Raw genomic sequence first — 144179 nt, 5'->3', positions numbered from 1 at the left:
ACTCTCTGCAGAGTTGTCATCTTGGAGCCAAGAAGATCAGGTGACCAGGAAGGAAGCTTCGAGGTGGTAGCTATTCCTTTAGATTACGTACCTAGAGCAGGGAACTTTCTAGTCTCTCCTTCAAGGGGACTGACAGGAGTCATTTTACCAGTCTAAAGTCTCACCTCTCAAATGATATTCACAATAAATAGAATGAATTAAGCACTTCGTACATGCCAGGAGATGTTCTAATAATTTGCATGAATTAAATCTTTTAATCTTCATAAATACTTATGATATAGATACTGTCATTTTTTTCTCATTTTAAAATTGATGGGGTTGAGTAAACCTACCCAAGACCACTCGACCAAAAGATTAGAGCCAGGTTAGAATCCAGGCATCATGGCTTGGGAGCCCTGATGCCACTCTAGCCTATTTCTATTTAGGAAAGGACTAAGATAATTCTTGAAGTTAGCATAAATGTCAAACACACAACTAAATATTCTTTCCACTTCCCTATAGAGTATATTGAATCGACTTACCCTATTACAATTTAAATGGACATTCCCATGCATTTACTTCCCATTAGTTTGGTGGTGCTATGTAGCTGAGCTGCATGAGAATTTGTAGCAAAAGGATGGGTTTTGTTTTTGTGTCTTTTGTCTCTTATTCTTCCCAGGCTCCAGAAATCACCCTGCAGATTGCTTCTCATCTTCCTGCCACAGAAGCCTCAGACAATGCCTTCCAAGGTTCCTTCTTCTATCAGGTGCTGAAAATTGAGCCCCAGGTGTGGGGTTCTGGAGTTCTGGGGTATATAGTAAAGATAGAAGCAAAAAAAAAAGTTATAAAACATTTTCCTCTCTCAAATACTGACATACTGCATTCCTTCTTAGAGCAGGGAACTTTCTAAGTCATTTAGCTAAGGCACAATAAATGTCAGCATGTAAGAGCTTTCTCCAATCAGTAAAGTGAATACATCCTGGCTTGCACCCAGTGAATCATAATGGCTTTGTGCCCGTTAATGAATCTCTGTCATTGTCCAAGTCAGGGTTCCAGACTCATTTTTCTCCTAAGAGTTCTGGTTCCAGCTTCAGGAAATCCTGCACAATCAGTATCTTTTTACAGAAAGGGATCTAAATTGTTCCCGTCCTGGTAGTTCCTCAAATGTGTAGATTGGCGGTGCCTTGGTGGAAACTCTAAACTGGTTGGTGTATGTAGACCTGAAACACTGGTGATAGATAGTACATTGGTAAACAAGGATTGTGAGAGGAGGAACTGCTAATCAATGTTAAATGACTAGGAAATGGCTTATGCTTGACTAGTAGCTTGTTAGGGGACTTAGCAAGACCCAAAATTACTCATATATGGTATTCTCCAGGCACTATTTCAGGTGATCCTCAAGCAATCTATGAAGTAGGCAAGAGTTTAATCCCATTTTACTGATGGGATTCATTGAGTGCTGTGTGCTATGCACTTGGCCATGTGCCTACATGAATTACCCCAAGGGGTAGACACTCTTGTTAGGTACTCATTTTATGAATTAGGAAACTGAGACCCAGAACTTGTCCAAGATTACATTGTCAGCAGGAGTTTAAACTTAAGTCAAGGCGTATTTGACCCAAACTCATTTTTTAACCACTAGTCTGTGCTGCCACCATAGCTGATTCCAGGAACAGCTCTCAAACTGTCTGATTCCAAATTATCTAAGGCTTTTCCAGGCCAACCTATCGCCTCTTAAGAGAATGAATGAGGGAGTTATTTCAAATCAATTAGGCAAAATGGGAGATCTGAGAGCCTGATTTCAATAAGGGCATGAAAGACAAAGAGAGCCTGAGAGCCCTCTAAGACAACGGTTCTCATTGTGTGGTCCTTGGGCCTCCTGCATCAACCACTGAGGGAGCTTGGTGAAAGTGGAAATGCCGAGGCCCCACTTAAAGCCCCAAGAACAGAATTGCTCCCACGTGAAAGGCCTATTCACACTGAAGTTTGAGAACTGTTGCATAAGGAGACAGTGACTAGAGGACGTTGATAAAAGAACAGATACTTGAGTAATTTGCTCTGAATTTCCAATAGTTTGTTTTCTGTAAGATGGGGTTGGGTAGCAGAAAATCTGGGAGACAGTGGAGAAAATGATTTATTCAGAGTTCAGCTAAAACAATCACTTGTCCTTTATCTTCTGAATCTTCACTTCAGTAAACTTCCATTAGCCCAGGGAGTTATTCAAAGTTATTTTAGATTCTATAAAAGTAGGGAACATGAGTCAGTGGAATGGCTGCCACAAGTGGACATCTCCGTGTTTGGGTATTTTCTCCATTCAGAGTGCCGAAAACACACTGTTTATTGGGAGAGAGTGTTTCGCATCTGTGGGAAGCTCTGTCCTATTGTTGATTCACTGCCTGGCCCTCATCACTGCCGAGGACTTCCACCAGAACTCCAATCCCGCCTTCCTGAGCTCATTTTATAAGGTATTTACAACACACCCAGGGCTGTTTGCTTCTCTTTCTCTGTGACACAGACTTTATTTCCTGGGATCATGAATGATATAAACTTTGCAACATTTCAAATTGACTGAAGTCTCCTTGGTAGCCTATGGTTCCTACTGCCAGGCCAGAAAGAAGATTTCCTGTGGCAGGGTCTAACAAAACACATGCACCACTCTGTAAGAATTCTGGAGAGAAGTGGTCTTCCTATGAGAACTGCTTCCCGTGGCTATTTCATTGTCAACACATAAGCCTCACCATAATTGCAAATGACAGTGGTAACCCATGGTGAGGGCAAATACACAAGATACATTTCAAACCCCATTTTTCTTTCAAATATTATTTTAAAGCTTTAATAGCAATTGCCTAAAAGTGGCACTGAACTGCCCCTCACCGTTTCCTTGGCCAGGGGTTAAAGGCCTATTTCAGGGAAGCATTCTCTATCACACTGAAAATAGCAACAGCTTCCTGGGACAGAAAGCTGGACCAAAGGATAAGCGCTATCCTGCTGGGAGAGCAGCTCATCTCCGAAAGAGGATGAGATATTCTCTCTAAACTCCTCGAAAGGAAGGAGTCTCACTTGGAGCCAGAGGCATCAGAAGAGGTACCTAACTAACTTACGTAGCACATGGTCTTGATTAAAATGGACTTCATCACAAAATAAATGCTTTATTGCATGACCTTGTCAAACACTTATTTCTGACCACCCTAGGTGGTACACTGCCATCACACTCTGTCTGCCTCTCAAACCACATCTGACAACCTTTTTTAAATTTTCTATTCTGCAGGGAAGACAGTGGGTACCTGGATCTTTGAATCATGTATAGGGGTTAGTGGCTCCATGTCCTACTAACACATTATCAATAAGGAAGCAGAATCTCGCTTATAAAACTCACGGTGACTCAGAGACTAAATTCAAATGCCCAAGAGTAGCCTATCTACCCAAACTGACAGTGTGCTGTTTTCTATGCAAACTAGACAAAGATATTCTTAATACTGTGTTATTTAAAGCACTTTTATGAAAATATCTCAGCTTTTTAACTATTAAAAACAAAATATCATAAAATTTAAAGCTATGATCTTAAAGAGCTCATCCTCCATTAAAGGTCAATTCATTTTCAAGTTATAAATAAGAGCATATCTTTATTCATTATTTTTATAAAACTTCATAAATTTCAAGGCACTTTTATATATATTGTCTCATTTGACCCACCCAGCAATCTCAGTAAGATACATATGTGTAGTCACATTTTGTGCCTAAAGGACAGATTAAATAATTTGCCCAGAATCATGAAGCTATTTGTAGGGGTAGGGCTGAGACTGGACTCTAGATCTCCTGACTCCCAATTTGGTTACATTTCTCTGTAACCAAATCTCCACTTGTTACAGAGTCAGAGATGTATTTTGTGATTGTTGATGATGAAGGTGATGTTGATCATAGATCACAGAATTCTCTTACACCCTAACTCCCACAAATAACAGAAAATGGCCAGTTCTCTGCTCTCATCTAACAACAGCATTTGACACATCTGGCTACTTTCTCCTCATGTATTTTCTTCACCTGACCACCTCCGGTTTTCCTCCTACCTCTCTGGCTGTTCCCTTTCAGTTTCCTTCACTGATCCCTCTTCTTCTCTCTGGCCTCTCAGAGTTGAAGGGCAAGAATTAAGTCCTACCTCTTTTCTTCTCTGTCTATATTCACTCCCCTCGAGTATCTCATCCAGCCTTCAGCTTTAAATTCCATCCATAGATCAATGACTCTTACATTTTTATTTCTAGCCCCAACCTAACTCTCTAACTCAACTCATGTATCCAAATGCTTATTGGCCATCTGCAAGTGGATGTCTAATAATTATCAAACTGAGCATGCCCAATAAATATCTCAAACTGAGCATGCCCAATAAATATCTCAAACTGAGCATGCCCCAAACTTACATTATTTCTAAACCTGCTCCATTCAAAACCTTCCCTGTATCAGTTAACATCAACTCTTTTCTTCTGGTTTTCCATACATAAGTCTTCCTTGAAACCTCTCTCTACTATATACACCCCACAACCAATCCATCAGGAAGCCCTGTTGCTCTATGTTCAGAGTATACCCAGAATCTGACCACTTCTCATCACCTATACTGTTACCAGCCTAGTGCAAGCCACCATCATCTCTTGCCTGGATTACTAGTTGTACCAGTTAATAATGCAGATTTTTTTCAATAGATGGAGTTACACATATGTTGATATATGCGATTTGATATGTATGCTATTTTGTTGTATTGACAGCAAGTTTCAAAACTTCATATGTCAAATTTGCTGAAGGTGTTAACATCATATTTTTACGCTTAAAAATGTCAAATTTTGTGCCAAAAAAAGCATTTGCATGAAGTTTTAATTCATTACTTTATTTTGAAGAAAAAGTTATCTTATACTTCGGGAAGCTTATGGTGAACATGCTCCATCTCAAGATAATTATGAACACTGGTTTAAATGCTTTAAAAGTGATGATTTCAATGTGAAAGACAAAGAACATCCCAGTCAACTGAAAAAGTTTGAAGACCAACAATTACAAGCATTATTGGGTAAAGATGTGTGTCAAACTCAAAAACAACTTGCAGAAAGATTAAACATTGCTCAGCAAACAATTTCTGATCATTTACAAGCAATGGGAAAGATTTTAAAGGAAGGAAAATGGGTGCCACATCAACTGAACGAAAGACAAATGGAAAACCTAAAAGTCATCAGTAAAATGTTGCTTCAATGGCATGAAAGAAAGTCTTTTTTGCATCAAATTGTGACTGGCAATGAAAAGTGGATTTATTTGGAGAATCCCAAATGCACAAAATCATGGGTTGATCCAGGTCAACCATCAACATAGACTTCAAGGCCAAATCACTTCAAAAAGAAGACAATGCTCTGCATTTGGTGGATCAAGAAGATGTGGTGTATTATGAGCTTCTAAAACCAGGTGAACCATTAATACTGATTGCTACTGACAACAAATAATCAATTTGAACCACGCTTTGATCGTGAAATGACCAGAATGTGCCAGAAGACAGGACAAAGTAATTTTGCTTCATGATAACGCACCATCACACACTTCAAAACCAGTTAAAGATACGTTAAGAGATCTTGCCTGGGAAGTCTTAACCCACCTGCTGTATTCACCAGAACTTGCTCCTTCAGATTACCACTTGTTCTGATCAATGGCACACGCACTTTCTGAGCAGCACTTCAAAACGTACGAAGAAATGGAAAATTTGGTCTCTGAATGATTTGCCTCAAAACAAGAAAAGTTCTATTGGGACGGTATCCACAAATTACCTGAAAGATGGGGGAAATGTGTAGCTAGCGATGGACATTACTTTGAATAAAGCACTTTTGATGTTTCTCTTGAAATTATCCTGTTTTCCCCGATTACAAAATCCGCTATTATTAACCGGTACACCTAGTATAAAACTTACAACCTCATCTCCCTGAGTCAAAACTTGCCTCTTCAGTCTATTCTCAACATAGTAGTCAGAGTGATATTTTTAAAATGAAAATCAGGCCCTGCCTGGGTTGCTCAGTTGGTTAGAACATCATCCTGTACACCAAGAAGGAGGGGGGTTCAATTCCAGGTCAAGGCACATACCTAGGTTGCAGGTTTGAGCCTCAGTCAAGGTGTGTGCAGAAGCAATTTTCTCTCTCATATTTCTCTCATCTCTCTCTCTCTCTCTCTCTCTCTCTCTCTCTCTCTCTAATTAAAAAAAACAACAAACATATCCTCCAGTAAGGATTTAAAAAAAAAAGAAATCATATTCTCGACCAAAAGTTAATAAAGGAATCTTTTCTATAAATTTGACTTGGGATCCTTTTTCATTTTTTGCCCAAATGATTTTCCTTTGGCTTGTTTTGACACCATGTGTGTTTTTCATGGGTGTCTTGCTTTTAGCATTAACATCTAAAGTAAAAATTTTCTAGATGTAATTTACTTACAAGATATTCCTTACATGATATTCTTCTACTATCCCCCCTTTTTTATTTAAATATTAGGAGGCTTTTGGAAATTTTATAATGTAGTGTTTGTATATTTTCAGAAAACAACTCCAAGACCATGTGCATTCCTGCAACAGAGAGGAATTGACAGGACTGCTCCAGCCATGAAGACAGAAGAGAAACAGTCCAGAGATGGAAGACGCTGACGACGCCTTGCCATACTAGCAGTCAGCAGCTGTGCATCGCTGCAGGTTGCCCAGGACCAAACCAGAGAGGGTCAGACCTGCATTACCACCATTTGTCCACCATCCAGAACTGAAATATCATTTCTGACATGTACACATAAGGAACTGTTTGACATTGAAATTAGGACTCAAAAGAACTGTTGGCCCAGAAAGAAACTCACTACAGACTGATTCATTTGCCTCTCAGCATAACCATTATTGCTTGTCTCATTTTTGGTTCTTATAAGTGTATTTCTAGTATCACATGATCTCACTCATCTAGGGGAAATAATGAACAACATAAACTGATGAACAAAAAAATAAAATAAATAAAATAAAATAAAAATGTAAATAATTAAATAAATAAAAAGAAATCAGGTCTATTCAGAATCCTTCTGTGGCTCCCTATTTCACTTAGAGTAAAACCAAAAAAAAAGCCCAGTCCCCTTGTCTCCAACCTCTTCACCTACTACTCTTCCCCTCACTCACTCAACTCCACCACACTTTCCTCATGCTATTCTTCAGCCACAGCAGGTACACTTACTCCACTCTTAAATGTTCCCTCTGCCTCAACACTTTAAGGCAGTGGTCCTTAACCAGGAGGGATGCTTTCCTCACAACATCTGGAGACATTTTGATTGTCCTGACTCAAGAGAGGGAGCTGCTACTATCAGCTAGTAGGTAGAGGACTGAGATCCTTCTGCAATGCAGGTGATTGCCCCCACAACAAAAAAATTATCCATTATCCATCCCCAAATGCCAATAGTGCTGAGGTCAAGAAACCTGGTCTAAGGAGTTTGAGCATACCTGAGCCTCCACCCCATCTTTGTTCAAGTGTCACCTCCTCAATGAGGCCTCCATTGACTAGCCTGTCTTAATCTGAAACCTTCTTTACCCCTCTACTTTCTTTCTATATACCACTTCTTAACATGCAGCATAATTTACTTACCTATGCTTCTTGTTTTCTTCCCCTGATAGAATGTAAGCTCCATAAGGGCAGAGATGTTTGTTTTGTTTCCTGATACAGCCCATGTACCTGGCTGGCTCAGAGTAGGCTTTTGATATATTTACTATGCTAATGAATAGATTTATATGTATCCTGATACTAAATATTCAAACGTTCCAATCTACCAGAGCTAACTACAAGGCAGATAATAGTACACATGTATTACACATGTACCACATGCCAGATGTTCTGCTAAGAGATTTACATGCATTATCTCATTTAATCTTTTGCATGTCCTTATACAATAGAGGCTACTTTTATTTCTAACTTACAGATGAGGAAACTGAGGCTTAGATGTATAAAAACAACTTGCCAAGACAGAGATCGCTGTGGAGCTGGAATGTCAGTCCTCTTCCAACCACCATCTTAAATTGTTTAATCCCACCCAATGATGTTTCCTTTATTGATTTTAGAGAGGAAGGGAAAGGGGGAGAGAGAGAAACATCAATTAGTTGTTTGAAGTGTCATTCAGCACACTGAGCTACTGCCAGGCCTTATTTTGAAAGCAGAATTACATATAGTACTCTCTGGTCAGCATACTGGCTAAGAAGATCCAAAAGTACTTAAAAGAGATAAGAGCAAAAGTATTGATTCTGTCCTCCACACTCTCTACAGTATATTATGAAAACCAAAGATCTTCTCCTCTTCACCAATATGGAACACTTCCTGAAAAGCATCCTTGCTACAGAGCAACAATTCCCAAGCAAACCAAGAGATCAACTTGGGGGTGAAGATAAGGTGAGGTGCCCTTAGGATCTCCACTATTAAGATTGTACTCTGCTGCATACATTGAAGCTTTTTATTGTGTGTTTGGGACCATGTCTATAATTGAGCATGTAAGCAGAACAAAGGATTAGAAATTAATGGTGGTATGAATAAGTTAGATCATCAGCACTTTATTTACTAGTAAGAGCTTCCCAAGTACCAACAGATATGGATCTTATATCAAAGAGTTGGAAAGGACCAAACAATCACAGAATTTATCCCTCTGCCCTGAGGCAGGTAAAGTATTAACCCTAGAGAGCGGAAACTGAGACTCAGACTTGCCCCAGTTCACCCAGCTGGAAGAGGACAAAAAGTAATTAGAAATTGGATACACCACTTCTTATTCGAGTTTTCTTTCACTATACCATAATGGTACCTACTGCTGTTTAATAAAAAGTTATTTGCAAGCATTTTAAATGTCATATCTTTAAAAAGACAATAAATATTGGAGATGTTCAACTTTAATAGATGCTACAAGTCAGACTTCCAAAGTGATTGTATAAATATATACTGTCACCAACAATGGATAAGAGTTCTGGTCACTCTTCATCTTTACCAGTTCTTAGTATGTTCCATTTTTGTTTTACCCATTCTTCTGGGTGTGTGGTTTTAATTTGCACTTTCCTGGTGGCCAGTGAACCTGAGCATCTTTCATATATTTGTACACCATTTAAAAATCTTCTCTTGAGAAGTGTCTAGTCAAGTATTTTGCCCGTTTCCCATTGGATCACCTATTTAATTGATTTGTAGGAATTCTTTATTCTGAAATAATTTTTCTTTATTCTGTGGATTGTCTTTTTATAAACTACACATGTTTCTCTTTTTGTTTTATTTTTTTAGATCTAGAAAGAAAATGGTGATTTCATTTCAGGCTGCATAATTAAGTAGTATTAAATATGTCAAAACCACATCTGATGAAGCTGACAAAATATTTTAAATAGCTATAATACTCATATATGAATCACATAGAGGTATATTGTAATCGTGGGTGATATATAAAATAACAGGGGCTAATATTTATCACAGAAGATAAAGAACAGACTGACATTTTCACTATGAGTAAAAGATCATTAGATCACATATCTTATTAAAATATCCATTAATTAAAAACATTGATTGGCCTTCTTTCTATGTAAAATTTGTATATATTATCATTTGTCTGACTGACTAACATCTAAAATTGTCTGTTGCTAAATCACACAAAGTGGTTATATGTATTTGCACAACATTTAGTGATCAGGAATAAGAGTACATAAAATATAGTCCATGTGGCATATACAAAGTTCACTTTGGAGGCCCTGGTTGGAGCACCTCAAAGAGATGAGCAGTAATCTAAAACTAAAGTTTCAAGGTGGATTTGAGTGCTAATCAGGAGAGACACAACCATCACATGAACCAATAGAAGCCCCCCCAAAAAAATTTTTCAAATACAAAACTCAAATCAAATACCTGCTCAAATTACAAATCGAATGCCAGCAATTCAAACTGCTTCTCACAAGGATGATTCTCTTTATTGTGTTCCAAGATGATTCTCATTCAGGGTTTTATATCACTTTAAAAAGGATTTTTTAAAACTAATATAACAATTGTTACTGAGTCTCTTGAGCAATGCAAGGAAGACAGGTTAGTAAAGAAACACTATGTGGGTAGATAATGAATAATAACTAATTAGTGAATGCAGTATCTAATTCATATTCAACATTTTTTAGCCTGGCAGGTCTTTTGTCATAATCAAATTTCTTCACATGGCTGATATTTAACTCTAACTCCAACCAAAATAATAATGGTAAATTACTTTAGGGAAAATAAGTTAAAATAAAAAACACTGTGAGACAACATGACAAGGAGATTTACAATTAAGGTTATCAAAACGTTTTAAAGCAAGTCTTAAAGAGTATCTGCTCAGAATCAGTTTACTACATCTAACTCCTCCATTTCTACCATCTTACACTGACCTTCCGTTCTCATTTCTTTGCTGCTCGAGTTTGCTCACTAAGCCATCTTAAATAGCCATTCAGATTAAATTATTAGATTCTTATATACACACGCCCCCCCCCCCCCCCGCAATCAATGCATAACATTACAAGATTAAAGACTTCTCCAGTACTTTGAGATGATATGATAAATATTGGAATATGCCCTTAAGAACTTTATTGAACTATTTACATAAATTATTAAATGAATTTCCCAGTGAGTAAAGTGGAGATTAATTATGCCAGACATGCAAGACTATTTAGGATAGTTAGGCAAAAGTCCAGGGCCTCTAAGAGAGGTGGTAAAGAAAAATGCTGTGCAGAAAGTAAAGCTCTCTTGTGTATTCTTAGTTTTGGCTGAGCAATGCACCTATTCAAACATGATCCAACTTCCCGATTTCTTGGGCCCTCCTCCTGATTCCATTAACAGCTGGAAGTTTTTAGTAAGCATGCACTTTTTAATGGAAATGCCACAGATTACAAGGCAGGGACCATGTTCTCTTTCCTGTGGTATTCTGTGTATTTATTGCTGAGTTAAATCAATAAATGTGAGATTAAGTTTTGATATTCGAGTTATCTTTAAGGAATTAGCTTGTATGCACACACATACACACACAATAGGCCACTGAGCAGAAAAAGGATAAGAAAACCTTAATAGATCCAGAAGCCATATTTCACCAACTATTAACAAAAAGAACCCTTTCCCAAAAATATTATACTTAATTGTTGTAAGAAAATTTGGTTTTTAATTTCAAAAGTAGTGCATAGACTTCTGTTTCCAGGAAGTGGCATACTTTTCCCTACTCCTCCCACCAAATACAACTAAAATCCCTGGGCATTATGTATAAAAAATAAACAAGAAGATTTTGAAAGGTGTAGAGAAGAAAACAGAACAGCCAGGGACCTCTGAATCCAAGGCAGCATATGATGGTAAACTCCACAGCGTCTCTTTTTTCTCCATGTATTCCAAACTTAGCAATAAACCCCAGCAGCCCACAAACACTCCTGAGCACAGACCGAAAGAGCGCCACAAACGCCTGCTCTCTTCAGCCAGAGGACTGAGAAAGGAGCAGCCTACGGAGACAGAAAACCTTTAGACAATGGCTGCTTTACTCCAGCCAAAAATCACAGCCCAAAATACAGACAAACACAAAACCCTGCCTCCAACCACACCAAGAAAAGTTGATAGGGAGACTAGACACACACCCCCTCTTACCAACCTGTAATAAGGCACCCCAACCTCCTCCTGTGGTGATGCCAGAAAAGACCAAGTAGCAGCGGGGCATTGTCATCTTTCATCCCCACAGGGCAGTCACAAACCCCGCCTCAACCCCGTGAGGTCAGTAGAGACCATGGGGCAAATCTAGACATCTACTAACAATATGGCAGCAATAAGTCCCCTCACCACCACCTTCCCACTGGAGTGGCATCAGCAGAGGCCATGTAAAGAGAGAGAACTTTCACTGTTGCCACTGGTAATAGGGCCACTCTCACCAAAGTTATTAGTAGAAACAACATGAGCAGCTGGAACTTCCATACCAGTCCAACATCTATGAGGAATCCCTTCCTGAGATGGCCAGAAGACATGCACAGATACTTCACCCAAGAGAATAGATAGATGGTAAATGAGTACATGAAAAGATGTTCGACATCACTAACCATTGAGGAAATGTAAATTAAAACTACAATGATGTGAAACTATTTTCTGTTTTTTAGTTTAAGCCATTCAAAACCAAAGGCAGGCACAGATATGGAGAAACTACATCCTGCATACATTGCTGGTGGGAGTAATGGTACAGCCACTCTATAAAACAGTGTGAGAGCCCTAGCCGGTTTGGCTCACTGGATAGAGCATCAGCCTGGGGGCTGAAGGGTCCTAGGTTCAATTCCAGTCAGGGGCATGTACCTTGGTTGCAAGCACATCCCCAGGGGGGCGGGGGGGTGCAGGAAGCAGCTGATCTCTGCTTCTCTCTCATCGATGTTTCTAACTCTCCATCCCTCTCCCTTCCTCTCCATTAAAAAAGTCAATAAAATATATTTTAAAACAACAACAACAACAGTGTGATAGCTTCTTACAAATCCAAACATACAACCATGTGACCCATTATTTGCACTCTTAGGCACTTATCCCAGAGAAGAAAAAAAAAACTTATGTACCCAGTCTATGTGCATGAGTGTTTATAGTAGTTTTATTCATAATCCCCCAAACTAGAAACAACTCAGTTGTCATCCTTCAATAGGCAAATAGTTAAACAAATCTTGGTATATCCATACCATGATATATAATAAGGAACAAACTACTGATACATGCAGCCACCTGGGTGAATCTTCAGAGAACTTTGCTTAGTGAAAAAAGCCAACCCCAAAAGGTTACCTACATATGATTTCATTTATAACATTCTTGAGGTGACAAAATTATAGAAATGGGGAACAGATTAGTAGTTGTCAAGGGGGTTAAGGAAGGGATGAGAGTGGTAGGGAAGTGGGTATGACAAGAGGGATGCTGGCAGGTGATGCAAATGTTCTGTATCTGGTTGTGATATTATAGTTTCACAAAATGTTACCATTGGTGGAAAGTGGGTAAAGGGTGCGCAGTATCTTCTCTATTTCTTAACTGTATGTAAATTTACAATTATCTCAAAAAATTTATTTTTTAAAAAAGAAAAGCTGCTAAACAATAAAATCCAGTTCACCAAAGATGAATCAAAATAGATTTCACAGTATAGAAAAGTTTATTGATGAACACTGAATCAGTTTTAACATTAGAACTAAGAAAAAACTATAGGAATAATTGTTTTAGGACAGAACATAAATGTTAAACTGTGGCATTAAAAAGGTCACATATTTGAAAGTTGCTAAAAGAGTAAATCTTAAAAGTTGTCATAAGAAAAATTTTGTAACTATGTATGATGGTGCATGTTAACTAGACTTATTGTGGTGATGATTTCACAGGGTATACAAATATCCAAATCATGTTGTATACCTGAAAATAATATATTGCTATCTGTCGATTACATCTCAGTTAAAAAAAATGACATGGGAAATAAGGGACAAAGAAAAAATAAGAGTGCTAATTTCTACAGCTTACATAACAATAAATAACCAATACTGTATGATTTTTTTTTATGTGTTAAAGATTATTCCAGCCTCTTGGTGTTTTCCTTTTATAAATATAAAGAAATCTTTCAGGAAACAAGATATTTTGTGATAGAAAAGCTGATGAATATTTCAACAATTCTGTTTCACTTTAGTTTGTTTTGCTAAGATCAAATAAAATTAAATCCAAATATTTATAAGTGGCTTCTGTAGTATTGTTTTCTTGTTAAGTTGTGTGTTTAGAGTCTTTTCTCTTTCTATAGAGGAGAATGACTGGAATATGGTCACCATTTCATGTGAATAATGGTAATTTCTGGCTGGACGTGATCACTTTTAATTTTCTTGGTGCTTTTTTTCTACTTAGCTTGAATTATTATGATGAGCATGTATCACTCTTACAAAATAAGTCATAATTATTAAGTCTATTAAGAGGTTTAGAAATAAAAACAATTTTTTTTAAAAAAGATAGTTATCTATTTTAAAGAGCAATTTTCAAATAAGCTCTCACTGGCCTTATGAAATAAAAGTGACAGCAGGTAATAGAGTAGAACCAGAAAACTATATTATGAGGCTCACTCTTCCCTAAATGAAGATCTACTTTTTTTTTTTAATGGCTAATAAACTTTTAAAATTTTCTTGCAACAAACTGAACGAGGAATATATTAAAAACAACACATTTATTTAAACTGTTACTTTTCATAATTCATTAAATCTTATCACAGGTTAATATCTTCATTCTATTACCTTCAGGGTACATTCATTAGTGTTATATAAAACTTCATATAAAATTAAATAAGAATTAAAAGTACAGCTAAGAACAGTGTCATGATTTGTGTGAGAGGATTCACCATCATGCATCCTGGTCCCTGTTACTTTTTCTATTTCATGAGCCTCTCAACCTCAGACTAGTTTTGTTTTAGAGAAAATAAAGTGGCTCCTCTGAGCGCTATGGCACTGAGCACGCAGCCACTGCCTTATCGGCTGGTGTTGACCCAGTGGTACCTGTCCATCTGGCACACAGCCCCAGGCTTATGACCCTTGGGGTTCTTATGCAGCATGTGATAAGCATTTCTCAGGTGGCCCAGACGGCCATCCACTATGTTCTTTTTTGGGGGGATTTGGAACCAAGTTTGAAAGGGCTGTTTCAAGTTTTCAACCTAGAAAAAAGAAGAAAAAAAGGATAAAACGGTAGCATAAAGATATTTTTTAAACTAATAAGCTAGCTCTAAGGATTAAATAAAACCTATAACTTAGAAATTAAATGTTTTAAAAGCATAGGAAGTACAAATGAAGAGAAGTGGATAATCATATTTGGAAAATTGGCTAGCATTTCCGAGGGTACAAAGCAAGTTAATTTCATACCTTTAAATAATTTTTTTTAAAAATTCAAATAAAATTTTAAAAAACACATTTATGCAAATATCTATATATTTGTATGTTCTCCCCTATCTCACCCCACCTCACTGGTGGAATCCAAAACAGTCTAATCATGATCTCTGGGTGGAGGTCTAGAAATATCTATTTTAAACATCTCAAGTGACCAATATAGATATTTTATAGAATATACTCTGAAAGGATATTGCTCTAGAAGAATATAGCTGATCCCTAAATGGAAGGTGGCCTTTCTAAGCATAAAAATAGAATTAGCTCTTGGGATAGGAGAAAATACAGCAGCCAACAGGACAGCAGGCTGCAAGATAGTGTGTGAGTGAGAGAGCTAAAGGAGAGTGCGTTGCCGTGCATGGAGTGTCTGTATTTGTGACTGAGGGACAGCTATATTCCACGGGATTGTTGTGGACTGGCTGGGCAGCCTCTACTATTGCTGAAATCTCTCCTGAGCAGCTGACTCTGCCACAGCGACCATGCCATCTTGAAGGGGAGAGCAGCTGTGATCAGAAGCTTAGCCTTACCTTCAACCTGGGAGACCTCGGATACTTCCTGGGACCCTACAACCACATCACCCAGGGACCAGCTACCTCAGCTATGAACGCTTGAACACCGAGACTCCAGCCACAGGCGGCTAAAAACTTTGTCCAGGGGGAGATAGAAGGAACAGCTGAATCGATCATCATCCACCCAGAATTGGTGAATTAAACATAGATGATGAGGCAATCCGTGGATGGAAAGATCAGAGATCGCCTGGAGAGAGCTCTGCCTCCTCAGATTCAGCTGCGTGCTTGTTGTTTGCATTTTTTGGATTAGTTGTTGTTCATTGTTTGCATTCATCTCAGACTATTTGTTGTTTGCATTTTTTGGATTCACTGTTGGTTTTTTGGAGTTTTCTCCATATATATATATTTTCCCCCTTCTTTTTTCTTCTTTTCTGTTATGTTTTTTTCTTTTCTCAATATCATTTTTGCTCTTTTCTCTCTCCTAATTCTCTTTTCTCTGGTGGTCACCTTTATTTCTGGTAATTGGTATTGTGAATACATTTGTGTTTGGTGCCCTGTGTGTTGTGTCTTGTCATGTTGTATTTTGTGCCTTTAAAGTCAATGCAGGAGAGTGCGAGCTACATAACCAGATACAATGAGAGGAGCGAACATGGAGAAACAAAGAAACAGCCCCCATATTTATAAAAAAAAAAAAAGGAGGAATCACCAGAAGAGGAAGTAAACAAAAGGGAGGCAAGCAATATTTCCAGAGAAAGAATTCAGTGCAATGGACATAAGGACACTGAAAAGGATGGAAGACAAAGTCAGCAATATATGTAAGAACCAGGAGGAAATGAAGAACCAAGAAGAAATGAAAAATGACATCGCTGCAATAAAGAACACAATAGACAGCGTCAACAGTAGACTAGAAGAAGCGGAGGACCACATCAGTGAGCTAGAAGACAAGGTAGGAAAAAATACCCAAGCAGAGCAGCAACTGGGAAAAAAAAAATAAAAAACATGAGGAGAGCCTAAGGGAACTTTGGAATAACACAAAACGAAACAACATCTGCATAATAGGGGTTCCAGAAGGAGAGGAAACTGAGCAAGGAATAGAAAACCTGTTTGAAGAAATAATGACAGAAAACTTCCCTGATATTGGGAAGAAGAAAAAACTCACACAAGTCCAAGAAGCTCACAGAGTCCCAAACAAGATGAACTCCAAAAGACTGACACCAAGACACATTATAATTAAATTGGAAAATATCAACGACAAAGTAAGACTCTTAAAGGCTGCCAGAGAGAGACAGAAAGTTACCTACAAGGGATCTCCCATCAGCAACACATCAGGCCAGAAGGAAATGGAATGAAATATATGAAGCCATGCAAAGCAAGGGTCTGAATCCAAGAATACTGTACCTAGGAAGGCTATCAGTCAGAGTTGAGGGTGAAATCAGGAGCTTCACAGACAAAAAAGGACTAAGGGAGTTTATTACCACCAAACCAGCAATGCAAGAAATGCTAAAGGGTCTGCTGTAAAAAGAAGAAATAGGAAGGGAAGAAGGAACACAGGCATAAAGAATAAAAATGGTGACAAACAAGTACCTGTCAATAATAACTTTAAATGTAAATGGATTAAATACCCCAATCAAAAGACCTAGAGTAGCTGAGTGGATAAGAAAACATGACCCATTTATCTACTGTCTACAGGAGATCTACCTCAGAACAAAGGAATCACACAGACTGATGGTTAAGGGATGGAAAAAGATTTTTCAGGAAAATGAAAATGAAAAAAAAAGCTGAGGTAGCAATACTTATATCTGACAAATTAGACCTCAAATTGAAGGCCATAACAAGAGATAAGGAAGGCCATTTCATAATATTAAAGGGAGCAATTCAACAAGAAGACATAACTCTGGTAAATATATATGCACCCAATAGAGGAGCACCCAAATACATAAAAAAAAAAAAAAAAACTTCTGAAGGATATCAAGGAAGAGATTGACAGCAATACAGTAATAATAGGGGACTTTAATACCCCACTAAAATCACAGGATAAATCCTCTAAACAAAAAATCAGCAAAGAAACAGCAATCCTAAATGACTCACCAGATCAGATGGGATTAATTGACATCTTCAGAACATTTCACCCCAAAGCCACAGAATATACATTCTTCACAAGTGCACATGGGTCATTTTTAAAGATAGACCACATATTGGGTCACAGGCAAAGTCTCTCCAAATTCAAGAAGATAGAAATCATATCAAGCATCTTCTCATATCACAATGGCATAAAATTAGAAATCAACTACAATAAATGCAATGAAAAAAATCAAACACCTGGAGGCTAAATAGCATGCTATTAAAAATGATTGGGATACCAAAGATATCAAGGAAGAAATAAAAAGCATCATGGCAACAAATGACAATGAAAACACAACAATCCAAAATCTATGGGACACAGTGAAAGCAGTCTTGAGAGGGAAGTTCACAGCTCTACAAACCTACCTAAAAAAACAAGAAAAAAATTGTAATAAATTATCTAAACCTACAACTCAAAAGAGTTAGAAAAAGGGCAACAAGAAAAGCCCAGTGTAAGCAGAAGGAAGGAAATTATAAAGATCAGAGCAGAAATATACAACATAGAGACAAAAAAAAAAAAATACAAAAGATCAACAAAACCAAGAGCTGGTTCTTTGAAAGGATAAATAAGTTTGATGAACCTCTAGCCAGGCTCACCAAGAAGCAAAGAGAGAGGACCCAAATAAACAAAATCAGAGATGAAAGAGGTGAAGTAACAACCAATCCAACAGAAATACAAAGGATTATGAAAAAATACTAAGAACAACTCTATTCCAACAAAATGGACAATCTAGATGAAATGGACATATTCTTAGAAAAATACAAGCTCCTAAAACTCAATCAGGAAGAATAAAAAAAACAGGCCGATAACTACCAAAGAAAATGAAGCAGTGATAAAAAAAATCTTCCAGCAAACAAAAGCCCTGGTCTGGATGACTTTACAGAGGAGTTCTACCAAGCATTCAAGAAGAACTAAAACCTATCCTTCTCAGACTATTCCAAAAAATTCAAGAGGAAGCAACACTTCCAAGCTCTTTCTATGAAGCCAGCATTACCCTAATTCCAAAACCAGATAAAGACACCACAAAAAAAAAGACAACTACAGGCCAATATCCTTGATGAACATAGATGCTAAAATCCTCATAAAAATTCTAGCAAATCGGATTCAGCATTACATTAGAAAGATCATACACCATGGCCAAGTGGGATTTATACCGGGGATGCAAGTATGGTACAATATCTGAAAATCAATAAATGTGATACATCATATAAAACAAATTGAGAGACAAAAGTCACATAATCACATCAATCAATGCAGTAAAAGCATTTGACAAAATCCAACACCCTTTCTTGATAAAAACTCTCAGCAAAGTGGGAATAGAGAGATCATACCTCAACATAATAAAAGCCTTATATGACAAACCTACAGTTAACATCATACTCAATGGGAAAAAACTAAACTCATTTCCCCTGAGAACGGGAACAAGACAGGGATGCTCACTTTCACCACTCCTGTTCAACATAGCACTGGAAATGCTAGCCATAGCAATCAGACAAGAAGAAGAAATAAAAGGCATCCAAATTGGAAAAGAAGAAGTAAAACTGTCCTTATTCACAGATGACATGATACTATACATAGAAAACCATCAAAAATCTACTAGACCTGCCGAAACCGGTTTGGCTCAGGGGTTAGAGCGTCAGCCTGCGGACTGAAAGGTCCCAGGTTCGATTCCAGTCAAGGGCATGTACCTTGGTTGCGGGCACATCCCCAGTAGGAGGTGTGCAGGAGGCAGCTGATCGATGTTTCTCTCTCATCGATGTTTCTAGCTCTCCATCTCTCTCCCTTCCTCTCTGTAAAAAAATCAATAAAATATATTTAAAAAAAAAATCTGCTAGACCTAATAAATGAATTTGGCAATGTAGCAGGATACAAAATTAACAACCAGAAATCTATAGCCTTTTTATACACCAAAAATGAACTCACAGAGAAACAAAAAAACAATTCCATTTACCATTGCACCAAAAAAATTACAATACCTAGGAATAAACTTAACATAAAAGACCTGTACTGGGAAAACTACAGGACACTGAAAAAAGAGATAGAGGAAGGCATAAACAAATGGAAGAACATATCATGTTCATGGATTGGTAGAATCAACATCATTAAAATGTCCATAATACCCAAAGCAATCTACAGATTTAATGCAATCCCCATTGAAACACTAATGGCATACTTCAAAGATCTAGAACAAACTCTCCAAAAATTTATCTGGAATAAAAAACAGACCCCGAATAGCCACAACAATCCTGAGAAAGAAGAACAAAGTTGGAGGGATCACAATACCAGATATCAAGTTATATTACCAAGCCACAGTTCTCAAAACTGCCTGGTACTGGCACAAAAACAGACATATAGACCAATGGAACAGATCAGAGAACCCAGAAATCATCCCAAGTCATTATGCTCAATTAATATTTGACAAAGGAGGCAAGAGCATACAATGGCGTCAAGACAGTCTCTTCAATAAATGGTGTTGGGAAATTTGGTCAGATACAAGCAAAAAAAATGAAACTAGCTCACCAACTTACACCATACACAAAAACTCAAAATGGCTAAAGGATTTAAATGTAAGACAGGACACCATAAAAATCCTACAAGACTCCATAGGCAGCAAAATAGCAGACATATGTCGTAGCAATATCTTTACAGACACAGCTCCTAGGGCAATGGAGACTAAGGAGAAAATAAACAAATGGGACTACATCAAAATAAAAAGCTTCTGCACAGCAAAAGAAACCATCAACAAAACAACAACAACAAAAAGCCCACTGCATGGGAAAACATATTTGCCAATGATATTTCAGGTAAGGGTTTAATCTCCAAAATTTACAGAGAACTCATACAACTTAACAAAAGGAAGATAAACGATCCAATCAAAAAATGAGCAAAGGACCTAAATAGACACTTATTGAAAGAGGACATAGAGAAGGCCCAGAGACATATGAAAACATGCTCAAAGTCACTAATCATCCGAGAGATGCAAATCAAAACAACAATGAGATACCATCTCACACCTGTCAAAATGGCTATCATCAACAAATAAACAAATGACAAGTACTGGTGAGGATGCAGAGAAAAAGGAACCCTCTTGCACTGCTGGTGGGAATGCATACTGGTGCAGCCACTGTGGAAGACAGTATGGAGTTCCCTCAAAAAGTTAAAAATGGAACTCCCATTTGACCCAATATTCCCACTTCTAGGACTATATCCCAAGAAACCAGAGACACCAATCAGAAAGGAAATATGTACCCCTATGTTCATAGCAGCACAATTTATAATAGCTAAGATTTGGAAACAGCCTAAGTGCCCATCAGCAGATGAGTGGATTAAAAAACTGTGGTACATCTACACAGTGGAATACTATGCCACTATAAAATAGAAGGAACTTTTACCATTTGCAACAGCATGGATGGAACTGGAGAACATTATTGCTAAGCAAAATAAAATAGTCAGAGAAGATAAATATCACATGATCTCACTCATATGTGGGATATAATGATCAACATAATTTGATGAACAAGAATAGATCCAGAGACAAATGGCAGGGAATGGGGGCGGGGAGGAGTAGAGAGCAATCAAAGGACTTGTATGCATGTATATTAGTGTAACCAATGGACACAGACACTGGGGCGGTGGGGGCTTGCCCAGGATGGGAATGGCTGGGGGCGGTCAGGGGGTCAAGCAGGGAAAAAGGAGACATATCATATGTAAAACTTTAGACAATAAATTAATTAATTAAAAATTTAATTAAAAATAGAATTAAGGGCAAATATCCTATATAATAAAAGAGTAATATGCAAACTGACACTAATTGTGGAACTACCAGGGAATGACTGGTCGCTATGACGTGCACTGACCACCAGAGGGCAGACGCTCAATGCAGGAGCTGCCCCCTGGTGGTTAGTGCGCTTCCACAGGGGGAGCACTGCTCAAGCCAGAAGCCAGCTCATGGCTGGCCAGCACAGTGGTGGGCAGTAGCGCTACGGATGTTCGACTAAAGGCTTAGGCCTGCTCCCCTGGGGGCTCCTGGGCTGCCAGAGGGATGTCTGACTGCCAACTTGGGCCCAATCCCCTGGGGAGCAGGCCTAAGTCGGCAGGTGGACATCCTCAGAGGGCTCCCCGGCTGCCAGTGGGATATCTGACTGCCAGCTTAGGCCTGATCCCCCGGGGAGTGGACCTAAGCCAAGCTGGTGGACATCCCGAGTGGTCCTGGACTGTGAGAGGGCACAGGCCGGGCTGAGGGACTCCCTGAGTGCATGAATTTTCATGCACCGGGCCTCTAGTTTCACTATATAATTTTAAAATTTTATACATATAGAACTATGTATAAACTATATATATAGTTTAGAAAACTACACAAGCTAGAGAAATAATATTTTCCAGTAAAATGACAAGTTAAAATACTCTTAAAGTTTGAAGAGCCTATACTAATACATTCAGAACTTAAATGATAAGTAGATAAAAAAGAGGAAATTCATTAAGACCGTAAATACCTAAAACATTTGGGGACATGGAGATTTTTAATTTTTAACATTAATAATATCTGTAATAGTATTGTTATTAAAACTATTTTTAAGTGAGAATACTCAATTTTAGGAAAAATGGTAAACATTTTCACATAAAGCTGGTTAGATTACAAATAAATATAATTTTCTAAAACGTACTTTAGCTGTACATTGAGAATGAGTAAAATGTCCATATATTTTAATGACCCAGTAATTCCATGTCTGAGAATCAAATCTCCAGAAATAATTTAAAATTCAGACATCTCTGTATAAGTTATCAGCTTTTTTTATAAAACAATGTGGAAATAATTTATTATTGGTAGATATCTAGATTAACTGAGTAAATTACTAGGAAAGCAAATGAATATTAAAATTTTAAGTATTTAAATTGCTTTAACATGTAAATACATAAGTGATTATTTTAAGAAAATATTCAAGTATACACATACAAAGTGTCAACACAGATCTCCCTAGATCAGTGTTTTTCAAACTGTGGATTAGTGAGTCATGAGATCCATTTAGGTGGTTGAAATCAATTTAATTTAATTAAAAGTGTTGGGAACATTGTTCCTACTAAGGGTAGGTAGTGTTTTATAAAACTATTTCTAACATAGAGCAATGCATGTCTTTCTATGGGTTTGGTTTAAAAAAAAGAAGAAGAAAGCCCACTAATTTTAATATTTAATTCTGAAGAAATTTAGGTGAAAGGAAATTTATGTCCTAATACTATATGGAAAAATGGGACTGCAAACGATAGTATAGATCCTGATCATTCAGCCAAGTAGAGGAACTACATATAGAAGAAAAAAAAACACACAGAGAAAAACATTTGCCAGAATATTAATATTGTGATTTTAAACTTCGTAGTTTTGGTTTTTTTCCATGTTTTCCAATTATTGTTTCTTTGCTTTTACAGTCAGCATATTATTTTTAGAATCAGAATAGGAATAAAAGTAGACAGACGACTTTGAACACACTTTACCTGATAAATACTCCTCGGATTGCTGACTTTAGGAATTAGCCGGGGCTCTTTGTTACAACTTTCTTCATCGGAGGAAGTGCCCGAGGAGTAGTCTAGTGAGGCTCTACTGACCGCATCCAGGACTTGTCGGGAGACCTCCCATTCCTCCCATCTGCCTTTGAAAGAAGCAACTGTAAACGGATGGTTTTTCTCACCATACCTAAGTAGGAAAAGAAAATAAAGTGTTTGGGATTCAAAGTCTCACAGCTTATCTCTAATTTCTTCTGGAGACAACTCACTAACTTACAAAAAGAGTTATTTTGAAAAACAAATTGAAATGACTTGACAGCAAAGCAAGTTGAGAGACATTATGACCTTCAGCTACTGCCCTGTTGTAATTGGTGGGATTGATAGCATTGTTGTAATTGTTAGCATATGAGCTATCTTGGTTTAACTGCTCAGAAAAAAACAAAGACTCATTTCTTTTGTTTGAACGGTTGGACTGAATTGCCCCATGGTAGATAACTCCTCTTCCCCCTTCATACTGCCTGGAGGACTTAGATATTATAATCTACTATTGGCAGGGATTAAAATCAAATTTCAAATATTAGGCAAAATTGTTGTGCTTCCCACTCCTACTGGAAGTCTGAGTTGTCTAATCAAGTTTGCAACTAAAACCTTAACCAACCATTGCCCTCGCTGTTGTCCCAGGGCTTCGGAGCACCATCTTTCACAAACGTGTACAGAACTGACTAAATAACCTAAGGTTTCCACCTGTCAGAGGGAACACAGACTCTTACTTCCAATGAGATTACTCACCTACAGCAAACTTCAAAGGGATCTATCCATATGGTCATCTCCTTTGGAAGTCCCAGGTGAGAAAAATCCACATTACTTTCAGCACAAGCCCTCTGTAGAATGGGATCTTTATTCTGATGATTGTTTATCCTGATACACCTTAAAAAGCAAGGAAAGGGAAACAAAGGCATGTGGACAGGTGCTTTAGCAGGAGAATCACAGAAACTATCAGGCATGAAGGTCACCATTACCAGCCACTTCAAGGGCACAGACAGGCGTTGTGAGAGCAACCACACTCTGTTTTAATTAGGATTGATAAGAAATATGGTTCTAGACTTCTATTGCAATATACAAAGCTCCCACCTCACCCCCGCTTTCTCTCACCCCTTCCCCACCCTCCGGTTTACAAATAAGAGTGAAACATCAGCTTTTCTCACAGCCACTCAGAATGTGAGTTGCATCACTGTCACACAATTAATTCACCAAGCGTTCACTGTGTATCTTTCATCGTAAACACAAGTTAGAAATTGCTTAATCCACCTCACATAAGGGGGTTTGTGCTGGAATATTCAACTGCACTATCACGAAGTATCTCTTTCAAGCAAGGCCACATTCAAACGAATAAATCCAAGTCCACAAAACTGGCATTCCTCGTAGACTGCCAACAAAACCATTGCTGGTTTTTGTATCTCCCCTTCCCCATTCCACACACAAGCGCTCACCTGAAGGCTTGCCCTTTCGAAGGGCACTCAGAATGCCAGTGGCTTCTGTACGTTTTAAACAAGATAGTCATCAGCTTTTCTGCGAAGTTTTCTACTTGCTGTTTACTCAGTTTATCATGCTTTTTCACCAATCTTGTGACAAAGAAAACTGCTGTTGCAATTTCATCTCTCATGATTCAAGGGAAAAAAATGTATGAGGTCTGCAACCTTTAAAAGGAGGCAAGAATAAATTACATAGAACCAAGAGCCTCACTTACCAACATGTAATTACTATTTGGAAATTGTATATACCTTAAATTTTAATTAGAAATTATTTGCTAGTTTTTAATAACGAAATAAGCACATGAGTAGTATCAATCAACAAAACAGGCAAAAATACCACCTCTTCAACTAGCCAGTTTTTAACGAATTTCAAAGGAAAAAATATCTTTTTTAAACTTTAATATACTTAAACAAATAAAACATCATTATCCAACTTAAGTAAAAGAAAAAGTCTTTATGTTGGACAGTAATTACACCAAGCCCCCCCCCTTTTAAAAAACATATTTATAAAGAGCAAAAACATTTTAAAATGTGGCTCTCAGATTGCATGCTTTAAATAAAACTTAATATTAATAAAAAATATTGTACTTGCCAGCAAGAAATCTTCAGCCCCAACAAAAAGTGGGCCAGAGTCAGAAGACCAACTATGCTTTTAGTTTCCAACTCTCACTCACACTTGTTTTGTTAGTCTCAGGCGGAAATTTATATTAGCCTGGGCCCCGAAGCCTGGTAGGTGTTTAGCCTTACACAGGTGCTGTCATTTAGGATGCTCAGCTTTTTTCGAGGTCCCCATGAAATTGCCCCTTGTCTATGGAGACAGGGTTCTTTGTTTAAAGGTTTTCACACTGCATTTGTAACTTCCATTGCACTTTTTAAGTCTTATCTGACAAGTTAAGAATCAAGCCTTCTCCTTCCATATTCTAATATCCTACATTCCAATAAACTCACCTTTCATTGTAACTGTCACCATATTAAAGAGTTTTGTCTTGAATCTTTTATAAAACTTACAACTTTCTCTGGACAGTCATATGTTGATTACAGACATTATTTACTGAAAAGTTTATTTGCGAAATAAGTGGAAGAGATTTCAGTTTATCAACCTCACTAGTTCTCAAAGTGTGGGCCCTGACCACCTGGTTTGGACCCACCCTGCTGCAGTAAAGCACTGAACAGACTGTCAAATTACAGTGGGAAGGCTGGGGAGTATTGGGGAGGGGGGGAAGAGATCAACTGAAGGACTTGTATGCATGCATACAAGCAGGGCCAATGAACACAAGACACTGGGCGGGTGGGATGAGGGCATGCGACAGGAGGTGGCGGAGGCTGGGGGAAGGTCAATGGGGAAATAAAAAAAGGAGATATATGTACTACTATATGTAATACTTTAAACAATAAAAAAAGGAGACTTTTATATATATATATAAAAGAGGCAGAGCCTTGCACCTTGGGCCCCATCTACTGAGTCAATACTTCTAAAAGCGAGGCCTGGAAATCTGTGCTAGTTAACTAGTTCCCCCAGGTGGGCCTTGTACCATTAAAATGTCAGAACCACCACACCTGACATAGAGGTCTTGAAATACCCACCATAAGTGCTCATTCGGGTTCTGATCAGTGAAAACAGATTTCACTCTCTGACAAGTAAGCCCATTTCCTTTCAACACAGCTCCAAACACCAGGTGGTCCTCCCGCCCTGGGAGGAGCCAACTCCTCCTCTTTGCTTCTCTATCTATGCAGCCTCGTTCTTCCCTCTGGAGTGTGTCTCACTCATCCTTCACCACGTGATCACACTTTAAATACTAGCTATTCAGCCTGCACGGAGTCTCCTCCGTGAGGACTACTCTCAGCGTTTTAACAGTTCTTGCATGAGACATGTTACTCAGAGCCTTCTCCACGGGGTGCCCCCCACTGGCTGGGTTTCAGGTGAGCCAGTGACACTCTGACCCAGCGCTCCAGGTGTGCTCCATCACCGCAGGACCACGTGGGACTGTCGCCTCCCTTGCTCTGAACACTGTATTTCTACAGCACAGCTTCAGGCTGCATTTACCTTGGTGGCAATAGCATCACCCCACTGCCTCACATTGAACTTGCAAGTAGTCTTTTTTACCAATGCTATTGTTTCATCACATCTTCATCTTCTTGCACAGTGCAATGTTTAAGAATACAGGCTTGAGTCAGACCTGGGTGTGAACGGCAACTTTACAACTCGCTATTTGTAACCCTGAGCAACTTGCTTAACCTCCTGAACTTTCAGAATGAGGAGGTCTGTGAAATAGTAATCTCCTAGGGCAGTAGTTGGCAAACTCATTAGTCAGCAGAGCCAAATATCAACAGTACCACGATTGAAATTTCTTTTGAGAGCCAAATTTTTTAAACTTAAACTTCTTCTAATGTCACTTCTTCAAAATAGACTCGCCCAGGCCGTGGTATTTTGTGGAAGAGCCACACTCAAGGGGCCAAAGAGCCACATGTGGCTCACAAGCCGCAGTTTGCCAATCACAGTCCTAGGGTTTCTATCAAGATTACAACCAATATCGTGTTAAAGCCCCTGATCTAACTACTAGTTACTTAGTACTTTTACAGGAAAGCAGTACAGCAGACCCGCAGTGGTTCTCAACCTTTCTAATGCCGCGACCCTTTAATACAGTTCCTCATGTTGTGGTGACCCCAACCATAAAATTATTTTTGTTGCTACTTCATAACTGTAATTTTGCTAATGAATTGTAATGTAAATATCTGTGTTTTCTGATGGTCTTAGGCAACCCTGCTAGTGGTTCTTAACCTGTGGGTCGCTTAAGAGATCTTCTGTAAAATCAAGTGCTGTGGGATTGAATCCCAGTCCTTAGCTTACTAGAAACTCGGGGAAGTCTCTCAACCTCTCTGATCTTCAGAGTCTCATCCATAAAAGAAGAAGAATATGCATGGCCTTGGAATCAGACTGCCAGATTTGGATCCTAGCTCAATTTCCTGTCTGAATTTAGCAAGTTACTTAATTTCTCTGTGCCTCAATTTCCTAATCTATATAAAGGAAACAATAATAGTACCCAATTTGTAGGGTTGTTGTGAGGATTAAGTGTAAACTGCCTAAAACAGTAGCTGGTACTGAAGAAATGCTCCGTAAATGTTAGATATTACTGCTAGGCGTAGTACAAATGTCATACTACTGTTATTGCCTTATGAGGTTCTTATCAAGATCAAATTTAAAAATTATATGAAGAGTGCCTGGCATATAATATGTGCTCAAAAGATGGTAGCCTTTCTTATTAATACATTTAAGTTTATACTTATCATTTAAAATATATTCTGTTTTTTATTAAGTGGAATATAAAACAACTACATAATTGCAGCTATACCTATCATATTTCTTTGTATGAAATTTAGACCATCACTATAAAGAATGGAGATTTGTGATCCTGATTTTTGTCTTCTAATACATTCTCTTATCTTTTTGGCTACCTGTTATCTGCAAATTTGACAAGAATGTGTCCTGCTACAAATAATTAAAAGGTTGTAGAGGATACAAATCAAGCAGAGTGCTTTCACAAAGTCTCATGACTCTAAAACACATTGGAATTTATTCTAGAGAGCTGCAAGGATGTATTTTTAAAGTTATTTTGTAGCTTAATTGTTTACAGTAACAGTAGTATTGCTATTTTGAAACATACATGGGAAGAGAATAGGGAAATACAAATATTTAATGTTGTTATGAACTAAGATTTTTAATGTAAAGAAAAGGAAAGTACAAAATCAAAGAAATTAAGTAAAAATCCTATAATGTTAAATTCAAAATAGCAATATTAATAGGAGTTTGTGATTTTTTTTCTTTTAAAAAATATATATTTTTAGTTCTGTCCATTGAAAAGGCCTAAAATTAGCCCTGGCCAGTGTTCTCAGTGTTTAGAGCATTGGCCAGATCACCTGGTCAAGGACAGATATCTGGGTTTTGGGTACCATCCTCACCCCCCAGCCTTGGTTGAGCTTCATGCAGGAGGCAACCCATGTGTCTCTCTCACTTCAATTTCTCTCTCTCTCTCTCTCTCTCTCTCTCTCTCTCTCTCTCTCCTCTCTCTCTCTCTCTCTCTCTCTCTCTCTCTCTCTCTCTTCCTGACTCGCTCCCTCCCTTCCACTTTTTCTAAAAATCAATAGAAAACATATCGTCATGTGGGGGTTTAACAAAAAACAAAAAAAAAAGGAAGAAGAAGAAGAAAGAAAGATAAAGAAAAGGCCTAGAATTAATAAACAACCCTAACATTCATTTTGTGATCTCTGAATACCTCTTTTAAAAAAAATCCTTGAAGAAACGATTTTTTAAAGAAAAAAATCCTTGAAGAATTCCAGTTTTAGTTCAGGGAGAGCCTGGAATTTTTATATCAGACAGCAAGGAAGCTCTACAAAACCAATGGGTCATGTCAAAAGACTCAAGAGCACACACAAAGCATTGGCCAAAGTAAAGTCATTTTGAACTTTGTAATAGATACTATGGTCCTTCAACCAGTTCCCCTCTTCTGGGCCAACACAGTCATCCTCTAACTGATGGAACTGTCAGGTGCTGTTGGCTCACAGCTGCAGCCCTCATTGGGAATTGCTCTGAGAAAAGCCTCAGAGTAAAGTTATCTGCCCCTTCCCCAAGGGGGAACCTGCAGCCATTGACCAGCTAATGAAGGAATACAAAAACCTGGCCCTCTTGCCTCAATTTGTAACAACTCTGAAGGGCTATCTATCTCCTGAGCTCCTTTTAAGACAGGCAGAGGCCTCAACTGCAACCCCCTCACTGGTCCATCTCTCCCTCTGCCCGGTCCTATCTTCCTCACTCCCTGTGGGTATATCTCTCAAGAGGACCTCCTAGTAAACCTTCTGCATGCAGCTCCTATCTCAGAGTCTGTTTCCAAGAAACTCAATCTGATACAGTTTGTACCAGGAATGTGTTTTTTTCTTTTTCTTTCTTTTTTTTTTTTGGTGTGTGTGTGTGTGTGTGTGTGTGTGTGTACCAGGAATGTTTTAAGGAAGCCAGATATGGATGGCTTCTGGCCCACTGGAGTGCTGTAACTGTTAAAACTCCTTATCTTGGATGCTTAAGCGGAATGAAAATGATAATATAAGGCCTGTGGAAATGGGTGGCGGAGTCATCTAATAATGACATGATTTAATAAGGCTAGTTGAATTCACTAAGTATTTAAGTGTCTTGGATACCCAGAACATATAAAAAGAAAATAAAGGTGTGACTAGGACCTTTATGATCTTCCCCTTCCACAGCATCTTGTTTATTTCAGCTTTCCAGGATGTATTTCTCCTTGCCCTTACTCAATTGCATGGGTTCCCAAATTGCTGCAATTTGGAATCACCTGAATATCTTTTTAAAATGCTGATGCCTGACTCCTACCCTCAGACATTCTGATTGAAGTCGGGTGGAGTGCAACCTGGGCATCAGGATTTTAAAAGCTCCCCAAGTAATGCTAATGTGCAGTAAAGGTAGGAGATCCTTAAGAGAGATCTCTCTTAGTTGTCAAAGAAACTGGAAATGTATGCTACACTTCTGATTGCTTAGCAATGCCTTAAGCTTAACAAAGATTATTAAGACAAATTTGCATTTCATCTTTTTATTCTTTTCTAGCCTTTGCTGGGGTAACTTTTGAAAAGATTGCTTTTTAAATTTATATTGGAAATAACAAAATTGAAAATCAGGACAATGTTGATATATTACTGAAATAAAATTTGCTTCAGAACTAAAGGCAACGTATGCATTAGCACATACTCAAATGTTTCCTTTTCAAATGATTAATGTTTGCACTTATAATATTAAAATGCCATCAGGTATTTAATAATTCTTTGATTATTTCACCTTCCACGATGGCATACTGTTCTACTGCACTTTGAGTTAGTGAATCATGTTAACTGATAAGGCTTTGAACCCTCTCCTAGCATAATTTTTTGCAACAGGCCCAGGCAGGCCTTGGAAGTATGAATAGAACTGTAGGATACCAATGTACTTAGATTTCAGGAAAGAACAATCAAATAGAAACTAAACATCATGCAAGACTTCCTTCAGTTACTTGCTTATGATGATTTTAAACACCTTGTTTAAATCACCTCCTACACATTCATGACAACTATATCTTCTGTTATAATTAATATTCACCCTGTGACTATTTGCTGGCCATCTACTATATATTAGACACTGCTAAGTGCCATGGAGTTGGGGGAAAAAAACAATTGCCTTTTAATCTAGAGTGGGAAATCAAATATGTACACAAGTGCTATTTGGATACAGAGTTTGAGAAATAGGATACCCCAAATTACTCCATGTTTCAAGCATTAGTAACCAAGACGACAATGTCATCATTGAAATAATCAAGTTCAGCAGAAGAGCCAGTATAAACGGAATGATGGTTGGTTCAAGTTGAGGTGTACTGAGTTTTTTTATGACAATGAAACACCCAGATAGTGATGTCCACTGAACGGATACAAGAAGTTAGCAGAAGGTCTCTACGGGGCCAGCCCCAGCCAGCCTCCTACTTAAATAGAATAGAAAATGGCTGCTGAAATGTGAAGACTAAAAACAGCTCTTCCACTGTTTTTATGTGATGTCTAAAATTCCTATTATAAGACATTGTCTTTCCAGGATTTCCTTTTGAAAAGTGCCAAATGGGTTACCCATAGTAGAACAAAAGGCTCATGCTCTTTCCGGAGACATTGGGAAGAGGAGAGGAATCTGGGGGAGGCATCACCGAAAACGGGAATCAGGTTTCTGGCTGTTAGGAATGAGGATGCAGAACAGGATGAAAGGGACCATCAAAGACATTTTACCTTTTGTAACAGGAAATCAAATGGTATAAAACATGAAAATGACCCAAATGACCTGGTACAATAGCAGTTTTTAAAATTGCATTTCTTCATTTTAACATGAATTTGATTGCTACAGTATCTTCTAGCCCCACAAAGTTCATCAATAAAGGTAAACCTTGACATTTGTCTTCTTTATTTTATCTAAACTTCAGCTATAAAATGAAAATGTTTTTGCATGCAACAGTTTAAAATAGGCAAAATGATTTAAAGTATCATCTAAATTGAACATTAAATTCACTGGATTTTTGATGTCATATCCATTCTTATAATCAAACCTGTTTGATTTCATTAGCTTCCCTTCCTTAAGTTGTAAATTACATCCCTAGGATCATCCATCCATTTGCACATGCGTGTCATTGCTAATGAGGGGAAAAACATAGATGTTTTAAAAAAAATCCCACTTTTACCAATCAGAAAGGATATATGCACCCCTATGTTCATAGCAGCACAATTTACAATAGCTAAGATTTGGAAACAGCCTAGGTGCCCGTCAGCAGATGACTGGATCAGAAAACTGTGGTACATCCACACAATGGAATACTATGCTGCCATAAAAAAGAAGGAATTCTCATCATTTGCAGCAACCTGGATGGAATTGGAGAATATTATACTAAGTGAAATAAGCCAGTCAATGAAAGAAAAATACCACATGATCTCACTCATTTATGGATAATAAAGAACATTATAAACTGATGAACAAAAAGATAGATACAGAGACAGTAAAGCAACAAACAGACTTTCAAATTACAGGGGGAAAGTTAGGGAGAGGTGGGGGAGATAAGAAATCAAACGAAGGACTTGTATGCATGTATATAAGCATAAACAATGGACCCAAAACTCTGGGGGGTGAGGGCATGTATGGGTGTGGGGTGGGGGGGGTAATGGTAAGATATGTACACATATAATACCTCAATAAAAAAAAGTTAAAAAAATCCCACTTTTGACAGAAAGTACATTTTTTTATAAAAGAAAGTAGCGCCATTTTATATACTGATGAACTATTCTATACAACCCATGCATGAACTCAGTCCCATTAAGTTCAAACCACATAATAAGGAAGTTACATTAATTATTAAATAAAATTCATACGCCAATATGTTACCTAGTAAAATTGTACAGTCATGCAATGTTGATTTGAACCCAAAAATAAATTAAGTTTAGAGCTGTCTAATCTATGTGAAATTCATTTACTGATAAAATTAATGAACCTTAAACATCATGCTTCTTTTTCATAAAGTTACCATACAAGTGCTTTATTTATGACAAGCATTTTTCTGACTTTATTTCTATTTTCTTTTTTGAGGGGGAACACTTACATATTTTTCTTATTATTTCTAAAATGTAAATTTTGGAAATTCAAAAGTTCAACAGTTAATGTGCCTCTGGGTAATATCATAGTTGAAAAATATAAACAGACAGTGATACAGCTTTGTTATGTTTAGCAGTATTCCCCAAGTCTATATAGAAGTATATATGTACATATTGATGGATAACCTCATTTTATGTTATGTCCCTTCCCACAAAAATAGGACCATTTTGTTACAAATTGGCATGGCAGACCACATTTTAAAGACATCATTGGCCATTTTAAAAGTCACAAATTGTGTTTCTTGGGCCAGCTTTGATTGTCTTCATAAAAATTGAAAGCAGGACGGATTGGCAAATTTTCATTGGGGATCTTTGCAAGAGGCTATAAAGGAAACAAAGCTGTGAAACATTGAAAACACTATTGTTTTTTTAAATGCAGTTACATACAAACTCAGGGGGAACATTCATTATAACTGGAACCGTAAATTATTGAGCACTATAATGTAAGTGGTATTGTGCTACAGAGTGCAATAGATATATTGCATCAAGCTAGAAACCAAGCTAGCCCACTAAGAAAATGTGTATACAATGCTCTGTGCTAATATAAGAAATGTGTGTTATATATGGCATCACATACTACTATTACAACAAAATACTTTTTTTCAAAATGCAATTACATATTGGAAAAGAATGCTCTTTTACTAATGGGAGATACTAATTGTAGAGTACATAGACTAAGTGCAAAAGGAGTTAGAGAAGGGAATGAGCAAGATGAGCTAAAAAGCACCAAGAAAATGTTACCCAATAAGTAGGATTTGAGCCTGAGATTAAAATAATGGATGAGCTAAGAGGGGAAGGACAATGTGAACTTTAGTAAATGTAATCCTGATGAAATTCTTGATAGTCTGTGGATATAGAGGAAATAAAAATAAGAGCTATGTGATTTTTTTAAACTAAAAAATATAAATCTACATAGAAAAAAAGGATTGTATCAAATTAGGGAGAGTGAAAATAAGAACAAGACTAAGTAGACATAGAGTGATTCTTAAAAGAATAGCATAAAGTATTTTTATTCTTATAAATTAATTAGTTAACAAGATAATCAGTCAATTCTCTTATGGAGAATAGACTTTCTTCAACTGTTCACCTACATGACTTGTTGGTTGTACTAAAACCCTAAAATTACCTCTTATAAGAGGTAAACTTGACAATCTAGGCCCCCCCCCCCTTTTTTTTTAGAGGTGACAGAGTTGAATCAGTGGTGAGAAGTGGCCAGGAAAGATAATCTATTTACTTGCAGCCAGAGCAGTTTACGGACCCTTTACTGATTGGCTGATAAAGCACTGAGGCGAAACATTCTGATAGAGCCCGTGCAGTCGGCTGCTGCTCTGTGGCCAATTCCACTGACCACACCTTATGACCTGGTGGTGCCAAGGCAGCAGTTACCCTTGGATTCATATATGCACATGATCCTGTTTAAAACAGCTTGGCTTCAACGAGAATCCTCTCTTCCGCTTCTCCTGGTGGACTAACCATTCTCAAGATTTGCTTCCTCTTGCCAGCCCCTAAATAGCAGATGGATGCTCTCAAAGTTGGTCTTGAGCCTTCTGCTTTCCTCATGCTCTTCCCTATTCGGCAAGAATAACACATTGCTGTTAGTCGTCTTCTGTCCTGTGTGAACTATAGCAGGTTAGTAGGTGCTGGAGGATCAATAAAAATAAGACAGCAGAGCTCTCTTGGAGATTTCACTTATCCTCACAACTTCAACTCTTACAGCTTCAGGAAACTACAAAATCTCTCTTTTCAGTTCAGGTTTGGAGTTCCAGCTCCATATACCTAATTCCACCACCATGTCCTTTCACCACCTAAAACTAAACATGCCTAAACCTAAACACATCATACATAAGTTCCATCTTGGCATTTAATATAATTATATGTAATATAATTATACAAATAATATCTAAATTATCATATTGGGCATATTAATGTAATTAATATGCAGTCAGCCCTCCAAATCTGTGGGTTCTGCACCCTCAGGTTCAACCAAACTTTGATCAAAACTATTTTTAAAAAATGTTACACCGTGTATTTAGGATGGTTGCATCTGTACTGAACCTGTATAGGCTTTTATCTTGTCATCATTCCATAAATGATACAGTATATCAACTATTTACATAGCATTTACATTGTATTAGGAATTACAAGTAAACTAGATATAATTTAAAGTACACAGAAGATGGATGTAGGTTATATACAAACTAGTGGTCTGGTGCACAAAATTCATGCACAGCGAGGGGTGTTCCCCCTTAGCCCATCCTGCACCTTCTCACAGTCCGGGAGCCCTCGGGTGGGAGGTGACCCGGCGATCAGGGGAAGGCGATGCCCCATCACATCTCTGCTACTACCACTGCCAGCAGTGCAAGCCTCGGCTGGCCCAGGTTACCTGAGCCTCAGGCGGCCCTGGGCGGCAGGGCAGCCGCCATCCAAGGCTTGCCTGTGCCTCAGGCCAGCCCTGTGCTGCTGGGGATGCTGAGGGGACTGGGGGACTCTGGAGGTGGGTGCACAGAGCGGACGGGCCCACCTGCTGCCCCGGCAGGGCTGAGGGGTCTGAGCACTGCCATCTTGTGGCTGTGGATGTTGCCATCTTGAGGATGTGGCAGTCAATTAGCATATTCTCTCATTATTGGCTTTGGGCACCACCATATTTGAGGGCAGGCAGTCAATTAGCATATTCCCTCCTTATTGACTGTGGGTGCCACCATATTTGGGACAGTGTGAGGGTCAATTAGCATATACCAGCTTTATTAGATAGGATACTGCACCATTTATATAAGGACCTTGAGCATCTGCAGATTTTGGTATCCATAAGGGGTCCTGGAACCAATCCTCCAGGGATCCTGAGAGATGACTGTAACTATCTCAATTATCTATATACTAGAGGCCCGATGCACAAAATTCATGCAAGAGTGGGCCTTCACAGCCCTGGCTGCCTTGGCCCTCACAACCCGGCTTTGGGAGGTCGTCCAGATGGCCGTTCTGCTGTTCAGCCATTCGGTTGATTTGCATATTATGCTTTTATTATTATAGATACAAATTGTGTCTGTCTCCAGCTAAACCATAAATCCCTAGACTGTGTTCTCTGAAGACAGTAAATATGCAACATGTTTACTCCTACTACTAAGAGCTCAAACAACTTTAAATATAAAGCCTATTTTTAGATTGTTTCTGATTTACTAAAAGATTAATTTAACATTTTCATATTGCAAGCAGTATTATTGATTAATCAATAAACATATACAAGCTAATTAAGAATCTGGTGCACTCTTACTAATGAGAGTGCAATAAAATGCAATCAGAAGTATAAAATTATAAAAACTGCTGGCATTTCATTTTAGTTAGAAAGAAAATCTCTCAGAAACAGACTTGTTGATGTTTGGTTCTTCAACGGCACTAAGCTGACTTCAATCTTGTCTTGCTTTGACACATAAACTAGTTCCTAAATGTAGTATCATGAATGTTAATAAGATAATCTGGCATTTTTTGATATAAATATAAAAATCAAAATATAGTTTTATATTTCCTAAGAGAAAATGGGCATTCAAAAAAAAAAAAAAAACAGGTCTAAAAAGAAGTTGATAAACTCCAATCATTTCTAATCAGTCTAATTCTTCACTTCTTCCTTCCTAACATGCTTCAAACGCTGTAATAACTAGAAAAAGTTCAGATGGTGTTTATGTGTTAATTCCCATCTCCCCGTCACTTCTCTGTCTTTTATGTAGGAGTGGTAAATGTAGCCAATATAAATTTGCCAAAGCTAAAGCAGAAGGTGTTTGTTTTCTAGCCTCTTCTTGGTTTCCTTCTCACAACTAATCTCACCTCCTTTCCTTAGTGCTCCTTCCCATCTCCCTATTCACCAAAAGCCCAGAAATTAAATAAAACAGTAAATAATTCCCGTGAAAGGTGCCTTCCTGGTACTGTCTAAAGCAAACACAGTCTTCTGTTGGGGCATTTTAACCACCCCCAGCATTCTTACTTAGATTAAATCGTGGGTCTCCTGGTCTCCAGGCATGTCTAGACATGAACCATAAAGGGAATGAGATCCGTGGAGTTTCTCTAGTAACTGAGGCCACATCAACAGCAACCCTGAGAACAAGCATTCTTTAAAACAGACACACACACACAGAGCCAGGCCACACATCTTCTCCTCATTATTGAACTTCTTTAGTTGTACTATCCACAAGATAAACGGCATTTTAAAAATTTATTTCAGTAGAAAATGCATCTTGATGACTTTCATATCTCTGTTTTCTTTATTTTTTATTATATTTGAAGAGAAGTTTTAAAAACCTGAATTTCAAGGCATCTACTGCAACCCATGCCTTGGATGAGAGCAATCCAGCTCAGGTAAGACATGCAAGATGCAACTAATAATCATCAAACATCAATCAGGAAGAGGCAGTAAATCTTACATTAGGAAAAATGACTAACCATTTGAAAGAACAGATTTGTTTTTGTAACTGTGCCCTAATCAAGACTTCAAAGTCAGCATATTGCTAATGGAATGGAGGGTATTCGGCTCCTGGTTTTATTTATGTATGTCTATTTAACTGTAAAATACAAACTTGGCTCTACAGTTATCTCTAGAGAGCTCAGAGGTTAATGAGCTGTGATTTCAGTGTGTTGCCTGGTAGGGCTTAGTTGATTGTACATTGTAAAGGAGTATAAAGGATTGTGTAATGTGTTCTACAATATTGTGCCTCTCCCCAAAATAAGATGGACACAAATTACAGTGAGTTGTAAATGACTTGTGTTTTGCCTTTTTAACTTTACAGGTTAATTTTTACATTCATGTTTTCTGTACTGTACATTTTATACTTCACTTTGGTTTCTTACTCTTCACTTTTGGTATTCCCGGAACAAATAATGAATTTAGCAAAAATACTTTCATATTCAAAGATAATACTGTAACTTAAACTTATCCTTGGGAAGTTCTGGCGTGTTAATAGTGTGGGTTTGGAATGTGTGTTGATAAATTTCACAGGACTCCTTTCTCTCCTTTCCATGTTATTGATGGCACCTATGAGACCATTTGCTGGTTTCGGGAATCGGTCCGTAGCTGGGAAGCTTTCTTTGGTGGAAAATAATTTAGAACTAAGCTTTCAGGATCAACAACGAGTGCATTATGCTGGGTTCATGAAGACCATATTGGGGGGTGGGGAACTACTTCCAATTGAGTTCCACACAGTGTGTAATCAGAGATATTCTCTATCCTCTTCTGATTCATTTATTGAAGGAAAAGGGGGGAAGGAGTAACTAAAGGAAACAATTAATAGTGGAGGTCTACCAGAAATCCTCTGTAACTGTCCTCTTTGCCCCATCTACTCCAAATCCACACATATAAACACATCTACGTCATCAAATGTGAAATTGTGAGAATAAGAAAATGGAAGTGGTCAAAGACACTGTTTCTCTGGCCTTCACAGCCCTCACCCTGAATGTCCAAATTTAGTCTTATTTCTTGTACCTGCTCCATGAACCTTCCCTGACCAATCACAATTCTCCCTTCTGTCTCTACCCAGTTAATGATTGATTGTATACTGTCTCCAAAGGCAACTATGTTCACTTTTTTGTTGCCACGGATGACTTTAGGGGCTGAACACATAGCTGGTATTTAAATAAAGAGGTGCTGGAAGTAGAAATCGTTTTGCCTCACATGGGTCTTGAGAGGATAAAACTGTGGCCTGATCTCATGAGGGCCATACTTTGCTCTAAGTAACAAGCTTCCTGGCTCGCTTTTTTGACTAGAAGATCAGCCTTCCACCTCACCCCAGGGCCCTCCCCGCGTTTAAGGGGAATACAGACTGCGGGTGAAACCCTCAAAGTCAGGGTCCAGGCCTATCTCCGTTGGGAAAAGTCAGCCTTCAGTTTGGTACCAGGCCAGCTGTCTTCCCTAATGGGGATGGGCAGGAAAAGTGGGGTCGTGGGGCTTCTTGGGGAGGAGGAGGGGAGAAGGAGCTCTTAGGCCCTCCAGTGTCAGCAGGTAGAGGAACTTTCTAAGGAGCTGTGCGTTGGTCTCCTGGCCTCTTCCCTCCCTCCAGGGGCCGCCACCCGCCCCTTCTCAGCTCCCTCCGCTCTCTCCCCGGCCCCTCCCCCACCGGCCCGCGTGCCCGCCCCGCCCCCCTCCTCGCGGGGTTCCAAGGGCGGTTGGCTCGCCACGGCCACGGCCACTATCACTTGGCCGTTCGGAGCTGCGGGGCGCACGGGGTAGAGAGCCGGCTCTAGGGTTTGGGCTGGGAACTGGAGCGAAGTCGTCGGGCCGCCGGGGAGTGAGGGCGGTGGGAGCCGCAGGAGAAAGCGCAGGGGACAGGAGAAGAGAAGGGAACCTAGAGGAGGCCCTGGGAGGTGCGGGAGGCTGCGGGGCAGCGGAGGCCGGCAGCCGGACTCTGCGGCAGAGGTGAAGCCGGCCGGCCGGGCGCTCCCGGGAGCCACCTGGGGTTGGGGGGCCCGGCCCAGGAGGTGCGGGTGCCCTTTGGAGCGCCGCCCGCTGGCCGTGCCACGCTAGGTGTACGCGGCGAGTCCTGCGGGACAGCGCAGCCTGCGAGCCGGGCTTGGGTCCCAGGTGGGTCCCTGGCGGGCCCGGTGGCGTCGTCCCGAGAGCCTCGCCCGCCCGGGCCTCGCGCCCAGGCACTGCGGGCATGGTCCCGGGTGAAGTGTGGGGTCGAGGCGGGTGGCGATTGCGGGCCGCCGGCTCGGGGACACCGCGTCGGCGCTGCGGACCGTCTGGAGCTGCCGCCTGCGGGCGCCGGTGCTCGGTTTGTAGGCAGTGTAATTAGCTGATTGTACTCTGTGCTTGCAATCACTAACTCCACTGCCATCAAAACAAGGCACAGCATCGCCGCCGCGCCGGAGAGGACGTCGCTGTGGCGGCGAAGGGCCCACCCGAAGCGTTTGAGCAGAGCGAGCTGCCAGCGCTTTGAGATGTGATGCGTCAGCATTGGACGGGCCTCCCGCTGCTGGGCGAGCAAGTTGTCCAAGTGCGAGCAAAGCCCTGAAAATTCAGGGGCGGGGCTCGGGGGGGGCACTGCTTCTAGATACACTTAAACTGCTCCCCTTTCTAAGGAGTAAAAGCAAGATTATGCAACCCCGTGTAAGGAAAGCGAAATATGTGGGATTTGATGGCTTTAATTGTAAGGTACAGACTTTCAAAATGCTGGGAGGACCCCGCCCCCGCCCCCTCTCTCCACCCCCCCCGCTCCCCCGCCCCTTGTAACGACGTTTAATGCTGTATAGCTGTGATTAATCCTGCCGGTTTTTCATAACGTAGTAGGGCATTCACACACCCACCAACTAAAGTGAGCTACGGCTGAACCAATGACTAACGCGCGTCACAAAGCACGGGGCGCCAACTTGAGACTGCAGTTTGTGATGAAAGGAAACTGTTTTCTGTGAGTCTAGTTACTAGGCAGTGTAGTTAGCTGATTGCTAATAGTACCAATCACTAACTACACGGCCAAGTAAAAAGATTTGGGAATTCATCCAAACAAGGCGCCTGGGCACATCAATGTACTTGGGGGAGTTGGGATTGGGACACAGTAATATTGCCAGTTCTCTCAGCCAAGAGAGAATCAACATTTTAGCTGCAAATATATAATGTTTGTAATGAAATATAAGTGTATTTTCATATAAAATTGTTCAGTATTTCCTCAGGCTTTTAACCAGAAAATGTTGAGATAGATTGGGTGATTGTATAGATTTGTGATTATCAACTTTGGAAGTATCTTTTCCGTGAAACTGTATTAGTGTTTTGAAAGAATAAAGTGCTATGCTGACATAAATTATCATCAGCGCCTGTTCATTTCCTAAGTTGCCTTTATGGGGATCATCTCAATTCCTGCCACAGTAATTACAACTTTCCTATCTCTGAAATTGTTAAATCATTCCCAGATTAACAAAATCTCCCAGGAAAGCTATTCACAAGCACTTGTTAATATTTCTATAAGACTACATTAACAATTATTTTTTATTTTTCATGAAAGGACTGAGTTGACTCTCAGACATCTTTAAATAATCATTTACACTTTTGCAGTCTAGGCAGGCTTTAGTGGGACCCATTAGTAAATGCAGTTCATCTAAATCCAGCTTCTTTCCTAAGATTTGTCTTAAAGGATGGGGGAGGGGGGAAGAGAGAATTATAACAAAAATTATATACTTGGGTACCCATTGGCCCAGTTGAGACCTCTAGCTCCCAATAGAATGCGAACTGCCCTATTTAATTCTCCAACCAAAGCTGGCCTATAACGAGCTATGACAATCGGTTTTGAAGGGGGAATTGGGGCAGTGAGGCTAAGGAATAGGAAGCTTTATTGGGACATCTTTGGGGGAATGGAAGTTGGAGAACAGGGGAGGCAGGTAGAAGGCTGACCTACAATATGAGCGCTGAATTTCCTCCCCACTGACTCCAACAGGACAAGACACGCCCGCAGTTGATGTTTTGACTCTCCTCTCTGGACTCCATCTAAGACTGGTCCCGAAGCCTGTGGTCACTACAGACGTGGGCTTCCGAGGGCCCACCCATGCGCGCTGGACCTCAACATCTTCGGCGGAAACTAAGGGTTTCCGGCCTGGCCTGTTGCTGCCAACTGGAAGGTTCTCTGAGAGGCGGGGCTGGGAGAGGGGTCCGGGGAGCTTGGAGAAGCGTCCTCAGTTGCCATGGAAGCGAGGCCCAGTGCATGCCCTAGCCATGGGAAGAAGCCCTGTGAAATTTGTCCCCAGGGATTATTAGTATTCAGTGGCTCCTCAGAAAAGGACACCAGCTTGGCCAAGCAGTTTTGGATCACGGCGTCAATGTATCCTCCTAACGAATCCCAGTTGGTGCTGTCGGGCTGCAGCAGTCAGCGTCTGCCGGTGGCCGGGTCCTCTAAGAGCAGCGCCACTGGTGAGTAGCTGCCTCCAGTTTTCATGTCTGCCTCCACCTCAGTCAACATGGAAGATACCAGAGCCCCTCCCAGGAAAAACTGCTGAACATAATGCTTTTTCTTTTTTTTTCTTGATGGTTGACATTCAATATTAGTTTCAGGTGTACAGCGTGGTGATTACACATTTACATGACTTATGAAGTGATCCCCCCAACACAAGTCTAGTACCCATCATATATAATTACTACAACATTATTCACTATATTCCCTATGCTTTACTTTACAGCCTGTGACTATTTTTATAACTGGCAATTTGTACTTTCCAATCCCCTCACCTTTTTCATCCATCCCCTAATTCCCATCCCATCTGGCAATCATCAATTAGTTCTCTGTATCTACGAGTTTGTTTCTGTTTTGTTTGTTCACTTACTTTGTGCTTTAGATTCTACATCTAAAGTGAAGCCATATGGTATTTGTCTTTCTCTGTGTGACTTATTTCACTTAGCATCATACTTTCAAGGTCCATCCATGTTGCCCCAAATGGCAAGATTTCATTATTTATGGCTAATATCCCATTGTATATATGTACCATAACTTTATCCATGTATCTATCAAATTTAATTCTAAAATAAGAATCTTTCATTTGACATCTAAAACTCTATACAAATAGTTCTTAAAATTTCTCATCAATTCTTCTGCCCAAAAGGATCAGTGGTGTCTTTGCTATATCTAAAAGTACATCTTAACGTATCCTCTATAGCAGTGATGGGCAACCTTTTGAGCTTGGTGTGTCAAACTTCGCCAAAAAACTGAGCATAACTCGGGTAGTGTGTCACTTTGAGGAAAAAACTAACTCCAAGACTCTAGTCGCAAATGTTTCATCCTCAGGAGCAGCAAATGTTTCATCCTCGGCATGCGGCCGCGTGTCATCAGAAATGGCTACGCGTGTCATAGGTTCGCCATCACTGCTCTATAGCATCTATTTGGCCAAAGGGTATAGAAGCATCTGGGGAAATGTTATTATATCTTGGCTGAAAGGATATTAAGAACAGTCATTTAGCCCTAGCTGGTTTGGCTCAGTGGATAGAGCATTGGCCTTCAGACTGAAGGGTCCCGGGTTGGATTCCAGTCAGGGCCACATGCCTGGATTGCAGGCTCGATCCTCAGTAGCGGGTGTGCAGGAGGCAGCGAATCGATGATTCTCTCTCATCATTGATGTTTCTATCCCTCTCTCCCTCTCCCTTCTTCTCTGAAATAAATAAAAACTTTTTTTTAAAAATAGTCATTTACATAATTGAGTTCAAACATGAAATTCCTAGTGAAAGTTGAAGGCAGAGTTAACATTAGGAACCAAGTTCCTGGCGTGTAAGATCTTAGCAAGGCCTAAGACATAGAAATTGTTTTTATAGGTATAGAAAGCTTAAATACCTTTAATGCTGTTGTTTTCTAATGATTTATATTCTTTTGTAATTTTTAGAGAAAAGTTACTTGCAGTCTCTTTCCCTTGAGAAAAACAGTAAGTACCAAGTTTTATGCCTTTCAACATTCTGATTCCAAGATTAAGAAAATGTGAAATATACAGATACAACTTTACCCTTTGGCATAACCCTGCCTCAAAAACCACCCTATTTATTCAGAAGAAAATGCCTCTATTCCTATAACATCTTGAATAGGGATGTGGAAATTGGAATCTCTGATACCAAATACCTTTTCTTGTCTCTGGACTCAGGCATATTCATCTTCTAAAGATGAGAGTTGTTCTGCAGCCATAGCTAATTAATTCCATCTCCAATTATTTATGAATCTGATTTATAAAGTTTTAAGACATAGTACATATTTGTGTTTACCTTCCTACTCTATGTATTACCTTTTAATGTTTATGCAATTTTATATCAATATTATTGTAAAATCAAGATAAAAGTATTTCAGATTGAATATGACTTTATTTTCTTTAGAGGGAACAGATGCCATTGCTGAAACCCTAAAGATGGAGGAGAAAAAAAAGTATCTGGAAAAGGTAGGTCAACATTTCAGAAGGTCATCTGATTTTCATTAAGCTTTCTAAATAATCCCAATTATTCTTTTTTAACATCTGTATATAAAATTTTTCTACGTCTGGTATGTCTGCTTGAGCAAACAGAAAACCTTTGTTAGAATTTTAACTGAAGATTAAGAAATTCTATTAAACTGCCTATTCTCAGTCTCTACAAAAGCCCAGGATATATAGGAACAACAGAATTAGAGGGAAATGGAGAAGAATGGATTCACATACTTCCCCAAACCATATACAATGTTTTAAGAACAGAAATATTATAAAATCAGGAAAAATTGAATGTGACTGACTGTCTCAATAAATCAAAATTAAGTGAACAGAGGAATGAGTCTGTCACCATTTACACTAAGGGCTGAAATTAACACATTGATGTTGTCAAATCAGCTAGACAAGTCTCTTTTTGGCAATATCTTTTGTTTGCTTTTCACGATGTGGGCACAGCCTTTAAGTCAGCAATTAATACAGTGATTTATAGAAATACTTTATTTAGTTAATGGATAAATTCCATTCCTGTAACTGTTTCTGTACTATAAAGGCAAAGACAGAGGATTTGTTTTGGCCTAATGTCTTTAATCATTGCACATATTGGCAAACTCTGAAAGACTTATCGGGAATTCTGCATAAATTACAAAACAATGCATTTGAGTTTGCTGATCACATTAATTCTCTTTGTGGACTATTGCTGATTCCTCCAAACAAATTAGGTAATTAGAACAGTAAGCATTTTCTTCTCTCTCGAGGATATTAGGTATAGTATATTTATACTAGGACTTAAAGTGAGGGAAGAAGATTCATTTTCATTGAGGCAAAAATCATTAAAAATCTATTTCTTCAGCACTTTTGGAGTTAAAGTTTCATTTAATATCATTTTGGAAGGTATTTGAAATAAAATGTTAAAGATACACTATTATCAGTTGTTTCATCTTTTGTCAAACAATTAAGACAATATGGTATAAGCTGCAGGTGGATATTCTGCTAATGGACTATTATATTAGTATCTTAGAACTGGTTTCCTTGCCCCACGTTCTTCTATTAACTTATGAATTATTAATTCCACAGATATTTGTTGAGAGACTCCTCTATGCCAAGTACAGTACTAGATGCTGGGAATGCAAAAATAAAATGTGGTTCCTGATCTCAAGGAATTTACAATCTAGTGGGGGAAATAACCAATTAAAGTCAAGAATTATGATACATTATTATGATAGATGTATTCACATAATACTATGGAACATATTGAAGGACATTAAAATCAAGTTTAAGGAATCAAGAACTCTTCTCAGAGCAGTAGGGTTTCAAAAAATGTATAGAGTTAACCAGACAAAAATATATATATATATGCAAAACAATTATCTGCACTGCACTAGTTATCTACCTAAATCCCAAATCCAATTATGCTGATTTCCTACTGTATTAGTCTTCTGGGGATGCCCTAACAAAATACCACAGACCGAGTGGCTTAAACAATAGAACTTCATCTTCTCAGTTCTAGAGGCTGGAAGTCTGAGATCAAAGTGCAATCAGGGTGGGTTTCTGCTAAAGCCTCTCTGCCTGGCTTATCGATGGCCACCTTCTTGCTATGTCCTCACATGGCAGAGGGAGATCTCTGATGTCTCTTCTTATAAGGACACATCCTATCACATTAGGGCTCCACCTTGATAACTTCACTTAACCTTGTTACCTCTTCTAAAGGCCTTATCTCCAATTACAGTTACACTGAGGGGGTTGGGGGAGGGCCTCAACATAGGGACTTGAGAGGGATACAATTCAGCCCAAGCACCTACTGTATTCTTTTCCATGGCTCTCCATATCTGCAGGGTCAAGACCAAGCCCTTCAACATGGCATTCCAGTTCCTTTCCAACCTGACCATGACCTGACTGACTTCTCCTGCCACTATCTTCCTTACCTCGTACCCATCCCCCACTCCTAATGTACCTACTCTCTACAGTTGGTTCTCAACCACCAGGCTAGGCCACATTGTATACCACTCCCCATATGTGCTACCAGAGTGGTGGGCAATTTTTGCTAAACCTAAACATTTTATTCTGTATATCTGCCAAATTGTACATTTAGTCAAGTGGGTCTTGCAATGCAGTATAGAAGATTATGTTTTGGAGCGTAGAAGAGGTCTAACAAAACAGCAATCCAACAGAAAAGAAAGAGAATGTTGCTGAAACTGTGCCTGGTGAGTAAATAGGAGAGTTTAGTTAATACTGTGTACAGTACAGTTCTCTTCCAACAATGCCATGGTGCAAAAAGTGACCAAGAAAATCCTGCAATGTATTACTGGGATGTAGTATTACTGGGATGTAGTATTCCTAACAGCCAATTTAGTGAGTCAATGCTAAGCAGTTTACATGTATCTACTCATATTCTCCTTAAAACAACCTCATGATGCGTATAACCATTTAACCAAACAAAGCTTAAATGATTTTCCAAAGGCCTCGCAACTAGGAAGTGACAGAACCTAGATTCAAAGCCTGCATCCTAACACCAGAGCCCACGCGCCTCATTGTGTTGTAATGACTGCGGGCCATGGCATTGTTCAGACATGCTGTCAAATATTCTAAAATTCCAAACTAAAGTATGAAAACAAGCGTGAGACATAGCTTTCCCAGCCCTGCAGTACTATAAGCTGTTTCTTCAACCTGCAATGCAGTTTTATGTCTCTACCTGTAATTCTCCTCCTCTCCCCAATTTATATCTTCAAGACCAAGCTCAAATGCCACCTTCTCTGTGAAGCCTTCCCAGAGTGACCTCGAGACTAGCAGGTGAAGAGCTTCCTTCTCTCTGCTCCCAGAGCAAGTGCCATGTGCCTCTCTCCTAGTATTTGTCACAGTCTCTTATCTGTGTTGCATCTACTTGTGCGTGTTTCTGTCTTTCCCACTAGATTACAAGCCCATATTGTAGTGAACTTTGGAGACAAAGTGTTTTGGAAGTTGAACTCTGCCACTTACTATTTGTGTGACTTTCAGCAACCTATTAAACACCCATGAGGCTCAGCTTCCTCCGATATAAAAAGAGAAATGGTAAAAAAATATATCTATCTCATAGAGTTGATATAAGATGTAAAGTGCCTGGCCATACTTTGCCCTCAACAAATGTTAATTTTCTTCTTCTCTATGGGGACAGAAGTTATTTCTTATTTGCTTAACCCCATGCCTTTCCAGTTACTGAAACTCAAATATTTTTTATTGAAAAAATAAATACATAATAGAAGTAATAAATGAATGAAAGTATGCTCTCTACAGTGATATTTCCATTTTGTTTAGCCTTTCAACATATATTCATCAGGCAAATTTTCTAGACTAATAATTTTTGCAAGAATGTTCCCAAAAGCTAATCTGTTTGCAAGTCTGCTTTAGGGCCATTTCTAGCACCTCACCTCTTTTCTTGGTTTTGCTTGTATCTCATGGTCGATATATCATGAGAAGGCAAGATGATTCCCTATAATTGCTAAAACATAAAATCTATTTTGGGTACAACTGTTTTTCTAAGTCTATAGTACTCTCTCTGCATTGCTACCACCGTTATTCTAGGATTTGTAGCTTGATGACAGAAAGTAAATGGGAGTAGAAGTCCTTTTAAAACATTTACAATAACCTATTTAGTTTGAGAAAATCTTATACATGTTTTGAACATATACGTGATAAGTAAATTCCTGGAATGATATTCATTTTAAAATGGGAAATAATATTTCCCATCAATTCTCTTAAAGGTTTTTTTTTTCTTCCACTATCTCCTTAAAATTAATGAAAATCTAAAAATTTATTTTCCATCTCTCTTAAAAGTACCTTTATGGCTTTCTCTCCTCAACTGATATTGATTTTTCAGTTGTTGAAATTTTTTGAAACTTTAATGTTATCCTCTATTTTGGAATATTTTCCAGGTATACATTATACATGTTTTTGGTTAGTGGACAAAATGCTGTTAATCACTTCTATTTCTGTGATGGATATCCATGGCAGGAAATCAAAAACAATTGTGTGTGTCCATAAAGGAACCCAGAGAGCACTATATGGACCACTATTCTACCTCGGAGAGTTCCAAAGCAGTCTGAAAACGTTCTAATAAATGCATAGTCAGCTCATTCTGTGAAATCATAAAACTAATTTGCTTTCTAGTTTTGCCACCTTTATAATGACTATCTCTTTATGAAAAGCAGTATAAGTGATGCATTTGCTTGGAGATGGAAGAAGAGAACAGAGCAGTATTTTATGGTACATATATAGAGAGAGATGACATATTTGGAAATATCCACTTGGAATCAAAGTTTTAGCATGAGTAAATAAATATAAAATCCTTTTACAAGGAAATTATTTAATCGGCATATCAACATCTCAGATACACCCTTTATTGGGAATGGGGTTTTAACCTCTCCTATCACCCAACCTATGCAACCAATACTGTAAGTTTAAGCCAAAAGTGAGTTTGCTATCTATCATTTCTGTGAAAAAGAAGCAAATTGTACTATGATAAGTGCATTCTTTGAAGAAGAAGAATCTAAGAGGTTTCACAGGGTGTTTTCTTAGGCACTGAAGCATGAAAGTGGAAATGAAAATTTAATGTTATTCTTTGTTATCCTACACCAAGCATGTCAAACTAAAAAGCTAACACTAGCCAAATAAACAAGGTTTAAGTTTATGAGGGCTGCAAAAAAACAAAAGCTTCAATTTTCATAGAAACATAGGTTTATTTCGATAGAGACATACTGAATACAAAGGGCTAAAATAAATGAGTAATCATTAACATAAAATAATAGAACATTTTAATAAAAATTAATATTTTTCTTGAACATTAACTTACCAGACACTGAATAATGCACAAATTAATAAGCGTAACACAAATAAACCGATTTTTCTTGTTCTCCAAAAGCAAAATATTTCCTGTTGCGCATACCAAACAAGTCAGTACAAGACTAATGATGTGGCAACTGGCTGCTAAAATATTTGCTGCTAGTATTAGTGGAGAGAAATGATGCGCCTGTGTGTAAGGCGCGTACAGGAAATGAATGCAACACGATTATAGTAATCAGTCATTAGTGAATGTTATAGTTCATTATTAATAATTATGTATAACAGGATATTGTAAAAATTAAGTTATGAAATTTTTATTAAAACCTTTCTTACATAAAGTTATATTGGCTGGTCCGCAAAAATATTCATTGTGGGCTGCATGTGGCCCACAGGCCACAAGTTTGACATGCTTGTCCTACACTTTCAAAGTTAGTGTCGTAGAGTCAAACCAGAGATGTAGGGAATTCAGATAAATAAATCCTCTTTGGTGTCATATTGATCAGGATTGGCTTGCCAGACAAAGCTAAATTTTCTCAGTGTTATCTGCTTTATTTTAGTTTTGAGTTTCCACCCCAATGTAGTATTAACAGAGTTCCTTTCTCCCCATAAGACAAATACCACTAGGAATGGTGGATTTCTCTTTCACCAACAAAATATAGTCACTTAAATTCTTGTTCCTAATTTATCAAATAATTCAGGTGGAAGAATCATAAAAACAGACTGTGTATTCACAATAAGAAGCAAATGTTTTGGTAGCAAATGATAGTTAAAAGATTATATGAATACTAATTACTTTTTTATATCATCTACAGTACCACTTTGTTTTCAAACATTATTTAATCTTGGAGAACATGTTCAGTTGAGAGATGAAGTCCCCTGCAGGCCTGGTCACCCCTAACTTAATCTTTAGTGACACTTAACAGTCAATGAAACATTCTTGGGGAAAAGAGTGAGATTTGGGACCAAGTAGCTGAATTCATTGCCCCAGACAGCCCCAGCCTCAGAGTTGGATAAGGCCGTGCCCCCAGCTGCATCTCTTACTCTTTTTTCCAAAGGTCTGTATATTTTCTATACACATTCACCTTAAGAACAAAATTAAAACCCTACAGTACAATTGGACAGGGACCCATACTGATGATCTGTTTGCAATGATTGAATGAAACTATCAAATGCAGAATGAAGCAAAAAAAAAGGATCATGTATTTTTTAAATAAATGCAGAACTATCCATTTGATTTCAGTTACATGAAGCATTAATGTTCAAATTAGTTGATACCTTAAAAGCAGCAGGAATTATTAGAGAGCTGTATTATTCTGTGGATCAGATGACTCATAAAAGAATTATGGCATACCTGAAATCAATAATATAACATTCTTTTCCCTTTGCCTCTATCAAAGACAAGATGAAAAATCATGGGCAAGTTATATTGGAGCAGATAATAAAGTTAAACAATTTATGTATCTATATTTACTTCATCATTTGACCATTTTTCTATGAGAAGACATGTTAGTCATGTTAAATGTAGTCAAGAATGCCCTCAGAGCCTGAGGTGATACAATCATTCATCTGTTTGGCTCAAGGTTTTACAGCCACTCTGTTGGTAATATTTGCAAATTCACTTACTTGCTACAATTTATAACTCCAAAGTCAATGCTCGTGGTGCTTCAATGGTCATTGGTGGACACCCACAGAACAGTGAGCACTTTGTGTTGCCCAAACACGTTTCTAGTTGAGGATGAACAAGGTGATGGTGCTCTGCTTCCTGTTTCAGCTCTTTCACTACGAACAGGTTTCCTTTCTGCAGTTTAGTTAGTGCCACGTCTTTAGCTTTTTGAAAAATTATTTTACTGTTTAAGAAAAGCCTCTTAAGTGCTGAAATGCTGTCCTAAGTGCAAGAAGTTGTCATATACCTTACGGGGGAAAGATACGTATTAGATAAGCTTTGTTCAGACAGGAGTTATAAATAAACTAGAGGCCTGGTGCATGAAATTCGTGCACGGGGGGATGGGGGTGTCCCTCAGCCCAGCCTGCACCCTCTCCAATCTGGGATCCCTCTCACAATCCAGGACTGCTGGCTCCCAACTGCTCGCCTGCCTGCCTTCCTGATTGCCCCTAACCTCTTCTGCCTGCCAGCCTGATCACCCCCTAAGCACTCCCCTGCCAGACTGATTGATGCCTAGCTGCTCCCCTGCCAGCCTGTTTGGCCCTAACTGCCCTCCCCTGTAGGCCTGTTCACCCCTAACTGCCCTCCCCTGCAGGCCTGGTCACCCCTAACTGCCCTCCTCTGCCGGCCTGGTCACCGCTAACTGCCCTCCTCTGCAGGCTTGGTCGCCCCCAACTTCCCTCCCTTGCAGGCCTAGTCCCTCCCAACTGCCCTCCCCTGCTGGCCTGATCACCCACAACTGCCCTCCCTTGAAAGCCTGATCCCTCCCAACTGCCCTCCCTGCTGGCCATATTGTGGTGGCCATCTTGTGTCCACATGGGGGCAGCCATCTTGTGTGTTGGAGTGACGGTCAATTTGCATATTGTTCTTTTATTAGATAGGATTAGATAGGATAGAGGCCTGGTACATGGGTGGGGGTCAGCTGGTTTGCCCTGAAGGGTGTCCTGGATCAGGGTGGGGGTTCCCTTGGGACATGGGGCAGCCTAGGTGAGGGGCCTGTGGTGGTTTTCAGGCCTGCCATGCCCCCCGGTGACCCAAGCGGAGGCCCTGGGATCTGGGATTTATTTATCTTCTATAATTGAAACTTTGTAGCCTTGAGCGGAGGCCTGGGCCTGCCAAGGCAAGCAGAAAGCTTGGCTTCCTCCATGGCTGGGGAAACCCAAGCCTCTTGCTCTCTCCGTGGCTGTAGCCATCTTGGTTGGGTTAATTTGTATACTTGCTCCTGATTGGCTGGTGGGTGTGGCTGGTGGGTGTGGTGGAGGTATGGTCAATTTGCATATTACTCTTTTATTAGAAAGGATGATGCTGACTTTGGGTTCTATATTGATAAATCAACAGTATATTTTAAATAAGGTGTCTTTAAAGACAAACACACATCAAAAAAGTTATATATTGATCCTTTGATGAAATGTAACCAAAGGCAGGCAGGAAGCTAGGAACAATGGTTCAGTATTTGCTAATTCAGTGTTTACAGCCACTTTATAAACCATAGCTACTGCGAATGAAAATTGACTACACTAAAATTGGTTGAACTATAGTTTAATATACAAAGTATTTTACTATATGCCTCCTGCCTCACCTCCCAGCCTCATTTACCACCATCCCCCTTTAAGTGCAATTCATACAATAACTTTTTTAAAATTATTTTTTAGAGAGAGGAAGGGAGAGAGAGAGAGAGAGAGAGAGAGAGAGATCAATATGATTGAGAGAAACATCAATTGGTTGCTTCCTGCATGCACCCCAACCAGGGATCAAACCCACAATCTGGGTATGTGCCCTGACTGGGAATAGAACCTGACACCTTTTGGTTCATAGGACAATGTTCCAACCAACTGAGCCACACTGGCCAGGGCCACACTATAGCCATTTTGAACCCCTTGTAGTTCCTAGAACCCACCAAGGTGTTTCATACCTCCATGACATTGAGCCTACCATTTCTTCTAACTGGAAATGCCTTTCTCCCATTCTTCCCATTTAGGTAATGCCTGCTTTTACTCTAAAACTATTCAATGGTCACATTCAAGTCTTTTCTTACCTTCACATATTCCCCAGTCTGCTACAAAGGCCCCTTCCTTTGTGCTTCCCTAGGACCCTGTACATCCCCCTGCCATAGTACAGGACCCTGTACATCCCCCTGCCATAGTGCTGTGGTGTGGCTGATGTATTTCTCCTGCAGGCTCTACGTTCCTTAAGTGAAAGGATCATAACTTCTTTGACTTTATAATCACAGGGCCTGTCAAATAGTACATGATCTTCTATCAAACAAATGCTTACAAATTAATACATGGATGATTTAACTTGTCTGAACAAGGATTCTGCATGATAGCCTAGTCCCTTGAGTTAGATGTCATATGAGGTACTCATTTCATAAGAGGACAATGCAAAATAGGATTGGCCAAGACTCAGAGGCCTCACACATTCACAGGTACTGAACAGACCTGCAGGCAGTTGTGCGAAAGGATGTGCAAGCAATAGACAAGAGTGAAAATGCATCAGTGTGAGAGAGAAACATTGGTCACAGAAGAAAGTCACAGCAGATGAGCATTGTATGTTTTCTGAAGGAAGTGATACCAGAAAAAGGCAATAGTTAGAAATTTAAAATCATGGTGTCAAGTTTCAACCACATGTAAGAGAAGCCTTGGTGTGGTAATTAGGACACAGGGTCAGGAGTGGAAAATAAGGCAGGACTCTATCCCAGTGTAGCTGAGATACTAGACAAGGTACTGAACACAGGGGACAGAAAGTTTTCCATATACTATGACTTAGGAACAAGTGAGAGGCTTGATATAGAAAAGAAAGCCAAGTCCTAGAAGTATATACTCTTCCTCCAAACTACAGTCACATTGTTAACCAGTTGAGTTATTCCCTGAAAACTACTTTATAGCCATCAATACTTAAGACAAACAAATTGAAATAACTATGGTAATTTGGGGTAGAGGGAAGTGCAAGTCAAAAAATATTGTTCAAAAATCAATTTACAAACAGTTGATTCTATTATTGAAATAAACTTTTTTTAAAAATTTTTCATTGTAAAAGTAATCCAGTAATTTATTTTAAAAAACCTAGAAGTTATTTAGGATTTATTTAATTTATTTTTAAAAACCCAGAAGTTATTTAGGATACTACAGTAGTCTCCCCTTATCCACAGGATATATGTTCCAAGACCTCCAGTGGATGCCTAAAACCACAGATAGTACTGAGCCCTATCTATACTAGGGTTTTTTCCTAATCATTCATACCTATGATAAAGAGTAACTTATAAATTAGGCACAGTGAAAGATAACAATAACTATAATTATTAATCAATTAAACATTTATAACAATATATTGTAATAAAAGTTATAGTTATGTGAATGTGGTCTCTCTCAAAATACCTTCTATTTTTTTTTTTGAAAGGGCACTTGGATCAAAATAACTTATTGTACCTTCTTGTGATTGTGTGAGATAATGCCTAAGTGATGAGATAAAGTGAGGTGAATGACATAGGCATTGTGATATTATAAGGCATTAGGAATTAGGATATTATAAGGGTTACTTGAACACAAGCACTGCAATATCATGACAGTCAATCTGATAACTGAGACAGCTAACTAACGTGTGGGTACCGTATACATCATGGGTACATGGACAAAGGCATAATTCATATCCCAGGTGGAACAGATTGCGAGGGCATGAGGTTTTATCATACCACTCAGAACAGCCCGCAATTTAAAACTTGTGAGTTGTTTATTTCTGGAATTTTTCCATTTAATATTTCCGGATCAAGGTTGATCATGGGTAACTGAAACCATGGGAAGCAAAACTGCAGATAAGGGGTAGGGGGGACTACTGTATATCTAAACTTTGAAACTTTTAGTTATATAAAGGATCAATTTTTAGAGCACTGAGTAAGTTAAAACAAAGAAAAACAATTGTGTTAGGTACTGGAGCACAACAATGAACAACAGCAACAAAAAAGACAACATATTTTAAATATACAAATTCTGTCCTTACATAAAATTTGCAATCTAATCAGGGAGAGATATTTATGAAAGAATTCTACATGGTGTTAAGAAAACATTTAATAGGGCAATATTAATCCAACCAAGAAAATTAGGGAGGATTTCTGAAAACTTGAAGCTGAGATTTGACGGAAGAGTGGGCATTAATTAGGTCAGAAAGAGGGGTGAAGAGAGCATTGGGAGAGTATTTTAGGCATAGAAATAGCCATGCAAAGACCCTGTGCTTCAGAAGGCTAAGCACCTTTCAGAAGCTGAATGACCAGTGTGGTAATGTGAAGCCATCGAAGGCCTTTAGGTTAGGGGATGATAATATCAGATTTGTTTGAAAAAGTTCAGGAGATGTGATATGGAGAATGGGTTAAAAGTGCAGTGGAGAAGGGAGGAACCAGAGAGGAGGCCATTGCAATCATCTATTGGAAGGTGATGGTAGCTTGGATTAGGAAAAAAAGATTTGAGAGATATGTAGCAAGTAAAATAACTGGGACTTCACTTACATATTGGACATGGAAGGTAAGGCATGGCAAGGTATCAAAGATAACTCATAGCTTTCTGGATTGCTGAACAGGATTATGGTGCCATTTGTGAAACAAGGAACATTAAATGAAGGTCAGGTGTTGACATTTATTGGAAAGAAGTGAGGGGTTAAAAGTTCAGTTTAGACCAGGGGTGGGGAACCATTTTATGCCTAGGGCCATTTGGATATTTATAACATCATTCGAGGGCCATACAAAATCATCAACTTAAAAATTAGCCTGCTATGTTTGGTCAAACATTTAATTAACTCACCCCCAATGGCTTGGCAGGGCCAGACCAAATGATTTTGTGGGCCTTATACAGTCCACAGGCTGGACGGTCCCTACTCCTGAATTATTAGACGTACTGAATTTCAGGTACCTTTGAGGTAAGCCAATTTGAGCTTTCAGATAGGCCTGTGAATATATGGGCTAGAGAAGTATGGGCCAGGGATGAGATAGCATCATCTGGATGGGGAATCCCCAACCCTCTCCTCACAACTTCACAGCAAGGCAGGAAAGACATATCTGATAGATGAAGTTAGTCCCATTCACCCATTCATCATACCTACGTAACATCAACATGATGAAAACCTTAATTGTTTGCCTTGATAATTATTGTAGGCTAAATCATTAATAGTATGTAATTCAATCATATATAGAAGTACCTTTAGTATATCTATCTATAGTTTATTTAATTTTAAAATGTAATGCTCATTTTATGCTCATGTTTTTTTCAACATTAAAATTCAGATCTCACTTAATTGCTTTAAAAAATAAGTGCATTTTAAAGCAATATTAAAGCAGTTTTTAAAGTCACTTTTACTTTTATGCATTTGTTTTGTGTAAATTTTTTAAAACAAGAATTGTGTTCTTGAAGTAATTATTATTGGTTTTCCACTAAGATATATGTAATAGAACTAAGAAAAAAATGTAACAGAACCAAGAAAATACACATTTTCCTTCTTCAAAACAGATAAATTCATATTTTGTTGAAACATACATTTAAGAAAAATGTTTTGGACTCCCTCTTATGTAATTACTGATACGTTTTTCTCATTTTAGTAAGCTGTCATTTTTCTATGAAAATTATATATGTCGGAGCTGGGAAATGAGCCAGGGTCAAGTAATTTCCAGGAAGTACAGAAAGGTGCTTAGATATGCATTTTTTCTGCAAGTCAGCATTCTTCCTCTCTCCGATTAATATTCCTCTAACATCTTTCATCCACTCCCATAAATTACTGTGTTAGGTCTTCGTTCTAAAAATCAGGTTAGTGCTAGAAAAAGCCTTTTCACTTATTATTCAGACTATCTTTTAAAGTGCACAGCAGATCATTTGAGGTCTAACAGTTCTGTATCTTATTGTAATAGATATAAATTTACTATATGAAAATTATAGAATATACATATCAGATTTCAAGGAATAGACACAGGGAATGGTAGTAAATTCATAGAATATATTCATAGTTGAAGCATTCTGTTATCAGAATCAACAAGCTAAGAGATGCATACTGCCTTTTGTAATCAAGCCCAAAATGAAACTTTTTACTAATACATAGTTTTACTGTAAGCAAGAAAAAGTCTCACCTTCCTTAAGATTGTATTTGTAACATAAAATAGAAATATAACCCACTAAGAATTAAGATGTTCAGGTATTAGGTGATATCTCATTGTGGTTTTAATTTGCATTTCTCTAATGATTAGTGACTTTGAACATCTTTTCATATGTCTATTGGTCATCTGTATATCCTCTTTAGAGAATTTTCTATTTAGGTCCTCTGCCTATTTTTTTTTAATGATTGTTTTTTGGTGTTAAGTTGTGTGAGTTCTTTTTTTAAAAAAAAATGTTTTTATTGATTTCAGAGAGAGGAAGAGAGAGGGAGAGCGATAGAAACATCAATGGTGAGAGTCGATTGGCTGCCTCCTGCACGCCCCCTACTGGGGATTGAGCCTGGAACCCAGGCCTGTGTCCTGCCTAGAAAAAGAACCCAAATGTGACTTCCTGGTTCATGGGTTGATGCCCAACCACTGGGAAACACTGGCTGGGCAAATTGTGTGAGTTCTTTATATTTTTTGGTTATTATTCTCTTATTGAATGTGTCATTGGCAAATATCTTCTATTAAGTAAATTGTCTTTTCATTTTGTTGATGGTTTCCTTTACTGTGCAAAAAAAAATTTTTTATATAGTTCCATCTGTTTATTTTTTGTTTTGCTTCCCTTGTTTAAGGAGACATATCTAAAAAAATATTACTAAGAGTGATGTCAATAGTGTACTGCTTATGTTTTCTTCTAGGAGTTTTATGGTTTGAAATCTTGCATTTAAAATCTTTAATCCCATTTTGAGTTTATTCTTTTATATAGTATAAGAAAGTGGTCAAGTTTCATTTTTTCAAAACCACTTATTGAACAGACTGTCTTTAACCCTTGTATATTTTTTCCTCCTTTGTCATAGATTAATTGACCATATAGGCATAGGTTTATTTTTGGGCTCTCTATATTCTGTTCCATTGATCTATTGTCTACTTTTATGCCAGTACCATGCTGTTTTAATTGCTATAGTCTTTTTTTATTTCTTTATTGATTAAGGTATTACATATGTGTCCTTACTACAATCTTGAGAATAGTTTTATATCAGATAGAATGATACCTCCAACTTTGTTCTTCTTCCTGAAGATTGCTTTAGCTATTCAGGATCTTTTGCAGGTCCATATAAATTTTAAAATTACTTATTCTAGTTCTGTGAAAAAATGACATTGGTATTTTGATAGGGATTACAGTGAATCTATAAATTGTTTGGGGTAGCATGGACATTTTAACAATGTTATTTCTTCCTATCCATGAGCACACTATATGCTTCCATTTATTTTGTATCTTCTTCAATTTCTTTATTCAATGTCTTATTATTTTCCAAGTACAGGTCTTTGACCTCCTTGGTTAAATTTATTTTTAGGTATTTTTTAATCCTCACCTGAGAACATGCTAAGAGAGAGGAAGGGAGGAGAGAGAGAGAGAGAGAGAGAGAGAGAGAGAGAGAGAGAGAGAGAGAGAGAGAGAGAGAGGATAAACACTGATCAGTTGCCTTCTGTATGTGCCTGACCAGGGATCAAACCCAAAACCCAAGTATCTGTCATGCCCTGACTAGGAATAGAACCAGCAACCTTTTGGTGCACAGAACAACACTCAACCAACTGAGCAAGTCTTGCAACTGATATCTGAATATTAATTTTATATAATGCTTATCTACTAAATTCATTTATCAGCTCTAATAGGGTTTTTTGTGTGCAATCTTCTCTATATGTAGTATCATGTCATCTGCAAATAATGACAGTTTTACTTTTTCCTTTCCAATTTGGATACCTTTTATTATGCTTTTTCTTGTTTGATTTCTGTGGCTAGAACTTCCAATACTATATTGAATAGAAGTGGTAAAAGTTGACATCCTTGCCTTGTTCCTGATCTTAAGGAAAACACTTTTAAGTTTTAATGTTAGCTGTGGATTTGTCATATACAGCCTGTATTGTGTTGAGGTATGTTTTCTCTATTCTTACTTTTCTGAGAATTTTTATCACAAAGTGAATTTGTCAAATGCTTGTTCTGTTTCTATTGATATGATCATATGATTTTTATTCTTTATTTTGTTTATGTTATGTATCACATTAATTGATTTGTGAATACTAAACCAATGTTGCATCCCAGGATAAATATCACTTGATCATGGGGTGTATGATCTTTTTAATGTATTGCTGAATTCAGTTTGCTAATATTTTGTTGAGGACTATTCTTAACTCTTTAAGCTTTCTTTTTTTTTTTTTTTTTTTTTTGCAAAGTGCTACATGATACCATAAAATAAGTAATTAACTTTGAAGAAAGCTGGCCCTAAACTGGATTAGCTACCCCTGCTGTGTATTCCCATAGCACACATTTCCTACTAGAATATAAATTTTTCTGTGAGAGCAGAAACTCTGTCTTCTTCACCATAGTTAACCCTAATTAATTCTTCCTTTTCAGAATAAAGAAACCATTCTGTAAGTGTGTTAGATGTAAATATACAAAAATCTCTACTATGGGTTTGAAGTAGATCAGCAAAAGAAGCATAGGATATGGAGTCAAACAGAACTGGGAATATGGAGTCAAACAGAACAGTTACTACTTAGCTAAGTGAAACTGAGAAAAGTTGCTAATTTTTATGTGGTTAAGTTTATTTTATCTATAAAGAGGTGATAATAACATCATCTACCTCACCATGTTAGGAGGATTAAATGAGTAATTCCTCACACAGGCTTGATATCCAGATGTTACTCAATGAAACTGTTTTTGTCTTATCTGTTTTCTCTTTTTTTTTCCCAGCCATAATTGAAAAATAAAATTTTAGCAGGTACAAAATAAGCTTTAGTATTAACTGAAATGCTTTGATTAAAGTGGTACATTTCAAAGGTGGTGAGAAGATTACTAGAGACATAGTCAAGTGTGCACATCTGATTAAAAAATACAATCAAGATCGGCTTGTTCATACTATTAAAGAGCTTCTCCTGTTATTCCCCCTTAATCCTCTTTATGTATCAACTACAAAAGAAAAGTTACCAATAGAGATATATTTTAACTATCGAGCAAAAATGTGTGGGCAAAGTTGATTTAACACTTGCAGGTAATTAAAAGTCATTGAATTTATCATAATGCCTCTCTTCAGATTAAGAGGTGAATGCCATAATAATCCTGAAGGTCTGGGTCAGTGGCTCTCAACCAGACACTATCAAAAATTAACCAGGAGAGGAATATTTGCAAATACACATACCCTTTGCGACAGTTCTTAAAAGCATAGAAAAAGACTCCAGTATAGAAGCTAACTTACTAAAGCCAAAGCACTATTAAAAATGGTAAATAATACAGCAAGAAGACCCAATTCCATCCAAAGCAAGCTCAACTGATGAGTTAAATGTTTACTAAAACGGAAATTATTAATATGGCCCTAATTTGCATAAGTACTATAAGTCTGGTTTGCTTGTTAATTATGTTTTTGTGTTGGAGTAAATGTGTGGTCCTATTTTTAGAATTCTTTTTTAAATATTTCTTATTTTTCAATTATAATTGGCATCCAATACTATATTAGTTTAGATATACAACCCAGTGACCTGATATACATATAACCTATGAAGCGATCACCTCAATAAATCCATGACTCATCTGGAACCACAGATAGCCACCACATCATTGACTATGTTACCTATGAGATACTTTACATCCTCATGACTATTTTGTAAATACCAATTTGTGCTTCTCAATCCTTTCACCTTTTTTACTCAGACTCTAAACCCCCCTTCTTCTAGCAACCATCACAATGTTCTTTGTATCTGAGTCTGTTTCTGTTTTGTTTGTTCATTTATTTTGTTCTTTAGATTCCACAGATAAGTGAAATCATCTGGTATTTATCTTTCTCTGTCTGATGGATTCACTCAGCACCATACCTTCTAGGTCTATCCATGTTGTCACAATTGGAAAGATTTCATTTTTTTTATGGCTGATATTCCATTTCAAATATATACCTCATCTTCTTTATCCTTTCGGCTATTGATGGCACTTAGATTGCTTCCATATCCTGACTATTGTAAATAATGCTGCAATGACCATATGGATGCATAAGACTTTTTGAATTAGTGTTTTGGGTTTCTTCAAATAAATGCCCAGAAGTAGAATTTCTGGGACCTTTTTGTCTCTTGTTACAGCCTTTGTTTTAAAGTTTATTTTATTCAGTATAACTATTGCTACCCCAGATTTTTTATTCATTTTTATTTTCATGAACTTTTTCCATCCCTTTTCTTTCAGTCTGTGTGCATCTTTCAAACTGAAGTGAATTTCTTTTAGACAGCATATATATGGGTCTTATTTCCTTATACATTCAGATATTCTGTGTCTTTTGATTGGAGCACTTAATGCATTTGTATTTAAAGTAATTGTTGATATATATATGTACTTATTGCCATTTTATTTATTTATTTATTTACTTACTTATTTTTTTATATCCTCACCTCATGATATATTTATTGATTTGAGAGAGGGGGAGAGGGATAAAGAGAGACATCAATGTGAGAGAGAAACATCAATCTACCACCTCCCGTACGCACCTGACTGGGGATTGAACCTGCAACCTTTTGGTGTATGGGACAACAGTCCAACTAACTGAGCCAACCAGCCAGGCCTGCCATTTTATTATATATTTGGTCTTTGTTTTTCTTCTTCTTAAGGAAGACCCTTTAACATCTCTTTGTGACGATGGTGGTGGTGAACTCCTTTAGCTTTTTCTTGTCTGGGTAGCTTTATCTGTCCATAAATTCTAAAATTAGCCTTGTTGAGCAAAGTAATATTGATTGTAGGTCCTTGCTTTTCATCATTTTGAACATTTCTTGCCAATTCCTTCTGGCCTTCAAACTTTCTGTTGAGAAATCAGCTGATAGTTGTATGGGCACTCCCTTGTAGGTAACTAACTGCTTTTCTCTTGCTGCTTTTAAGATCCTCTCTTTGTCTTTACCCTTTGGCATTTTCAGTATATCTCTTGGTGTGGCCCTCTTTGGATTTATCTTGTTTGGGACTCTCTGCTCTTCCTGGACTTGTATGTCTATTTCCTTTGCCATTTTAGGGAAGTTTTCTATCATTATTTTTTTCAAATAGGTTTTCAATTTCTTGTTCTCTTTTCCTTCCACCACCCCCATGATGTAAATGTTGATATGCTAGAAGTTGTGCTTTATTACCTCTTCCATATTGTTGGTTTTATATTATTAGTTATTTCTCTCTTCAATTTTGGGTTGATTCTTATTTTCCTTCTAACTTTCTTCCCTTTTAACTTGTTTCTTAAATTTCCATTTTATCTTTTTTTGTAATATGATAATTTACAGTTATTAACATCTCTCAAAGTACTATTTTAGTTGCATCTCATAAGCTAGATACTGTTTTCATTATTATTCCTTTTAAGTATTTTTAAATTTATATTTTAATTTAAAATTTGCCCAATGAATTATTTTAAGTATTTTTTTTAATTTTCCAATTTATGAAGTCTCCTTAAATTATCTGTTTTTTATTTATAACTTAATTATGTTGATATCAGAAACAGTTCCTATCTCCTCCTAAACTAAGATCTATCTTTATGTCAAGGTCCTGGATATGATGCCATTCACCTTTCCTACCCTGTGTACTTCTATCCCAGTCAAGCCAGGCTTATCATCATCTTTAAGCAACTTTAAGCTCATATCCACCTCCATGTCTCCAATTATTTTTAATTGGACTAATAACTTCTTTTCATCACTGTGCATGCTTTTTATGTTATGATTATTAAATCAGCCCACTGCTTCCCTAGCTGCCTTACTCCCTTTGATCCAGTATTTTTAATCCATATATTATTTATTTTGAAACATCTATAATTTTCTAAAATGTTTGCATGTTATAAAATTTTAAACTTATACTAAGATTCAGCAATGGACTTGTGTAAATATTATCCTTCTTTATGTGCTTTCCCTCACATTCTCTGATGTTTGTGCCATGAGCATATATTGCATTTATATTCAACGGAAGAAATAAAGAATTTTTAGAATTTCCATTTGTACTAATATATTTCTGTGCTTCTTAGTCTGTTTTCTTCATGTTTTTTGCTTTCAGACCATCTGCTCCTCTCACTATATAATAAGATTATTTTGAGTACTAACTATATAACATTTACAATATAAGTTCTTTATTCACATTTTCATTGAATCCTCAGAAAAACTCTGTGTGAGAAGCATTAGATTGCCTCTATTAGTTAGGAAGTTGAAGCGGAAACATGTAAGTGGCTTTTTCAAGGTCACACATCTAAAATATAGTGGAGATAGTTTGGACCTGGGTCCATCTGACAACGGAGCCAAGGTGCTTAACTACTATATCAGACTGGTTTCAAGAGTTTCTAGATTCTCTAAGTATTGGGATGGTTGCCAAGTAACTAAGGAAAGAGATGAGTTTGGAATCAATTCAATACTGCTGTAAAGTATTTTAAGATTAAATTAAGTGAATTAGCATTTATGCTAGGGTAGTCAAAAGAAAATTCTGTTGGTACTGTAGACAGGTTATCAGAGAAATAAACACTACCATATACTATTTTATTTTTTTATTGTTTAAAGTATTACAAATATTAGTACATATGTCTCCTTTTTTTTCCAATTGACCTACCCCCAGCCTCCCCTACCTCCCGGCACATACCCTCACCCCCCTCCCAGTGTCTTGTATGCATGCATATAAGCATAAGCAATGGACGCAAGACCATATACTATTTTTGATGAATGTTTCTGTCAAAAAATGTCAACCATAATACAAGGAAGAAATGTATTTTTTTAATATAAGAACCAGGTCTTAAGAAGAAAGGACCTTTTTTAAGAAGTCCTGTGTGTATTAAGAACTTTATCAAACCTGAAGATTAACTGAGGAGAAAGTTTATAATACACAGGAGAATTTGTGGTCAGAGGACTTTGCACTACATAATTCGGGGCAAATACTATCTTAGGTATCACTCCTTGTTTCTCCTTTTTCCTTCGAACTCTATGCACCAATTCACCCATAGATCAGAGGTTGAATAATCAGAAATCCTCCAAGCCTGTAAAAGGAAGGTGGGCAAGCCATTCTTCTCTCTTTTTTCCCACTTTTTGAAGGACTGGAAGAAAAAAATTTCTCTCATCACCATCATTACAATATAATAGCTACTATTTATTAACTAGCCACCACATGTCATACATTATGTTAAGCAATGTTTGTATTATCTCCAAATTTCACAACTACTTTTCTTATAGATGGAGCAATCCAAGATTCAGAGAAATAGTTCTTTGATTTCCCCAAGACCACAAACTTCTCGCCCATGGGTTAGTGAGTACAGGTGGATGGAAGAAAGGAGGATCCAGGAGGGATAGTGAAGATATTGCTCGCCATTAATCACACAGCAGAAATGGGATTCAAACCCAAAGCTATCTGACTCCAGTAATCTATATTTCTACACAAGTTGTTTGACTTTGAACAGGCAAAAATAGAGAACTAAGCAATTAAATTCTAGAAGTGACATTAAAATTCAATATCCTTCTCTGAGACATTAAATTGGTAAATTATCATTTTCTAATTTTCTGTAATCAACTTTGATTATATAATTTATTATTTCAATAATATTATTTAAATATAAATAATATAAATGAAAATACAATGTAAGAAAATAAATAATATACAAATATTATAAGTGTAAACCTGACCCCCTTTTAGTCTTATTTTTAAAGTTAATACATTAACATATCATAAAATTCCGCCAATGGACACAATCAAAACACTATGATTAGAAATGAGAATTTTGTTATGAAATTAATAAGTAAGTTATTTATCTCTACTAATGAGGTAATTATAAGGATTTTCTCTCACCACTGAATTTATTTAGTTATCCTGGCAGAGGGATCTTAGACTCGGCAATGTTCTTGTTCCGATGATACAGCTGCTTACAGTAGTTTTATTATTCATTCCCAGGAAACATGTCCAGGAAGCAGAAGTCAAATCACATTTGAAGGCTTTGTTTCTGGTGTATTATATTATATTATAAAACTTATTAGGCACTAAAATCCATTATTTAAAAAAGACCTGAAATAAAAATAGAAAATGAATTTTTTGTTAACATAACATTTTCCCTTTATTTTACTTTGTTATTTTTCCCATTACCATTATGAATTTTTAATTCATATTTTAGAATCTTGTAACTAAATATTTGTCTATTTTTATATTAGAAGGATTATAACAACATAACTTGCCTATGACTACTCAGAAAATAATCATGTCATTTTGTCCACAGGGGATTTTAAGAATTAAACTTGCCCCTGTTTAAATTCACTTTCTAAAAATAAATTTTTGCTTAGGCTAATAATTGCGTCTTCTTCAGTGTAATGATTTCATTCATACATCATGACTCAATCAATTTCAATGCAATTCAACAAAAAAATCATTGAGTATAATATGCAAGATACTGCTAAGCTCTAAGGAAGAAAAAAAGATGAGTAAGACTCTGAAAGAGACATGGTAGCAACTATGAGATAAAGCAGGGAAAGGAAGATCAATACCACAATAAAGATATAAAGTGCTATGTGTGGCAGCAATTGATTTCAATTCAGTAAATGTGCAATGGAAAAGTTGGAAATGAAACTGACATTGAGTACCTACATTGAAAATATCCTAAACCCCTCCCCTCTGGAAACCATCAAAATGTTCTCTGTATCTTTGAGTTTGTTTCTGTCCTGCTTATATATGTTATTTTGTTTTTTACCTACAGACATTATTTTATTCAGTCCAAAGCAAGTGAAAAGGTATTATGAAATTCAGCTTAGTTTTTAAAATACCCTGAATTTATTTTCTTTTAATAACTGTAATATATGATGCCTAATATTCAAATAAAAGATAGAAATCTTGTCCCAAATCAATAAAATAAAAAGTTTGTAGGCTCATAAACGGTAAGATTAACCTGACTTGAGCAGAATGATGCCAACCAAAGCAGCATTGTGCTTGGTCCGGTTGCTGATTACTCCTCCCCAGCATGGCTTCCTCCTCTCGTGAGTCTCAGAGCATGCCTGAGGGTTGTGGCTTCTCTTGCAGATATAAAGGCTGAAGAATCACCTTGCAGAATCACTTAGCATGCAGCAGCTTCTGGGGCTTTGCACACCCTGTTTTCTCAAAAGCTTTCTTCCCATCCTGTCTCTGGTTGTTATTGGGTGACTACAACTTTTAGGTCCAAGCTTGGACATCACCCCCTCTGGGACATCTTCTCTGATTCCCCTGACAGATATAGACACACTCTAGTCTGAATTAAGGATCCCTCTTCAGTTTTCTAATTGCACTTTATATACTGACCCCATCATTGCATGTTTGAAATTATTTACTTGTCTTTTTCTCCACAAATCTGCAATCGCTTTGCAGGCAGGGATTGAGTTTTGTTCAGCCTCTTGCATAGTATTGTGACATCATAGGAGCTCATTATGAATTGAAATGTATCCCCCCAAAAATCTGTGATAAGTCCTAATCTCTGGTACGTCAGAAAGTGACCTTGTTTGGAAATAGTATCATTGCAGATGAAATTAGTTAAGAAGTTAATACTAGAGTAGGGTTATCCCCTAATCCTATGTGACTGGTGTCCTTATAAGACAGCCATGTGAAGACAGAAACACACAGTAAGACAGCAATGTGACCATGAAGGCAGAGATTGGAGTTATAGACCTGTAAGCCAAGGAAAGCCACAGATCGCTGGCAAACCACCAGAAGCTAGGAAGAGGTGAGGAAGGATGCCTCCACAGGTTCCAGAGGGAGCGTGGTCCTGCCCACATCTTGATTTGGCACTTCTAGCCTCCAGTACTGTGAAACAATAAATATGTTGTTTTAAGCCACCCAGTTTGAAACTTTTTTACAGAAGCCCCGAGGAAAATAATGCAGTGCACAATATATTTGAATGGACCAATGGATGACTTAGAAGTTTTACCTGGTGAAGACAAACCTATGTCTATGCTTAATTATTTCTTGCTTCTAGTCTTTTTAAATCATTTTTTCCTTTTTTCAATTACAGTTGACACAGAATATTATATTAGTTTCAGGTGTACAACCCAGGGATTAGACATATTAGTTATCATCCTGATAAATCTCGTACCCATCTGATACCATACATAGTTATTAGAATATTATTAACTATATTTCCTGTGCTATACTTTACATCCCCCTGACTATTTTATAACTACCAATTTGTACTTCTTTTTTTTTTTTTTTTTTTTTTTTTTTTTTTTTTTTTTTCAATTTTTTTATTAAGGTATTATATGTGTACATATCTTACCATTGCCCTCCCCACACCCCACTCCCATATATGCCCCCACCCCCCAGAGTTTTGCATCCATTGGTTATGCTTATATGCATGCATACAAGTCCTTTGATTGATCTCTTATCTCCCCCACCTCTCCCTAACCTTCCCCTTGTAATTTGACAGTCTGTTTGATGCTTTACTGTCTCTGTATCTATCTTTTTGTTCAAGTTTATAATGTTCTTTATTATCCATAAATGAGTGAGATCATGTGGTATTTTTCTTTCATTGACTGACTTATTTCACTTAACATAATGTTCTCCAATTCCTCCCAGGTTGCTGCAAATGATGAGAATTCCTTCTTTTTTATGGCAGCATAGTATTCCATTGTGTAGATGTACCACAGTTTTCTGATCCAGTCATCTGCTGACGGGCACCTAGGCTGTTTCCAAATCTTAGCTATGGTGAATTGCGCTGCTATGAACATAGGGGTGCATATATCCTTTCTAATTGGTGTTTCTAGTTTCTTCGGATATATTCCCAGGAGTGGGATTACTGGGTCAAATGGGAGTTCCATTTTCAGTTTTTTGAGGAAACTCCATACTGTTCTCCACAGTGGCTGCACCAGTCTGCAATCCCACCAGCAGTGCACGAGGGTTCCTTTTTCTCCGCATCCTCGCCAACACTTGTCGTTTGTTGATTTGTTGATGATAGCCATTCTGACAGGTGTGAGATGGTACCGCATTGTTGTTTTGATTTGCATCTCTCGGATAATTAGTGACGTTGAGCATGTTTTCATGTGTCTCTTGGCCTTCCTTCTGTCTTCTTTTGAAAAGATTCTATTTAGGTCTGTTGCCCATTTTTTTATTGGATCATTTATCTTCCTTTTATTAAGTTGTATAAGCTGCCTGTAGATGTTGGAGATTAAACCTTTATCAGTGATGCCATTTGCAAATATGTTCTCCCATGCAGTGGGCCTTCTTGTTGTTTTGTTGATGGTTTCTTTTGCTGTGAAAAAGCTTTTTATTTTGATGTAGTCCCATTTGTTAATTTTCTCTTTAGCTTCCATTGCCCTAGGGGCAGTGTCAGTGAAGAATTTCTTTTGGCATATGTCTGACATTTTGCTGCCTGTGGATTGCTCTAGTATTTTTATGGTTTCCCGTCTTATGTTTAAGTCCTGTATCCATTTTGAGTTTATTTTTGTGTATGGCGTAAGTTGGTGATCAAGCTTCATTTTTTTGCATGTATCTGTCCAATTTTCCCAACACCATTTATTGAAGAGACTGTCTTTATTCCATTGTATGTTCATGCCTCCTTTGTCAAATATTAATTGAGCATAGTGGTTTGGGTCAATATCTGGATTCTCTATTCTGTTCCATTGATCTATATGTCTGTTCTTGTGCCAGTACCAGGCTGTTTTGAGAACAGTGGCTTTGTAATACAGCTTGAAATCTGGTATTGAGATCCCTCCTACTTTATTCTTCTTTCTCAGGATTGCTGTGGCTATTCGGGGTCTTTTTTTATTCCAGATGAATTTTTGGAGAGTTCTTTCAAGGTCTGTGAAATATGCCGTTGGTATTTTAATGGGGAGTGCATTGAATCTATAGATTGCTTTGGGTAGTATGGACATTTTAATGATGTTGATTCTACCAATCCATGAACATGGTATGTTCTTCCATCTGTTTACGTCTTCCTCTATCTCTTTTTTCAGTGTCCTGTAGTTTTCCGTGTATAGGTCTTTTACCTCCTTAGTTAAGTTTATTCCTAGGTATCTTAATTTTTTTGGTGCGATGGTAAATGGGATTGCCTTTTTAGTCTCTCTGTCTGTAAGTTCACTATTGGTGTATAGAAAGGCCATAGATTTCTTGGCGTTAATTTTGTATCCTGCTACATTGCCGAATTCATTTATTAAGTCTATTAGTTTTTTGACGGAGTCTTTCGGATTTTTTATGTACAATATCATGTCGTCTGCAAATAAAGACAGCTTTACTTGTTCTTTTCCAATCTGGATGCCTTTTATTTCTTCTTCTTGTCTAATTGCAATGGCTAATACTTCCAGTACTATGTCAAACAGGAGTGGTGAGAGTGGGCATCCCTGTCTTGTTCCTGTTCTTAGGGGAAATGTCTTTAGTTTTTGTCCATTGAGTATGATGTTTGCTGTGGGTTTATCATATATAGCTTTTATTATGTTGAGGTATGAGCCATCTATTCCCACCTTGTTGAGAGCTTTTATCAAGAAAGGGTGTTGGATTTTGTCAAATGCTTTTTCTGCATCAATTGATATGACTATGTGATTTTTATCTTTCAATTTGTTTATGTGATGTATCACGTTTATTGATTTGCGGATATTGTACCATCCTTGCATTCCTGGGATAAATCCTACTTGGTCATGGTGTATGATCTTTCTGATGTACTGCTGGAGCCGATTTGCTAGAATTTTGTTGAGGATTTTGGCATCTATGTTCATGAGGGATATTGGTCTGTAATTCTCTTTCATTGTGTTGTCTTTATCTGGTTTTGGTATTAGGGTGATGCTGGCTTCATAGAAGGAGCTTGGAAGTGTTCCTTCCACTTGAATTTTTTGGAATAGTCTGAGGAGGATAGGTTTTAGTTCTTCCTTGAATGTTTGGTAAAACTCTCCTGTGAAGCCATCAGGCCCCGGGCTTTTGTTTGCCGGAAGCTTTTTGATGACTGCTTCAATTTCGTCCATAGTTATTGGCCTATTGAGCTGTTTAGATTCTTCTTGATTGATTTTTGGAAGGTTATATTTTTCTAGGAATATGTCCATTTCCTCCAGATTGTCCAGTTTGTTGGAATAGAGTTGTTCGTAGTATTTTGTAACAATCCTTTGTATCTCAGCAGGGTCTGTTGTTATTTCACCTCTTTCATTTCTGATTTTGTTTATTTGGGTCCTCTCTCTTTGCTTCTTGGTGAGCCTGGCTAGAGGTCCATCAATCTTGTTTATCCTTTCAAAGAACCAGCTCTTGGTTTTGTTGATCTTATGTATTGTTTCTTTGGTCTCTATGTCATTTATCTCCGCTCTGATCTTTGTTATTTCCTTCCTTCTGGTTACACTGGGCTTTTCTTGCTGCTCTTTTTCTAGCTCTTTGAGTTGTAGGGTTAAGTAATTTATTACCATTGTTTCTTGTTTTTTGCAATAGGCCTGTAGAGCTATGAACTTCCCTCTCAAGACTGCTTTCGCTGTGTCCCACAGATTTTGGATTGTTGTGTTTTCATTGTCATTTGTTGCCATGATGTTTTTTATTTCTTCCTTGATCTCTCTGGTGACCCAGTCCTTGTTTAATAGCATGCTGTTTAGTCTCCATGTGTTTGATTTCTTTGGATTGTATTTATTGTAGTTGATTTCCAGTTTTATGCCACTGTGATCTGAGAAGATGCTTGATATAATTTCTATCTTCTTGAATTTGAAGAGACTTTGCCTGTGACCCAGCATATGGTCTATCTTTGAAAATGACCCATGTGCACTTGAGAAGAATGTATATTCTGTGGCTTTGGGGTGAAATGTTCTGAAGATGTCAATTAATTCCATCTGGTCTAGTGAGTCATTTAGGATTGCTGTTTCTTTGCTGATTTTTTGTTTAGAGGATTTGTCCAGTGGTGATAGTGGGGTATTAAAGTCTCCTACTATGATTGTGTTGCTATTAATCTCTCCCTTGATATCCTCCAGGAGTTTTTTTATGTATTTGGGTGCTCCTATATTGGGAGCGTATATGTTTACCAGAATTATTTCTTCTTGTTGAATTTCTCCCTTTAGTATTATGAAGTGGCCTTCCTTATCTCTTGTTATGGCATTTACTTTGAGGTCTATTTTGTCAGATATAAGTATTGCTACCCCAGCTTTTTTTTCATTTCCATTTGCCTGAAAGATATTTTTCCATCCCTTCACTTTCAATCTGTGTGAGTCTCTTGTTCTGAGGTGGGTCTCTTGTAGACAGCATATATATGGGTCGTGTTTTTTTATCCATTCAGCTACTCGATGTCTTTTGATTGGAGCATTTAGTCCGTTTACATTTAAAGTTATTACTGAAAGGTATTTGTTTGCAGTCATATCTATTTTTGTGTCTGTATTCCTTCTTACCTGTTTATTTCTTCTTTTTACAGTATTCCCTTTAGCAATTCTTGCATTGCTGGTTTGGTGGTGATAAACTCCCTGAGGCTTTTTTTGTCTGCAAAGCTCCTGATTTCCCCTTCAATTTTGATTGATAGTCTTGCTGGATATAGTATTCTTGGATTCAGTCCTTTGCTTTGCAACACTTTGTATACCTCCTTCCATTCACTTCTAGCTTGTTGTGTTTCTGATGAGTAATCATTTGACAATCTGATGGGTGTTCCTTTGTAGGTAACTCTCTGTCTCTCTCTTGCCGCCTTTAGGATTCTCTCTTTATCATTTATATTTGCCATTGAAATTATGACATGTCTTGGTGTGGGTCTTTTGGGGTTGATCCTGCTTGGGACTCTCTTTACTTGCGTAACTTTTATCTTTCCCATATCCGGGAAGTTTTCTGTCATTATTTCTTCAAATAGATTTTCTAATCCCTGCTGCTCTTCTTGTCCTTCTGGCAGCCCTATTATACGCATGTTACTTCGTTTCATGTTGTCCCGAAGCTCCCTTAGGCTTTCCTCCTGCTTTTTAATTTTTTTCTCCAATTGCTGTTCAGCTTGAGCTTGTTTCTGTACCTGATCTTCTAACTCACTAATTCGGTCCTCTGCTTCTTGTAATCTACTGTTGAAACTTTCCATGGTGTTTTTGATTGTAGCTATATCACTTTTCATTTCTTCCTGATTCTTGCATAAGTTGTTGATTTTCTCATCCATCCGATGTATAAATTCCATGACCATTACTCTGAACTCCTTTTCGGTCATGTTGCAAGCTTCATTTTCACTAATTTCCTTTCTTGGCGACTCCACATTTTCTTTCCTCTGTGAGTTATTTCGTTTCCCCATTCTGGCTATTACCAGAAAGCTCAAGCTTCTGTTTGCGTGGACCTGGGCCGTGTGCTGTGGGGACTTCGCTCCACCCTAGTTTCACTGAAGTGCTCTGACACTAGGACGTGTGACTGTCTTTGGTTGGTGGGAACCAAACTTGCCCAGGATCAGTGTCCCCAGTGTTCCGTGTGGTCTCGTGTGCACATTTAGAATCAGGGGCCCTGTCTGCACCACACTGTTGGTATGTGCCGAGAATGAGATCCTTAGCATGTGCCAGGAGTCAGAGTTTCCCTGTGTCTGCACCAAGACTCGAGTGTCAAAGTCTCTGTTGCCTTGTGCGGTTTCTCGTTGAGAATCAGGGTCCCTGTGTGTGCACGCACCAACAATTGGGGTCGCTGGCTCTTAGTGTGAATGCGCTGTGAGTCAGGGATCCCAGGCAGCTGTGTCCGGCGTGCCAAATTCCCTGAAGTGGGGCTGCGTCCTGTGTGTGCTCTCTCTACTGAGCCAAACCGGCTAGAGCGCACATTCTTAAAAACCTGAAGGTGAGCCGGCTCAGTGCACTCTCCCAAAGTCCCAGAAGGGGGGCGGAGTCCGTCCTGCGTGCCAAATTCCCCAAAGGGAAGCACCTCTGTGCACGCTTTTAAGAATCTCCGAAGGGGGAGCTGTGCCCAGCGAGCCAAATTCCCCCAAATTCCCCGAAGGGGAGCCCTCTGTGCGCACTGACAGATTTCCCCGACGGGGAGCTGCTTCTGTCCCGTGCGCGAGCGCGCGCCAAATTCCCTAAGAGGGAGCGCGTCCCTGCGCAAAGCTCGGCAGCTTGGGCCAGGGGCAGGTCTATCAGTTACTATGGCACTGTCTGTGCGCGCGCCTGTGAGCAGCTTGGGCGAGGGGCGCGTCTATCAGTTTTTATGGCGCTTTCCGCACGCCTGTGGGCGCTCAGCAGCTTGGGGGAGGGGCGCGTCTATCAGTTACTATGGCGCTATCAGCGCCTGCGAGGAGGGGGATAGGCTCTTTGACTCACGGAAATCTGCCGGGAAGTCTGGATTCTTGTTTGTTTGTCTGAAGCTGTGATAGCAGTTCTCTGTCCCCAGTGGCTGCAGGGTCCTGGTTTGTGTCAGAAGCCAGGATCCGAGTCTCAGGCAGCTCTGTTTCCCAAGATGGCGTGGTCTCTGCGTCCGCACCAGCCGCCGAGAAGTGTCCGCTTTGTGCGCGGGGCTCCGCCGTCTAGGGCTGCCCTGTTCGGGAGCCCCTTGGAAGACCTGCAGAATCTAACTGACCCTATCTCATACACACACACACACCACACACATCTACACTCTCCTCTATGGGTTCCTCACTCACACTCTCTCTCTCCCTACCTTCCTGCCGGTCGCCATCTTTTTCCCCCCCAATTTGTACTTCTTAATTCCTTCACTTTTTCCCAACGTCTTCCTAAACCCCTCCCCTCTGGAAACCATCAAAATGTTCTCTGTATGTTTGAGTTTGTTTCTGTCCTGCTTATATATGTTATTTTGTTTTTTAGAGTATATTGTTGATAAATATGTATTGCCATTTTATTGTTTATCCTTTTGATCATTTTTATCATTTCTTCTTCTTAAAGAAGACCCTTTAACATCACATGTAATACTGGTTTGGTGGTGATGAACTCCTTTAGCTGTTTTCTATCTGGAAAATTCTTTATATGTCCTTTGAGTTTATTATTTTTACTAGAGGCCCAATGCACGAAATTCGTGCAAGGAGCTCAGCTCTCACAGTCCCTGCTTCATCTGGAAGGTTGTCCGGAAGGTCATCCAGACAGTCATTCCACTGTTTGGCCATTTGGTCGATTTGCATATTATGCTTTTATTATTATAGATTATGTTTTAAAAATATATATATTTCCGAGAGGGAGAGAGAGAGAGAGAAACATCAATGTAGTTGAGAGAGAATAATTGATTGGCTGCCTCCTGTACACCCCCACTGGGGATAAAGCCCATAACCCAGGCATGTGACTTGACCAGGAATTGACATGGTTCATAAGTCAATTCTCAACCACTGAGCAGCACTGGTCAGGCTCCTTTGATTTTAAATAATATATTTGCTGGGTAAGTCCTTGCTTTTCATCACTTTGAATATTTCTTGACAATCCCGTTTGGCCTGAAATGTTGCTATTGAGAATTTAGCTGACAGTCTTATGGGAGCTCCCTTGTAGGTAACTGCTTTTCTCTTGCTGCTTTTAATATTCTCTCTTTGTCTTTAACCTTTTGTTTTAATTATGATGTGTCTTGTTGTGGGCCTCTTTGGGTTCATACTGTTTGGAACTCTCTGTGCTTCTTGGACTTGTATGTCTATTTCCTTCACCAGGTTAGGAAGTTTTCTGTCATTATTTTTTAAAATAAGTTTTTAATTTATTGCATTCTCTCTTTTCTTTCTCGCACCCCCATGATGTGAATGTTGGTACAGTTGAAGTTATTCCAGAGGCTCTTTACACTATCCTCACTTTTTTGGATTCTTTTTTTTTCTTTTTGCTGTTCTGATTGGGTGTTTTGTTGTTCTTATTGTTTTGTTTGTTTGTTTGTTTGTTTTTGCTTTCTTATATTCCAAATCGCTGACTTGATTCTTGGCTTCATCTACTCTACTGTTGATTCCTTGTAAATTATTCCTCATTTCAGTGAATATATCTTTCATGTCTGACTGGTTCTTTTTATGGTTTCCAAGTTCTTTTTAATGCTGTTGAACTTCTCTCTAAGTTCATCTACTCTTCCCCTAAATTCACTGAACATCCTCATAACCAGTGTTTTGAACTCTGCATCTAGTAGATTGCTTATCTCCATTTTATTTAGTTCTTTTTCTGGACTTTAGTTCTGTTCTTTCATTGGGGACATGTTTCTCTGTCTCCTTATTTTGAAAGCCTCCTTGTGTTTGTTTCTATGTATTAGGTAGAGCTGCTACATCTCCTGGGCTTGGTAGAGTGGCCTAATGTGGTAGGTGTTCTGTAAGGTCCAGTGGCACAACTGTTCACCTGAGCTGGCTCCACTGTGTGGACTGTGTATACGTCCTGTTGTAGCTGAGGCTTGATTGCTATTGGAATGCCAATGGGAGGAATTTACCTCCAGGCCAATTGGCTGCAAACACTGGCTGCAACTACCATGGAGGATCAGTTGTGCATGGGCCCACCTCATATAGCAGGACTTATTTCAGTGTGGCTCTGGTATCCCCTGAGTCCACCCTTTGAGTGTGTCTCTTGTATATGTAGTTGGGTGGTGTTTTGGCATGGTCTGTCCACCAGATGCACTAGCTCTGGGGCCTCCCAGGAGGTTCAGGCCAAGGTCAGCCACCTCCTATGTTCTACCCAGAGCCACTTGGCATGAGCTACAGTGATCTGCAGATGTCTGCTATTTATGCCGAGCTTAGAGGTGTCCAGGAGAGGTCAAGCTGCTAACCAAGGCTGGCTGCCATCAGTGCTGAGGCTGGGGCCACTTAATGAAAGATTTGGGGCAATCCAAGGCCAGATGCTGCTTGTTTGAGAAATTTTAGGGGAGTCTGAAGCATGAGCCAAGACGGGCCATTTGTAAGGAAAACCCACTGAAACAGCTTAGGTAGGTCTGCAAGTTTGTGGGGTGGGGTCTCAGAGAATCACCAGGGTGAGGCAAACAGTGATAGGCAGGTGATGGAGACTCAGATATGGTGCTTGCCTGCCTATTCTGTGGGGAAGGTGTTCAGCAAAGGAACAATGGCCTCCGCCAACACTTCTACCTGGGCGAAATGGTCCCTCTGATTCTCACCCTGATGCCAGACTCTTTAGTTCCTCCCCATACATCCTGGATGCCTTTGGAGATCCTGCTCCAGCACTGAAGCTCAGAGGGAGTAAGTCAAGTAAGTCTGTGCATGATCCCTTTAAGAGAAACTACCTGCCACTCCAGTAGCCTCTATCTCACTCAACCACAATCTCTGCTGGTTTTAAAAGCCAGAAGTCATTGGGACTTCTCTTCCTGGTACTGGAACCCTAGAATTGGGGGTCTTGTATGTGGCTGAGAACCCTCAATCCTCAAAGAGTCTTTTGTAGCCAAAATACCCCTCCTGATTTTTATCTACCACACGTGAGTGTGGGACCAGCCTGTTCTGTTCTCTGCCCCTCCTGCCAGTCTTGGTGTGGCTTCTTTTTTATATTTTCAGTTGTGCGACTTTCATTTAACTAAATTTCAAGTGGTTCTGAATGATGATTTTCCTGTAGTTTAGTTCTATTTTTTATGCGACTGTGGGAGGATGGGAGGATCATATTTACCTTCACTGCCATCTTGACTAGAAGCCTCTTGCTTCTAATCTTGATCTAAACAGAGCTTCTTTCATTTTATTTGGACATTTGAAGTTACAAGTTTTATTTGTCAGATTCTCGGGTTTTTCTTTTGTTCTCAAATACTCCAGATGCAATTTTCTACCTGGCTATCTTCAATACTGAATATAAGTGATTCTATGAAAAAAAATTGTACCTATATTTGCCTCTTTTTATATAGTCTATACCTTGATAAATCTTCATGCCTGCATCAAGTTAGTTTTTTACACTTAGGAGAACTTGAGAATGTGCATGTCTCAATATCTAAGACAGGAGGGATGAGAGAATAATGCTCTGTTTCATGCACAAGCTACTAGAAAGAGCCCTGTTATAGTACTTAGGTGATGACATGTGGTTTGAGCTTGCTGATTTTGTATTTTGCTATCACTTAATGGCAATTTAGTATGGTGGTCATTAGCCTGGGCATTGCTGTCAAATACAATTGGTACCAAATCTAGTTCTGTACTTAATAGCTTGGTAAGCTACTTAACCTCAGTAAACTACAGATTCCTCATTTATAACATGGGATGATAGTAGTCAAACTTATGAGTTATTATAAAAAATAATTACATAATGTATATAAAGTTCTTGGCATAGTTCATGTATTAAAGAATTAATAAAAGTTAATCATTAGATGCACAAGAAAACCTCTTTTTTGGGGATTGAATTGATTTGCAGAGGAGCATCTTCTGAAATAAAAACTGCATTGTGTTACAAATGAAAAATATAAATCTATCATGGAAAAAATATTTTTAAATTCTGCCCCAAAATACAAAAAGGAAAATGGGAAAAATTCTGCTCTTGGTGAACACAAAAATTTTATTAATGATTCAAAAGTTTCACCCACTCTTTTGCCCCTTTACACAGGCTAAAAGGAGAGATGAGATTCTCCAACTCTTAAGGAAGCAAAGAGAAGAAAGGATCTCGGTAAGACTGGTAGTGAGGCATTTGGATAAATCTATCTGGGTGGGGAGCGGTGAACTATGGCAAATTCTCAGAGATTGACCCCTTGAATCTAGATACAGAAGGTCCTGAGCCTTTTATATACCAGAGGGGCGCAGGGTATAGACATCAGATAATTTGGCAATTCTTGATAAACCAAAGACATCTCCACAGTGTGCCATCTCTGCTGCCAGAGAAATGAGATGCTATTGTCAGTGAGCTGATTATCATACAGTTTAAAGCTGCAGTATTAACATGGGCTACTTCGGTGCTAATATTAGTTTTATGATGATTCATCTTACTTAGGTCATGCAAAAACAAATGCTAAATGATGATAAACAAATTTAATAAAAACAACAATAGTACCCTGTAAACTTATGAATGTATAAACTCTTCTGAATTAACCCCAAATTCCCTAATCTGGAACATTTCTGACCCCACAGTTTCCAGATTTAAGAAGCTAGTCTGTATAAACTCTGTGATAATTTCACCTCAATTTTTTTCAATTAAATTGCAGTCAGTGCAAAAAGTAAAACGTTTCCTTTTTTATTTTTTGTTTTGTTTAGAAAGAACTGGTCTCCCTTCCTTATAAACCAAAGAGCAAAGTCTACAAAGCAAAGTAAGTTTACTTCTGTCAAATATTCTTACTTTTTTAGTTACCCCATAATAAAAGCACTTTTTTTCTTACTCACTTTGCCCCCCTATACTCAAATCTTCTAAAAACCCACCCACTGATTTAGAGATTTCTTGCCTTGAATAAACTTTCTTCTTGTCTATATTAAAGCATGTGTGTCCATTTCCATATCTGTGACATATGCAAACATAAGTTAGTATAAACAGGAAAGAAAATCAACCGTGTATCTCTCTGTACACATCCTCTTTCCCTCCTTTCTTAACCTGGGCTATTGTATACACCTGCTAGTGCCCTCTCCACTCCCCTTCCCCTACCCACACCTAGCCCCACCATCCTTAGCAAATCAGTAGGTCTTCTATTGTCAGTGCTGATACCACCAATGGCACATCTGTTGAATCTAAATTCATGTAGCAAGGGCTTTACCCTCACAGTGATGTGTTAAAAGCCTTATCCCTAGAATAATGTTAGAGCAGGACCAGGCACAGGGTCCAGAACTATTGAAAGGAAACCAGCTACCACTAGTTAATCATTTAAGCACTCTCAGTGTTTATTTTTATTCTGACTGAAAACCAATGTGGCTAACTCAACATTTATTTTTAAAGTATTTATTTGCATAATACCTTCAGGGAAGAACAGTTAGAAAGTAATAGAATTTTTATTCTTACCCCATTGGTATTGAGGCTGATTCCCTTTAATGTTATCAAATGTTATTAAAGAAAAATTAATATATCTACACTAAGCTTTAAAGCTTCTGGGGAAAGTGGAAAAATCATTCCATCAGCTGGTATATTGTCTACACAATGCTCAGCAACTTAATTTCTTGCATTTTAGCCAGATGATTAGATGTAACTTCTAAGGAGGAAGCAAAACTAGTCTAATGAAAAGATTCACTTGATTCAAATAATGAATAAAGACTGCTTTTTGAGTAGCATCAGCAGCTATTTCTGGGTGCCTAGATTTCTGTGCATATATTTACAGGAATGGTCAGAACATTCCTTGCTACTACCCAGTTGATCCAAGAGTAAAGCATATTTCATAGTTTACTTAATTTCTTTTGTATATCAGCTTGCTAATTCTCTCTCCTATGTCCTGAAGCCTTGAATTTCATTCCATTTCACTGTGATAACTTCTTACACTGTAACCATCTTTTGGCAATTGATCACACGCTGCTTTGTGCCCACATTCTATTATCATTCAACTCTTATTATGTCTTGAGTTGTTATTTAACTTTTCACATATCTTTAACTAGTCTATGACTGTATTGTAAGCTCCATAAGATACTGGGTCACCCAAAGTGCCTAGCATACTCCCTATATGTAGGAATTCAGAAAGACGTTATTCAGTATTAGTTAATTTAGAAAGTGATGTTTTTATACTGTACATTAGTTAATAGCATTTTTTAAAATTTTGAAATATTTTAGACACATTGTAAAATATTTTAATTTTGTCCTCTTTTTCCTCCCTCCATCCTTTCCTATCTGTCCCAAACCCTTCTGGGTACACATATACAACCTTACCATCCCTTATCCAACAGATCTTAAGACAATCCAAATCCCTTACTGTCAGAAAGAAAGAACTAGAAAGTGTGTATAGAGTAAGATTTTAGTAGCAATATGTTTATTATCCACCCCAGGAATATTTGCATTATGGAGGACTGACTAGAAGGAACAACAGATAATCCATCATAATCAATTAGCAATGATGAAATCCCCCAAGTTTGACTCTTGGGTGAGCAAAACAGATTTAGGGTTAGGAGGTCTTCTCTCATGCCCTTCAAATCACACTTTACAGTAGAATTACAGCTTCTCCCACATATAAGTTTACACTTGGTTTCAAAATCTAATGCATTGTCAGAATCCAATTCAAATCTTTATTGGGGAAACTTTCAAAAGTTGTTTCCAAGCTACTTTGTGTTCACAACTACAGAGTTCTGTATATGGGAACTGATCCATGTTCCTGCCAACAGGAAAGTGATTCCAGAGTCCAATAAGGAAGACCAAGAAGAAGTCAAAGCCTTGAACTAAATTGATTGACACGTCATAGAGGATGGCTCACTTAGATCTTCACTTTTGAAACAACCTAGTCCTACATCAGGATCATTGGGATCATTCGTTAAAATAGGCAAAGAAATAAAAGTTAAGTATGCAGACTTCCAGGAATTTTACCAGTAATTGAATATTTGTATCTAGTTTCTTATTGGATACCACTGTACTTGACACCACACAATAACCATCTCTTTCATCTTATACATTCTCCAACTCCTATTTCTCTTGTTTTTATTTGTTGTCTCCAGAATTGTTATATTTCATCTATATTATGAATATCAGATAAACAAGAAACAGGGCTCTATGTGCCCCAAGTAGTAGACCACTAGTAAAAACAATAAGTAAATAGGGATAAAAGGGCAATCCTAAAAACTTTAAAGTTTTCTTGCTGTAAAAAAAAAAAATCTGTTTTCCAAAATTTGGAACATGTCTGAATTCAGGAATGAAGTGCTTCTACGCTGAGTGGCCAGATTATTATGATCTCTGAATGTATAATAATCTGGCCACTCAGTATATATATATATATATTAGAGGCCCTGTGCATGTATTCGTGCATGGGTGGGGTCCGGCCAGCCTCGCCAGGGGGATGGGACATGGGCGGATGGTTGGCCTGACTGCTGGTCGAACTCCTGGTTGAGGGGACAATTTGCATATTAGCCTTTTATTATATAAGATATACACTGAGTGGCCAGATTATTATGCATTCAGAGATCATAATAATCTCGCCACTCAGTGTAGTTCTGTGAATAGCTGGCTTAGCATTCCTATATCTTACACACATGTACGTTACAGTGCCAATCTCCCTCACTTTTAAAGGTCATTCCCTTTGGGGTATATTGGAAAAGAGAAGGTTAAGTGTTTGTACTTTGGCATTGTCCCACTGGCATTCCTGCTCAGGGTTGCATTTCTGCTCCAGTGCTCGCAGCTCTATTTATGACCACCACTCACTTCACTTGGCCTCCACCTGCAGCTCCTGGACATACCCTCCATCAGATGCAACTCCTACTCCACAGTGCCAACAGAACTTAATCACAGGGACACACCAAACTGCAAGGGAGGCCAGGAAATAGGCTTTAAATGGGGGAGGGGGAGAAATCTACCCAATTAAAATTCAGGACTCTATCACTAAAAGAAGTAGAGAATGGATATTAGTGGAAACTAGCAGTTTTCACAACACTCTTTGAAGAGAATTGTTTTGAACAGAAGGTAGGCCTTAAAAAAATAAGTTTATAGAGTTATAAAATGGAAATCTCATCTCAGCATCATCAAGAATAAAAAGGCCCTAGCCAGTTTTCTCAGTGGATAGAGCGTCAGCCTGCAGACTGAAAGGGTCCTAGGTTTGATTCCAGTCAAGGGCCAGTACCTGGGTTGCAGGCTCCTCCTCAGCCCTGGTCAGGCTCGTGCAGGAGGCAACCTATCGATGTGTTTCTCTCACATCGATATTGATATTTCACTCTGTCTTTCCCTCTCTCTTCCACTGTCTCTAAAAATCAATGGGAAAATATCCTCAGGTGAGAATTAAAAGAATGAAAGGGACCCTATCAGGGTACTGTGTTTGTCTGCCTGACAGACAGCTCTCTATAGTGATCACATAGCAGGCTATCAAAGCCTAAACTTCCAAATCATGACACTAATTCCCTTTCTTCTGACTCCATGCTCACTGAGTAATCTTTTGCCCAGAGGGAGAGTATGTGCTCAACAGGCCAATGCAAACATGGGCTTACCTGATGATTGTATTTCTCAATGTGTAAATATATTAGTCTCTTAGATTGGGTTTCAGCTTGTCAAACTAAGGATTGAACCCTGAACCAAGATGATTTTTCCAAGAAAAATTCCACTTGGTGAGCTCTCTTGGCAACCAGCCTCCCCCTGGTGGTACCTGCCTGCATTGCCAGGTGTAACCGTTAGGTATTACTGCAACAATACTGCATGTCAAAGTGAGCTTAAACGTTTATTCTTGATCACACATCTGTAGGTCATTTGGGGGTTCAGCTGATCTAGGCTTGGCCAGACAGCTGTGCTTCAGGCTACAGCACCTAGGCAGGTCTCTTTTCACTACATGTCTGTGGACTGAGGCAGCTCTGCTCCTCACATCTTCTTTGGGATGGACAGGGACCAGTGAGACATCTGAGCTATGTTCCCCTAAGAGAGTAGCAGAGAAGCAAGAGAACAAATGAAACCACGTGAGGCCTTTTCCAGTCTTGGCTCAGAAACTTCTGGTTCATTCTGTTGGCCAAACAAATCACATGTTCAAACACAGAGACAAGAGGGAGGGAAATAGATTCTGCCCCCTTAGTAAGAGGAACTGCAAAGCCACGTAGTGAAGGGTGTGGATAGAGGGTGGTGTGAAGAACTGGGGTTGTTATTACAATCTACCACATTAGGTTGACTGCATGCCTCAACCAAGTCTATCTGGACCAAGGGCCAGCGTATCAAAGGGAGAACTCACTCAGGGCACAATTTAATTAATTGGACCAAGGTAACAGCTTTCTAGGTTGCAAGGGTGTTGTAATATTGGAAATAAATATTTTGCAATTGACATTAAGTGACCAGCTGCCTACTCACTTGAACATCAACTGTTTGCCTTATCAACCCTTCACAAAAGTGGAGGTACGTTTAGTGTTACCAAGATTTAATTGAAACAGGCCAAAACAACAACAACAACAAACCCACACAATAAAACTTCTCAAAGGCCACACTGACATTCAGTGAAGAAAAACAGGACTGGAAACAATACCAGGTGCCAAATCAAGGGCTGATTTTCACCAGAGCAGCTCTCTCTTTGCTTGTTTGGATAATGAGGAATTTCTAGCTAGAAAGAATGTATGCTGGATACGAGATATTCTAATTCGGGCATAAAGACTGGTTGTACATGAACTTGCCATGAGTTCCTGCTGTTGCTACTGGTTTCTGCATTTTACCAGCTGGTACTGAAGCAGGCTCTGCATCCCACAACCTGTATTCAGGCCTGTGTATCCAGAATTGCAGTGGCTCAAGCTGAGGCCCCAAACCAGAAGTCAGCCCAGATGGAGCTTCTGCTGTGCTCCACAGAGAGGCAAAGGCAGGGAAACCAGACGCACCTCTGCCACTTCGTGCCTTCGTTTTTGGAGGCTTACATTATTGTCTGAGTATATTTGAAGACCGAATGTAAAACACAATGCTGGGGGAGCTTAGAAGAAGGAGCACACATTGAGGGCTGGGTTATGAGGAAAGCATTTCCAGAGGAACTGGGGGGTCACTGTTTGGTGGGGTGCGGGGCTGTCTCCTTTCTATCACAAGTTCAAGGCTGAACAAACAGGAGCCCTGCGAAAAGCAGTCCAAGGTTACTTCCGTGCTGGATTCAGTCATCCCTTGGCCTCCGGAGGAGCTGCTCTCTTCTCAGCCAGAACTTCAACTCATCCTCCTTCTAGGGACGCTATCCCTGCTGCCCCTAACGTGCCCGGCCAGTGGCACACTGCCTACCTCAGCATCTGTTCTCAGCATCCACCACCCCTTTCTCTGAGTAGCCCGAAGCCTGCACTGCACCCTACCCAGCCCCAGGAGGTCTCGGTGCCTGCCTCTCCCAAGTGAATCTGGCGGTGTCCCCAGGAGTGGGGGCGAGGTGCGGTCCTGTTTTTAGCCACAGTGCTCTGGTCATCAGACTTCAGAGAAGCCAGACTGGTTTTCCCAGGCCCTGAGCTCTAGGCAAATGCGGGATCTCCTGGGGAAGCTGGGAGTGGGGCGGGCAGCTGGCTCCCCGCCTCAGCTCCTCTGCTCTCCGCTCCTGGGCGGGCGCAGAGAGGAAGCAATGGGGGCTGGCCAGCTGGCGGGGCTGCCCTCCCCGCAGTGACGTCCCTGGGGGCGGAGGGGAGACTGGCTGGCTCCGCGCCCTCCCCACCTCTTCCGGGGGCCAGGTCTGTCCTCCGGAGATGCAGCAGCTGGTTGCAGTGGTGCGAGCTGCTGAAGGGCCACCCGCTCCTCCTCGGTAGCGCCCGGGGTCCGAGGCGCACTGGAGCCGGGCCATGCCGCTGGGGGTACCGCAGGCCCTGGGGCTGGCCGTGCTGCTGGCGGGGCTCCGGGGCGAGAAGGGTCGCCTGCTGAGCGGTGAGTATGCGGGGGGCGGGAGCCGGTTCTCGGGACGCTTGGCTGAGGCACCCACCGCACCCCAGCCAAGGCTGTCTTGGGGCCGCCCTGCTCTTAGGACCTTTGCAGAGCGGGGGCTGCGGGGGGGAGGGCGTGGCTCCCCCACCTAACTAGTGGACTCAGCCTTTCTAGGGGAGCAATCGCCCGCGGCTGAGCCCCGCGCGGGTTCCCTGATATCCTGGATCTCTCCAAGTGTGTTCCCAGCCCAGCTCGGGGAATTCGGGAACGTGGGCGAGTGGGGCAGGGGGTCCAGGTGGCCCGGCAGGCACAAACCCGGGACCCCCACGCAGATCGCGCTCCCAGACTCCCGGTCCTGCCCCTTGGGGAGGTCTGACAGGAGATGGCGGGTACAGTAGGGGTTCCAAATCAGCTGTGCCCTGGGAACCTAGCCTGTTACTCCAGGTCTTTTGGGGGGAGCGGGCGGGATGGGTGAATCCAGCGCTTGGAATTAGCGCTTGGAGATCAGAAAGAAGTCTGGTGTGCTCAGGACGAGTCCCGCCTGACTCTGAGGAGTGACTCTCTGCTTCCTTCCTCCCCTCGTGTCTGCAGCCTGGGACATGGACCCCAGAGGAGGTACAGTGCTTGGGTTTCTTGCCTCTTGCATTCGTTCTGCATGTCGGGGTAGAAGGCCCGCGCTCCTCCGTTTTTCAGGCCGGCCTCACAGGCGACCACAGGGCCCCAGAGGGACGAAGAATGGAACCCGCACTCCTTTATCCTGCTGGCACAGCTGACCGAAAAAATCTAAAGTTGGTTTCCTGCTGGCACAGCTGATTGAAAAAATCTAAAGTTGGTTTCCGGGCGGGGTGGGGTGCAGAGTGGCCAAGGGGAAGGTCAACTGAATTGGGCTGTTTGGGCTCTGTCACTGGCCAAAGGGAACCGAAGCGCCCCCCCCCGCCCCCCCCCCCTTCCCTTTCCTGCAAAAAAGAAGAGCCTGACACTTCCTGAGGCCAGGGAGCCAGATGAGCCCCTGGGCCTCCTGCCAGCTCTGGCTCTCTTGGCCACTCACCTGCTGACTTGGGAGGTGTGGCCAGGCTGGACCATGCAGGGAACTGCTTTAGGGTGCTATGTTTTCCCTTGATAATGCAACAGTGTTTATAGGGCACTACCAGTGCATTCAACTCCAACTTCTGTTTTGCTGGTGACCTGGGGAGGGGCGGGGGGCGGGGCTAGGGCTCTTGCATTTGTCTTTTGCTCATTTGGAGGCACCTCTGAGGACTCCTTGAAGCTGAGCAGGCCCAGTCTTCTCCCCAGGCAGCAGCCCAGCCACAGCCTCTCTGGCCAGTGTCCCCAGTTTCTCGGGAATACCTCTTGGGTGAAATACCACTTTTGAGGCTTCCTATTTCTCTGGAAGACCAGTCCTATTAGGGTTTATTTAGCAATAGCAGAAGGACACCTAAAGAAAGAAGATACAAAACTCTTTATAACGGGTTGCTTATTGAGAATTTCTCTACTAAAGCATTGAAAGAAGAAATAGAAAATCTGAAACCACAGCTTTCTGGATTTGTCCTTATGCGCGCTGTCCCCGGGTAGCACTGTCTACTGGACAGTATTGAGAATAATGAAGGCTATCTGGCTGCCTGCACAGCTGCAGAATAAGGTAGGAAAGTGAGACCATCCCATGAGGGCTGGGAAGAGGCTTGCAAACCATAATCCTTTATCCCTTGCTTTATGCAGCAAGTCACACCCACAGCCCAGGATTTGGCTCTTCGCTAACAGGGATTCCCCTTGTTGTACTCTGGATCCAGAAATATATGCTGTCTGCTCCTGTGGGCTGGGAACTGGCATCTGTTTCCATATTCCCAGCATTTACCACAGTGCTAGGCATAGCCAGTACACTCAGTACATGATGATTAAACAAAGGAATAATGAGGCTCCTGTTTCAGGTGCAGCAAAGCTCCAGGCACCAGGACCCAAGCTAGAGTGGTATGCACTGGTGAACAATTTGCTATTTGCTCCCCAGTAGAATCCCATCTATTTGTCTCAGATGGTCTTCTGCCCTTCAGCTGTCAGTCAGACAAAACACACCTGACTGCGGAATGGGGCATGGGTAATGCAGTTCACTGGTAACTGGCATGACTTTTAGAGTTCTGACTTAGGCAATGCTGCTGATAGCTATGTGACCTTAGCCAAATTATTTCATTACTCTAAGCCTCAGTTTTCTCATCTGTAAGATGGGGCATAAGCAATATCTACATCAGGGACTTACTATGGGAGTTTAATGAGGTAACTAATGTATATAAATGTAACAAAACAAACAACAACAAAAAACCTTAGCAGAGTTCATGGCACATAGTGAGAGTTCAGTTAACCTTAGTTGAGTTTAGGCAAGATCAGTAGCAGAACAGCGCACAGGCTGGGTGAATTCTGAGTCCTGCCACGTGGGCAGAGAGGGCTTCAGGGTAGAGATGCCCACACCCAATTTTAGAATGCCTCTCTTACTTGAAGGAAGCACCAAACAGATAACTCACTTAAAGCCGCACTAAAGAAGTAAGAAAAAATAAAAATAAAAAATATATAAAAAGCCACATTATCCCCTGAGACTCCCTAATAGCATGAAAGTGATTTGTGTGCCTTAACGTGACACCATACGTTTTCATCTACCTCTCTTTTAGAGGAAAGCCAAAAATGTCTGCCGTTCAGGAAGCTGCAATGGGACAAGCAAAACATGGAGTCCCTACATGATATAGTTTAGCTCACCACATCTCCCTGCTGGCAGGCTATTAATTTTTCTCAGAGTCTTAACTGATCTTACAACAGTCCACTGATGAGTCATCAGAATGCCTGCCCTAGGGACAGCTTCATTCGCATGCCTCCAAGCATCCCTGCTCTAGTATACTTTGGGTTCACTGAAACAGGTTGAATTACTTTTTCTCTAGGCCAGCCGGTCTGTCGGGGAGGAACACAGAGACCTTGTTATAAAGTCCTTTACTTCCATGATGCTTCCCGAAGACTGAACTTTGAGGAAGCCAGAGCAGCCTGCCGGAGAGATGGGGGCCAGCTAGTCAGCATTGAGTCTGAAGATGAACAGAGGCTGATAGAGAAGTTCATTGAAAACCTCCTCGCATCTGATGGCGATTTCTGGATTGGGCTCCGGAGGCGTGAGGAGAAGCAAAGCAACAGCACAGCCTGCCAGGACCTTTACACTTGGATGGATGGCAGCATATCAACATTCAGGTAAATATGGAACCCACAGAGGCTACCCCACTTGACATAACTCCAAAAGGAGGCAGGTTAGGCCCACGGTGCCAGGTCAGTGAGGAGGAGGAGGAGGAGGAGGCTGACCCAGGCAACAGCCGTGCAGGGACAGCAGCAGAATAGCGCTGACTAAAGCAGGGTAGTGAAGGTGGTGAGTCAGCCTTGATCTGGACTCAGCTCTTATCCAAAGAACTCTCTTCTAGAGGGTGTGGCCCCGAAGCATTGTTCCGATGGCATGCAATGCTTCCAATCATTCTGGCTATCTGGCTTTTCAGGCTAGAACTCCAGTGAGAGATTGAAGGTCTATGGATGGGGCTAAGACTGAAGATAGATCTTCAGACCACAGGGAATCATAATGATGGACAAGAAATCAGAGCCAAGATCTAATTCTATGGATTGGGCAAGAGAGGACTTAAGGAAGCTTGCGGTTTATAGAACCTTCCTAAAGCCATGCCCTCCCCTGGTACCATGGTGTTGCCATCGCCTCCACCCCCACCCTAAGAAATGCAGTGACATGGACAAACATCAAAAAATATCCAATTAAAAGGCAGACATAAAACTGGAAAAAATTGTAGAAAATTTAACAAAGATTATATTTTTATGAGTTTATATAAAAATCAATAAAACACTGAAAGTTTATACCTATAATAATAACAGCATAATATGCTAATTAGACCGGACAGCCCAATGACCTTCCAGACGTCATTTGGGACATTCTTCCTGAAGAAGCCGCGGTGGCGGGGCGAGGCAGGGCAGTTAGAGGCGATCAGGCAGGCAGGTGAGCTGTTAGGGGTGATCAGGCAGGCAGGCAGGCGAGCAGTTAGGAGTCAGCAGTCCTGGATTGCAAGAGGGTGCAGGCTGGGCTGAGAGACTCCCCTCCCCCCACCCCGTTCACGAATTTCATGCACCAGGCCTTTAATAAGTTAATAAAACCCCAAAAGATAAAGAGGCAAAGGACTTAAGCAGACATTTCAGAAAATACAAAATCTAACTGGTAAACAATCATATGATAAAAACAAAAAGTTTAAACTCATTATCAGTAAAAAGAATGAAAGTTAAAATATAATCTTCTTTACCCATTACATTTAAGACAGCATGTCAGCATCTATCAAAGTCTACCCATTATGCTGATCAGATCCACATCTTCATCTAAGTTCTAGGAGTACCTCCTTCAGGATCCTCATGGGCTTCTCTTCCTGGGAGAAACTTAAAAGGGAAGGTTAATCGGATGAACTGCACTTCTCATCACTGCAGCTGGTCCCAGAGCCACAACTGACACTTACTCACCTCCCTCCTCTGCTATCCAGTCCAGATTCCCTGCCCGCTTGCTCAGGGACTGGGAGGCCCTAGTTACCTTGCACTCTTCCATTTACCAGCAAAATTAGGCATACGAGTACTGACAGGTATTCAAATAGACAATCTGGGTGCCGTACATATTTCTCTCTGCCCATAATGTGGAATAGCAGAAGTACTTCCTCCTCGTGATTAGGGTGAGTTAACTCTTGCCAAGATAATAGTCCTCTTCTTACCTGCTGGTCCTTGTTCTCAGAGTGCCCAGGTGGCGGCCAAAGATCATAATTCAATAAGGCTTTTGCTGTATCTTCTAATGGGTTCCCTTGGGGTACCAGGACCTTTAAACTCACAAACGCCAGCATTCCAGAGACAAGAAGTACAAATTCTCCAACTGGGACACTACCAGTGACAGTAATCAGGATTTCTTCTGCTTCCATCCCTAGGATCCCAGACCTACATAGTCTTACTCTTGGGGACACAGGAAGATACAAAGGTCATTGATTCAAACTGCACACTGCATCTTGGAGGATGATGCCCTGTTCTCACAAAGTATTGCCTTTCAGCTAGTGCTTCAAGCTTTGTGTTCAATGGCTCTTCCATAACTCTGTCAAGCTGGCAGTTTCAGGATAGTGACTATATGAGATGATTAGCAAATCTCATGGCCAGGTGCCTACTCCCACTCCTTTGCTATAAAGTAGATCCTGTGGTCTGATGAGATGTTACTTGGGGTACTGTGCTGGTAGATCAAATACTGTGTGTATAACCCTTTGGATAGTGATGCTGACTAAGGCCCTGGGGCAGCAAAGGCAAACCCACACCCAGACTGTGTGTCTATTCCTGTCAAAATGAGTCACTGGAAGGAGTCCATTGCAGTCAACTTGCTGTTCTCCTTGGGTTGGTACTCTTTCAGGGACTTAGCATTGATCTCTATTGCTGGCAGGTTAGATGGTCCTGGGAGAGTGAGGACCAATACTGTTGAGCCCATGCAGTTTTCATCCCTGCCACCATGGCGATTCTAAGTGTGTATCTATTGCACCGACACTGGGGCAGCTGACAACAGACTAGCTGTCGTCAACTGGCCAAGTCATTTTGTCTCCCTCATTGTTAAGGGTCTCTTCCATGCTAGACACTTTCTGGTGGGCTTTAACATATAACAGAGTCTCATACTTTATGCCTATTCCCTGTGTCTAGACATAACACTCTATCCAAAAGCTCCTTGTCCCCAGTCTTCTACTCTTTCTTCTTTTAGAAAGCTTTTTCCCCTGATCAGCTGGCCACACTCTCTGCCCTTACCCTGAGTCCTTCTCTATTCTAACCTCCACTAAATACCAACTAAGCTCTGGACATTGGGAGGATGTCCCCTTAACGCTTGACCTTTCAAGACCACCTCTGAGTGGGGCTGCAGTGCAGCTGTTATCCATTTGGAGCTGTACTCCATAGTTGGCTGACTTATCCACAAACCAAGCTCAGGCTGCCTCTATCAGCTAGTCGTCGCAAGGGATTCCCTTCTACAGCCATAGGTGTAAGCTGAGAAAGAGACACTAGTATAACAGTAGTAGATGTCATGGCAGGCTGCTCTACCTATTCATACAGTGCTCTTTGTCCTGCTCATACAATGCCCTTCAGTCATTTATACCTTCCATCTATAATGGATTGATTCCAGGCCTGCCTGGCCTGTGACTATGTGTGTCTGACAATGCTTCACTCATGATGGTCAAGTTGGATTGCATGGTCTCTTGGTGCTCCTTTTGTAGTAGCAAGCCAGGTGTTTCTTTCTCAGCTACAGATGACAAGGCCTTGCTACAGAATCCTAGGGGTTTGCAGAGTGATTCTCTCCTTGGGGCTTGTCACAAATTTTACATGGCATTATTTTTCCCACCATTGATACCTCTAATAATAGGGTCTAATTGATCATATGTCCCAAGTGGTGAGTCTCTTTGCACCACAGCCTACACTTGCTACAGGGTCCTTTTCGGCCCTAGATCCCACTCAAAGCCAGCTGTCTTTTGTGTCAGCCTGTTTTGGGGCTAGAGCTGTATTTCTAGGTGTGAAATATGCTTCTAGAACCCAAAGAGGCCTACTAATGCCATGGTTCCTTCTTCAAGTTATTGCAAGATGCTTCAAATTGCTGCATGAAATCCTTTCATTTGAAAGGGATGTTCTGGCATTCCCTAGGTCACTAGTCACCTATATATTTTCATGAAGTGGCAGGTCTCTGAATCGTCATAGGGTTTACCTCCAACCCATGGAGCACTAGAATCTTACTAAGCTTCCCATTTACTAGCTGTTTCTTGGTCATCTGCTTCACTCAGCACATCAGGAATGTAATGGACGAGCATGATTTTCTGCAAGATGTCTGGGCTGCTCAGGTCTCTTCATGCCATATTAGGACAGAGGGCAGGAAAATCAGTGTAGTCCTGAGGGAAGACTAGAGTGTATACTGTTGTCTATTCCAAATAAATACAAACTGTTTCTGATTCTTTTCCTGATAAAGATGAAAAACAATGTGTTCACCAGATCTGCATACTAGGTACCAAGGGCGTGTTAACCTGTTGTAGCAAAGATACCACATATGGCAAAGTAGTTGCAATTGAAGCTTCTACTGGTTCAGTTTACACTACTCCAGTCATATCCTTCAGGAACTGCCTGTTTTGTTGCAGACTAGTGAATTACACAGACATGTGACTAGGAATACCACCATTGCATTCTCTAAGTCTTTAGGGATGCCACTACTTTCTGTCATCTTCTCCTGGATAAGACATTGTGTTAATTTACTATCTTGAAGAGGGTGGGGAAGAGTGCAGTTTCAGAGCTTACACTTGACCTTCTAGGCTACGAAAGCCTATAGGCTTTCAATTTGTATATTTGGGGACTCGAAAATGAGCACTGACAGGTCCTACTTTGAGCTGGTCCTGGGCCAGGATTCTACTTGTTACCTGGCCTCAGTATGCGCCCACTCTAATGGGCAGCTTTGGTGACACTTGGAGTCTTTGGGCATCAATGTTGACTTGCACCTTGGTTCAGCAGTCTCTATAATAGTTGGGTTTCCTCTTCTCCCCGTGCATGACTGCTTGAGTAAATGGCTGTAGGCCCCTTTGGGAGAACAGAGGAGATTATCACCACATGCACCTGCCATGGTGTTGCAGGGTTCTTCCTCCTTGGAACCTAGCCTCTCCTTCTATCAGAGAGTTCTCAGCTTAAAACCAGGTGCCAGGTATAACATTCCATCTAGTCTGTCATCTGTGAAATAAAATAACATAAAGTCATAAGGCCAGTGGAAAGCCATAAGGCCAATGGCAAGTCAGTGTAGGAGGCCCAGCCACGGAGTTGGAAAATGGCCTGGAGGTAACTAATGAGGAGCAGGGGATTCAGGCACAGTATCCAGCAGTGTTGCAAGGTCAGCTGTTGTCCAGGCACATAAAACCCAGTGGGTGCAGCAAAGGATCTTCCATTTGGTGGATGGAATACAACACTGAGCAGAGCCATAATGGGGTGCTATGAGATGACCTGACTCTTAGCTGTTTCCTAAGGAGGGGCTCTTACAAGGGTAGGCAGAGCCTCAGGGCCCAGTAATAATCTGAGCATCAGGGCAAGGTCTGAGTGCTGGAAGGGAACAGCTCAGGTGGGTAATCAGGTAACTAGGGCCCAGCCCTTGGCCAGTGCATGGGGTGGGTGCTCAGAGCACTTCGACTTTTTCTGAACTCTAAAACCTGGCACCCACGTATCCAGCTGGGTGGCAGTGCCATTTAATTCCACGTAGCACTGGATAGTGAAGCTGAGGCTGCTAATGCATCCTACCCAGGCGCCAGGGAGACCACGACAAGAAATGTAGCAGTGAAGGCTGACCAAGGGGCTCATCAGCCTGAGGAGCAGGAAACAACTGAAGATTATGTGGGCCCTCTGCTCTTGTCCCCGCCCCCTCACCTGCTTTGACAGCCTCTACATTTTGGAAAGTCTTCCCAGGGCTGGGAAAGTCAGTTATGGCCAATTAAAAAGTGTGAGGAGATGGGAGCAGGACAGGAGATGAGTCCTGCCTCTTCTCAGCGCATCTGATTTTTAAAAGAAGAAAAACAAACCCAGTTATCAAAAGGCAAGCAATAAATAAGATCATCCAGAATGCGATGCTAGCTGTTTTTTCCCCCATAATTACTTTGAAGAAATCATATGGTAATATATTCCTTCCTTCCTGCAAAGAGGTTGTGGCAAATGTCAGATGATTGATTGTGCTGTCCATATTAGAAAGCCTGTGACTCTTCTTACTGGCGGTACTTCAATTCCTCCCTTTTTCTGTATCGTGTTCTGAAGCAGAATCTTAAGTTTGTGGCTCAGTGGGATTTGATGGACAAACAAAGGCTTTGAAGGCTGCTAGTATCCTTCTCCAATTGCCTCCACTGTTGACCCCTTTCCTACAGGAACTGGTATGTGGATGAGCCTTCCTGTGGCAGCGAGGTCTGCGTAGTCATGTACCATCAGCCATCTGCACCCACCGGCATTGGGGGCCCCTATATGTTCCAGTGGAATGACGACCGATGCAACATGAAGAACAATTTCATTTGCAAATACTCTGATGGTAATAATCCTCTCCCAAGTTAGGTGGCTGAACCTCTCAACTTCCTCTCTCATTTCATGAGCAGCTGCTGGTTCCAAGAATTTATTATGTGGTCTCCACGAAAGTGTGTTGCAAATGCCAGCAATGGTACACATTGGGAATCCTTGGAAAGGGAAATGTAGAGAGCCTTCCTCCTTGAGGAGTAGTGCTAGCAAAGGAGAGGGGTATTAGATGCTAAGAGAGGGATGAAGAAAAGAAAGGGTCTAGTTTAGGTAAGAATTATGAGAACTTCAGGAAACAAAAAGTCCTCTAAGTGGACAATTACAAATTCTTATTTTTTTCTACATGTGATGTTGGCTGTAGGAGCTTGGAGTAAAGAAGAAATATGAAAAGAAACTTGCCATTGTTCCTACAAGTCTTCTAACAGCCATGTGAGATAATTTTCTGGGTCTTTAAGGAAACAGAATTGTGACCTGAGGTGGTAGATGATAATATACACAAATTTCTCTGGTTTAGGGCAAAGAGCAGACACGTTGATGAGCTTGAACTCCCAGACCACCCTCTATACATACCTTGCAAATGCAACGGGCATTTGCTCCTAGGTCTGTCAAGGGTTTGGGCTCTAAGACTGTAGTCTCATTCTGCTGGAGTTTCCCCACACTCCTCCATTATAACTGGCTTGGATCTAAACTTGAAGTGAGTTTTGATCTGTCCCTCAAGTTTCTCACCTCCATGAAACCAACTGTTTGGCTCCCATTCTGCATCCTTTCCCGATAGGAAAATGACTTGTTTCTAGTTGGTTACTAGGTAATCCTGTCATCTTTTAATTGTTTGAATTAGACTATGCTTTTTCTGCTAAAAGGTTTCTTTTCTTTCTTTCCATCCTCTCAAGTGAATTATGTTTTCCAGAGACCTATTTCCCTAACCCCCATGCAGAGTTGTCTTCGGCAGGTGATTGCAAAGTTGGAGGCTGTCTTAGCCGGTCACCTTTCAGAGCAATGAAAGCACGAGAGAGAGAGAGAGAGAGAGAGAGAGAGAGAGAGAGAGAGAGAGATATTAAAGAGAATAAATGAAATATGATAAAATTTTATCATTTGGGTGGAGAATATATGAAAATTATTTGTACTATTCTTGCAAATTTTATAAATCAGAAATTACTTCAAAATAATAAATTTTAAAAAATACTAATTTCCTCTGGGAACCTCCCAGGGCCCCTCAAACTAGGTTAGGTGATCCTCCCATGAGGATCATAGCTCCTCACACACACAATACTTTAACGGCCTATTTACAAGTTTGGCTCCCTCACTACATGTTTGGCATGAGGTCTGGAAACATACACGTTTGACCAATCAATCCCTGCACTTTATGGATTAGGGCAAGTTCATCCAGTGTGGTTCAAACTGGATGGCACACCACTCATTATGCCAGAGTGGCAAGGGACTGATTGAATAACATCCAAAACTGCATTTGACAACATGACCACATAAAGCAGGGGGCATACTAGCCGGATCTGCACACTTGATTACTTCCTTCCGGGTATGCTAAAGGCATAGGCAGGTTGAGTGAAAATCAGAGACAATTCGTCACAGGTGATGCATTGCAGACGCACTGCAGGACTGGAGCAAATGCTGCGTAAATATGCTGACTGCTGCAGGTTTGCACAGTGGATTAAACCACAGAAAGACAGGAAAATGAGTAGATCATGTAATGTTATTGAGTGTACTTTGTATTATAATGTAACATCACAAGTTTTTAAAATATTTATTAATATTAAAAATATTTATTTTTATTTATCACTATTTATTAATATTGCCCTATATTTCCATATTTTATGGCCAAATTGTAGAGTGTAAGAGCCTTAGAAGTATGGGACTATTTCTTATTTGCTATTTTATCTCCATTACCTAGCACAGAGTTTGTCTCCTTATGATTTTAATTTTTACTTGGATTTATTGTTTCAAATCCCAGTTCAGCTATTACTTAATAGCTGAGGGATTTGGACAAGTTATATAATCACCCTGTACCTTGGCTTCCTCATGTACAAAATCAGAGTAATAATAGCGCCTACCTCATGAGGCTGTTATCAGGATAAATTGTTATAGAAAAGACTTAGAACATGATGATATTTCTGTCATATGACATGCATTGTATAAATGTCTTTTTTAAATAAATTAATGGATTTGAATCATCTCTACAAATTCCTGAACTGATGAGAAGATGATTAAAAGTTTTCTCTCTGAATCGCTGTGACATCCTGGCCTTAGGACTGTGAATTCTAAAATCTTGCCCTTGAGGACCCCATCCCCATGAGCCCCAGGCCACCTGGTTGGCGGAAGAGAGTGACTGCCAGGAGAGAGGACAAACATTTGCTCTGAGTTGTCTGTGCAGCCCGACTTTCCTGAGGTTCTTTGAAATATGCAAAATGACTCCGAGTTCTAGACCACCAGTCTCTACCTAGGGGCTGGCTAGTGGTCTACTTAGCCCTCCAACTACTTCCACTGCTTGGAGATCATTGTTTGTTGCTTTCTAAAACATCCCAATAGGAATTGTCTTGCTTTAAAATAACCCAGGCCTGAGTGTAGTGGGGAAGGATTATTGCTGAAACTGGATTAGACATATTTTGATAAGAATTGCAGCTAATGGAGGTACATAGAGGTCCATTATACCAGTCTTTCTATTGTTGTGTATATTTGGAAATCCTCATATTTAAAAATTTCAAAATACTTTTTTAAAAAGAAAGAAGTGCCCAAGCAAATCTCGGGGAGGGCTAGTCTTTGTGAACGAGTGATCCTGTTGACTAACTAACTTCATAACAAAGATGGGTTACTGGTGACTGAATGAGCAAATAACTGGATGCCATGATCTGGCCATTTTCATTAAGATGGCATGGAAATTTAGTTATTATTTTCATTTTTGTTTCTTTCTGCCACAGAGGAACCAACAGTTCCTTCTACGGGGCTGGGAGGTAAGCCTGTCTTTTGAGGTTTGGGCTAATTTGGGCTATTTCACAGCCCTTCTTCATAAGTTTAGAGCTATATGATCTTTAGACCAGATTATTCAACAGAAAGATTATTGTTAACCAGAACATTTAAACAGGTTATATGCCATATCCAGCCATGGCGAGTCGTGGAGAGTCTCGCTCTCTAACATTGTCTGTTTCTCTCAAAGCTGAAAAGGAACAGTTGGAAAATTCAGTTTGGGATGTTACTTGTCTTTATTGACAATATGAAAGGAATAACTCGATCTATTTAAACAAGTGGGCCAAACTGATCACTTTTAGCCCTAGAAATGAGTCATCGACTCTTCTCCTTAGCACCTCCCTACAGTATGTGCCTTGATGCCAGCCACCTGCTGGTTGCTGCAGTATGTGATTCTTGGCAGTAAGAGTCTCACCAGAAAGATAAAGACAATTAAACCTCTATCCCAGCAAAGTCTACCCTTGTTCTATGTCTATAAATGGCAATTTTCAAATGGTTACTGCCTTTTGGCACTCCACCTTGAACCTGGTAGGATTTCAGAGAATATCTGTGTTTCGATGCCTTTCTCCAGGTTCTCAAGTTCATGTGTCTGTTTTCAGGTGAAAGGACAAAGCCAGCCACAGCCATACTTCCAGAAAACACAGAGAAAGAAGATGTCAAGGAAACATTTGAAGAAAACAAAGGTATACACAGAACTCTCCTGGGACAAATAGATCATGGGACTCCCTTGATCACAAATTACCCACAGTTACAATTGCTACTTTTCTCCATTCCATAGCTACTTAACAATGGAACTAGACAGGGCATTTGTGACTTTGCAAAAACTGCATCAAATGTTAGATTTCATCAGTGAACTATGCTAATGGAGCTGTCCTAAGACAATAGGGGAAATTAGACCACCGGGGAGGAAAAATCTGTATGAAGATGGAGCCTTGGAAACCACCCAGAAGTCCTGGGGTAGGTGATGGGACAGAGACTGAGAGAAGGGATGTAGGGAAATAGAGCTGAGAGTCGCAGACCATGCTGCATAATATCCATGGTTAAGAGTAATTGTGAAACAAATAAAGGAAATGGGCAAAAACCTTTTAAAAGTTAAATCATAAAAGATAAAAGGAAATGGGGTGATGAATTGGAGTGCTAATGGACTTTCAACCTGGACTCCACTTTGAGTTGTTGTTTTGTTATCCCCACCCCCAGGATTAGTTGATGGATTTGAGAGAGAGAGAAACATTGATGTGAAAGAGAAACATTGATTGGTTGCCTTATCTACTCGCCCAGACTGGGGATTGACCAGAAACCTAGGTATGTGCCCTGACTGGGAATTGAACCTCCAACCTTTTTGGTGTGTGTGTGTGTGTGGCAATGCTCCAACCAATTGAGCCACCAGACAGGGGCTCCACCTTGAATTTTAAGAGGGAGATCTGGGTTTTTGTCACTGGGCAACTTTAAAAAACCACACGTTCTCTGTGCTTCAGTTTAATCATTTGCATAATGGAAGCAATGATGTTTTTCTCACTACCTGAGAAACTGCCCATAAAATAAAATAGGATATTGTGATATGGTGATTAAGTTCTGACTCTAGCCCTCCAAGTTAGCACAACCCTACAGGTTAAGGGCTCAGGCCCCAACAAGGCTGCCTTCACTTCAGACATCAGCCACAAGTTCTGGGGACCCCAGGCCACCTGCACTTCTATCCAACTGGCTATAAATCCAGGGGGTGCCCACCACTCCCTCAGGTTCATTAATTTGATGGAACAACTCATAGAACTCAGGAAAGTGCTCTCCTTATGACTACATGTTATTATAAAGGATACAAATCAGGACCAGCCAAATGAAAAACACATAAGGTGAGGTGTAGAAAGGTCCCAGATGGGGAGCTCCTGTCCTCTCTCTGTAGATTCGGGACGCCTTTTCATGCTCCTGACACAGTGTGTTCACCGACCAGGAAGCTCCACTGAGCTTTGGTGTGAGTTTTACTGAGGTGTCATTATATTAGCATAACTGATTTGATCATTGACCATGTAATTGAGCTCAATCTCCAGGCCCCACTGCCTCCCCACCAGCCCCATTCTGAGACATCTCTGTCAGCATCAACTCTGATATGGTCTGAGGGGCTCATGAATAACAGTCACTCTTATTACCTGAGAAATTCCAAAGATTTAGAGGCCCTCCCTCCCAGGAACCAGGGACAAAGGCCAATCAAATGTGTTATTCTACAACAGATAATACGTGGAAATGTTTGGTAAAAGTACACAGTGCTATGCAAAGATGGGTGGCCCAGTCGGACTAGGAAAGGGGTCAGTCCCCAATCCTTGATCCTCCCAAAGCCCCTTGAAAGAAAATTCTCTGGTTCTAAGACTTAAAGGACAGAAGAAGTCACTGCTCATGGGCCCAACGGGATCCAGTTAGCCTTAAAAATGTTGGGAAGATTCTGCAGTCTGAATGGCGTGCTTCATGTGACTGTCTCTTTCCGGGTAATAACTTGGAGACTCTCTTTCCACCCTCTCCCTCACCCCACCTTGGGAACATCCACACTGCCCAAGCAGCCCCTTCTTCGTTAAGGGAGAGGAAGGACAAGACGAGAGAATATCTTTCACCTGGAAAAAAAATGTAATTACCCAAGTTGCCCTTTTGATATTATATGAGACCCAAACTTTAAACGTCTCTGTTACCTAGGATATTTGGACAGGTGGAAAATACTCACTTTTTGAAAGGAGATGCTCTTTGGAATACTCTGTGTCGATTATGTGGATTATGCCTTTTAAAGCCTGTTTCGAAGCACACAACATCATTAATGCAGATAGCATGCATTTTTCTTTTCAGAAGCTGCCTGGAACCTTGCCTACCTCCTAGTCCCCGGCATCCCCCTCTTCCTCCTCCTGCTGGTCACCACAGTTGTCTGCTGGGTTTGGATCTGGAGGAGGAGGCAAGTAAAACCTTGGTCATGCAAACCTTTGTCTTCTGAACGCTCAGGTTTGGACGTTGCCCTGTTGACTTAACTAAAAGCCATGGCAGTGACAAGGGAAACACCATTGCAGATCTGAGAGTAAATTCTCTGCCATGCTCTAGGCATTCTGAAGTACCAAGCACTTGTGCTTTGCTGTTGTTGAGAGTGATCTTGCATTCTTTTCTTTTATTTTTTTAAAATGGCTTGAGGGGTGAAATTGTGTTATTCTGTATCCACTCAGCCAAGTGCTCTCAGAAGCCCAGGCTCTCACTCCCAAATGTTTGTTGAGTGAGTGGAGGAGTGAATAGTGAGCCACATGGAAAACATCTCTTTCAGAACATTCTGGCAAACATCTGAAACTAAATCACTTCATTCAAAATGAAATAGCCAAACACTTTTCATTGGCTTTTCTTTCCACTGAATACTCATTGTAGATTGCTACAAAACACCTACACTAATAGCCTAGGGCAGTGGTCAGCAAACTGCAGCTGGTGAGCCACATGCGGCTTTTTGGCCCCTTGAGTGTGGCTCTTTCACAAAATACCACGGCCTGGGCGAGTCTATTTTGAAGAAGTGGCGTTAGAAGAAGTTTAAGTTTAAAAAACTTGGCTCTCAAAAGAAATTTCAATCGTTGTACTGTTGATATTTGGCTCTGTTGACTAATGAGTTTGCCGACCACTGGCCTAGGGCCACTCCACTGATGATCAGGTGCCACACTTTTGAGATGCCCAGAGCTTCCCAGCGACCTTTTTCCTCATTGTGGTGGTACACAGAGAAGAAAGAAGGCTGATGTGCCCACTTTGCAACAGGAAAATGAAGGTCCAGTTTCAGATGTGGCGCCCTTTGATAACCAATTTAATATGAATTAGTAAGAGTCTAGACCTTGCTGCATTTAATAACGACTTCCTTAGAGAATTATTAGAATCAAAGCCGTTAGTACAGGCAGAATGGGCATATAATAAGCACACAAAAATGTTTGATCATTTTTACCAGTTAATTCCTTCTCATCTAAAAATTGAATTCAGTTCAAAAAAATTACAAATGTGTTTTACGACTGCTTACTCTGTGATTGGTTCTTGGTTTCTCTTCCTTCCTCTGCCTATTTAGCACCTGACCAGGCCTGGTGAAGCCTAGCGATTCCTTCCCGGGAAAATTATTTTTGAATGCATAAAATAAAATGCATTGGGTGCAAGGGAAGCGGTTATTGGAATATATAGTTTAGCAAAGTATTTCCCTAAAGGAATGTGATACAGTAATACATGTGCTCCTTTATTAATGCTTCTTTATTTAGTGGTGGGTGTAATTATTATAATTTTGAAGTTATTTTTAAGGCATCTATTATGACTGTGATGCTATAAAATCATGAAATCACAAAAATATCTATGATTTCTCTTGTTGATGAAATCGGAGATATTACTAATTCTATTCTTGTTTATTTCCCTACACTTAGAATGGAAGGACTTGCCTTTTTCACTTAGAGAAGAGGGTTTTCTAAGTGATCTCTCTCCCCATCCCGTTCTTTCATGGACCCTTTGGGGGCTCTGGGGGTTCCAGGATAGACACCTTTATTTCATGCTCCGGCAGCAGTGAGTGGGAGATTTACAGTCGCTTTGCACATAGCAACACGCCCCTGTTTTGTTCCCCCTCGCCCCTCGGATGCTCTGACTATGTAGTCAGGCAGGTGAGACGCGCAGCTATGCCTGCCCAGGATGGCCTCCTGCCTGGCCAGCGGGCACAGGGATGGTCGGGCACAGGGATGGTCGGGCACAGGGATGGTCGTAGTCCCCGCGTCTGGAAACTCAGCCCTGTCTTCTCTCCTAGGACGCGGGAGCAGCCAGGCCCCAGCCCAAAGGAGCCTCACACCCTCTGGCCCTCGCCTGGCCACGCGAACAGCCCAGACCTGGAGGTTTACAAGGTCATCCGGAAACAAAGCCAAGCTGATTTAGCCGAGACCCGGCCAGACCTGAAGAACATTTCATTCCGAGGGTGCTCGGGAGAAGCCACTCCCGATGCCATGTCCTGCGACTCTGATGACAGGGCTGTGAACCCATCTGAGAGCGGGTTCGTCACCCTGGCCAGCATCGAGAGTGGCTTTGTGACCAATGACATTTACGAGTTCTCTCCAGACCACCGGCTGGGGAGGAGCAAGGAGTGTGGGTGGGTGGAAAATGAAATATATGGTTATTAGCACCCGGAAAAGACACGAAAACGGACAAGAATGGGAAAGAGAGGAGAAGCTACAGTCTCCTGTTCTCTATAAGGAAAACACGCAGAAGCCTATGGAAGTGCTCGTCCCAGGCCTGGGGTGAGCATGTGGCCCCATCGCCCGCTATGGCATCCGTATCCCAGCCTTTCACCAGCTCTGTCTGGTGAGAAAGCAGCTTGCCCAGGGCTGGCGCAGAGTAGGAAATCCATGGCAGTTGATGGCTTGTAGCAGACCAGCCAGGGACAGCGGTCTCCTGGGCAGGGCCCCGGTGTGGCTGCGGGACTGGGGACACCCGTCTCCAGGACACCCATCCTCAGGTCACTTTCCTTCCTCTAGACAACAGCCCCTGTGATCACAACAGGACGGAAATGACAGATGATTTCAAAGCCTCGTGTGCTGGCCTGGGCTGGCCTGGGCTGGCCTGTGCACCAGCCATTCTTGTATCTGTTTTTTTCAGACTCAAATCCAATAAAAAGCAGGAAGCCGAATGTTAGTCAGCCTGTGCCTCCTGCCCTTCCTCTGCATGTGGCCTCGCGGGACCTTTTTTCTTTCTCCTGACATCCAAACTCGGGAATATTTTGGAAACTGAAAATGAAATTTGAACCTCGGCTTCTTGGCTTCCTTGGGTCCTGAGCCCCATACTGCACGTTGTTCCGTCTGTGTGTTTGTCTTAGAACAGCATCGACTAAAAGGTTACTGGTCGTGATGATGGTTCTTCCCTTTTGTTTTAGGAACCTGACAGTATTTGGGGGCTCAAATCCAGAGAAAGGTTTTGTGGCCTAACATCCGGTTGGAAGTCTGAAGGCCATTATCTAAGTCACCAGCAACCTCCCTCTCTCTGTTTAATGATCTTAGTATTGTAACCATCCTTCATACATATTATTTCTGAAGAGTTTGTAACTTTGCCTCCCACATGGAGCCCCACACTAGATAAAGTTAACTAGTCTGGGTCGGAGCCCTATCGAATGCACCTATCAAATGCAGTGGATTGTAACCACAACTCAATGGCCTGTCCTGCTGGCATAGGGAGAAGGGTGAACACAAAAACATCATTTACGTCTGCTTCAGGGAAGTGTATTTTGTGGAGTCACAACATTTCAAGCAAAAACAGTGACCACGTGGTCTGAAGGACTAATTCGTTGCTCTCAAATATTGAAGTCCCCATTTTGCTTCACACATCTTGCCTCTGTGATCTGAACCTTTAACCCCCTCAGTGTCCATCTACTCTGGCCACTATTAGGTTGCAAATTCCCTGAGGGTAAAGATCCTATCTGCTCTGTCAGCATTGTCTCTCCTACAGCCAGGGCAGCACCTTTCACAGAGCAGACAATCAATTCTTGTTGAGTGGATGAACAATTCATCTTTCAGACTGATGTAAAATAGCCTGCATATTTCAAAAGTTTGTAGGACCTGTTTCTCATACTCCACCTGCTGGGGGAGGTAATTGATTACTATTTTAGTTGAAAAAGCACTCCCACTGCCTAGGAAGAAGGAAGAGTAGTAACAAGTAAAGGAAGCTGGTGAATTGTGGTAATGACTTGCTTTAATTATGCCACTAAAACTTGGAAAAGACCCATTCTTAAAGGTTATAATCTGAGTGACTCCTACAGCAGCATCTTCGCTTTGCCATTCCTGTGTTATCTGCACAGATTTCTCCCCTCTGGGTTTTCATGCAGCCAGTCTTACCTACCCTGCATTTCAATTAATCCATTCCTTTTCCTCCTCAGATTTACTAGCATGAATTTATCCAACTCCATTTCTACCTCTGACAATTACACTTCACTAATCTAACAAATGTTTATTAAGTGTTTATGTTCAAATTGGACATTGAGTTTATCTAGGTATTGTTTAAAAATGTAGTAAACTGTCTGGTCACTGTGGCTCAGTGCTTGAGAGTGGACTCATGCACCAAGAGGTCGCCAGTTTGACTCCCAGTCAGGGCACATGCCCAAGTCTTGGGATTGATCCCCAGTGGGGGCCATGCAGGAGGCAGCCAATAGATGATTCACTTTCATCGATGTTTCTCTCTCCCTTTCTTTCTCTCTAAAAATCAATAAAAACATATTTAAAAATATAAAAATGTAGTAAACCTGTTTCATCATTTAAGACCATAATTCCCAGGGTTGTTTTTTTTGCCCACGGTGACACACACAATAGATGCAATATGCCGGGGTCTTCCTCCAGCATCTGGAAGGGTTCAGGAATCTGGAGAAGGCACTGCATGTAAATTAATAAAGTGACTAGAAATATAACATAAATTTGTAATCCATGGGGGAGCCAGAGGAGGGCTTAGCTTCAGTAACGAAGTTCTCTGAGTCTCTGGACCCCTTGCTCTTTATTAACACAAATTGCCCTAAAGCAAAGCAGATGTACATACATATCAAAGGTTAAGGTTTAGAATACAGTAGGCATTGTCAGTTTTGGGGGAAGTGCCTTTGGCTGTTCAGGTGTTTGACCAGCAAGAGGCAATAACATGTAGATTAAAATGCCCTCAGCTGTCTGGCAGCAAGCAATCATTTATGCATCTTTTTCAGGTTTGGGGAAATGCTTTTCAGCTATTCCAGTAGGCAATAATATGTATCTTCAGCCCTGCTGAAGCCTCAAGGTTCCATCAACCTTTTGATGAAACCTCTTGCATTTATCACATGCTGGGATTATCCTACAGCATATCACCCTTTTTGATTTTATAAATTTAACAAGAATGTATGTCATTTGTAGAGCTTGGGTCCTTATAAGATTTTTAAATTCAGTGGAAAGGATAGAGTTCTATCATGTCCCTTTAAATTGCTGCCAGGCATCAAAGGAATCAGTCTGCAATAAGTTTCTTTCTGGGCCAACAGTTCTTTGAGTCCTTTTTTCAATGTCCAACAGTTTCTTATGTGTACATGCCAGCAATGATATTTCAGTTCTGGATGGTGGACAAATGGTGAGCAATTGTAGGTCAGACCTTCTTTGGCTTAGTCCTGGGCAACCTGCAGTGACACACAGCTGCTGACTGCTAGCATGGCAAGGCATCTTTCTGAGCTCCATCTCTGGACTGTTTCTCCTTTGTCTGGTCAGCGTGTTGCTTGGGCCACTGCTATCTGTGGCTGGACTAGTCTCATTAGTTCCTCTCTTGGATCTATTGTTGCAGGAATCCACATGGGCTTGGAGGAGTTTTCTGGAAATATATAAGAATATTCTCAACCAAAGGTTGATAAAGGAATTTTTCTATAAACTAGACTCAGGATCTTTTGATTTTTGCCCAAACAATTTTCCTTTGGCTTATTCTGACACCATGTGTGTTTTCATGGGTGTCTTGCCATCAGCATTACAAGTGAAAAAATAATTTTAAAGTAAAAAATTTCTTGATGTAATTTACTTACAGGAAATTATTCCACTATTCCCCCTTTTTTTATTTAAATAATATTAAGAGGCTTTTGGAAATCCTGAAATGCAGTCTTAATAGCTTTTAATTTAATTCTTTGCACAGAAATATGACTGCTCTGGATTATAAGTAGTTTTACTATGAGATAAACTATCAGTAAAAATTAGTTAATGCTTTAAGAATAGTTTCATGTCCAGTACAACAAAGTTCTCCTGAATATTCACTTATTTTAATTTGCCAATTTAAATTAGTCTGAAATAAGGCTTATTTTTAAATGTTACTTGTCCTTGGCTGTGGATAGTAAATGATACTAATTAAATTTCTGCTATTAGTCTTTGAGCATTTTTATATAAGTTTTGTTTAGGGAGGCAAAATGTACATTATTTACTTTTCTTTTAGAGGCCTAACATATTGATTTTTAATTACAATTTTCCAGACATATGAAGGAAACCTCTCTTTATTAGCTTCTAGAGTAATTTTAGGCCATCTTTAGAGAGTTTCTTTTAAAAATCATTTTTCTTTCTTTTTTACACCAAGCAACCTACATGGCTACATGGCTGCTTTTTGGGGGGCGGAGGGGAATGGTCATCAATACTGCCAGGCCGTGTCTATGCATTAAATGACTCCCTTTTCGGTCATAGTGACTACTATTAATGATCAGGTTTAATGTTTGAATAATAATTTTCAGTTTACCCTGTAAATATTAGCAGAAGAGATCTTAAAATTTTATCCTTTTTATTAAGCTTTAAAATTTCCTTTAAACAGCATTCTTTTCAGCTCATTTACAGATAAGAGGGATTATGGGAGGCCTCAGTAACTTTCTCAGAGGACTTGCGGTATGCAAAAAAATTTTTTTACTTCAGCTTTTATATTATAAATATTGGCTTCTCATATAACTGAATTTATATGAGACCTTCATTATAATTTATAAAGGTAATTTATTAAGTAATTAAAGTAGGTATCTTTATAGAAAAAGTAAAGCAACAAATTTATGTTTTGATCCATGAGGTACAAATGCTGCCCCACCCCTAGCCCATTTAAAATGCAGGCTGCCTGAGGCTTTTTGTCTTTAAAATTTCATTGCTGAATTTCGCTGTTGAAAAACTTCAGCTTTACTTAAGAAATATTTAGTAACTTGTTTTGCCCTTCCTTAGAGGCCAAAACCTTCATAACTTTCAAAATGTATGTATATAAACAGAATATATTTATTAATTTTTATTTGATAAAGCTTTCCACATAATTTCAAGTACATTAAATTGGCTAAATTCAAAAATATATCCTTTAAGAGAGAACAAACTTTTGAAAACATTTCAGGGCCCGTGAAATGTCCCAAAGTTATCCTCGGTTAAAGTCTTGAAATTGAACTTGGAAAGACCATCAAATATATATACTTATATTTTTGGGATATATATATATATATATATATATATATATATATATATATATATTATATGCTTTTTTTAATTATTAAAAGATATCAATTAAGCCAAAACCGGTTTGACTCAGTGGATAGAGCATCAGCCTGTGGACTCAAGGTTCCCAGGTTCGATTCTGGTCAAGGGCGTGTACCTTGGTTGTGGGCACATCCCCTGTGGGGGGTGTGCAGGAGGCGGCTGATCGATATTTCTCTCTCATCTATTTTTCTAGCTCTCTATCCCTCTCGCTTCCTCTCTGTAAAAAATCAATAAAATATATTTTTAAAAATTTAAATTGGTTTTTATATTAAAAATGAGGTTGAGACCACAGAATTAATCCTCTTTTTTAATTAGACCAATAAACAATATAATTTGAATTCCTAATTTTTCCCAGAAAAAATACAAGAATTATTTTCTAAACTTGCAAATTTTAAGTTGTCAATGGTTCTGGAAGCAAGCCTGTAGCCATTTCAATGCAAATTAGTTACATTTTTTCTTTAGAACAGATTTAGTTTATCCAATTGACTTCAAAACAACCACATTTTTTTCTGCTGGGGAAGTGTGACTAGCCCAGCCCCCTCCTTCAATAAGGACCTTTATAATTAATACTAGTGGCCCGGTGCATGAAATTTGTGCACAGGGTGTGTGTGTTGGGGGGGGGGATGTCCCTCAGTCCAGACTGCACCCTCTTCAATCTGGGATCCCTCTCGCAATTTGGAAGCACTGGCTCCTAACCGCTCACCTGCCTGCCTGCCTTATTGTCCCTAACTACGCTGCCTGCTGGGCTGCTTGTCCCCAATTGTCCCCCCACCTGCCGCCTTCTCATCCCCAACTGCCCTTCCTGCAGGCCTGCTTGCCCCCAACTGCCCCCCTGCCAGTCTGATCGCCCCCAACTGGCGCCCCTGCTGGTTTGCTTGCCCCCAACTGCCCCTTCCTACCAGCCTGCTCATCCCCAACTGCCCCCCTGACAGACTGAAAGCCCCCAACTGCCCCCTGCCTACCTGCTCACCCCAACTGCCCCTACTGCCAGCCTGATTGCCCACAACTGCCCCCCACTGCCAACCTTCTCCCCCTGCCTGCCTGATCACCGCTGCCTGCCTGATCACACACCAACTCCCCTCCCCAGCCTGATCACCCCTGAACACCTCTGCCATGGCCCCACCACCATGGCTTTGTCCAGAAGGAGGTCCGGAAGGTCTCCCAGTCTAATTAGCATATTACCCTTTTATTAGTATAGATATTATTTATCTATATTTCAAACAATTTTGAGAATCTATAGCCAATTATAATTATCCAAGGCATTTACTATGGTAAATTCTGTAAAACTTTTAGATTATGAATCGGGAAAGAAAAATCATAGTGAAAATGAGACTTTTCTTAGCACACTTGGTAGTGGGAGTCCATCTTACAGGATCACCACATGTTTGCTTTGGGAAAATTCAGTACATGATTCTTCCACGTTTCTTTTCCCAATTAAATTACAGACATGCTTAATAGAAAATGACAGATTTTGAATTTTTTTCTATTTCACTTTCCATACCAATGACTAATTTTTAGAGTTATTCTTGCCAACATTTGCCTGTCCCAAGGTGTTCTTCGGTAATTTTTAAACAAAGCATTAAAGAATCTCCCGGGGAGAGAGCTGACAGCTTTAATCTCTCTAGCTGCCAGCCTTTCTTTTCCAGGGGCAGAGGATCTGGTGGCTTTGTAGAAACTATATACATTCGATCCCAAATATGAATTAGGATTTCAATTTGAACAAGAAGCCACATAATTAAATATGATAGCAGCACTCTTTCTTGAGCCTGATTTTAAAAAGTGCCTTTTGATATTCCAATTTCTTCATAATTGTGCCTTAGAACTGAATTCTTCCCCATTATAATCTGACTTAAAACAAAAGACTTTTCTTGCCCACTCTGGTTCGTGATTCCAGAGCTTGGTACAAGCTTTACACCTAGTGAATCTTACCACCATTATCAGTGCTGTTTTTTCCACTCAGGCGAAATTTCTTCTCCAGATGTCCTTGTCTCGGGTACCATTTAATACCAGAGTAATATCCAGCATCTAGAAGGGTTCAGGAATCCGGAGAAGGCGCGGCGTGTAAATTAATAAAGAGACTAGAAATAGAATATAAATTTGTAATCCATGGGGGAGCCAGAGGAGGGCTTAGCTTCAGTAATCAAGTTCTCTGCGTCCCTGGACCCCTGGTCTTTATTAACAAAAATTGCCCTAAAACAAAGCAGATATACACATCTAAGGTTAAGATTTAGTATACAGTAGACATTGTCAGTTTTGGGGGAACTGCGTTTGGCTGTTCAGGTGTTTGGTCAGCAGGAGGCAATAGCATGTAGATTAAAATGCACTCAGCTGTCTGGCAGCAAGCAATCATTTATGCATCTTTTTCAGGTTTGGGGAAATGCTTTTCAGCTATTCCAGTAGCATTAATATGTATCTTCAGCCCTGCTGAAGCCTCAAGACCCCATCAACCTTTTGATGAAACTTCTGGCATTTATGACATGCTGGAATTAGCCTCCAGCAGAAATATATATATATATGTAAAATTCCTTGTGTCTATTCTATGAGAACACAATGATATGACATGATAAATTGGCATTTTGATGAGGTGTGGAATATTTGCATGGTTTCACAGTATCTCCCCACAAAACGATCACACATTACAGAGGAATACTGCCTGCAGACACGACCTTAAATCAAATGATCTGTGTGCACATTGCCACTAATGGCACAATTGAAATTACATACCACCTAATCAGGTACAATCAGACAAACACATTTATAATATTTTTGCCAAAGATGTATAATATGACTCCAATTGTGAGGAAGCATCATGTAAAAACATCTATAAAATAACTTCAAACTTCAAGTGTCAAGATAAGGAAAGTCACAAAAGACTGAGCAACTGCTCTAGACTGAAAGAAACTAAAGAGGGAACAACTAAAATCACTGTTTCATTCTGAACCGAGTCCTTTTCCTGTTAAAGAAATTACTAGAACATTTAGGAAAACTTGGGTAGGGTGTGAGGACCAGATAGTAGTGATGCATTAGTGTTAGTTTCCTGATTTTGATAGGGGTGTTGAGGTTATCTAAGAGAATGTCCTTGTTTGTTGGAAACACACATTAGAGTATTAAGGGATGATGGGACATCAGGTTGCCAACTTAACTCTTAGATGGTTTAGGATGGGGTCATGGGGTAGAAGGTCTTTATACTGTACTGGAAACTTTTCTATGACTTTGAAATTGCTTGAGGAAAAGCATCTGTAAGTAGTGGTACTAGACTTATTATCAACCTATCACTGGCAGTATGCCGATATGGTTGAAAATGGCTGATCCAAGACAAAAAAGCATCGTTGTTAAAACTGTCAATCAGTATTCCCACCCCAGACTCGGGCACAGTGCCCAAGCCCCATGTTGGTCATGTCCTTGCAGGTTACAGAGAGCCATAATGAGTACTTCCAGACTATGACCATCACCCTCTGAAAGTCAATTCAGCCATCCCTTTCGTCCAAAATTTCCGATCATTCCCCTGTGGTAATACATACAAGTAGTGTGATAAAGACTAGATACGTTCTAAGGAGTCTTCCAGTTCTAAAAGCAGGTGATTTCAATATGACTCTTTTCTAGCTTATTTTTGAGCATGTTATGCTGCATCGCTTCTGAACTTGTGGTAACACATACTAGAAGGTGGATGCAAACTGCAGAGAGAGGTGCCACATTAAGTCCTAGGAAACTGCAAGCTCAGAGATGAAAAAGCAACAAAGCAATTTCTGGACAGCCTCTCCTTTTCTCTTTCAAAGATCAGTTAATGGTTAGAGATTGCTAATTAGTCTTGTGTTGTTTTTTAATCCTAAATTTGAATAGCAGAAAGAAATGGTGTCTGGAAGGAGTCATCAGAACAAGGGCATCAGGAGAAACCAGTTTTCAAAACAGAATAAGACCAGGTTAGGTCTAGAAAATATAAAGGTTTTGAAAACGTAAAGCTGTTCTATATATATTATCACAAAATACATACTAGCATTATCTATGGTGAGTTCCATATTTTAATCAGCAAAATTTAGATCCATTCAGAACAGCTCAAATTTTTGCTGTGCTGTTCTTTTCTCATATGTATTTGGTTCAAAGCAGGGTCAAGCAGAATTCATAATTACTTGACTGTATTTGTGTAATTAGGGGTAAGGCCAGTGAGCATTTCATGCAATGCAATTTTGGCCAGAGTTGGAAGCTGCTTTAATTTTTGTCGCCACCAGGTGGCAGTGTTGGGCTACCACAGAAATTGCTACTAATGTTCATTAGTTTCCTGCAAGTAACTTCCTGCAGGCAAGGGAATTAAAAAGGATATAAGGAGAAATAAGACAGTATAAAGAAGTTGTTAAAGTCCTGGGTTCTGGAATCAGAGTATCTAGGTCCAAAATCCTGTTTCAGCCACTTACTGGCTGTGCAATCATGAACAAATTACAGAATTATTTAAGCCTCAGTTTCCTTCACTTCAAAACAACTACCCTAAGGCATTGTTGTGAGGATGAAATCACAAAATATATGCAGAGCATTGGCATATGCTGTGGGTTGAAGTCCATGCCATATGTTGACATTCTAACCCCCAGTAACTCAAAATGCAGTCTTCTTTGAAGAAAGGGTCATTGCAGATGTAATTAGTGAACATGAATGAATTCATTTAGGTGGAGCCAATCTGATATGGCTGGTGTCCTTATAAAAGAGGAGAGTATGCCCTGACCAGTGAGAGTTCATGGCTAGAACATCGACCCTAACATTGAAGAGTCTAGGGTTCAATTCCTGGTTAAGGGCATGTACCTGGGTTGCAGGTTCTATCCCCAGCTGTGTTGGGGCATGCAGGAGGCAATTAATCAATGTTTCTTGCCCCCCCCCTCTCTCCACCCCCTCTTTCCCTTCCTTCCTCTCTCTCTAAAAAGCAATGAGAAAAATATCCTCGAGTGAGCATTATAAACAGTAAAGAAGACCTTAGGACACAGAGCCAGGCACACAGGGAGAACATCTTGTGAAGGCGATGGCAGAGATTGGGAGGATGCGTCTGCCAGGCAAGAAATGCTGAAGATTGACAAACCAGCAGAAACTAGCCGAGAAGCCAGAAACAGAGCCTCCCTCCCAGCCTCAGAAGGAACCATCCCTGCTGACACCTTGATATCAGAGCTCCAGCCTCCAGAACTGTGAGAAAATAAATTTCCGTTCTTGAAGCCACCCAGTATGTGGTGCTTTGTTACAGCAGCCCTGAGAAATATACAACACATGATAAGTACTAAAATATTAGCTATTAGTAGCTCTGTACACTTTTATCTAATTGTACTAAGGCAACGAGACTGTTTCTATTGAAAATTAAAATGCAACAGAAGGCAGAACTCCCAACAGAGAGAGGGAGTTTCAATGAAATGCAAGGGAATGTGTGCTCACAATGAGAATCCTAAGGTCTTCGCTGAAGAGGCGTGCACAGAGGCCACATGAACCATAGAGGGAGTAGGATTTGAAGCCCCAAGATGTGGATTTGAGTCACTTGAGCACTTGCGTGTATAGGTGTTTGTTCTCATTAAAAGAAGGACTCCTGCCCTGGGCAGTGAGGCTCAGCTGTAGCAAAAGCAGGTTCAATTCCAGTCAGGGCACACACTCGGGTTGCAGGTTCCATACCCCGTCAGGGCATGGCTGGGAGGCAACTGATCAATGTTTCTCTCTACCTCTCTCTCATATCCATGTTTCTTGCCACTCCTCTCTCTCCCTTCCTCTCTCTAATAAAAAAATTAATAACTTTATTTTGAAAGGAAAAGGGGCTCCTGCTGGTTGGAAGATTGGATTGAATAACCTGTACCATCTCTCTTAAACTCAGTGCATACATTTCAGCCATTTTCCTTTGACCCTACAGAAGCTGGAAAAGGACAGGAGGCAAAGAAGCTTGGTGGTAATTGGTTTCTTTTTATTTGCTAGAATCTAGAATCTCTAACAGCTAATTTTATTTAACGCTAAGATCAGCTAAGTAGGATGAAGGCTGAGGAACTGCCCCAAACCCCCTACCCCCATGCCACAGAGCTCTTCACCATTTCACCCCCAGCCTTACCCTACAAGGCAGTGAGTAAAAGTCTTAAATAACTTGAGCTGGAATAGGCAGCACTACAAGTTCCCATACTTGACAGGTGACTTTGAGTCTCTTTCCCAGACTCAAAGAAGAAACTCGGCCCCACTCGGTGCCCTGCAGGGCTGCCTGCAGTTTGGGGGAGAGGGGCATGGAGCTGCCTCTTGGGTGCATGATAGAGAGAACATAGGAGGGGATATTACCTTGAGAGTGGTCCTAAATGCCCCACACCCAGGTCATTGCCACATCCCACAACCAGGGCACACAACACCCTTAAGTCAGACTGGATTTTAACTAAAAAAAATAATAGATGTGGAGACCCTTTGCTTGCTGATATGAACAAACCAACCAAAAAAGACATGTTGAGGCAACTGGGAAAATGTGAAGATGGACTGAGCACTAGATAAAATTAAAGCTTTCGTTGTCTTTATTAAAAGGGATAATGGCCCAGTGGTTTTTGTCAAAGATAAAAGGCCATCTTCACTAAAGAGGTCCACAGTAAAATATCCGGATTCTGGGATGAAGTTTGGGTTGTTGTTTTTTCCCATTTCATCATGGGATTCTGCTGCTTGGCTGGCTGGCTGTGGGCCCCATTGTTTTCTTCTTTTGAGTAGGTGAGTCTTGATACTGTTTTCTGCCATTTCCCCTCATACTTTGATTCTTCGCTTTTAAAAGACCAGACATTTCAGAATCATTCTTGTGTGGCTTTTGCTGCAGTGGCTGCCTGTACTTTACCCACAGGTCTCCAGAACCTTCAGGAAATCCCTGCCCACTGTGCTGGAATTCGGTCTCACTCCATTTTCCCCCAGTGGGCTAAGCTGGTTTTCTACGAGCTGGAGAAAATCCACTGTCAGTTTGAGGAATCACCAAATCTTCCAGAAAGCCAGCCCCGTTAAGGTCTGACAAAAGGAACAGCCATCAACAAGTTGTTAGGAGCCAAACCAAGTTTGGATTTTGGGATCATTTCATTTCCGTGACATGACAATGTCTCTGTGGAGATCCACACAGTGTTCTGACTCTCTCTTCTGGGTTTCTGGACAAAACTTGAATCTTTTAGAATTCCTGGGATGATGTACACACGAGCGAACTGGTCATTGATTTGAAGTTCCATGTACTCTTCCTTACAACATAATATATGCTATCAAAACCAGTGTCGTAGAAGACCACTCTAGCAGTACCATCATGAAGAGCTTCTTTCTTTCCTTTTCCTGTTTGAAATGCCCAGCCTGACTTGCTAGATACCCTTGAACCAGTAGCACATTTTCCAGTGTCTTTTCAAGTATAAGTGCATCAAATGTGGATACTCACATTTTTATTTCTTCTAGTCATCCAAAACTTTTTTCCACATTCTCACCTTGAGACAGCAAAAATGGACAACGACTGAAGACAACTTTAGCAAAACCCCTTAACCCACACTGAGTTCGTGCCAGTGTGTTCTGCCTGTAGAAATCCAAGTAAAAACAATGGGAAAGTTCAATCTAAAAGTACAATGAAATAGCATTGTGTGCTGGGAATGGGCAAAGTAAATTGGCTCCAGAGAGCTTGTTTCGAGGTCCTAGCATGGGAGCACAGCAACTCTTAAATCCTTGAGAATTTCTTGACAGCTGGAAGGAAGAGAACAATCCTTAATGTCCAGAGTCACCATTGGGGGTGGGGGGGTGGTCTCAGGACAGAAGCAGACTTCGTAGGCCCCTCTAGCAGGGTATGCTATTAACTTTGCATAGTGATAGATGGTTCCTAGACTTATTGTGATGATCCCATTGTAACGTTTATAGATGTCAAATCACTACGCTGTACAACTGAACATAATATATCGAATGTCAACTATACGTCAATAAAAAAATACTTTAAAAGATAGATGAACTGATAAATAAGCGAATGGATGGATGGATGGATGGATGGATGGATGGATGGATGGATGAATGGATGGATGGATGAGTGGATGGATGAGTAGATGGGTGGGAAGGTGGACTGGAGGTGGAGGAGTCAGTGAGTCCTGGGACGGAAGGTTAGCCCCGAGCCCCCTGACCAAAACACCGACTTTCCTCCTTGCTGTCTCCAGCCACCACCACCGTTGTGAGCCTGCTGCTTTTCCCTACCAGCCTGACCCCCGCCACACACACACTTGCCCAGAAAGCCCATGGAGCCACCTCTGTGTACCCCAGGGGACAGTGTCACCTGGGCTGGGGCCTGTGACCACCATCCTCAACACAATCCTCACCAGCTTCCCGCCTGCGATCAGGTGGCCCCGCATGACCAACGACTAGAAAAACACACCGTCCTTTTCTCTTCATGCCTATGAGCTTCTGATTTCTTTGGTGGATTTAGGTTTTGAATAAGCCTGGGTTACTTTCCTGGTTTAAGAAATAATAATACATTTTAATGAAAAGTAATAAGAAGCCCCAGATCTTGGCTTCATGAAATAAAGTGCAGATTCTAGAGTCTGAGAGATGTGGGGATGAGTTCCCACCCAACCATGCCCAGCTGGGGGCTTTTGGCAGTGAGGTACCCCTCTGGCTCTCCATTTCCTCCAGAAAAGAGATAATACTACCTCCTGACCTGTTGTGAGGGTCAAGTGAGATGATGTTATTTAGTGAAGGCCCAGGAAGGTGCCTGGAATACAGTAAGTGCTTAGCAAATGTCCTCTATTATTAACATTACTATGCTTGCTATACTATGGTCAATGAGAGCTGGAATAAGTTCCCAGCTGGGCACGGTGCCAGCTGCAGAGGCTGCAGTTCCAGTTGGCCTCCCTGGAGCTTACACTCTACCTTTCCCATGATGCCTTACAGATCCAGCCCTGCCCCCGTGAAAGTCACCTGTACATGATGCTGTTCAGCTCCTCCAGGTTGGTGGGCAAAAGGTACCAGTACTTGTGGTCACACCTCTGCACATACATCTCCATGCAGTGCAGGTCACTGTGTCCACCTCCAGTAGCTCCACTGCCTGCTACAGGGGGTGGGGGGAAAAGAGCAATTACACCCCAACTTCTCACAGCACATTCTAACTTTATAGATTCTCCCTCCTCCTGGCCCTCTCCTGTCCTCACAGAAAAGAACATCCTCTACCTGGACCAGTCAATGTGTGATTGGTTTTTGTTGTTGTTTTCTAAGAAACCCTCTTTCACATTGTATAATGAATATTTTTTTAAATTTTTTTCTTTGCTGAAACAATCCTATGAGGTGCATAGACTTATAAGAGTAATAACTGTTGTGGCTGGAAATGAATCCCATTTGTGATTGGCCTATGTGCCTGAAAATGCATAGGGCAATCCAGAAATAAATAAGGAAGAAATGCAGGTGACTCTGCAGAGGGAGAACTAAGAAATTTAAGTGGGAGAGGAATACCTTTCATCATCTAAAGTTATGGGCACATACTTTTTTTAAGTTAAATATTAGTTAACAACATAGGGGACAGGCCAAACAAAGCACTTTATTTCCAAGTGGTTGACTATTATGGATCAATTTTCAAAACAAGTTAGAAGTACCTCTGACACTTGAACAATGTGGGGGAGCAGTGAAGAATCCAAGTATAACGTTGACCCCCCCCCAAAAAAAAACCTTAGCTATGAATACCCTACTGTTGACTGGAAACCTTACTAGTAGCATAAAGAGATGATTACATCATTTGTACATTATATACTATATTCTTACAATAAGGTAAGCTAGAGGAAAGAGTGAGAAAACCACAAAAGAATATATGTACATTTATAGCATTCTACATATTTATTGAAAAGAAAACACGCGTAAGTGGATCTGTGTAGTTCAAACCCATGTTGTTCAAGGATTAACTACACATCAAATACTAAGGAAAAGTCTCCAGATTACATATCAAAAGATTTACTCATGGTTCTTCATATGCTTAGGCCATTATTACCCATCAAGGACAGGCAGTATAAGTCTATGTCAGTGAAATATTTCTTACTTTGTGTCGTTAGGTCACCAACTTCATTTACTGTTCGTGTCAATTGTTTCTGTTTTTAAATTTCTTTTAAAATATTTTTTATTGATTTCAGAAAGTAAGGGAGAGGGAGGGAGAAATAGAAACATCAATGATGAGGGAGAATCATTGATCAGCTACCTCCTGCATGTCCCATACTTGGTATCGAGCCCACGACCCAGACATGTACCCAAACCTGCAATTGAACCCTGAGTTTCTGATTCATAGGTCAATGCTAAACCACTGAGCAACACTGGCCAGTCTTTAATTTCTTTTTTATTAAATTATTTCATAGTATGTAAAAAAAATTACCTAACTAACTCCAAAGTCAAAACTAGCAAACAAAGTACATTCAGGGAAACCTAGCTTCTTTCCCTGCCCGTACCTCAGTAAGTAACCATGGGATTAGCTTCTGGTTTATCTTTCCATTGTTCTTGACACAGAGACAAATACATGTACATGTTAATATTTCTTCTTTTTACACAAAAAGTGAAAGGATGTGCACACTTTCTGCACTTTGTTTTTTAAAGAAATACTGAATAAGACTGTATTAGCCTCCCTTTTAACTGAATGAAATGGATAGTTGTTGAACAATACATATTTATATAGGAATAAGATTGGCTAACCTTGCAATGTATTTTCTGCATTCCGTCTACATACTTCTGTGCATGTAAGGTATACACAGGGGTCTGGAAGGAAACACGGCAAACTGATGATGGCAGTGCTATTTCTAGGGAGGCAAGTGGGGATTGAGGACAGTCAAAGCCAAATTTAACGTTCTCTGTAATATTTTAATATTTTCTTACAGGGAAAATTGATTCATATGATACTTGTGTAACTAAAATCTCAATTTTCATGCTGTTATAAAAGCTAAGCCATAAGTGAGCTGTAGCTGATGGACATCTAAGTTCATTTAAACTCCAGGTAGCAGGGAGGGGCAAGGGCATCGGGCAGGTCACCTGTGTGCTGCTGCTGCAGTCACTCTGCAGGAGGATGTCCTGGAGGCCAGAGGGCAGCTCTGGGAGGACTGAGACACAAAGAGGCAGGTGGGAGCCCGGGAGGCTGCATCATCCAGGCTCAGGCCCTGCACTGAGCTCAGGAGGGCTGTTGGGCTGGGAGTCAGGAAGCCGGGTTTTATCTCTGTTCCTGAAATCAGCAAGTCCCTCTCAAGGCCTCTGGTTCCTCTCTGTAAAGTGAAAGGGGCAGGGGTCTCACTCTCTTCTCCCTGGAGCCTCTTCAGAGGCCATCCCAGCTTCTGGGCCTCCAACTCCCACCCCTATAACCAGAAACCCCCATCTTTAACAGCTCTGTTCTTGAGACTCTGGCTGACATCTTACTAAGACTCAGGGTAACTGATTGTATGAATGGCCTGATTGTTTACTCCCTTCTCTGCATATGTGCCTTTTGCCCTATAACTTGGAGTTCCTGCCTACTCTGATGCTAGGCTTGGTCATGTGACCTGCCTTGGCCAATGGGATGTTAGCCAAGTCCTCAGGGCAGAGACTTTCAAAGAGCCTGTGTATGTCTCTCTTTATGATCTGAGTTCACTATGATAACATATGCTGGTTGGCCTGCTGGAGGATGAGACATGGAGCAGAGCCAAGTCACCCCAGGCATGTGAGAGAGCCCCATGAAGGTCAACAGATGTTTTAGCTGACCTCCAGAGAAGGACTGCCCTCTGACCCAGAGACACAGGAGTAGAAGGAAAAGTATGATGTTGGAAGGCATTGCCCTTTGGGAGTGGTTTGTTAAGCAGTATTGGTGTGGCAATTGATGGCTGACACATCACTAGTGAAGAGAACTAACTCCTGCTTGGGGCCCCTAAACTGGATACTCTGTGAGAACAGAGATGTCTGAATGGGTCATTGCAGGATTCCTGGCCTTCCAAGACACTCGTGACAGCACCTGACATATGACAGGTACTTCATCAGCATTTGTTGAATAAATGAAAGTCTAGCACTGTGATAGGTGCTTTATACATTCTCTGTTGTTTAAGCTGCACACAAACCTCTCCTCTAAACAACTATTCCCATTCAATAGATGAGGAAACTGAGGCCCACAATTATGAGTGCTTGCCTGCAGCCACAGAGCTAGGAAATGGAAGCGCTGGAGTTCAAATGCAGGTCTGTCAGATTCCAAAGTCATTTTCCACCCAAAACCTAGGGGTGAGACGCTTTACAATGCCCCAGACACCTAGTCCTCACCATTCCTACCACAGCCTGATGGAGGGAATCCCAATCGCTGAGATAATCTTCTCATCACCTGGTGGCTGATGCTGGACTCCCAATACATCAGGCAGTGCTGGTGACCATCCAGGCTGGGCCCTGCTGAGCAGTGAGCTAGGGCAGCTGCGTGGAACCGCATTAGGCCACAGACTGTGCATAGCTGGGATGAATCTGCTCATGGACCTGGGAGGGCAGATGCAAAGACACCCAAAATGCAGGGGTCCTTAGGAAGAGTCGGTCAGACAGAAAAGAGTTCGATCTGGGACACTGAGCCCTTGAAACAACACTTTAACATTCAACATACATGAAATGAGCACCTACTATGTGCCAGGCCCTGGTTAGGCCCTGGAGATACACAAAAGTAAGCAGGCTACTTTTTTCTTTCAATCCATCCTTCCTTCCCTGCCTCACTTCCTCCTCCTTGCCCTCCTCAATCCCTCCCTTGCTCATTTCCTCCCTGTTCCCTTCCTTCCTTCCTTCCTTCCTACCTTCCTTCCTTCCTTCCTTCCTTCCTTCCTTCCTTCCTTCCTTCCTTTCTTCCTTCCTTCCTTCCTTCCCTCCCCCTTCTTTCTTTCCTTTCTTTTTTCCCTACTGTACAAATTCAAATATTGTGGAGCCACTATTCTATTCCAGGCAGTATACTAAGCCTTGGGGATATTGAAGTGAGAAAACAGTTTCTTCTTTCTTTATTACCTAACTTCTCTGCTTACTCATTCATCCATTCAGTTTTCATTTGATTTGATAAACACCTACTATGTGACAGGCACAAAGCTAGACATATGGGTTATAAGATGAGCAAGATGTTCCATTGGACCTTCCATCCATTCACCCATTGTAATTACTGAGGGCCTCCACATGCCCAGCATGGGGCGGGTGGGTGATGTAAAGATGAAGGAAACTGACCGCATCCTTTACTTGTAGCAGTGACCTCTGGGAAGGCCACAGATTTCAAGCATTTTCCTTGTGGGATTTCACCATAGGGGAGGGGAGTTTGAGTTGTTTCTGTGTTACACAGCCCAGGTACCTGAGGCTCTGAATCTGACAGAGCTCTGGGCTCAGATGGAGCAGACAAGCTGCTAGAAGGATGTGGAGGGGAAGGAAGGGGAAGAGTCAGGGCAAGGAAACTGTCCTGGGCCTGAGTTGGGAACATGGGGAGAGGGGTCCTTTAGCTCTTTAAGTCTTTAGGAAAGAGGTTCTGGGTCTCTTCCGAGTGGCTCCCTCCCATCAACCTCCTGAAGACTCCTCCAAACCCACCTCCCCATTTGCACCGCCATCCTCAGCAAGGCTTCCATAACCCCGTTCCTGGATGGCCCCAGCAGCCTCCTGCCATTGCCTGCTTGTCCCAGCCTGGCCCCTCCTACCATCTACCATCAGCAGCCTTCATCCTTGTTTCCTGTCCAGCCCCAACTCTCCCTACTGCCCCCACTTCCCTTATCCTGTGTTCCTGCCACCCCTCGTCCTTCCACCTCTCCCCACCAAACACACATAGACACACACACACCCTGTTTCATGCAAGAGCCTCCTCTAGGGCTTTGTGCTTGCTGACCCCTCTTCCTAGAGGCCCTCCCTCACCCTCCTGGCCTGGAAACAACTCCTTCAAAGAATTTGGGTAGCCTTCTGCCTGGCATAGGTGCCTCCTGTGTGACCTCACAGCCCCCAGGTCTGCCTCCACCTGACTTTGCACAACCCCACTCACCTGGTAAGGACTTCCCCTAATGCAGCTTTGGGTCTCCAGTCCTGGAACAGGGCCCAGCACAGTGGACGTCTCAGTTGCTGTCTTCCCAGGAACTCACTGACATGGAGTGAAGCATGGAGGGTCCTCATGCTGGTACCAAAATGATTTAGACAGTTTACTGGTACGGGCCTCATCATATGGATCCACAGTGTGAGAAACTTCCCATTTTCAACTCTCCTTCAAATTCCCTCATTAGCAAGGTACCAGTCTGGTGTAGCGGTGTCTTTAATGTCTCTTTAACAATGTATGATCTCCCATGTGAACAAAGAGAGAGTAGTCCTCAGACAGAATACCATACCTAGACACACTAGATTTATATCATTTTTTCATATTCTACTTATTTTTGTAGTTTCCTCTTACTTATGGTCCCTCTTATTTAGTGTGGTATTAGCTGAAGATTTCCCATTGATGGCAAAGTTATAAAATAACTTCATAAAAATAACCGAGTGAAAAGTCTGAGAGATGCATCTACTAGAACCTACACAAAATGATGCTCAATGTGTATTGGTAAGTGGGGGGAGAAAACACCATGTAGATCATGTCTAGTTTAACCCATTTTATTTTAAAAGGGGCCCAGTATATATTGAACTTATATTTCTACTTAATTTTCAGCCAAATATGTATACTAGGCTTATTTGAGAATATTATCTTGGGGTTTTTAAGCTTGAGTAAGCTCTAAGAAAGTGGTTTTAAAGCAAAATAATGAACAGTGAACATGTGTAGCTGGTTCTGCATACACTAATAATTTGGGGACAAACTAGGATGACTTTAAAAACTCTTTTTTTCTGTTGTAGAGCAGATTTCTCTGCTTCCTTTTTAAAATCCATTTTCAAGTAAAGGCTTTGAAATTACAGTTATTCAAGCTGGGGGACCAGCAGGTACTACCTATGTAAACAAGTGTGAGTGTGTGTGTGTGTGTGTGTGTGTGTGTGTGTGTGTAAAGTGCCAATGACTTCTAAAAGGTATTGGGATCCTATTTCCTCTCATTTCTTTATTTCACACTAGAGGTCCGGTGCACGAAATTTGTGCACGGCTGTGGTTCCTAGGCCTGGCCTGCTATCGAAACACAAGCATCTGGTGTGGGAGGGCAGGTCGCAGCTGACCTCTGAGACCTGGGCAAGACCTGGGCCCCCAGGCCCCTGGACCCCTCTGCCTGAGTCATAGGGTCCCCGCCAGGCTCCCGCAGTGCCTGGGAGCCAGGCAGCGGCCCCGCCCCCACTGCTGCTGCTGGCCTCTGTCTATGGGGCAATTGGGCTCCACTCCCATCCGCCTTGTCCTGGTGCCGCCTGCTCACCTGCTCCACCATCTCGCCACGGTCCTGCTCTCATCAGGGCCCAATGGGGCTGGAAACACCTCCACTGCCACCCACTGCCAGCACCATGTCGCCAACACCCATCATGTTCTGCGCCGCTCCCTGGTGGTCAGAGCACGTCATAGCAAGCGGTCAAACTCCTGGCCGAGGGGACAATTTGCATTTTAGGCTTTCATTATATGGGATTCCAAAATTAAATGCACATTTCACATCTTAATGCTACACTTACATGTATCCAACCACAAGGACAAAACCATTGTTTTGTCCCTATTGGAATTTTGATTTGTATTGTATACACATCATTCTCAAAGCTGTTTAAAAATCAGAGAACTAATTTGTGGGTGAGGCTGTGAACTAACTCTCCATCCAAAACTCATGTCCTCTACTCTCAGAGTCCATTACTGGACTCCATTTCCCAGCTTTCCTTACATTTAGGTGTGGCCATGTGACCAGGTTCTGACCAATGAGATTTGAGAGCAAATGATGTCAGGCATTTCCACTCCAAGGCTTTTAAGAAACAGGTGTAATCCCCTCACACTCTCCATTTTTCCTCTGCTGCCTGGAGGCAGAAGACAATGAGCCCCTGAAGGATGGATGTGTGGGGGAGGATGACCAAAAGACTCAAATATCCCTCTTGAGAGTGGAGAGATGCCCACTCAGCAGGAATGCCCACCCAGGACTGTTAAGTGAGCAAAAAACTATACCCCTGTGGTGTCAACCAATTGAAATAGTGGGAACTATTTATTACTGCAGCGTGGTCTATCCTAATGAAACAATGCAACCAAGAATGGTGAAGACATGGGCAAACAGGTTGTGAAAGCTGTTATGTGAAACATGTTAGGTGAAAAATATTCATGTTTTGGTAATATTGCTTCAACAAATTTGTCCTTGAACTAGTGCCTCCCAAATTGGGGTATCACTAGAAGCATTTCAGGAACTTTCAATAGATATAAATTCTTGAGGTCCAACTCCAGAGAGGCTAAACCAGTAAAGCAGGAGTGGAGCCCAGAAGTCTATACATCGTTTAAACTCCTCAGGAAATGTACACTCTTATGGACTGCTGGGATTACGAACCCCATTGCCTTTTGAGAAAGTAAGCTGGTATATCTACTTGAATTTTAAATGCACATGAATCAATGTTATTTCTATAAATCTACTCTTAAAATAAAAGCACTAGTGAATAAAAGGAATGTGCTTATAAAGGTGTCAACTACAGCATTGTTAGAATTTAAAAAAAAAAAAAAAGAAGAAAGAGGCAAGCCCTTGCCAGGTAGCACAATTGGTTAGAGCATCGACCTGATATACCAAGGTTTGGGTTCATTCCCACAGTCAGGCACATACAAGAATCCCCTTGCTCTCACTCTCCCTTCTTCAAATCAACAAATCAATTTAAAAAAAAAAACTCTTTCTGGGTGATTATGCATCAATTAAAAAAAAAACATTTCAAAAAAGGAGAGGCCAGAAGTCTATCATTAAGGAAAGATTGAAAAATTATGGTCCACCCATACATGAGGGGCTTTAGTTCTACCTCTCAGTATTTCACGAGAGATATGAAAGATATCCTTGATTTACAGGTATTTGGTCACTTTAAATATAATCCTTCATTTAAAAAAAAGAAAAGAGTTACAGGAGAACCAAGATGGCTGCATAGGTAAACCCCAATACTCGCTGCCTCCCACAACCACATCAAAATTACAACTAAAATACAGAACAACCATCGTTCAGAACTGCCTGGAATCTGCCTCAATGGAAGTCCTTCAATTAGAGAAGTAAAGAAGAAAGTGCATCAAGACTGATGGAGGGGAGAGGTTGCGGAACAGGCTGCTCTGACACCCACGTGTGGCATCTTTTTAAATCAGGAGGGATATGTCTGTTGCAGAGGCCTCCCATGTCAAGCAATGGTACCAGCCCCCCCACCAGCCCCTCAGCCAAGGGTTCCAGAGCTGGGAAGAGAAGACCTTGTAACTTTGGGCTTTAAAAACCAGCGGGGATTGTGGCTGAGTGACACGGAGGCTGTTGGAGTCCCACTCAGTTCCTCTTAATGGAACAGTGCATGAATTTCCAAAGTTTAGCCTCCTCTGAGCTTCAGGGTTGGGGCAACAGCTCAGGCAGAACCAGGGACATACAGGAAGGAACTGAATTGCTTGGCAACAGAGCAGGAATTCGGTGGCAAATTTCTGCCAGACAATCATTGTTCCTGTCCTAGGACCTCCCCCTCGCAGAGTTCACTGGCAGCCCTATATTAGTGTCCATCAGTGTGGCCCACACTTTTTGCTCCGCCTTGGTGATTCCCTGAGACCCTGCCCCTTCTAATTTGCAGCCCCACCCAAGCGGTTCCCAGGGCCTTTTCCATATGAATGGCCTGTCCTGGCTCAGGCTTCAGACTTTGTCCAAATCTCCCAAATTAGCAGCAGCTGGCATCAGTGTGCCCTAAGCCTATCAATAAAAACCCCAAGACCTGGCTCTAAGACCAGCATGCCTTGTTTCACAGTTGGGCCTCAGCTGGGTCCTTCTAAGCCCAATACAAGTAGCAGCCATCTGCAGATCTTTCTGTAGCTCCTGCCACGTGGTCCCAGGCATTCAATGGCTGACTGTGCACACCTTCATCTCCACCAGAAGACCCTAGAGCCAGTATACCCAGTGGATAGCTTTAGACCATACCAGATTACAACTCTACACACTCACCAGGGACACACTCAAGGGAAAGACTCAGTGCACACCAAAGCCCAACTGAAGCAAGTCCTGCTCCACAGGGGTATTTCCTGCACAGCAGCTCTTCCAGCTTAGTGGCAAGTCCTCCTAGCCAATGGGCCTGGTCAATTCCTCCCAGTGACGCTAACAGCAATCAAGGCTCAACTACAACAAGATTGTGCACACAGCCCACACAGGTGTTGAACTAGAGTGCCCAGCTCAGGTGACTGGGAAGGCTGAGCTACTGGGCCCTAAAGGACACCTACTATAGAAGGCTACTCTACCAACTACAGGAGACATAGCAACTCAACCTAATACATAGCAACAAACACAGGGAAGTAGCCAAAATGCAGAGACAAACAAACACACATCACAAATGAAAGAAATAGAAGCAAGCAAACTTCTGGATACAGAATACAAAACTATGATTATAAGGTTGCTCAAGTATATTAATGAGAGCTTCAAGAGACTTAATGGGAGCTTCAAGGGACTGAGTTAGACTTCAAGTATCTTAGTGAGAATTTCAAAAACAATAAAAAGGACCAGTCAGAACTTAAGCATTTGTTGAACATTCAACTAACCTTGTTCAACTAATCTAGTTGTCCATTCAACTAACTGAAATAAAGAATAATTTACAGGAATTCAACAGTAGAGTAGAGGATTCCAAGTTTCAAACCAACGATTTGGCATTTGAGGAAGCAAAAAACACTGAATCAGAAGAGCAAAAATAAAAAATAATCCCAAAATATGAAGATGGTATAAGGAGCCTTTGGGATAACTTCAAACATACCAACATTCACACTATGGGGGTGCCAGAAGGAGAAGTGAGAGAGCAAGATATTGATAACCTAATTGAAGAAATAATAACAGAAAATGTCCCCTACCTGGTGAAAGAAATAGACTTACAAACCCATGAAGCACAGAGAGTCCCAAACAAGAGGAACCCAAAGAGGCCCACACTAGACACATAATAATTAAAATGCCAATGGTTAAAGACAAAGAGAGAATCATAAAAGCAGAAAGAGAAATGATATTTTCAAAGTTTGAATTGTAAAAGCCTCTCTCCTTGAGAGTCAAACTTTAGACAGGCTCCTCTGAGTCCTGTTTTTGTCAAGGCCTCATTCTTTGGTGCTGTCCTCCATTTGTTTGCCCAAAATTAGCAAGAATCTTACTGCAAGTTGAGGGAAAATCTCTACTTTAATATCTCATCAAATTCCTTATCAGCAACCTTTGATGTATAAACCTTTGGTCTGTCTTTAACAAGATCCCTCTACCCTTGGGATCTTGTATTAGTAACTTTCCATCCTTTGACCCCCTCACTCTGTGCCTTGGCCATAAATCAACAGCTATATTTACTGTGTTTAGAATTCAGCTAAGATTGATTTTAAACCTCCTTCCCCTTTGCAATAGTACTGAATAAAATCAGTTTATAGAGCCAAAAGATAAAGACAAAAATGAAAAATATTTTTTTATTCTATACACCTGCATTCTTCATTTTTTGAAATATTACAGTAAGTACTTATTCCCCTGTGTAAATTAGAGAAACAACTATTTTATTTTGGCCAAAAAATAAAAAAAAATAAAATAAATTTAAAAAAATGAAACCTCCCTGTTTGTCCAGATTTGGGAACCAGTTTGTTTTTCTCACCAAGTCACCTGATGATCCCAGAACAATACACAGAAATCAGAGCCATCCCCCAATGTGCAGGAGCCAGCCTGACCCAGATGCTCACCAGAATGGCCTCCCCAGGGCCTGGATGTAAAGGTGCCCAGCTGCCCAGATCACTAGGTTCATCCATCTCCTTCAAATGCTTGCTCTTTGCAGCAGTTAAATTGGTGTTTCTCAAAGCGAATTCCACCTTCTACAAGTCATGGTAGGTCCTTTTCCAACAATGGTTTCTGTGGGCAAATACAATTGAGGGAATAATTCATTTGCCTCACACATGCCCTCAATTTCCTGAGAGTGACAAGCATATCACACAGTCCAGGTTTTAGGAAAAACTACAGGTTACAGAAAACTGTTTAATTGTGTTTCCCAAACTATTTGACTATGAAACTTTTAAAAAATATAAATATTTTTCCTTCCAGGGAATGTGTATTCCAATAAGAAAACCCGAGAAATCTTTTAACTTGAACCAGTTCGAAGTCAGATCCTGACACTTTCCAAAAGAGTGCGGACTTCTGAAGAGACCCAGCTGCCACCAAACTGAGCCAAGCTGGGATTCAGGGTCCGGCTGATTGCAAAGTACAGGTTATGCTTCAGAGATACTTCTCCCATGGGAATCTTCTGGGCTTTTTGCTGAAAGAGGAAGAAGAATAAGGCCACAGCATTGCTGGAATAAACAAGAACTGCTGAAGGAAGTGTTCTTGAAAAGCAGAGAATAGAGCAATATCTGCATATTTATCTGCAGGACATACAGGGGACATCCAGGAAAATCCATGGAGACTGAGGAGGAGGCATGGCTGAAGTCATGGAGGCATTAAACTTTAACGTCACCCTCTTTGTACCCTCAGGTTGGTGAGGCTCAGGCTTGCTCAGATTACATCAGTGACAGCTGCCTCATAATGTATTTAGCTATCTGCAAGGGGGTGAGCTCCCTGTCACTAGAGGTATGTAAGCAGATAGCATGAGCGGGGTAGTAGGTTTGAACATCATTCTTCAGTCATCCCCGGACCACCAGCCCATGAATTTCTCCAGTATGTGGCAGCCTAGGCTCCACACAAACCTACCCATTCAGGACCTATAGGGAGTAGTCCAGGAAGCAGTAGGTTTTGCTACTTTAATGAGGCCCATTAAAATGTGGGACTCTCCACTAGTATCAGTGCTTCTCAGCCTTAAAAGCATACACATGGTCTTGGGATCTTGTTAAATGCAGACTCTGCTTCAGTGGGTCTGGGATGAAGGACTGATAATTGCCTCGGGTTCTAATGTTTCTGGTCCACAGGGCTTAGAAGACTTCAAAAATTTCAATCCAGCCCCCACGCTTGATGATGCTTTGGCTGAAGATTGGACCATCCATTGGAACAGAAGCCTAACAAAGAAAATAGGATTATATTCTGACAGACAGGTCAGGTTAGCAGAAAACAAGACCATTCTCATGAATGGCCTGAGCACCCTCAAAAAGACCAAAGCCCTAAGTGCAAGGAAAGAGTTTTAATATTACAAAACTAGGGGCCCAGGGCCGCGAGGTAGTAGGGGTAGTAGGTTTGAACATCATGCAGATAAATATGCAGATAATGCTCTATTCTCTTCTTTGCAAGAACACTTCCTTCAAATTCGTGCACCTTGAAAGGAACTGTGGGCCGCGAGGCTGCAGTGGGCACAGGGGCTGGTCTCAGCCCATCCTCTGCACACCCACCTGGCCCCTCCCACCACGACCCCTGGCCATCCGTCTGCCTGCAGCTCTGCTCCTGCTGCTGCCAGCTGCTGTTCCCAAGAGCTGACAAGGCCGGCCCCATTCACACCTGCTGACAGCGCAGAGCAATTGGGGCCAGCACCCAGGTGTGAGCAGTGGCTGCTGTCCCCTCCCCATCACTGTTCAGGAGCAGGGGGAGGTGGAGAAGCCCTGAGGGGCTATCAGGGCGGCAACCATCACTTTCACTGGCCAATGGTGCTGAGTGATCTGGATGAGCGCCAGGTGCTGGCAGAGGGTGTTAGAGGTGGCTGCTGCCCCAATCGCCCTTCAGGAGCAGGGGGAGGTAGAGAAGCCCTGAGGGGTGATCAGAGCAGGCAGCCACCGCTTGCACCCGCTGATAGCACCGAGCAATCGGGGCCAAGGCTGGGCGCCAGCAATGGGTCCGAGCAGCGGCTGTGGCACCAGAAATGGGTGTGAGTGGGGACAGTGCCAGCAGCAGGTGCAAGCACCTGGCATGACCGTGGCGCATGGGATCGAAGAATTTTCAGTAACCACCAGAGGCTCACCCTAATAAGAGCGACTAGAGCCCCACCTTGGTCTGGCGGCCCTGCTCACCTGCTCCACCATCTCACCATGGCCGATGCCCACCATGTTCCGCGCTCTGCCACCTGCTGCTGATGCCCACCATAGAAACATCAATGTTCCACATGCAACCCGTGGTGGTCAGTGCACATCATAGCGACCGGTTATTTGGTTGTTCTGCCATTCGGTCTATTTGCATATTAGGGTTTTATATATATAGATAAAGGTACCATATGCTAGACACATTAAAGCATCATTTGATTTGTTGTTATAAGAACTATAAAAAGTAAGCATTAGTGTCCCATGTTGTGGTGGAGCAAACAGAAGCTTTTGTGGTTATCATTAAATAATATTTCTGCTATCTTCCTTCAAGGAGCATGCGGGGACTGCACTTCTAGGCCCCTTGTGTTTGGGGCAATGAATTGTGAGTAGAAATAACAGGTGGAACATTTAATTGTTAGTGTGAGTCCCTCCAAGCTGCCTTTTCCTCTATCACTGTGATTGTCAATATTAAAGATGGTGGTGATTCCATCTGTGGGGCCCTTTAATGTGGAGAAAGCAGATTATTATGAGTCACCCTAGGTGACCCATAATAGACACACAACATGCGTAAGAAATAATCCTTTGTTGTATTAGCTACTGAGATTTTAGGACTGTTTGTTACAGTGACCTGCCTTGTTTATCCTGACTGATACATGTAAGGAAGCTGCGACAACTAGGACTTCACAGGGGTAAGATTTGATGTAGACATGGCTAATTCCAGAGCTCTGAGGTCAGAGCAAGGCAAGGAATGGGTATCTCCAAATCTGTGGTAAATCTTCCATCCCCTCTCTCCACAGCTCAAGCCCCTCATACCTCTCATGTTTAAAGCCATTGGTTGAGCCTCTCTGTAGACAAGATGAGCAAGTGAATTTGCTGGGACTGAGGTGACATAGGGATGGCAGCTTGATCACAAAGACATCCATCAGGTCCTAGGCAAGTGGTGGGTACAAGAGGCAGAGGAAGATGCTATGTAGCTCACAGAAACCACACTCCATAGCAAGCCACTCACCACCAGGTAAGCACAGAGATAGGAAAAGCCCCTGATTCTCACAGTAGGAAGCAGCGGCCCCAATCACTGTCTGACTCAAGTCCTTGAGCCCACCTGATCCAATACAAGCCACCACCAATATATGGAGCCCCTAGGAAATAGGCCGAGCTGATGAGCATGAAGAGAGAAGAGAACTAAGAGAGAAAGATCAGAGCCAAGAGACAGGCCGAATCCCAGACCAAGGAGCTAAGCCTCACCACATTGCCACTCTGCTGTCCTCACAGGAGGCTGACATGAAGGAAAGGGAGCTTCCTGGGAGCTTCTTGGGGAGGGTCATGGTCTCAAGTCCCCAGAGAATGATTCTCTGGGTGAGATAGTGCCCGGTGGTAAGACAGGGAGCCTGACTCATCTGATGAGGCAGGACACACAAGGCCAGGGACCCAGTGGAGTTCCCCAGTGATGATGGCACCTGCGCTGTCCATGGTCCTGAGCCACCAACAGGGTCTCAAACTGGTTGGCCACATTCTGGAATCACGAGGGAGGCTTATTAGAAAGCCAGAAGTCTGTGTCCCACCCCTGACCTACTGAATTCAAACCTCCTTGTGATACAGCCCTGGACTCTACATTTCAAAATAAGTTTTTTTTTGCAGCAGCAACATTTGAAAACCAAGAATGCACGACTTACCTAACTCCTGGACACTGGTGACTCCTGACCAACTGCTCCTGGGGCTCAGCACTTACAGTTTCCCTTAAGTTGTCTTTCTCAGCTCCATGAAAACCGCAGCCTCTGCAGTGCTGCAGGACACACACACAATAACAGTTGTATCGCAATTTCCATGGCTAACTTCCGGCCTTTTGGCAGTTCCAGACGGGAGCAAAACATTATTTTCTCTAGGAGAAGGCTCAGTAAATATTTTCTGTAAAGCGTCAGACAGAAAATGGTTTTGGTTTTGTGAGCTATTTGGATTTGTGAGCTATTGTAACCACTCCACTCTGCTGTCATAGTGCAAACAGAGCCATAAACAACATGTAAACAGAAGAGCATGGGTGTGTACCAATAAAACTTTATGGGAACTGAAAGGGGAGTGTCATATCATTTTCACCTGTCACAAAATATTCTTTTTTAATTTTTTTCAGTTACTTACAAATTTAAAAACCATTCCCAGATCATGGGCCCTGCAGGATGATGCTGGAGTTGGCCTGCAGACCATAGTTTGATAAGCCTTGCTCTAGGATTGAAGAGGGGAACATATTTGCTCCTTGTGCCATGCCTCTTCAACGATGAGTTGTGTACTCAGCCCCACTTGCCATCAGAGCTCAGTAGCTGACAAGGTCTGCCCCATCCAATGGCAGAGTAGGAAGCTGCCTTTAGAATGAGATTTATGAGGCCACCAAAAGTGTTACACTCCTCCTCCCCACACAGACTCACCAAGAAGCTGGCCAAGAAAGACCAGCAAACTCCTGTAAATGTTCTAGAAAAAAAAATGGCTGCAGAGCTTAGCCATTCTCAGGGAAGGGTTGATCAGTTGCACACAGTTGTCTCAAGCATGCCTTTGCCCCCAGCCCCTCCCATTTTGCAGACATCACCAGAGGATCCCTTCTCTACTAAACCCACAACACTCAAAGCTAAGTCCTGCAGGGTGGAGGCTGAACAGCATAAAGGCATTGATTTGTTTTCTGCCTCCATCTCCACTGAGACCAAGACTCAAATGAGAACAAAGCAGAGGTAGCCGCACTCAGCCCCAGGGGTGAGGATGTCCAGACATTACTGAGGGCTGCTGTGTGTGTCAAGCCTGCTGCTGGGATTGTGGTGTCCCATCTGGTTTGCACACACTCACTGCCTCTGGTCACCACCAGCACACACTCACTGCCCCAGGAACCACCCTCCAGGCCGGGTTAATGGAGACCTGGAACGTGCTGCCCCAGGGATCAGGAACAAATTCAGAAACAAAACAGAAGCACTAGTGAAATGGATGCTCTGAGGTGGGCAGAACACTGAACCGACCGGAAGAACCAATTCCTTGGGTCTTGAAACTTTCCCCACCCTCCCCACACAGCATAGAAGTGGGTGTGACACACAGTGGCACTCAATATGATAAGGCAGAGGACTGAGTGCTTTATCGTCTTTAGTGACCCTGCAAGGGATGCATTTTACCCATTTTGCAGAAGAGAAAACTGAGGCACAGAGTGATGACACAAATTAGAGAAACCCTGCACTAAGCCAGCGCTGTCCAATCGGAATACAATGAACCGCAGGCATGACTTAGAAATGTCCAACAGCCACGCGAAAATGGTAAAAAGAAACAGGTGAAACCAAACTCAACAATATATTCTCTTTAAACCAATCAATCCATAATGTTATCATTTTAACATGTAATCAATTGAAATGATTGATGGCATGTTTCATTTTTTGGTACTAAGTCTTCAATATGCAGCATGTACTGGACACTTCCAGCGCATCTCACTTTGCACCAGACGCATTTCAAGTGCTCGGTACCCACACATGGTTGCACCTGCCACACCAGACCCAGGGCAGTTCCGGACACAGGGCAGTCCCAGACACAGGGCAGTCTGAAAACGCCCTTCTCTGACTGTGAATCTTCTGATGTTGTAGAACTTGCCTTTGCCTCCTCTGTGCATAAGAAGCAGGCAAAGAATGAGGTGGTGGAGACGGGGGAAAGAAGACACTGAAAGGGGGTTTAGAACCCTGTAAGGCCACATCTTCCCTCCCACAGGCCCCTGCAAACTTTTTCGGTACATAGCCAGAGAGTAAATATTTTTAGCTTCGTGGGCCATACAGTTGCTGTCACAACTATTCCTCTCTGCGTGAGGCCTGAAAGCAGCCAGAGACGTGATGTCAATGACTGGGTGTGGCCATGTTCCAATAAAACTTGATTGACAAAAACAGGCAGTGGGTCAAATTTGGCTGACAGGAGTTTGCTGATTTCTGATTTAGGCTCTTCTCCTAAAAAGACTTCATACCTCTCACAGATGAAAAGCATAAGCAAAAGATTGTTTGCGGTTAACCCTGTGTGACTCCAGCCCCTGAGAAAAATGAACCAAGGATGGGATTATCATTTCCAAGTAGGCTGAATGTGACCTTCAGGATGAAGGGAGTAAAACCAGAATGCCCTTCCTCACCAAATAATCTGCATGGTGTAGTGGTAAGAGGTACATTCTCTGGAGCCAGACTAACTGGGTTTAAACCCCAACCATGCCAAGGATCAGCTGTGCAACCCTGGACCAGTTTCTGAACCTTCCTGGGCCTTAGTTTCCTCCTCTGAACAGTGCGGATGGGGACGGCAGTGGTACCGGTCTGGAATAGCTGTGGTGAGGATTAAATGAATTAGGACACAGAGAGCATAGAAGTGGGCGTGACACACAGTGGCACTCAATACACGATACCTACTATTGCACATTGAGCACTTGTCATAGGTCACATCAGATGCTTAGTTATCTTCACACTGAGTCCTCAGAGCATGGTCCTGGGTGGGGTGCTGTGAACCTCATTCTACTGACGAGGAAGTGAGCCTGGAGAGGACAGGTCGCTTGGCCCCATGGCAGCAGCAGCAGAGCTGAATGCAGTGATGTGAGCTTTTCTCTGAACCAGCGGTTCTCAGCCTGGGACAGTTCTTCCTCCAGAGGATGTTTGCTGATATCTAGAGACACTGCTGGTTGCCACAAATTGGCGGATTTCCTGCCTGGCATCTAGTAGGTGGAGACCAGGGATGCTGCTCAATATCTTACAATGGACAGGACAGCCCCCGTCACAGTGAGCTGTTGCGTCTGAGAAGCCCTGTAATCAATAAACAGGCTTAGCTGGGGTTTCCTCCAAGGCAGACAAGGATTCCAGTGCATGGAGTTTATCTGGGAGGTGTTCCCAAGGAGCACAGGGAGGGGAGAGGTGAAGTGAGACAGGAAGGGGAGGCAGACAGTAAAGGGTTAGTTATCACTCCTTTTACCACTGTGGGCACCGGGGGCTGGATCTCCTGGGAGACGAGCAGATCACACATTTCAGAGATTTCCCAACTGAGGGTGAGGGAGCTGGGCGCTTGTACCCCACCTCCTGCCAGTCTCTGGTAAGGGCTGCTCCAGGGAGCACTGATTGATTCCCTGACACTTCTTTTGTGTCCCACCAATGGGCAGAGAGATCCTAGAGGCCAGATAAATCCCTCAGGCAAGAGACCCTGTATCTGGGAGCTGGCACTGGAGTGTTGTGCACAGAGGAGGGGATGTAGACACAGTCAGCGAGTGTCCCACTGGTACATGCTGGACCCCAAGAGGCTAACATTGACATCCCACAAATAAGGGATGTCCGCACACAGCCTGGCTTCCAGCCAGAGCCTACAAGTAATATGTGGGGGGATGAGCCCCTGTGGAGAGAGCTGTCTGGGAAGGGGGGCACGGTGCATCTTGTCACATCTTATCTGTTTAGCTCACATCTTACCTCTCGTCCTCACTAATGAATCAGCTCTCTGGTGGGGCTGTATGCCATGGACAGGCTGGGCCCCAGACTCTAATCCAGGGAAGGAATGGACATGGTCATGACCACTTCAAGACACTCTGAGACTCTTAATGACACAGGAACATGAGACTTGTCTCCCAACCGGCCATGAAGGACTATATTGGTGAAAACACACTAACCCCAGCCACGTAAGACCTCACCACTTAGCCTTCCCCACACAGTGGTCCAACTCAGCGATGGATGAGAGATGGAGCGCTACGCGGCCGGGCATGGTTAGCTCAACCTTGCCAGGAAGGACATCTACTTTGAAAAGAGCCTCTCTCTGCCCAGTCGAGGTCATTTTAGCAGAGGGAGCCTCAGAGTAATTATCCCTCTGATGGTATCAATGGGGCCACAGAGGGTGAAATAAAATGAGGTTAACAGAATGAACCTGTAACTTAATACTGATCTGTTTCACAGGCATTTATACAGTGCCTAAAAAATGCCAGGCTTCCTTGCAAGAATTTTTCAAATATTAATCCACTTAATCCTAACAATAGACTAGGGTAATGGTGATCTTAACAGCAACAGCCTCCATTCACTAGCATCTGTCTCAGGGCAGTCAGCAGGCAAATCACTGAACATATTATCGTATCTTGTGCTAGTGCCAAGCACTTCCTTCCCCTCTGCTGCTTTGATGACAGTTGACTGAGTGTCTACCTGGTGCAAGGCCGTATTCTATGGGCTTTATATTGAGCACTTCATTTTCTCATTCAATCCTTACAACAATATCTTGAAGTCTAATACCAGCATAATAGCAGCTAACATTTGAGTGTTCTCTCTGTGCCAAGTACCTTATCTCATCTAATCCTCACAAAAGCTCTATTAAATGGGTGCTATCAACATCTCCGCTTTACAGATAATGAGAGCGAGGCACCGAGGTGTAAAGGGACTTGGCCAAGTTCAATCAGGATTCCAGAGCCCATGCCAATGCCACACCCCATGCCAGCTGCAGGCCAGCCAAGAAGACAGTGGTTACTTATTAGCCCAGAAAAGAGTGGTTGTTTCTCATTAGAAGAAAAAGGGAGACCACTGAGATACAAACTTCAGGTTCCCGGTCCCCCTGCTGGCCCCAGAATCCAGACCTCTTGTCCTTTAGTTCCAAACAGCTGGGTCATTTTGGGGCTCCGGTGCACCAACAGGACAGCTTACCAAATTCGGGCTGCAGGCTGGGGTAGATGAACCTGAACGGGTCATCCGCAGCCTGGTCCTCTTCCGCGTCTGAAGAAGGGTGCAATTCTTCACGTGTGCAATATGGGACCTACTTTGACCTGAAAGAATATGTCTCAATGGAGGCTCCCTGGTACCCACCTGTTCCCCAATCTGCACAGCCTGAGGATCTCGATGGGGTGTGCCTGAGCTCAGAGAGCCACATAAAGGCCCATTGGCAAGAATGACCCCTCCCCCTGGCAAGAATGACCCCTCCCCACCCTAAGCCTCCTGGACTCCCTCAATTACTCACCTTCGCCCACTGACACCAGAATGGTGGGTCCAGCAGCCCTAGAGGGAGCAGCCTGTCCTCCTGAGAGGAGAGGAACTGCAGGAGGTGCCTTCCCCGGGGGAAGTGCAAGGGTGGCCTCTGGATCCCTTCCTGGCTGACCAGCACCACTGTCCCACTGCTGTCCATTGCCACTGTGACCCGGCCACAAAAGACCCAGCAGGAAGTCATTCTAAAGCATGGTGATGGGGACCCTCCCGGACAACACATCCCCCCAGGCATGCCGAGCCAGACCCGTGGACCTGCTCCCAAAGTCTAGGAAAGGTCTGGGCAGAAGGTCAGGGGCAGGTTTTACCTCTCCTGGTCCCTCTCATCCCACCTGTCATGGTTGTTGGCTGGAAACTGTAGGACATGAGCAAAAAGGATGTGATGGGTCTCCCTTCAGTCACCCATTAAAGCAAAAGAATGCTCCCAAACACCCCCATGGCCCTCAAGCACCCTCTACAAACCAATCTGATCTCTTTTTGCATGGAGGATTTTAGACCTGCCCCTTCTCAAGGCAGTAGTTCACTGTCACTAGCATGTGTTGAGCACTTGCTGTCTATAAGCATGGCGCATTAAAGGCACCATCTAATTGTAGTACTCAAACATAAGACAAGTCTATTTTACAAAAGATCAAACTGAGGCTCGGTGATGTTATGTACCTTATCCAGGGTCACACAACTGATTAGTTGCAGGGCCTAGATCTGAACTCAGGTCTATCTCATTAAATAAGCTTAATGTGTTGTACCTCAGTGGGCCACACGATGGCTCTCTGCTTGTGCATAGACCTTCTTTGAGCTTTAAAGGAGAACTCTAATGATTAATCCCAGATCTGCAGAGCACTGACTTGGGAATGACTAAGACCTGGGTTCCAGTCCAGGTTCTGGAGATTACAGGTTTATGTGTCTTGTGTCAAGCTGCTTCCTCACCTCTAAACTGGGAATGACAGTGCCCCTATCACTGGGTCATCATGATGATGAAAGAAAAGACATGTAGACTCTGGCTGGGTAGCTCAGTTGGTGTCTCTCTCTCTCTCTCTCTAGCTCCCAACCACCCATTCCTCTCTGTCTATCTAAAATTAAATTGAAAAAGATGTAAATATTTAGAACCATGCTTGGCACATAATGAACTTTCAGAAAGTAGCGGCATCTAACACCAGGGGTTTGATGTTGAGCCATTAACATATGTCATTTGATCCTCACAATAACCTGATGAATAGGTGCTGTTATGGTCTCCATTGTGCAGATGGCAAAACTGAGGCTTAGAGAGATGAAGTCACTTGTCTGAATTTGCACAGATAATAAGGGAATGGAGACAGGCAGGGGATCAAGGAGGAACACCCCAGCCTTGTGCTACCCCCACAATCCCTACATTGTTTGTGGCAGTGCAGGTAAACAATCACATCCAGGCAGATGGACATGGCATGGTCACAGAAGATGCTGGAAGGGGAGGGAAGGTTAGACCTGCAGGATCTCTGCCTATCCCATTGTGGGAAAGGACCCAGCAGGCCAGAGGAACACACACCCAGGGGCTCCTACAACCTTCTCACCAACCCCACCTGTTTCAACATTTGTATCACAGTCTTTCCAGACTCTATCTCCCTTATTTGGGACAAGCGTCCAATTTCATAATCCCTTGTTGCCCCCACTCCATGCGTCTGAGGCTGAACACACACCAATCTGTACCTCAGTCGTCCAGGAATGGCCACCTGACTCAGGCCTGGCAAATAAGCACATTCCACAGTTCCAGCCACAGAGACTGGGTCAGTGATGGCACTATACAGCAGGCATGGCCCTATAAACCAATAAAATTCCATTATTGCATTGATGTTAGAAATACTGGGAACGATGCTAGGAGAGCAGTGGTAAGGATGCTAGAAGTCTGGAAATGAGTAGGGCATGGCAAGAAAACGCCTGCCTGGGAACAGTCAGCAGTCACGGAAGCAGAGCCAGGCGAGGATAGCAAGTGTTCAGGTCTTCCTCATTTGATCCAGCCATGCCTCCATTATCTGGCCAGTGAACAGCCTGTGCCCTGACCCTCTCAGTTTTCAGGATTGTCTTCAAGAACCTCTCAGGCCAAAGGCCCTGCTTTGGGATTCAAACAAAGGGTTTAGTGCTTCGGTCAGAACTCCGTTGATGGCTCAACCATCTTGTGGCCAAGCTATGGCAGGCCCCTAACAGCAAGGCTGTTCCTTGCTGTGCCCACAGCAGAGGGGGGTGCTGCTGGGGTTGGGGGCCGACAGACGCCCCACTAGAGGCCGCCCAGATGGCCCTGGTGCTGGGCCCTGTGCTGGAAGAAAGATGGCTCTGCTTGGGTGCACCTCTGAGGACAGGACTTCAGGGCTTTCTTAGGGCTGGGGCCCTCGGAGCTGGTCATGATGGCAGCATCCTGGTGAGAGCGCTTTCGGGTGTTCCTGCCCGAAGCCCCCCCAGAGCTGCGAGTGGCTGGGCCAGAGGGAGTGCTGGGGCCCTCGGTGCTGGTCTCTATGGCAGTGCCCTTGTGCTTCTTGATTTTCTTGCCCAAAGCCCCCCCCAGAGCTGCGAGTGGCTGGGCCAGAGGGGGTGCTGGGGCCCTCGGTGTTGGTCTCTATGAGAGTGCTCTTGCGCTTTTGGGTCTTCCTGCACGAAGATTCCCCAGAGCTGGGAGTAGCTGAGACAAAGGGAGTGCTGGGGCCCTCGGTGCTGGGCACTATGGCAGTGTCCCTGTGCTTCTTGGTTTTCTTGCCTGAAGCCCCCCCAGAGCTGAGAGTGGCTGGGCCAGAGGGAGTGCTGGGGTCCTCGGTGCTGGTCTCTATGGCAGTGCCCTTGCGCTTTCCGGTCTTCTTGCCCAAAGCTTCCCCAGAGCTGGGAGTGGCTGAACTGGAGAGGACTACACCTGGGGTGGCAGGAAGGCCTGCCCTGGTGCTGGCATGGGTACTCAAGGGGGAAGTTGTGGATAATGAGGCCCCAACAGGGGCCTGTGGGGTGTTGCCCAAGGCTGTCTGGCCTGGAGCAGAGGTTGGGGCCTGGGCTGGGGCTGGAGCTGCCTGATTTCCACCATCAGAGCCAGGGTGAGCCCCGGACAGCTGAGCACAGATAGGTGGGGTGGTGGCAATGGGGCTCACCTCCTTGTCAGAGGCAGTCTGGGGAGCCAAGCCTGGGGATGTGCTGGTTGAGGGGCCCGCACCGAATGCAGAAGGGACTGGCACGCTGGTGGAGGGAGGGGTACTAGCAATGGTGACAGGAGCAGTGCTGGCAGCAGGGAGGAGGGAAGAACACTGAGGCTCTGGAGCACAGCAGCCTGAGATGGCCTCAGTCTCACCCCGCAAAGCAGCGTAGATGCTCTGGAGCACGGCCTCCTTCTCTTCATCCAGGTGCTTGGCCGTGACACACAAGCTCAGGTGAGGAGGAGATGGCAGCCTCAGAGGCTCCCCTCGCCTGTGTGGCAGAAGAGCCACCCTGAGCCTTCTGAACCTGGAACTGTCACCGGCCGGTGAGCGGTTCCTCGGCGATCCTTTCTGCCCGCTGGTGCCATCTTGGCCCTTTCCCTGCAGCCTCTCCCTCTGGGGAAGCAGGGCAGCTGAGGAGGGAGCCTGCGGGCCCTGCTGGCTCACTGTCTGTAAGGCCCCTGGCGGCCGCCTGGCGGGGCAAGTGGGCTTGTGGAAAGCAGAACTTGGCTCCTTGCATGCGCAGGTGGACACCCTCCTCCTCTGCACTGGAGGGAAACCGCGAGTGGAGCTGTAGGAGCTCCTGATGGCCTTTCTACTGGTGCAGCTCATCAGGAAGGCCTGGGGTTCCCTGTGGCTTGCGTCTGATCAGGCAAGCAGGGGAGGGCAGTTGGGTGAGATCCGGCTGGCAGGGGAGGGCAGTTGGGGGCGATTGGGCCAGCAGGGGAGCAGTTAAGCATCAATCAGGCTGGCAGGGAAGTGGTTAGGGGGCAATCATGCTGGCAGGCAGAAGCAGTTAGGGGCTATCAGGCAGGCAAGCAGTTAGGAGCCAGAGGGTCCAGATTGTGAGAGGAATGTCCAACGTCCACCGAGGGGTCCCAGATTGGAGAGGGACACCCCCTCCCCGCCTGCACGAAGTTCGTGCACTGGGCCTCTAGTATTAAAATAACACTGTACCTTTTCCTTGGATCAGCATATGGAAGACTGGTGTGATTTGAAACCCTAACCCTAGCATTGTCTGAGTGACCTTGGCAGCTACCTTCATTCCTTGGAGCTTCATTTCTTGATCTTTTCGGGGTTACCGACACTTTTGGGAATCTGATAAAAGCTATAGTCCCAATGCCCAAGACAAACTCAAATAAGCAAAAATGTGCATACGTTTTAGGGGGAGGTTGAGGCTCAGAAGTCCAGTTGAGGTTGCAGATCCTGCATTAAGAGATCTCTAGGGTCTCTTCAAAGCTAACATTCTGTTCATCTATAAGCAACCACGCTGCTGTCAGAGTAACTCCTCAGAGACATCAAAATGTGGACGGATTTACAACAAAATGAGAAAAGGTTACAAAACAAAACAAAACAAAACAAAATAACAAAAAAACACGAGCCTGTGAGCAATGCATTGCTCAGCCACAGGTCTCTGCCCTAGCCAAATTTGGGACACAGCATAGTCACAGGCGAGAGGTGTAGGAGGGAAGGTCCGGCGTGGATGGAGAAACCCGGGAGCTGGGGTAGGAGACCACAGGCCTGGTCCAGGTCCAGGCACCACTCCGCTCCGCCCACCAGGACTTGCTCTTGGCCTTCCTCTGGGAGGCTGAGGAACTGGGGAACCTAAGAGGCACCCCTGCCCGGGCAGCCAGAGAGCAGAGAGCAGAAAGCTCCTAGCAGGGAAGGAAAACTCTGCCAGGCCCCGCCCATCTTCTCTCTCTCCCTCCCTTCTGCTATGCAAGTCGGCGCTGAGTGGTCGCCAGGAGGACCAATCCAGTCCAGGCCCCGCCCCCCGAGCCCCTGACGTAAGCGTACGTAAACGGCGGCGCGCACTGGGCTGGGCCCAGCGGAGCTGGAGGGACCGAGTGGTGGAGCGAGCCTAGAGGCCATCGCCGGAGCTCAGCCGCGCCACCTGCGCTCCGGTCCACCGTGTCTAGCAGCGGGGCCTAGAGGTCATGGCGGATGGCCCGAGGCACTTGCAGCAGGTCCGGTCCGGGCATGGAGGGCAAGCTGGGCAAGGGCAACTTTCGCTGTGGTGAAGCTGGGGCGGCACCGCATCTCCCAGACGCAGGTGCGGCCCGGGCTCGGCGGGGGCGTCCGAGGCAGGGGTTCGGGAGAAGAGCTGTTTAGCGAGAGGGGCGACTGCAGCGGGGCCTGGGGAGACCCCCGAGGCCGGGTCACCAGCTGAGGCGAGTGGGCCTGGGACTGAGGGCCCAGGAGGTGCAGGCGGGCGGTGAGCGCCGAGGGGGTCTGGGCCTGGTCCCCCCCACAGTGTCGTCCAATTGGAAACCCGACCAGCCAGGGCCTTGCCTTCCCTATGCGCCCCCTGGTGGCCTCGCGGAACTTCGTCCAGAGGAGAGGGACGCTGCCAGCCCCGAAGAGGGGACGCCTGCATGCGGGCTCCGGAGATGGGGCATCGCGCGTCCCCGTGACCTCGGCGCCCCCGCGGCCCCGCGAGGAAGGGACCTCTGTGGTCCAGATGGCCCAGGATGCCCGGATGGCCAATGTCATCTCTCCCTCCTTTTGCCCGATAGTGTCTCTGATTTGGTGGCAGGCTAGCTTTGATCTGGCACTCCAGACAGTGGAACTGGTTACAATGGTCATCTCTGCATTTGCACGGTTGGCGGGTTTGTCTTTCTTATCCTGGGCTGTCGCTTTGCCAGGTGTGCTTCCTGGCTGTGCACACGCGTGCCCTGAGCCGCAGCAGACTCCGCTCTGCACTCCCAGCGGGGGATTCAGCACCCCCCCCCCCCCCCCCATTGCACATTCTAATGCACAGCACATATTTCCTCACAAGTCTCTGTTCTTACCTAACCGCCCCCCTTCCTTCCACGGCCTCAGGGTCTCTATTTTAAGGCATGCAAATTAAATACGTTAGAACAAAAAAAACGGTGGAAACAACTATTCTTAAAAACCTGGTGTTTTTGCACATTGTATTGTTCTGGAGTCGTATCCTTTTTCAGTTTAGTTTTTTTCCAGTTCCTATCCTTTTAAGTTTTTCACCATATTAGGGTGGATGTACTAGAGTTTGAATATGGAATAACATAGGATCTTTTTATTTTTCAGAATGGCAGTATAAGGTAAAGGGCATTTGAAAACCTGAGTGATTTTTCTTAGAAGTTTGCTTAACTTCGCTTTTTGCTTTGTTGTTTTTTTTTCTTGTATGGAGTCCATTTCCAAAAAGAAGGGGTATATGTCATTGCATCATCGTCACTTTTTGTCCTCCCTTACGGATCCTGAAGTAACCCAAATATGACAATTTTTAGCATGAGGACCAAGGTCTCAGATTTCCCTCTTAAAATTTCTGTTACGCCTTAGCTGGTTTGGCTCAGTGGATAGAGCCTCGGCCTGTGGACTGAGGTGTTCCAGGTTTTATTCTGGTCTGGGGCACATGCCCAGGCTGCGGGCTAGTTCCCCAGTAGGGCGTGTGCAGGCGGCGGCCAATCAATGATTCTCATCATTGATGTTTACCTCTTTTTCTCTTTCCCTTCCTCTCTAAAATCAATAAAAATCAATAAAAATAAAAGATTCTAACTGGAAAATGTTAACCATTCTAATTGTATTTATTTTTATATGGGATGCAGGTGGCAATAAAAATTACAGATAAATCTCAGCTGGATGAAGTGAACCTTGAGAAAACCTACTGAGAAGCACAAATAATGAAAATGTTAGACCATCCTCACATGATCAGACTTTATCAGGTATGACTTAGCTTTACAACTCTCCATTGCTTCTCACATTCAGTTCTCTATTTTGCATCATCATTTTTCTCTTTTATGTTAGTTTTTCAATGTAAATAAAAAAGATAATGTTATGCTTTTATTAAGCTGAGTACACGCATCTTTCTATATTCAAATAAAAAATTAAGAAAGTAAAAACTAGTAGCTTAATTGTCTGAGTTGTCTCTCAGACTCTAAGTTATTTATTTAAAAAGCTTATAGTTATGCATTTGTGATGGTGTGCTTAAACCTGCTGGATTTTGATGGTGGTACCATTAATGAAGACATTGGAGTTTTGCATATTTAAAAAAATATACTGTTATTTTATGAAATACAAAGGCTGAAAATCGTATATTAGTTAGTGGCATACTTGGTGATACCTAGAGCCAAATCTTATTTTGTTTAGGTTTTTTTATCAGATAAGTCAATGAAACATTTTTTAAAAAACACCTTAGGATATAATTCTTCATAAAATGAAACTGCACCCATTTTAAGTATAAGCTATGTTTTTTAAAAGGAAAATTTTTCTGATCTTTAAACAGTAATTCACATTTAAGAATAGTAATGTAATACCAAATGCTTGTAATATTTTTATTCATTTGTAGAATGTTTTTATACTGGAAAACTAGTTTCAAACTAAAATGTTACAGTATGCTGGACTATGACTTTGATCTCTCAAGTATGATGTGTGTACTTAGTATGCTAGGCTCAGCTGTACTGGCTGGTGAGAGCTGATTGTTAAATTTTCAGAAATTTTGCAAATTTATATCATGTTAGTAGCTCAAAATCAGCAATGGTAGGAGTATATACACCACAGAAATAGTCAAGGCTTTTATTCCCCCCTCAGAGACCTCGTCTCAACACACGACTGTATGCAGTGAAATGGGTTAGCATAAGTATCCATTGGGGTTTAAGAAAATATCAGAACTTCTAATTATGTTTATTTTGTAGATTTATCTTGTTCTGTGCATTTTTTTTAATGTACCTAATGTATTTAGACAGTGGCATTAGTATGTAATTTGTGTCTCTTTATGTATCTATAATAATAAAAGCATACTATGCCAATTAGATCAGACGACCTTCCGGACTAAGCTGCAGGGGCCGAGGCAGCGGCAGCCGTGGTGGCGGTGGCAGTGGATTCGAGCCCCTTGCATGAATTTTGTGCATCGGGCCTCTAGCATATTCATAAATACACATACAAATTTTATGTATATAAACATGTACAGGCATATGTACATACATATCTGTATTTGGCAAAACAACTTTTTATTGGTAGAAATTTGCAGTTAAAGAGGTGTGGGAACCATTAGCATTAGCATTAGCTAAAAATGAGTGACTGTGGTGTGCCACTCAAAACAATTCCTGAAGTTCTAAAACTGTAGAGGAACTTTTAGGTCAAATGTATACCAGGATATTTCTCCCTTTGCTTTAAAAACAAAAATTCCTAAAGAGGATACTTGTAAGAAAATAATCACATTCTTAGAAGTCTCTTATGAACCATAAGCCAAACAGGTTAAAACAAGAGGCTTCACATGGTAATTCTATGCGTATTTGAACTAAATGATTGGCTGTTTGATTTGTTTAGACCCAAATTGTAGGTGGCTTTTAGTCTTCTGGCCTATGAAGTCCTATTCCTACATGTTAGAACAAATTTGCTTTAGCCTTTTAGGAAATAGTTCAATTTTATGCTATTAACATGTGCCAGTCTATAAGACGATAGATAGTTATGGGGGTTCTTCAGCTGTGACCAGCATGGCTAGAGAGTGAACAAGTCTTGAGTAGGCGCGACTGGGCATTGAGAAAAAGAAAGAGACAGACAGAGACAGTAAGTAAAGCTGGCACCAGGTGGGACACTGTTCTTGGATGGAGAGACAGTGACCCAGAGCTAGTTTATAATATACAGCATGATACCAGGAAGTTTTACTAGAGTTTAAGACAAAGGAAATTATGTGAAATCATGCTTAAAGATCAAGCTGCAGTTCTTCATTCTTGTGGCATCTTGTAATTGTCAGGCCTGACTGAGCTATAGGTCAGGACAACATTCTTGTCTTTGGCAAGGTATGTTTCCAGGACCTGGCTTTGCTGACGCCACTGGACTCAGCTGACGACCTTTGCTCAGGTGCTCTCCCAGGCACTCTCTACAGATAGTTACAGAGAAGCAATCTAAAACTCACTCCTTTTGAATCTATAAATTCATTTTTTTTTTTGGTTCAGTATAGTTTGTAAAATCAAGTTTATGACAATGACAGGCTTTTCTGAACCTAGAAAAACTGATTTAAATAAAAATGTATATAGCAGTGGAGTTATGAAGAGCTTTTGAGCAATGTTTTAAAATAATAATACTATGTTACAGTATTAAAGTATTGTAGGAGGAATATCACATTGTGCCAGGTTTGCTAGGCTACAGGTATAACTGAGCTGTATTTTATTCTCTTTCCCTTGATCAGAGTATACCATAGAACACAGGGCTAGAGAAGTCAGTGAAGAGGTGGTAAACACTTGATCTTCAAAACTCCTGTTACCTACATTAGCATTTTTCAAACTTGAATGTGCATAATAATTACCTGGGGAGCTTATTAAAAAATAGATCTGGCCGAAACCGGTTTGGCTCAGTGGATAGAGCGTCGGTCTGCGGACTGGAAGGTCCCAGGTTTGATTCAAGGGCATGTACATTGGTTGCGGGCACATCCCCCGGTGGGGGGGTGTGCAGGAGGCAGCTGGTCGATGTCTCTCTCTCATTGATGTTTCTAGCTCTCTATCCCTCTCCCTTCCACTCTGTGAAAAATCAATAAAATATATTTAAAAAAAAAATAGATCTGTGTCAGTAGGTCTGGGTGGAGCCTGAGATCCTACATTTCTAACAGACACCTGGGCAGTGCTGCTGATGCTGGTCCGTGGACCACACTTGAAAGAGCAAGGGATCTAGATTTTTCACCAAAGTGTTAGCATAAAGATACTGTCTTTAGTAAACTTTGCCAG

General features: G+C 41.6%; 3 protein-coding genes and 1 pseudogene across 5 annotated transcripts; 2 read left to right on the top strand and 2 right to left on the bottom strand.

The window, feature by feature from the left end:
* Positions 1-13199: 13199 nt before the first annotated feature.
* Positions 13200-24665, bottom strand: BTG4 (BTG anti-proliferation factor 4; the record flags this gene model as incomplete). The annotated part of the gene is made up of 4 exons (XM_079789506.1): positions 13200-14649; positions 22994-23192; positions 23792-23929; positions 24493-24665. The coding sequence occupies 4 exons, from the start codon at positions 24663-24665 to the stop codon at positions 14467-14469; spliced, it is 693 nt and encodes a 230-aa protein (XP_079645632.1). The 3' UTR covers positions 13200-14466.
* A 16726-nt stretch (positions 24666-41391) lies between these two features.
* Positions 41392-79350, top strand: HOATZ (HOATZ cilia and flagella associated protein; the record flags this gene model as incomplete). Its single annotated transcript, XM_079789374.1, has 6 exons — positions 41392-41617; positions 43075-43113; positions 43553-43614; positions 76563-76622; positions 77204-77256; positions 79238-79350. 6 exons carry the CDS (start codon positions 41392-41394, stop codon positions 79293-79295), a joined length of 498 nt encoding a protein of 165 aa, XP_079645500.1. The 3' UTR covers positions 79296-79350.
* A 3867-nt stretch (positions 79351-83217) lies between these two features.
* LAYN (layilin) lies at positions 83218-102644 on the top strand. 2 transcript variants are annotated; one of them, XM_079789003.1, is made up of 7 exons: positions 83218-83399; positions 83988-84011; positions 86315-86612; positions 92339-92496; positions 96053-96136; positions 98277-98379; positions 100222-102644. In XM_079789003.1, the coding sequence occupies exons 1-7, from the start codon at positions 83318-83320 to the stop codon at positions 100586-100588; spliced, it is 1116 nt and encodes a 371-aa protein (XP_079645129.1). In that variant the 5' UTR covers positions 83218-83317; the 3' UTR covers positions 100589-102644. The 2 variants fall into 2 exon arrangements, with proteins under 2 accessions (XP_079645129.1, XP_079645130.1); XM_079789004.1 differs by lacking the exon at positions 83988-84011.
* Positions 102645-111960: 9316 nt separating this feature from the next.
* On the bottom strand, positions 111961-134501 carry LOC307110187 (m7GpppN-mRNA hydrolase-like; annotated as a pseudogene). The gene is made up of 3 exons: positions 134337-134501; positions 125561-125701; positions 111961-112978 (listed from the first exon to the last, which is right to left on the bottom strand). The product of its transcript is annotated as a m7GpppN-mRNA hydrolase-like (transcript).
* Positions 134502-144179: the final 9678 nt, after the last annotated feature.

Source organism: Cnephaeus nilssonii, assembly GCF_951640355.1.
Source record: "Cnephaeus nilssonii genome assembly, chromosome: 13".
Classification (NCBI taxonomy): Eukaryota; Metazoa; Chordata; class Mammalia; order Chiroptera; family Vespertilionidae; genus Cnephaeus; species Cnephaeus nilssonii.
This window is presented reverse-complemented; position numbering and strand designations above follow the sequence as displayed.

Bases quoted from the DNA above. Each gene is read 5' to 3' on its own strand.
- LAYN (XM_079789003.1), top strand. From the start codon at position 83,318: ATGCCGCTGGGGGTACCGCAGGCCCTGGGGCTGGCCGTGCTGCTGGCG. The intron at 96,137-98,276 runs GTATACACAGAA...TTTTCTTTTCAG, and splicing joins AACATTTGAAGAAAACAAAG to AAGCTGCCTGGAACCTTGCC. The intron at 98,380-100,221 runs GCAAGTAAAACC...CTTCTCTCCTAG, and splicing joins GTTTGGATCTGGAGGAGGAG to GACGCGGGAGCAGCCAGGCC.